A 144,179-nucleotide genomic window follows, 5' to 3' on the forward strand; every position below is an offset into this window, starting at 1 on the left:
CAATGGTAACTGGGGACAAATCTTGTCTCCAAAGTTGAGACCAGCTTTCAATCAAGTCTTCAGGAGTTTTGGCACAAGAAGAAAACTTGGCTTTTTCTATCCTCTTCTCCACACCACTGCCTTTCTACTCAGCAGGGAGAAATGGCTCACTCGGGGGACAAATCACCTGATCTGTCGTAGACATCTGCCATAAAGTAAGATGAACAGCAGCCAGAAGCTCCTCTCCCTTGTGGTCCTCTCCTTTGATTATAAAAGGAGCCCATACGATAGCAGACACAGATGTCTACAATGGTCAGATGAATCCCACACCTGAGTGACCAAAGGCTTCTGTTTGGCTGATGAGATGCTAAAAGAGAAACGACAACCAGATGGATGCATTACAGAGTACTAAGGCACAATATAACAAATAAAAGCATAGCTAATCACAGCATCTTAACAACAAACACATCACAAATACCTGTCATCTAAAGAGCTTAGAGCAAGAAACATCGTATGTGATTAACAATATCCCCAGTTGTTCTAATGGGCAGCGTGACATGCCAATGGATGAGGCAACTTAGGGAGAGACTGAAATCAGAGATTGTAGCCATATCCATAGGCAGTGGTAGCTGCTCCTTCACCGTTACCCCTCAGGGTATGCGCTTCAAGAACACCGAACAAAATCATTGAGTTCCCACAGCGGTCGAGACATTCCCAGAAGTCTGGGATCACCGCAGAAGCATCATTCTGTTTGTCAAGGCCAACTTTAAGAAGCAACAGAGGAGCAGAAGAACAAGTAAAGCAAAATGAGGCTTGGGGCTGGACCTCAGCAGGAGGCAAGTTTGCTCAGGAAAGTGTCACGTAAGAAGTTGTCAGCATCCCACAGAAGTGGAAACAGCTAACAAGGCAAACCACATACAAGAGAAGGTTGTATCTGCTGCAGGAGAGGGAAAAAAGGGTTCTAGGGGAAAAAATAAATCTAAAAATCTTACATTCTGGTAATGTAAGCTTTGATGACTGAAAGCTAAACCACTTGAATTGGCAAACCAAAGAGGCTTGACCAAGGCTGTATCAAAGCACAGGTGAGCCAGGGCTGTAACTACTCTGAGTATCCCACTCACAGATGTCCTACTCACACCTCTCAGACATGTTCAGCAAAAAGCTGGTTACCAAAAAAAAAAAATTCATCCTGAGTTGTTTGACTTGTGCATCACAGTGTGATGTTGACCTACACAAAATGAGTGTAAAGTAGTAACAAGAGAAGATCCTTTGGTGAAGATATGGCTTTGTACCCAATTTGCACTGGTGTAAAACACCGTACTAAATTTTCAAGCCAAGTGGAACCAGGACTACAGTCACCTTCAGAGAAGCTTTTTAAGGAAACGCTTCTCATGGGATAGCGATCCCCTGATGGCTGAGTGAATGTCCACCCACCTTCTAACCATCCTTGGCCATACGTTTGCCAATTTCAACCCAATTTAACATGAGGATTGAGATCTCATCAAAATCAAAATCCTAAAAGTTGCATGAAAAATCCAAATTAGCACCTTTCTGGTAGGGAAGGGGTTATAACTTCATGACAAGAACCAACAGCAGACAGTTTAGTTCTCTAAAATGTTACGCTTTTCTTCCCCCACCCCCTAACCTGCACGCAGCACTCCGGGGACCAAGGTAATAGAAACAGGGATGAAACGAATGATTTGTTGAAAGTTCTGCTTTGGCTTTTTGTGGCTTTAGCTACACATCCTTCACTGCGCTGCGCTGCGATCTGTAGTGGTAGCCGCAACTCCAAAGGAAAAGAAAGCTGAAAAACAAAAAGGTCCCAGCGGGATCACACACGGCGGTATTCAGCTCAATTACTTATTAAAGCACCGACACAGCATAGACTTTTTTCAGTACATTACTTATTCAATCAGAGCTCCAGCTCTCTCAGACTGATCCCTTAAGAAAAAGCAAACATCTTTCCCTGTTTGTTTCTAGCTGCATCACAAAAGACTTTAAAGACTTGAGGCTGCAAAGAAAACTGTTTGTCTTTGGGTCATGGTACACCAAGATCTTGTGGGTGAATCCACTGCAGCTCTGATTGACTGGTGAGGGCGCAGGGCCATCGAGCTAAGGAAGCTGCTTGGATTTTTCCATGTAACTCCATGACCCACCTCCAACCTAGAGCGGCTTTGCTTGTGCAGGACAGGAGCTGCAGGTCAGACACCGATGAATAACCTCCTTGCAGCAATCAAGGCTTTGTTCCAGGAGAGGAGATTAATTTTCCAGCGGATTAGTCTAGACTGGGAATAGCTCAGCAGGTCTTTAAACACAGAAGCTAACCTTTCGTCTAGACAAGATGGGGATGCCATGTTGCTCACCTTGAAGAACAGTAAGGTCACTTCTGGGGGAGGGAGGGAATCAACCTCCATCAAATATGTTGAGGTAGAAGACATTAGCTTGCCTTTAGATTTCTGTTAGCTAAGATGTTAATTAAGTCAGTAACCTCTCTACTCCAGAAAACCAGAATAACATAAGGTAGACAAGCTGACAAAAAAAACCCATGTGATTTTGGAAACCAAAGGGCACCAGATCCTTCCATCACTGTGCCTGTGAGAGCAAGAAGCCTGTGGTTCCTTGGCAGGCTGATGTGCATTCCTGGGAAAACAAAAAGAAAAGAGTGGTGGAAGTCTCACAGCAGCATTTCTTCAAAGGACCTTTCCAGGGGGAGATTTATTGAGTCTTATTCTATCTGACACTAGTCAGTGAACATGTGCGACTTTGGTGAGCTGGAAAAAAAAGAGCTTGTCTATAAATTCTTATACTCCAGACACCATTCCTCAGAGGCCAGCCCTAATAAACCCATCACCACAGCAATACTATAATTCAGTGGTGCTCAACTCCGGCCCTTCAGAGCTTTGCATCCGAGTCTTTTCTCAGGGACTCCTGCAGCAAGCACACGGTGCATCAGCTGCTCTGAGGAAACTGTGTTTCAATGCGAAAGTGGGACCCATCAGAGCACCCCAACCCAGCCCAACAGAGATGGAAGGGTTTCCTTCTCCCTACCCAGAGAAGAGCTCAGGCCCAGAAAGTAGTTAAACCATGTAGACAATATCCTACTGGCAGCACATAACACTTTGTTAGGAACCAATATATTATCTGGAAATGTTCTACCATGTGCTATGAGCTGGGAAGCGTAAGCTTTAACCTTCTTCAGCTGAGTAAGAAATCGACCCCGAGTCTCCTATTTCACAGGCAAATAAAGCCACAAAGCCACATCAGTCTTCTCACTCTGATAAGCCAAATGAGCCACTCAAGAAATTGTCACCAGAACTGCACAAAGCTAAAACACCTCTCTGAATCCCCTCCCTGTGTGGTTAACCTTGATGTCCAACCAGTAACCAGGCAGAGCTAAAGACTAATGATGATGGTAATGCTGCTCGAACTAGTAGGCATTCTTTAACCTGCACTGATGAATCCTTCTGTACCTCTCTACAGCCTTGCTCAATGACAAAGCAACTGCTGACGGTGGAGGCCTGTGAGAAGTATTATACGTTTAAGCACTGTACCTTGGGACCCAGAATAATAAGCCCATAAAAGAGATATATGTGTATTTGTAATGCCACCTTTTAAAGCAATTGCTTAAAAGAAGCCTGCTTTAGAAACGCGGAAATGTAATTCTTGACCTTCCTGAGTAATCATGCTAATATCAAGAGAAGTTATAATTATTCAGTTGTGAACAAAAAAAAAAAAAAAAAAAAAAGGCACAGTTCGTACTCACAAATGAAGCTCTTAAATATAAAAGGGAGAGCAAAGGAGGAACGTGCCCATTCCCATGCCACTCCACAGGTGAGTCACGACAAGGGGGTCCCATCCTCACCGCGGAGATGCAGCAGGGACAGGGAGAGTGCTCCTAAGACGCTGCAATGGGAAGAATACAAATTTGAGTCACCCCACCTCCAGCAGGGATACAATCCAGCTCTCAAATACTCATTAATGAGATCCTCTACTCCCCACAATTCCCTGGGTCACTCCCTAGGCACACTACAACTTCTACAAGAAGGGAAGAAAGGCTTTAGTCACTTTCATTAAACAAGTCTGCTTTATTCCCAAAAGAAATTTTATCCTAAGGGAAACACACTGGCACTGCAGAATGGCGCAGCAAAACGTTCCCACTTGCACAGGGTGATTTAGGACGTTCATTCAAATTCTGCGACATCCACACGTCTCTGTAAAAAGATCTCCTGCCTTATATTTTCTCCAAGATATTCTCTGCCACAGTCTACTTAATTCAGACTAAAACATTTGAAGTGGAAGAGTAGCAACAGAGCAAGACTAGTTCTGCTCAGCATCTCCAAGAAAGAAATGGGATATTGGTGGTATAAAAAAACCCCAGTGACCTATATGCCTTGTTGGGAGCAGACCCCTACTTCTGCAGTCACACTCAGCCCAACACAAAGAATTTCATAGCCACGACACCTGAAGGCGAAAAGGAAAGCAGTATAACCCCAAATTGGTGTGCAGATGGAACCACCTCCGCTTTTTGAAACAGAAAGGAAACTTCCCATGTTTGTTCCCTTATTTTCTTTTTTACAAAACTGACGTCAAGTAAAACATTGCACAACAGTACCAGTATCACATAAGGCCTCTGTGCTTTCCACAATTTATAAAACCCAACTACATCACGTTTTATCACACAACAGACTTTCCATAGCATCATGTAAAAAGAATTCCCCTTCTCTGAGGATCCTGGGGAGCCTTTAAAGACTTTAATCAGCCTTCACACCACAAATCTCCACATATTAAAGAAAGATGGGATTAAATCAGTGTGCTTATGCTTTCTGTTGGTTTCATGTAGGCAAAGATACAAACATAGACAAGTTACAGATGTACAGAAAGATAGTTTCAGAAGATTTAAGCAGGAGAAGTTGTGGAATTAAGATAGTGTGCTAGATAGGTATGCAGAGAGGCCGGCACGCTAAACACATGGAATCGAAGCTGATAGAGATGGGTACAGTGATTCATATATGTGAGAGACTTGACTTTGTTATCCAGCTATTCCAAAACAGTAAGCACAATCTGAAAAGTACCCAAGAAAAATTGAAGTCACAAACACACGGAACAATATGATGCTTTTTTAATCAGGTTTTCAATCACAAAGTAAATTTTTCCACCGACACACTCAAACACAGACATTTAAAAATTATTTGTCTACAAAGAAGAACAAAATGATTTAAACAACTCCAGTAAATCCTGAGAAAATCTCTTCTGATCTTCTCCTTGGGAGTCCACTCTTCAGCTGACTTATAAATTTTGTTTTGCTTCTATTTCGCAAGACAAGAAGAGGTTGGGTTGTAGATAACCTTCTGTTCAAGCTCAGCATATCTTTTCAGAAGTGGACGATAGAGCTAAAAAGGAAAAAGAAATAAACATGTCTAGGTTGAAAAATTAGATTTTTAAATCACACTGCAGTTAAAGAAGATCTTCAGACTTGAAAAATAGAGCATCTTCATAGGTACCAGAAGATTTGGGGTTTTTCACCCCCAATTTGCCCAAGACAATGCTGCAGAGTTTTCCTTCGTCAAATATCACAGTCCTTTTTATCATCTCTTTTACAGCTTAATTTTATGACACACACAGGTTGTTCTTACTGTGGCTGCATTCTTGCTATAAGCAGAAGTCATTACTTCCAGAGGAAGCAGTTCTGCTAAAGTCACCTCTCCCAGTGTGACATGCCCCCTCGGTAATAGCCACCCTAATCACCCAGGCAGAACTCCTGCCCTTGCCTCCCTCCGCTACCTCAGGACAGATCACTGCCTCTGTCCCCTCCTCCTCTGCCTTGCTAATAAGCGCACTGCCACCCCCTAGCACAGTCAACCACCACTGTCAGAAAGGTCCTCCTTGGCCAATATGCTGACCAGGGCCTTCTCAAATACACTTCACACTCCCTCTCCCGACCCTCTCATAGTCCCGTATCTATTTCAGCTGCTTCTCTCCTTCGCATCTTTCACAGCCATGGTTTTTCCCATCTACAGTCTACTCCACAGCCAGGCTCCTTGCTCCCTGATCCCAGGCCCAGGGGGATGAATACAGACCAAACTTCTTTCCACAATTACACCAAGTAGCTGAGTAGCTTTTCTGTATTTCCCTAGCTAGAATTATCCAGAAATTGTTACAACCGTAAAAAGCAGAATCAACACTGAAATGTATTCAAAACCCCAGACTCAAACACAGAATTCTGTGATTCTGTGAAACACACCTTACGATTTGGATATGGGCAAGATCCATGTTGGGATTTGTTTCATTCGTTACCTACCCCCCCCCCCCCCCCCTTTGCTTCAAATTCATCACAGGACATATTGCAGAAGATGAGCTGCTTGTATGTGACCAGGTTACATAGCAGAAACCCTAAATAGAGCCTAGCCCTACTGCTGGCTCCAACCCAAAAACTGTACTTCATCTAGATCTTGGAGATACACTTTCTTCCTTATCTCCTCTTTCTGGTTTTAATCGTCCATCTAATAAAATCAGTAGTTTGACAAGCCACAGCAGGACAGCTTCACTCATTTGCTGGCTCAAGCACAGAGAAGGGACTGCCAGGAGCCAGTGTCGGGTCTGGTACAGGCTTGGGCAGTCCTTAGGAGGATGCCGTAAGGTCACATCCCTGCCGCAATGAATCCTAGGGGCCGCCAGTCTAGTCTACAAGCCCCCTGCACTGATGTTATTCATAATCAGGGCAGTCTCGCTCCTGGCTCCAGGTTCAGAGAGGTTATAGAGCCATAATGAATCATGCCCAGTAAACTGAATTACTGCTCTCATCAATAAGCGAGATCCAGCATTTAAATGCATTTTATCCTTTTTCAGATAACAGCCACAGCCAACAACTGTATATGCATGAAAAAATCAGGAGGAAGGTGTTTCGAGTGTAAACCATGAGGCTGCAGGAAGGGACAGGGTTGTTCTTGCACAGTTTTACATACAGTCATGCAGTAGCCTCAGTGTCTCCAACAGTCATGCTTTCTCAGATGAAAGAAAAAAAAAAAAAAAAAACCACACACAACTTTGCAGTTTTCTCCTCTAGGAAATAAATAATTATCATGTTTTGTTTTTGTGTTTCAGTTGTTAGCAAAATATCCAGTTTCTGTGTTTCCCTTTTCCTGAACAATAGTTTCAGTCTGACCAGTGAAACCTGGATTTACCTCTTCATTCCCACTTCCACAATGGCAGGTGAGAGCGACTTACTGCACAAACTCTGCAGAAGGAGCCCGTGTTGATCAATTCATCCCTTTTACCAGTCAGACGTTACAAAAGCTAAAGCACATTTCTTCAATACACGTCATCTACCTGGACTTGTGCAAAGCATTTGACACTGTCCCACATGATATCCTGGTCTCTAAATTGAAGAGACATGGATTTGACAAATGGACGACTCGGTGGATAAAAAATGGCTGGACGGTCACACTCAAAGAGTTGTGGTCAACGGCTCGATGTTCAAGTGGAGAGCAGTGACAAGTGGCATTCCTCAGGGGTTGGTACTGGGACATGTACTGTTCAACATCTTTGTCGGTGAAATGGACAGTGGGGTCGAGTGCACCCTCAGCAAGTTTGCTGATGATACCAAGCTGTTTGGTGAGGTAAACACGCTGGAGGTGAGGGATGCCATCCAGAGGGACCTGGACAGGCTGGAGAGGTGGGCCCAAGCCAACTTCATGCAGTTCAACAAGGCCAAGTGCAAGCTCCTACATCTGGGTCAGGGCAATCCCAAGCACAAATACAGGCTGGGCGGGGAATGGCTGGAGAGCAGCCCTGAGGAGAAGGACCTGGGCGTGCTGATTGACGAGAAGCTCAACATGAGCCAGCAATGTGCGATCGCAGCCCAGGAGGCCAACCGTATCCTGGGCTGCATCAAAAGAAGTGTGGCCAGCAGGTCAAAGGAGGTGATTCTGCCCCTCTACCCCACTCTTGTGAGACCCCACCTGGAGTACTGCATCCAACTCTGGAGTCCCCAACATAAGAAGGACATGGACCTGTTGGACCGTGTCCAGAGGAGAGCCACGAGGATGATCCGAGGGCTGGAGCACCTCTCCTATGAGGAGAGGCTGAAAGAGTTAGGGCTGTTCAGCCTGGAGAAGAGAAGGCTCCAAGGAGATCTTATTGTGGCCTTCCAGTACCTAAAGAGGGCCTACAGGAGAGCTGGGGAAGGACTTTTTACTAGGGCATGTAGCGATAGGATGAGGGGGAATGGCTTTAAACTGGAAGAGGGCAGGTTCAGATTAAATATTAGGAAGAAGTTTTTCACTTTGAGGGTGGTGAGGCACTGGCCCAGGTTGCCCAGAGAGGTTGTTGAGGCCCCATCCCTGGAGGTGTTCAAGGCCAGGCTGGACACAGCCTTGGGCAACCTGGTCTAGTAGGAGGTGTCCTTATCTATGGCAGAGGGGTTGGAACTCGATGATCTTCAAGGTCCTTTCCAACCTAAACCATTCTATGATTCTATGATTAAGTATATCAAGGGGAAGAAGAGAAGGAGCATCTACAGCAAATGGAAGGATACATTGTTTGCCAGCCAAGGCCTCATCAGGACGGTTTTTAATCACTCAGTGATTCACTGAGTCTTACCGTGTCTTAAACTTATGCCGATTAAAACAGAGAAACCTACTCACTCCTACCTCTGCAACAGACTCATTCGGTGACCCCAGGCAACTCATTTAACATGTATGTGCCCCAACTCCTCTTTCCCACAGGACAGTGATTCCGAGATCCATGAAGATTTATGCAGATTTACGGGGTTAGAAAATAAAACCACTATTATGAAATGCCGCATGACTCAGCATGGTATTTTTAACTGACTACATGAGGGCCTTGGGGGTTCAGTGATGTATGTATATATATTAATTTCATGTTCCCAAAGAACATTATTGCTCCCGGTTCTGCTAAATATGCACACCATAGTAAACAAAATATTGAGCAGGCAACTATGGCAATACTGGGAGTATTGGTATGTCAAACAAAACCATCTCCTTTATTCACTGAAGCATCTATAATCAAGCCTCGTTATTTCTTGCTGCGCTACTCCTGTAAATTTGACAAACCCTAGGCACTTCTCAACAGAGATTCAGCATAACAGAGGTGCACTGGTAAGCGAGCTCAGCCACTGGGAAAGCAGGATCTGGATTACTCACCCAGCAGTATTTTAACAAAATACACAACAGCGCATTTACTAGAAGGCTGGGAAGTATTATTGTTAATAAATCACTCTAAATTAAAATGTGTCAAAATAAATGAACAATCACATTTACTGATACAGTTTCTCTTCCTGTTTATTGGACTTAAGCACTTAGCTTGCTAATTGAGAAAATTCAAGCATTTGCAGAAGATTTCCAGCCATTAGCGTAAATGAATGCTGCATTATGGACCATCTGAAAAAAATGCAAACAAAAAATTAAGAATATTCCTTGTACTCTGTTGCTGTTCATTTAGGGTAAAAAGCAGAGTGGCTCAGAGACCTAAGCCAAATCTTTAAATTTCTCTTCCTCAGGGAATCTGGCTGTAATACCACCGGTACATCACAGCTGAAAAGCACAGCAGTACTACAAGCTTTTCACAAGCAGTATTTGACTTGCCAGCTTGACACCAGCTGAAGTTTGGGGCCAAAGCAGTGCAGCTCCCATGAAGTAGGGAGAAGAAAAGCCAAACTGTACCAACCAAGAACCTGGCCTGAGCGCACACACAGATGCGGCTGTGAAAGGTGCTTCTCCATGTCTGCCATGACTGAACTGTCTCTGCAGAACCCCGGGCAAATCCTCCTAAGCAATTCCAGGAGCCTTTTTCCTGAGGCAATTATATAGATTTATTTTTATAATTGAGGTCCAAAGGGAATAAAGAACCCTCAATGATGCATAAGAGCTCAAGAACATAAATTCCCTCACTGTCATAGCCTCAAAGCTAATATATCAGACCATGATATTTAACAAAAGTAATTACAAGTATCACAACATGAACCTTATTATTGTCCATAATTTAATTGTCCTTGCTATATTACGGCCTCTTCTCCTGATTATCTCTATAGCCTACTCCACAACATTAGCTGTACAGCGACAGCTTCATTTACAAACCCTAAACTTCTCTCCTGGGACAATTTGGCTACACTCTGACAGTCCCAAGAATAACTAAGAAAATGCTAATGATAAATATTGCATTATAACAGAGAATAACTTAACCTGCCCTCCCTGGAAAATGCATTCAAATAAGCGTTACGTTGCTATCTAGTCTAAATAAAATATGTCATCCTTAGACTATATCTCACCATAGTACCAGCCAATGAACTCAACAGGGCTTTCACTGTTTCTTTGTACAATGTCTGGGACCATGTGCCATTGTCCCATGGGATGTCTGACGCCTTCCAAAAGCAAAAACCAGCTACAAATTATTACTACAACTGAAAATCCACACGGATCCTTTTATCTCCTGTAATGCCATGTTAGCCAATGATTGAAGCAATTCAAAATTTACCAATTACAAAGATGACGCTGATGACTAATTTTAATCTACCCAAGTACATTTAAACTACCCTGAATAGATTAAAATTAATCAGCCTTTCACAAACAGTTGCTACTTTTGATAGGTTCCTTTACTTTTAAACCAAACTCAAATTATTCAAAGGGATTTGCTTAAGGAATCAAGAGATACAGATGTTTTATTTTTACATCATAGCAGTTGTTCACCTTTCTTAACACAGAATGAATACTCTTAGAGCAGAAAGAATACAACACTGTCCTGAAATACTCTGAAGTCTCCTCCAAGGAACCACACCTCCAACTGTCACTTTATTTACTTCAGATATTAATTCTACAGGCCTATCTTAATCAGTTTAACAGTTAAAAAAAAATATTGGCTATACAAATCACCTTAATCAAGCTCCCATCAATACCTATTATATTTCTGTGGTTGTATTATTATTACCTACTTTGCACTAAATTATCAATCTTAACCAATTCTACAGAACAACCTCCCCCCTCCAAAACCTAACTCACCAAAAATATCATTATTTTAAATCAATAAATAGGTCATTATAACCTTCCTGGCTAATAGGGTCACTTCTACAAAAGCACCTACTTACAAGGCAATTCAAAGTCAAGAAAACCTGTTAGTTCTACATTTTCCCTTCTTGAATTTTTGCAGGATTAATACATCTCAGTAGAGTCAATAATGCAATCAAAAATTTACAGATCCAGGAGGTAGTGAACTGCACTACACCATCTCCCTACAAAACCCTACATGGCAGTATTACAATAAATCTGACAGTACATCATAGGCACACGGCTTGTGTAAACACAAGTGATCAACTCCAGACAATCATGTTCTCTCTCATGCATTTTTGCTTAATTAACCAACTAGCCAACCATCTCGGTTTTTAATAGATTACTAAAATAGAGCTGAATTGTAATGCCAGAATAATAGATTCTTTCTGTCTGTTAACATACATTTATTGCTCTAGAATCTCCCGGTTATTATTGTCACGCTTAGTGGTTCTGATTAATCTTTTCCTTTGAGGGAGGGAGGAGGCTCCAAAGAGGTGAGATTAGTCTTTAATTTTCACTATTCTGAAAATAGGGTAGAAGAAGTCATCAGGTTAATCCACAGCTGACGACTTCAGCTAGCCTGGTTGAGTAAGTGACCAAAGACTACCACCATGATGGTTACCACCAGAATACCTTATGACCTGTTTGGGTCTTGACAGAATCAGAAGCAAACTCAAGTTGGGTGAGGCCCCCACACCCTACAAATATGCTGTGAAATCAGGTTCAACTAAGAGACGTAGGGTCATAGCCACAGAGAGGGATTTATCCTCTTTGAAATGGTCTCTCCCAGGCAGGATGGTCTGCTACAGGATAAAGTCACATTTTTGCCAGACAAGTTGGAATTATGGGACCTCATTTTCTACTAACTACTAACTCATCACCTGTCACAAACTCTACGTCTCCCATCTTGTGACTTTATTTTACCCACCCATTAGCTTAATTGAACCCGATGACATGTTTTGTGTGCCCTGCTTTTCCTTTTTGAAATCACGCTCCTTATCACAAATGATCCTTCAGCGACCAAAGAAACACTTTTTGCATTTTTGGTTCCTGGAAAGCCCTACTGCCTGCATAAGCCTTGGCAATGAAACTACATCAAACTGTTCTAAAAGAGGTTTTCCTCCCTCCAATGATCTAACACATGTTGCCTCCGACCTATACCAGGAAGAAAGGATGAAACCAGAGCAGATTGCTGTGTTATGACCTGTTTTGTTTTCTCCATCCTGCCAAGATTTAGCTGTAGCTGTCCAAAAAAATGTAGGGAAGTGGTCCGGGGAATTTCACATTGGTTAGCCAGACTCTTTCAGAAGAGCTCCTCAGTGAGACAGAACTTAACCTCAGGATGACTTTGAAGTTTATAAAAAGAACCGTCATTTAAGTGAAAGCCTCTAACCTCAACAGAATGAAATTGGATGGACAGGGAGATGCAGCTCTGTAAAAAACAGAATCAAACTGACTCATCACATTATGAATTTTTACTGCACTGTTCATGCTAACACACTGTATTACTGACAGGCCCTCTGGCTTTCTGCAGTTTCACAGCCATGAAACTAGCCAGGGAATCCACCATCAACGGCAAAATTATAAGACAGGAAGGAAAAAAAAAAAAATGGTGTGGAATACGTAATTGCAAGAAGCTGCTTTTAATGGAATGAAGCTGGCAAGCTATGCTAAAGAGCAGGAACGCTTATTCCTTCACATGCTGTTTGGCCACCACCTTCTCTATCATTCACTCCTATCTACTGGGGCAATAAGTCACTGCTGTACATCATTTAAAACTAATAAAAAGATGTGCTATGAGAGCCAGGTCTAACCAAGTGGAAAAGGAGAAGAAAAGTATCGAGAGGGAGATAATTAACTCTTTTAGCTTCCAGGCCATTTTATGCAGGCAGTAAAATAGAAAGAGGTAAATGAATTCCCCACTGCTCTTTCCAGTTAGGTTAGCTCGGCCCCCGCAGGGGTACAAGGGGCCTGCTGCTCTTGCAGGGCCGCCGCGAGCGACAGCTGTATTCCCTGCCCTTGAGCTTTATAGCTGAAGCAGCACCGGGGGGGGGGGCAAAAGCGGGTCTCTGAGCACTCTCCACACAAGCCAGCCCAGCAGCTTTTCAGCAGACAGCATTTTTTTTGGGGGGACAGGGCAGCAACGTGAGGTGGAATCAGGCACCGGGGCTCTGCTCCTGAAGCGCATTCCCCGCAGAAGGCTTCATCTGCGCCACACACGGCACAGGCCATTGCTGTTAATTATTTTATCTTTTAAAATGAGGGGGGAAGGTTGAGTAAATGAGATCAGATCAATCAAGTTTAAATTATTCAATGTCTTAATATTTCTGAAGGGGACTTCTATTCGATTACTGAGCTCCTCCATCTCAGTTAATAATTAAATAATACGCTGGCAGGCACAATGCAGCATGATCATTTCTATTATTACTCATGATGATATCTGGTGCTCCACTACACATGTAGCTGGGAGTTAGTAGTTTTGGCAGATCATTAATTCCCCAGTTTAAATAAAAGCTTTAAAACCTTGTTGCCTGTAGTTAAGGCACATCCAAATCTCATAAATGGAGAGCGTAAGGCTGCGCTGACGTAAAAGAAGTTTCTGCACAGCTGAAGACACAGTTAGATTCACCTTTGGTTATTTAAACTTGTGCTCTCCAGGAAAACCTGCTATACTGTATTGTTTGTTTATTTATGGACATTATATTTCAGAAGCTGTTTTAAACTAAGGCCTTCTGCAGCTGATAGTGAGAGGTGCAGGGTTGCGTTGGAAAGCCTGAGACGGTGATTCCTCCCTCGGTTTTACAGGGGTTGGAACCACATAGTTAGCAACAATGACTATTTCTTTTGCTTTATCTACGTGGCCTCATAAAGCACAAGCTTCACCTTCAGATATGCTGAAATTCCCAGGATGGGCACGGTACCGAAGACCCGTGCCTAATGAATCCTCCCAGTTGGCATGCTTTCCAACTGGGAGCTACAAGTAAAGATGTACAATTGCTGACCACTGTTTAAGATCAGACAGGAAGGATTTGAAGGATTTTCCACGAGGCCTGAAAGTACCATCACCACACCTTTTTCCATGCTTTTTCCTGCAAAAAAGTCGAGACTATTTTGTCAATATTATCAGTTACAATTTGACTGACCTGTATCCAAATGCAACCTATTTTATAACTTTTTTTTCTGTCCCTTAAGGAATATATTTTGCTCTCTGATCACACTCAGTTAGAGGAAAAAGAAAATTAAAAATCACTCTCACAGACCTGGATGGAGCGATCACTCAGACTATTGCATTATTACAACACTAGAGATCTCACAAAATCAAACCAGTCTTTACAAAAAGAATTGTGTAACAAAATGTTTCTTAAATTATCTATTTTACTAGAAAAATTAGTAAACCAATACATTTTGAAGCAGACAGGAAATGAAAAGAAAAACGGCACCCCCAAGTTTGCTTACCTCCTCAGCCCCAGTTGTGGGTGTAACAGCCAACCTAGGCTCTGGTGCTAATTTCACAACATCAGCCAAGGACACATTCGTCTGAGCTACGAGCCCTGCAATGAGAATCACAATCCTGATCAATGCAAAAAGCACAATGAGCGATGTGCCTTGACTCCCCGGCAAATTAATACATTATATTGATCTTCCCTGGTCAGGTCAGCATTCAGGATTGAAGGATAAATGGCAGAAGATCTTACATTCCAACGTGCTAGCCCGGGAAGTGGAGACTCTGTGATTGAGTTTTTGCCAATCACTCAATTCGTACCCTGGAGAATAGGTAAGCAGCAGAAATGCTACTCAACAATATCAGTAATTATTTATGGCTACAACAATACAGTAAACAGCAACGAAAATACGTGGAAGCAAGGGATTCAAGGACAAAACGTGACTAAACAAAAAAGGATGAGAAACGAAAACACTGTCAAGAAAACATGCTACTAATTATTAAATATATCTATATACAAGGAGGCAAAGTAATAGGGGAGTTCTGCTCCTACAGCATTTTGCTGTGATTCACTTGCGAAGCATGTCGGGAGTTCCTTGTTACCCCTGCTAAGAACACCAGGCTAACTGCAGAACACCCTACTTGTAGATGTTCGCTATAATATTATTAAGGAGCCCTTGTCATCAATATTTCATTTGTATTAGCAAGTCTTCACTTTTACTCAATTCCTTTGCCCGGCCAAGAGTGAGTCAGCTGAAAGCATCAATCAAAAGTGCCATTTAGAAACACACACAGCACGCCCCCGGGGCTTGGCTGGCAGAGTACCTGAGCTAAGGAGTCCCTCCATCAGCATGGCATCCGAAATCTTCACTCAAACGCTCCGTCAACCAAGCCTCAAGATTTCATATGCCAAACTGGCAGAGGGAATACACATCTTCCACGCATACGAAATACCTGCACAAACTTTAATGACAGCTCCACATTTCACACGCATTCACGGACAAGGAATTTGCCTGCAGCATTAGGTGCTGGGAAGCTTCTGGTGGCTTCTGAAGCAGTAGGCAAAGTTTGAGTACAGAGAAAAACAGTTTGGAAACTTGGCCCCCGAGGTGGAAAAACGGTCCCATCATGGCTTCAAACATACTGATAATCTAACAGTACTGTTTCCACTGTCCTGCAAAAGCATACTCTGCCTGACAGAACCCTTGTGTCTTTTCTGGAAATAAAGATGAGAGCACCATGTGTGCGTTAAACACATCGACTTGAGTTTTGGCTGTGCAATTTTCTGTGCTGTTTTCAAATGCAAGAGAGCATGTAGTCTTCAGATGCTATAATGTGACAGCAGAATTTGCTTCTAAAATTAAAACTTGGCTGATTTCTTCTGATGGCTGATGTTATCTTTTCCATGCATGTCGCAATCCCATGTTCTTACATGAACTCGTACAGAAGCTATCCATGTCTTAAGGTCCAAATATTAAAGCTTCTAATCAGAAAAACTGAGGCTAACAAAAGTTGGACTAAATAATGACTTCAGAATTTGATACACGTCCCTCGATTTGTTTAGCTGTAAGATATTAGAAACTGTTTTAAAATATATGAATAAAATTTCCTGCCTAGGATTCAACTCTTAAATGGCTGATGGCCCACCCTGAACATACACCTGCACGCATTAATAGACAAAAGTTAATTAACACTTTAAATCTGGGACTTGGACTGTTCCATTACTGTGAGTGACGTAGTACAGCTAGTAAAATGACTGGCCGACCTAAGAGTATCCCAAGATTTATGCTTTTATAAGAGAAAGTGCATACTCGAGCATGGAGCCCAGGACACCTTGCGTATTCTTCATCTTGACGTTTAAAAGCTGGAAGATACACATAGATTTAGTAACATTTACTTGGCCGACAGTATTACTGGTCCTGTTGTCTCTGCCCTCTCTGATCCTCTTTGTTAGGATTGATCTTTTGTTCGGTTTGACCATTACAGCCTGGTCCGCAAGCCAGAGCAGCGGGCTACACCAACTCTTTCAGTTGGCTACACCAACTCCTTCTTCCAACAGCGGCACATGGAGGTAGCAACTCAACACATTAAGGTCCTAGACCTTCCCCTGTCAGTATCAAGAGTTTCCAGGTCCTATCCTGTGGTTGAGAAGCAGCCACCAGACTTGAACTATAACGTAAATGTTATTCTTGGTCCTGATCCAAGCATACAAAGAGCAAAAAACCCTCTTTGATCTGAGTGACCTTCCAGTCAGATCCACACAGCTTTATTCTCCCCTCATTTTCAGTAACGTTAATCCCAAGTATTAACCAACTGAAATTAAATGCCCACACCACTCAGAAGTATCTCCTTACAGTCCTACCGTGAATTGCTCTGTAAGCACTTCCTAAACAAGCGGAGTTAGCGGTATCGATAGTGTACACCGGAGCGTTGAACACATCAGACAGGACCTGAGAAGGATCAAAGCATCAGTTACGCATGCCCACGAAAGACAAGGGATAAGCAAACCCCTATCACTGCTTAGGAAAACAAATAACTACTCTACACCTCAGCCAAACATTTGGGTACGTATGGAAAGAATCGCCATAGGCAACAATGAGTCCTAAACTTGTCACACAAGAGCGTATTGGTAAATTTGAGCTAGAGAGGTAACTGCATTTCTTGCCAGATCTCTTTACCACAAGTTCAGAAGAGTCTAGGTTCAAGTATTGTCTCTCCCTCGTAAGCCCACAACAATTAGCCCATGCCAAAAGCTTGCATCAGGGCAAGGAGATATGCTCAGGAACACACAACTGGTGCCTGTTTTCTTCCATCGTGTTTATGGCTGAGCCAAGGGGGAAGGAAGGAGAGAGGAACCAGTCACAGCTCTTCAGTTTTTAACTTTGATAAAATAAAAGCTTCAGCAGTACGAAGGCCTACTAAGCCTGTCTTCTTCACCTCCACCATTCCCATCATATTAAGGTCAGCAGGAAGAACAACACAGGACATGACTACACAGTCTCTACGTTTAACAGGAATTTTCCTGTAGGAGGGATCCTTAGCTATGAAGATATACCCAGACGCATGCTCTTCCCCACAGTGTAGGTTTAGGAAAACAGGTACAAATGGGGAAAAATTAAGACATATTTGGATAGGGACATGGGAAGTTCAGTAACTCCTTTCCAAAAACATTGTCAACAAACTCCTTCCATGTTGGTTTCATCACCTCTAGGATTGCAGGTGCCCCTCAGGCTGAGCAACGCAAGAAGCGGGTAACAATTCAGATTTAACTTGTGTGGGTTTTATTACTTTTGCCAAAGGGAACAGCGTGTCACCTTTTTAATGTCCATACAATTGAGTCTAAAATAAGGCCAGAGTGTCCAGGAATCCCAACCATTTGGATTAGTGATCTGTAACCTCGATCCAGAAATTTACAGCCCTACTGATTATGGGCCCCAGGACTTTGTAAAAGATGACTAAGAAATTCAATCCATACATGCTATAGAAAAAAACAGTGTGTAATGTTTCTAAAGGAGTTTGCCTCTTTCTCTGAAAGTTTGTGGGGAATCTGCAAATCAAAACCTTTGAAAATCACCAATTTTCATAACTTTAAACAAAAGTGGCTGGTTGCTAACTAGAATCCAGTGAAAGCCTGAGCTTATACACGCTCTTCTGGTAAGATAGCCAAGTTAGTATTGCCTAACTTCCCTTGAAAGCAAGCATTGACCAATGCATGAGCTTCAACACCAGCAGACAAATGGAAAATTAACCATGATATCTATTAAAAAGCCCTCTGGAAATGAGAAGGTCACAGAGCGCCGGTTCCACTGCCCATCCTGCCAGCCGATACTACCGTACTGTTCCACCACATTCCCCATCTGCTTCTTCATCTCATCTCCAATAGGTATTTCTTGTCTTAAGCTTGAATTGTACATTCCTTCAGACAAGTGAGGTCTGTTTGTTTCGTTTTTTTTTGCATCTCTGCAGAGCCTTATACAACGCAGCTCTGCTCTATACTGAATGCTACTAAGTGCCGTAACACTACAAATAATAACTACTTTTTGTGCCACATGGTTATAAAATTAAAATTATTCACAGTTCGTGTATTTAGTAAGTCATTTGAAACTGTGGTCTCTCTCATGAATAATTTTAAAAGAAGCTGTTCGAGGTTTTACTGGTAAAAATATTTCACTGTGTTTCATGTGGTCATTAATCAACCACCACGTATGTTATAAAAAGCTTCCCAGAACTGTGGAGAAAGCTGCCCTACTATATTTTTTTTAACAGATTTTCCCCAGTTGCTTCCTTTGTGGTGTAAAATATAGGAGTTACTGAACTTTGATTAATTAAATGATAGTCTTTTATAGCCCTGGAACAAATTATCCAAAATCGACCATGATAAGGGTGGAAGCTGTTACTCTTCATGCAACTGATATGGTTTCTGAGGGTTTGATTAAATTAAAAAGGAGGATCCAATTAACCAGTGATTGAATTAAGTGGATGACACTGTATTGATCATATTATTTTAAGACACTTCTAATGAGTTTTAAAAGCAGCTGTATTGTTGCACTTTAAGAGTAAGCACCACAACCACCACTCTCCCGTCCCCACAATCTTTCAGCTCTGTATGTTGCAGAATTACATGTATAACAGCATTCAGTTCTCTGCCTTCATTCCACAGCAAGAAAATCCTCCTGGCACCTAAATTGGAAATACTGCTTTAAAAACAAACTCATCTATGAATCCAATCTCTTTCCTGACATATTCTTAGTAGAATTACTCCAGTAGGGACCAATGTTTTAAGCAATTAACTTATCAGTTAATTTTCCAACGTCAAGTTCCTAAGTAAAATAACCAAAGCAGATGAAGAGAAGTGACATCTGCAGGCAAAACATGCCAAATTTGTTGTGTCCCAATCAGCTGTACAGCCAATGGTTATACAAACATGTGCTTTAGATGCCTTAGGAAAGAGAGAGCGCGTGAGCTTTTTGCTCTTCAACCTCCATTTATTCCAGCTCAGGTTTCACAGAGCAGACGAGCTTCTTTTCATATGATTGCAATTGTCCAAGAGCATGGCACGTAGTTGAGGCTGGTCTCTAGACTCACTGGGTGATGGAAAGGGATGGGCATCTCCAAAAAACAATTTGCCCTGTGTTAACTAACTTCAGTGACAGGACTTAGCCCAAGACAGGTGCCTTTTGGTGTAAACATCTACCTCCAGGCTTAGCGTCTGCATCTCTACTCAAAGGGGAGCTTGTCAAAGCAGTCAGGGGAGTACAGAAAGCTTTTTGGCTCACCTGAAGGGAAACATCTACATATGATAAGTTAAAACACCATCTGGTTTCCTTTGCACTGTAACTGACTGGATCTCCCCTGACTATTACAGGATTGACAGATCGTACATGGACATCACATTGCAGATGACTGGATTCGGGCAAGATGAATCCCAGCCCAGATGTCTAGTTCCGTGACAGCAAAAGCCAGGTGAGAGGCCTCTCACCATTCGTGAGGAAGTCTTTGCCACATCTCAACGGGCAGAAACAGAGAGCATGCGATACTCTGCTCTCAAGACGACAGATGAAGGATCTTAACCAGAGCCAGATGTGCAGCAACAGCAGCAGATGAGGAAGGTGGGAAGAGGGAGGACAGACTATACAGAATGGTACCTCCCCCCCAACATGGGACACAATGCTAGTAACTAACAGACACTCAGAAGAACAAGGGCAGGGTTTGGGGGTTGCTTGGGCTTTTTTGTTTGATTGAGGCGAGTTTATTTGAGTGTTCAGCAGCAGCAAAGCTCCCCTCTAGTTTAAATCCATGGTCCAACTTTGATCTGAACGACAAAAACTACAAAAATCTCAGTGTCAAGTCTCTTCTTGACGACTTTGCTGATTGATTTGATGTAAGTGATGAGATCTGGAAATCAGCAGTGCTTCAGATACACATTCATAAAACTAGTCGACTGTAAAAGATCCTTTAAAGTTCAACACAAAATTAGAATTGGGCTAACTGTTTCCACGCTAAACCTGAAGAAAAGCCCAAAAGACCTGCAGCAGAGTCGCGATCCCCTATCCACACCCTCCTGTGCAGCTGCAGTGATTTGGATTCAGTACATCAAAATAAAAATGCAGATGTAACTGCAAGTTCAGTCCAAATGATTTAATTTTCCACTTACCTGTAAGATATTTTTATTGTGGGATGCACCACCAGTAGCCAAAATCCTTGTTCTGGACACTGCAACGCAACACAACATATAGATCAGACTGAAAGCGCATATTGACAAGATTTGCACTACTGAACCAAGCAATGAGAACAAGGAGGTGGAAGTCAGATGGTCTGGGCTCTCTCTCTGTACCTCTAATTTACCTTCTGTAAAAAAGGAGATAAAGCTAATCACCCACCTTTCCAAGGCACATTAGAACACTTCTTTAGAAGAGGCGACATAAATATTGCAGATCTATTATTATTATAGTGCTATCAAAGCCAGGGAGATTTGCAAAAGAGATATACAATAAGAACAGCAGAGTGTTATTATACTACAGCTCTGGTTTGAGGTCAGATTGGTTTGGCTCATAGCTGTACATATACAAACTGACAGGTAACCTTTAAAATCAGCAGTATTTTCCAAACTTATCTCCTCCTGACGTTCACAGTCAGAGTTTGCTGAAACCTGGGCAATCCCTATATGCTTGAATGACAAGGAAGCGTGTCAAAAGGTAATTAGAAGTGGTCTAAGTCACTCCAATAAAATAAAAAAAAAAAAATCTGAATCTTCACCCACCACAAACCCACGGCTATAAAATTATCTTTCATTCTTTAGTCCTTAATGTCTATCCTGTGCCTCGTCACTTATTTGTGTGCATGCTCCTCTGAAGCACGGCATGCAACAAGCCATACGTCTATCCATAACCACAATTCAGCAAGGTATTATGAACGTAAGTAGTCCAAATGATCTCACTGAAATTCTTCAAAGGCTTAAAACAAAATAAATACATAAATTCTTTGATATTGTACGTTTTAAAAATCTAAACAATTACCCTGATTTATGACAATAATAAGTTATACCATCATGTACGCCCTCCCAAAAGGAGAATTTTTACTGTGGTTATTGCTTTGTTATCTTAACCTCCTTTTTAATAAGAGCTAAAGATAATTTATTGCTCACAAGGCAAAGTTGGTCAACTTCTGCTAATGCCCTAGATAACTTATTGTCGTTTATCCTTTCAAGTATCTTAATGACAAAAACCCTGAAGACAGAATTAGAAATCAAGAGAAGATGCAGCTCTCCATGCAGTTTCCAGACACACAGCTAGGTGCTCAGGTGGAGTCTAAGACCCAGACAAAGCATTGCATGAGGGACCCTATTTTACTGATAAATTTAATTTTATTTTCCTCTTTGGACGATATTCAGTGATGCACAAATTGGGTTTTAAAAGCCATTAGGATCTCTGTCAATGTCAGTAAACAAATAAAACAAACAGCAGAGTGATTCCTCAGGGAAAACAAGTTTCAATTATACCAACACAGAGTGACAGATCCCTGCCAAGATTATCACAACAACATAATAGCACAGAAACCAGTGAAAAATAACTAGTAAGCCTCTGTTCCTAGAAACCAAACTGAACTCTAAATGATTTGCCGAGTAGTCGCAATTCTGTCTTGCTAAACCTTGTAGCGAATACAAATTCTTGCAGAACTACCATATCCACCACGAAAACACCACATTTCAGAGACAGTCAGCAAGACAGAATGAGAAACAAACATGTTTGTTACCCTTCACGGCAGCTAAAACCAAATAATAAGGCATGGTTGCTCTCCACTGCCTCTGGAAAGGGGCTTAATAAACCGCCGGGCTATCACCATCAAGAAAGAATGGTGGACAATGTCAACGTGGTAGAGCCAAACAGCAGCCACTCCTTTGAAAACTGCAAACATATCTTAGCTCAGCTGCTTCTTGCCCTTCCATCTGCACGCCAGCTCTCTGTCTTAGGGCTTCTGCTCCACAACTTTCCAAATGTTCTGGACCTCCCTCAGTATATATTGCTCTCTGCTCTCACCGGCACCGTAACCGATAGGCCAGGTAGGGCTGATTTGTGCCTTCTAGCTGACTCCAACGCCTCTGTAAAATAACTTTTTTGCATTAGGGATCAAGGACTGGACAAGAGACTTACTCCTTGCTAGGTGACAAGTTTCAGGTTTTGGCTACATTATCAATTTATGCCGCAATTGTAATTTGGGATGCTTTAGGTAACTAAATTACCATAAGAAAAGCAGGGGTGAATTGACAGTGCGTTAGCTGTTCAGTACAAACCACTCATGAGTACGCATTTACCCTACTGTCAGTTGAGTTGGATATCTCCTAAGAAGGTAAACAGATCTCCAGTCTAAAAGTGTTTAACACCCTGATTACCTGCATACCCATCTTAATCCAAACTAATTCTTTCATAACAAAATACTGAGAATTATTTTAGTATATAGTTAGCCTCCTTGAGAAAGGAAACTAACTTAATTCACACTACGAAGTTTCTAATGTTGGTTGGACATCTCAAGCTCTAAATTGGATCAGCTTGTGAGCATGAATACACAGATACACAGTAAAAAAAGAAAATCAAACCTCTTGGCTGAAGCTCCATGAAGGGTAAAACCATTCATTCTCCTCCACTTCAAATAATTAGGATGGCTCACTTCACCAAAACATACCCCAGTATGGTAACATCCCAGAGAACCTTAACCATCACTGTCTGACAACACAATCTGGCCCCTGTACTGGTGGGACTGATCCGTCCAGGCCATGATGTAGAAGAGCTATCTTCAATGAACCCGGTGCGCTGCATTTCCAGGGGCAGCTCTGCCTCTGGCCAGAGCAGAGACAACAGCTTCCCTGGTTAAGTTTCAGTCACTTCTTACAGATGAGGAGTAGGACTTGCTTCAATTTGCTGAAGTTTAGGTTTACCTCTTATTTTAATCTCTCCGTGGAAAGTGAGGAAAATGCATTGATCACTGATTTCAGGGATTGCCTTTTTAATGCCAATATTGTGTGCTTTACTGAATGGTGGACATTTGCTCTGAGATGTGCAATTGGATGCATCTAAGAAAGCAAGCAAGCCAGCCCATCATTCATGTATACAGGGGCATTAACAAAGACACCGTTCATCCATCACTAGCAGTGTTCTCAGCCAGCTGTGTTTGAATCTGTCAGAAGGTACCATCTATCCCCTACGGCAGTGCACAGAAGGAACTTAAATACAGTGTTACTAAAATAATAAAAAAAAAACCCACACAACTAAAAACACAACAACTGTAGCAAACATAATTCGTGGATTCAATTCTTTGACAGTTGAGAGAACCGGATTTAAACATCTTTTAATTAAAAGCTCCCTGCATAGTACCTAACCAACCAGTTTGTTTCCTTCCTATTTAAAAATTAATGATTTTTCAAGAAGCTGATACAGAATTTTAACCCTATCTAGAAAGTGTTTGCAGCTGCACATGGCACGGTGTCGTCCTGCAATATGAACATCTTCTACAGATGCGTTATCTGCTGTGGAACGTGGCGACTGATCTAATGAAATTCAGTTAAAATAATAATTCCCACTGGACAGCAGGAGGGGGGGGGAAGACCTACGTAAAAAAGTTCACTGATGTGGGAAGACTGAGCATAAGGCACTTTCCCACGCAAGGCTGAGAAGTCAGCCCACTCTACGTACGTTTCCGCTCACGCAACAGCCCCTGTTCTGCCTTTCACAGAGATCCAGCAAGAATTGAGTGATGTTAAAGTTCATCTCCTGGCTCTTGTTTTCAGCCAAAATATTGCTTTCAATTGAAAGGCACATAAGGAAAAAAAAAAATAATCTGTCACTGAGAAGAGAGAGAAATTACTGTTATTCACGTTCAGCCACTGTCAGTGGTCCCAAAATGACTGAAGTCCTGCATCACTGTATATTTACAAACACAGAACAGATACCTTCCCAGAAAAGCAAGCAGTTTAAGCAGATTAAGACAAAAAGCGGGGGGAAAAACAAAGATTTTAGAAAATGCAGACTCAAAAAGCACCGCCCAAGTGGATTCAGTGAGTGAGACGGTGGAACCAGTAACACAGGGCGAGTCTCTCCCGAGCACTCCGACATCCCCCCTAAGGATCTTGGCACATACCCGTAGCTATTAAGAAAAATAATCACATGAGCAAACTCGCATCAATCAGAAGGTTAGTGCTGATAATTAGCACCAAAAGTTGGCTGCCATCTCATTTGTGCAAGGAGACTGGAGGCAGAAATTCGGCCTCTTGTTCCACCAGGAATGGGGGCAGATCAGACTGCTAACGGGTCCGGATGCTGAAATCGATGGGATGACTCCTGACCTCAGGGGTTTTGGATCTGACTATGTATCAAGTGGACGGTAACAAGGCACCTGTGTTAGTCCAGAATTTTGCTGGCTCATGGGCTGCAAAGTCTGAAAGCAGAATCTGAACTTCCATTTTGAGGCTGAAAACTCTTCAACTTTTTAATCTAAATTTTCAGCGCTACACGCAGCCCTGGTTTGTACCCCAAACTCCAGACACTCGTGAATGCCAGGCTGGATGGGGCTTGGAGCAACCTGGTCTAGTGGGAGGTGCCCCTGCCCATGGCGGGGGTTTGGAATTAGATGATCTTCGAGGTCCCTTCCAACCTAAACCATTCTATGATTCTGTGACTTTCAAAACTCCTAAAAGACATTTCCAAGGCCTCAACCAAACAACTTCATAACATCTTTCTCATCACAACTGAATCCATAAATAAAACAGAACAATAGAACATGCATTCAAAAAGCAGCTGATTATGCACATGAACCCACGCCAGCTACAAGCATGATTGCGAATAACTGCAATTTACAATTTGCAAGCAACGAGAAAAGTATCAGCCCCTCCTTTATTTCTCTGATTAACTCCAAACACTATAATTTCAAAAAAAGTATTTTCTAGCTTTTCATTCAAGAAAAAACAAAGCAAAAATATATGATTATTTTGTCCCATCTACAAAACAAATGTTCCAAAATTATCCTCCTTGCATATTAACTCTTCCAAAATTCATGCTAATCTTTCTTATTCATATAAAGTCTGTGAAATTAAACTCCTACTATGGTAAAAGGTTTCTCTTGTCTATACCCTTTTAAATATGAAGATGTACAAGGTACTGAGTGCCCTTTATGTCCCTCTGAGTTCTCGGACTGGGTCCAAAGGCACTTGCTTCTCTTCCTCGTTGTGCTGCATCACTTCTGACATCTCCAAGTATTTCATAACAGAGAAAAAGGACTGCCACAAACCTGCCCTCAGCGTATTAGACAGTATCTACCGGATTGAGGCAAAAGTAATGTAAACTGGAACGCACTCTTTTTTTTTTTTTCCTTTTTCCTTTTTTTTTTTTTTTTTTTTAAATTTAGACCAATACAACTGCGCAAGTGAGTAAATTACAAGCTTGAAGCCAAATATTCAAACAAATTCAGCCACCTTCACAATTCTAAAAACAATACAGTAATTCATGAAAGCTACTACTATTGGAAGTGTTTCTGATTTTCACTTTGACACGTCAGCTAGTTTATTACAGGGAAAAGCCAGCCATATTTGCCATATAGGTTGGCTGTTTTCTTACTTATAAGCAAAGGAGCTTTCATATTTCATAATGTGCTTTAATTTCACTGAGGGTTTCAATTGCTCAAACGTACGTCAGACATTCTCCAGACATAGAATTTATTCTTATTTTTTAAATGCAGTGCCTGGGGAAGAAAAACAACTTTTAAGGATAGAACTGCATCAGCCTCTAAGGCTACAGCTACTATCATACCAGCTGTAATTCAACAGGGCAAAAAAGCCTCAATTTTCTCAGCAGCAATGACAAATATGGCTAATATTCTCTACATTCATGCTACTTACATAGATAATGCCTCTACAATGACGTAGGGGAGAACAGGCATGATTCTTCTTGCTCACACCGCTGTAAGGCAAGAATAATACCACTAAAATGAGTAGATGTGCACATACCTAAGTAAAACAGAGTAGGAATGGTATCTGTAGTCAAGGCTCGTAGCTACTCATAGTCTAGGTCACCTTATGTTCTCAAGCAACTTCTAATAGCAGAAATTGTTCTTCATAGCAATGGCAAATTTGGCTTTCCTAAGACCTTGCTTCAATAAAGACAAAACTTTGTATTTCACAACCTGAAGCTTAAAGACACCGAATCACTTAGCCCGGAAAATCCTCTTAGTCTAGCTCACTTCAGACATGAACTTAAAATTTAACAGTGATTCAAAGCCTTCCCCTTTTTGATGGATTTCAGAAAAAGGAAACAGAAAAACAGGTACGCAAATTCTCTATTAACAGCACTTTAAATTGTTGCAGATCACCCAAAAATACACACAGCCTAAGATGTACTATAGGAAACAAAATCTACTCAAGATACAACCCCGCTGACAATTCAACTTCATTGACTTCAGCTGAGTAATACAGCAAGGAAAACTTTGGTACATGAACATTAAAGACTTATTTGGGAACAAGCAGATCAATAGTTATAACACTCTTAGAACATATACATTGACACGCTCGCAACAAGACCTCTGAAAGATTTGCACTTCTTGTAGAAATACTGCAGGGCTGAAATTGCTTATCAATTCACTGCGATTTTTTTTTTTTTTTTTTGAGCTGCAGATCTCTATTTGACAAAATATTTTGATGAAGCCTGGGATAAATTCCAATGGTAATATATTTATAAAAAAAAAAAAAAAAAATCCACAACTCAGCCTCAGCACTAGAGTTTACAGCAAGGGGAAAAAAAAGGCAGCAGATTCAGACCAAACACTTTTGTAGATATAGGCTGAATATTTTGGAAAAATATTTCTGTGAAAGCTTTTAAGGAAAGAGATGGAAGACAAATTAGAAGGACAAATTAAAACCTGTTTGGTCAAGACTGAAAATGTACTTGGGGAAAAGTCCTCTCCTGAAGACATTATTACTAGAAATAATTTAATAAACCCTTGCTGTTTCTAACTTGTGGAAATGTTTGGTTCTGACTTAATTCCTTAAAGAAAAAATAAGTCATATATTTCATTAATTAGTACGGAAAAATGGGTTCGTGTACCAACAGAACAGGCTTATGTCAGGTTTAATTTTTTATTTTTTGGCCACTCAAAATTTTCCTCTTTTGTTAACCAAAGTATAGCAAGAACCATGAAACTTAAAAGTAGTGTGCTTTGGGGAAAAATACTAATCACCACAAAAACTATTTTGCAGTTGTCCAAACATCCATGAAGGAGCCAAGGCTCCAATTAAAGGCTTAACATAAAGCACAACGGGCTTTGATTTACCCCATGCTTCCACAATTATTCATACTCTTGGCAACGCCCCTACCTTCACCTTCTACTTCGGAATTCCTGTCGTTCAGCAAACAAACATGAAATGACATGACAAATTAACTGATTCTCAAAAAATTATCTAAAGCAGGTGGTACCAGACTGAAAACAAAACCTAGAGGAGATCCAAACTGAGCATTTGAAATCTAGCCATCACATCCAGCTATTTAATAACCTACCTACAGAGAGCTCCAAAAACGTAAAAGGTCAGAGTGGACCATCTGCTTACATGAGATCACACAACCTTCACACAGTCATCCCTCCATCCAGCCCAGCTCTGTAGACACAGAACCTCAGCTGAAGGACTCAAAGGGACAGAGATTTTACTGTCACTACTGGCTGCTTTCACGTTTAATACCTTTAAAGTCAAATATTTGCACTTTTCCTGTAAATTAGATTTTTATTCTTCAAACTTCTAGTCACTTGATCTCTGTGGCTTTAGCCTTCCAGTTAGAATGTTACTATAGAATTGGGCTTCCCCTTCACATGTCGGCAATTACAGACCACAATTAAATTCCATCTTGTCTTTCTTTTTGATAAGCTAAGGATATTAAGTTCTAGTACTCATTAAAAGGCATCATTTCAAGCCCACAAACCACTGATGCTTAGTGCTGCTGGTATACTACCAGTGCCTAGCAGAAGTATCTTCACCACTGAAACCACTATCCAAAAAGAGCAGAGTCAGTAAGAGCATTAAAAATGTCTACCCTAGAAGTATCTGACACTGTGTGTTGTCAGTTTGCCTATCCAAATATTTAGTAGGAAAGCGCCAGTTTATAAAAACTGCTGATAAAACACAGAGAACCTTGTGCTAGCAAACTGTCTGACTTCTTGGGAGAACATTCTGGCTTTGAAGGTCCGTAGCTCCAACGGACACATGCTCCATTCTCTGCAGAGTCCTGGGGTAGGAGCTCAGGTGTCGTATGGTCCCCGTCACAGGAAGCCCCAGAGTTCAGGAGGACATATCAGCGCCTCTGGGATCCCGGGAAATGCAAACTTACAATTCCTGGACTGGAGGTGAGACATTCACCCAAAGTCAGGAGCATGCAAGATGTTCCCAGAAATTGGTCTTAAAAAAGAAAAAAGTCACTGCTACTTTAGGCATTTTCCATTAAACCAAAAAAATGTCGGTTTTAGTTAATGTGCTCTGGTGCTAGCATTGCAGCACAGCTCAGTATTTCCTCAAAATCCTCTGGCACATGAGAAATTCATGCTTGACACTCAGCAGAATATACACCCTCCCGTGCCTATCACAACTCTGATGTGCGTAATTACCACATGTGGCTTTACAGATCACACATCAGTAAATAATGCTTGCTGCTGAATTATTTAGAAACACAAAACCAATCATTGTTTCATTTTTAAAAACTATTCGTCCTTATATACAGCAATATCCAGCCTTGCAGATCTTCTAAGGGAAATGGAAAATTACATTGGCAAATCAACATATGACACCATCCATCGAAGGTTAAAATGAGAAAAGTAAGGAAGGAGATAAATGAGCCACCCAAGGTCGCACAAAATCAGTAGAACAACCAAGAATAGAACAAAGGCCTCTTCATTACTTACATCACAAATGCATTCGATTCTGCATTAGTTAATCTGCAGAGTCTGTGCATCGGTAGCAAGACATGTCCACAGGAGAAAATATAATAATAATCAGCTGCAAGTTCAGCATTACCTAAAGCCACAGGATATAATTAAAAGGCACAAGGTGCAATGACCTGACCTTGAATGCCGCTTGAGCGAAGGGAGGAAAGAACATCCTGCCGGGTATTTTGATTTTTGAGAAACCCAAACCACCACAAGTTTGGGGAAATATTAGTTTGGGATCTAGATTTGCAAACCAGATCTCTACCAGATCTCAAGACTGCTCCGCTTCCTTCAGCACCAGTCTTTGCATCTTATCAACAACATTGACAAAGGCCTCTAGAAACCCAACAGAAAGAAGAGTCAAGGCCCAAGTATCATTCTATTTTTGCAAAGGACAAGCCAGCTGAAAAACAGAAAAGAACTTACAGATTTGGGTGTTTTCTTTACAAGATCTTTCAAAAAAATTATTACATCTATTTTGGCATCTACCAATATTACCTGTAGCTCTTCTAATCCTGTAAGACTTTTTTTGTGGTTGGTGCTGGTGAAGAATTTTTCTTCCTGATTTTATTTTTTTAATACCTCCTCCTCCTCTCAATAGAAAGGACCTACAGGTTGGAAAGTCCTTCACAAGAATAAAATGAATTGATAGGAGGGCGTAGCTGCTTGCAAAACACTGGGCTGAGGTAGAAGATCTGTTTCTTTTGTTTGTTCAATGAAGTTCCATATGCCAAGAAGGGAAGCAAATATATTGAGTAGGAAACATTTGCTCCTTTTCCTCTCTGAAAACTAGACCAAACTTCCTAGCAGAAAAAACCACGCTGACCTTCTATATGTGACCGTGGTGGGTTACTTCACTCCTCTGAACCTCTTTCTTTCTGTACCTACAGAATACAGCACTGGGGACTGCTTGTACCAGTTGAGGCTCTGAGCCCTACTAAAGTCTTCTGTTATTAATAAACCTCCTGCTTTCCAAGTGGATTATTTATAAATGAATTTTGTGACCTCTGGCAGGCTAGAACTAAACAGAGAGAATACATTTTTTTTTCCCCTTTAACTGAAAAATAAAGGCTACAGAAAGATGAATAGAGAGAAGCAATTAATATTTCCTAATAATTGTCATACTGAATGGGAGAACTGCTACGTTTCTCAGGGTTTCTGCACAGAAAGGTTCCAGGTAACTATTCATTCACGGGGCTGGGTTCATGTAAATGGGATGCTGTTGCCAAGCAACTATAGGTGCTAAGGAATGAAATACAGTCTGCAGAAACCTAATAGCCTGGAGAGAAAAAGAACTACAATCTGAGATTTATGGCATATATAAAAGGAAAAGAGTCATTCTCCCACACATAAAGAACATAGATACTTTATTATAAATGTCCTCAGTGTGTTTTTCTAAGGCATAATTAAGCAATAAAATCCCCACTCCACCCCAAATCAAACAGGTAAATTCGTTTTTGTTTTTTGTTTTTTGTTTTTTTTAATGTTTTGTTCATTAAGCTTTCTAGAAATACATCTTGAGAAATTAGCTACCAAAACAAAAGCCAAAATTTAACCCAAAGATCTTTCTTTTGCACAAGAAAAATGCTAGCTATACACAGCACTGCAACTGCCAATCAGCTATCTACTTTACCTTCTTATGTTTTTATACCATGCTCATTAACATTGCATCTGATCATCAGAAATTCTCTTTAAGCTTATTAAGATTTTAAAATATTTTTAGCAAGTTAATTAGAATACATTAACAGAGCTCATCTGTGTTCACCCATCATGCATATTTTATTTTATTCAGGCAAATTGCTTTTAAATGAAATATTAGACCTAGGAAGGGTACGCTGTTGGGTACTGAACAATACAAGCCCTTAGTACAAACATCCACTCCCAAACACCCTAATAACTTCATGCCACTGGAAAGTGGGGAGATTTTCTGACGGCAAAGGGTTGGTTTTTTTAGGGCCTGCCTTAATCACAACCCCCTCCAGCTGGGGTGTGGGTACGCGAACCTAGTGGATCACCCTAGTACCTGAACCAACCGTAGTTGCCATCATGTTCCCATGCAATCAATAAAAGTTAAAGCCGCCAAGAGGCCGCTGCGATGGGAACCAAAGGTCCAGCTAAGGAGAAGGAAAGAACGTCTTCAACCTCTCATACTGTAGGTCAAATGCTTTTACAAATTCATGTTTGGTGAGTTTTTTTTTTCCTTCTGCCTCTCTTCTTCAGTCTCTGAAGTTATCATCTGATCTTAAGGCAGGAGCCCAATTAGAAGCTCTGGCATGGTGTGGCACAGGTTTCTAACAGACAGAGGTGCACATGGATTTGGCAGAACAGCAAGAACAGCTCACAAAGAACGAACCTGAAGCACCCTTGGCTTGAGCTAGCATTATAAATTCCTCCCTTTACTGTGCACTAAATGTCACCAAATTCAATCACGTAAAATTAAATAGCAGTTTATGAGGAAAAGGGAGACAGCAAAAACTACCTTGGGGTATTTTCGGCATGCCACTTTCAGAATTTCACTCAAGCGAGTTGAAGTACATCACTGGACACTGAAAAGTAACTACAATACTACTATAAGACATTTCTCAAGTTCCTGCTCTAAATTCACTCAATCCAGTCAAACATGACATCTTTGAAATTGTTCCTTTGGACTCCACACAGCCCAAATCCTTCCTATCTAAGGAAGGATGGAAAATCACACTAATTTCATCAACAGTGCTCAAGCTAAGCGGTTACTTTTGGAGATCTGCAAAAATAAAAGGACGAACAAAGTTTGCCAACCTCACGCTTGATTCAGATTTTGCACTCTCACTGCATTTCAATTAACCTGCCACAGATCGCGGAGCTGACATATTTGATTCAGATAGTAAAGAAAACACTCTTAAAAGCTTCAGACCTGTTGTTTTTTAGATGAGCGAACATACAATCCATACCAAAACCCGCATTTAAATCTCAGTCACCACACATTTCACGATCTGCATCATTAACATTGTCTAGTTTGAGGGATCTTGATAATCTCTTTTTCAATCTGTAACAGGCATATCTCTCTAAAGCACTGATGCCTTTTAACCAATGATCATTATTTAGGTATGCTTTGCTCCTGTAGCCTTCCTTGAGACGTTAATCTCTTCAATTCTAGAGGCTGCTCTTTCATAAACTGCTGTAATACTCCCCACGTACGAACCCCCAAACTGGATGCGTTTCATTTAGCATTTGGCTGAACAAGTCAGCCCCACTGGCACAGGGAAATTTTAATCACGGCTGGGTAATTCTACAGTAAGGTCTTCCGAAGGCCAAGAGAAGAGAACCGTATCTATGGGTGGAGTCCCTGTTCTCTGAATCCATCACTATCAATTGCACTGAATCCAAACCACCCTGTCATAACCTCTTCCTTCTATTTCTACATTTATTAATCAACTCAAACACCAGAAGCATAAGCTGCAGTCTGCACTTTCTCCTCAAGCTTGACCGAGCAGAAGTTTTGCTTTTTAAAGGAATTCTCTGCCTTCGACAGTGGGAGCAGAGATTTCACCCCCCTGCCACGGAGCTGGAGTCCGGCCGCAGGAATCAGCCGGGATCTCTCCCCGGCACTCGCTGCATGCTGAGTAACGAGTCAAACAACCCCAGCAACCTAATTGTTGGCATTAAAGAACACAAACTGCCTTGGTTTATTTTGTAACATTTAAGCAGAGATATGTCCTATCCTAAGGAAAACACCCACCTAGAAATCAATATAAATTTCTAGTAGCATCTTAATTGCAAAGAGTAGGACTTGAATGAGCAATGAAGGCAAACCGACATTTTAATGTCATTTAGAGTGACCAAAGACACTGAAATATGTTTACAATTAAGAGTATTCACTAGCAAAAGGAGGGGGGAAAGTAAAGCATGGCTACCAGACAGTAGTAAAACAAAACGCAATTTAGCAAAGCACGTTTTGTCATTGGCCTGCCCTGGTGCACACTCATTGTTCCTACAATGGAAACAGGGACTCAGTGATCCAAGCCAGCACAATTTTACCAAATCCCTGTAATATCGCTGCTAGAGCTGCGTCTGTAGTGCAGCTACGCTCAAGCTCACCTGGCTCAGGATTTTAATGAGAACCTGGAGCCCTCCACTGCCTACAGAAACCTCCCCGTTAACGCAGCCATCCCCAGAACAGCTCGGAGCGTGTCACCCACCCCAATGCCCCGTCTGACTCTGCCACCCCTCCAGAGAAGTCTCACCTACCTTTATTAAAAAGCTGCAAAACTCCTCTTGTCCATTGTCTCTTCCCCTTCTCCCAAACCCACAGCACAGAGGACTCGTAAATCAATCCTTTTCTTTAAATTTTCTTCTGCAGAGGCCAAAACCTTCCACTACCTAAACCCCAGCCCAATCTAACTCACTAAATAGCCACTGACTCTATCTTTTTTTTTTTTTTTTTTTTTTTTTTTGTGCGAAAGTAAGAGTATCCTCACATCTTCCTTTGAAATGGCAAAAGGACAAGGTTTTCCAGTCTGGGTACATCCTCTGGGTACCCAAGATGCGTTTCACCACATTCACCAAAATACAGCATATTCCCCGAGTCCTATTCACTACCTTATATCCAATCCTTGCATAAAACAGCAGTCAACAAAAATGCACAACATCTTTTCCCAATTCCTCACAGTTAACACATTAAGTGGCAATAAAGGGTGCAATGACTTTCCAAGGGCATGTACCTGTTTAATTATTCAAAAGAAAATTGACTCAGGCACCATGGTATGAAACACTAAAATATGCAAACGAAGTAAATTATGGGGGGAAGCAACAAAAGAGAAAAAAGGGATCACGGTGAGAGGAACATATGGGGGCAGATTCTGATCTCCTCGTCTACCTGAGTTTCTCTATACACTTGCAAATAAGAAGAAAATGTTGTGAAGTGACAGGGAAATTATTATTTACTCATTTCAGTACTCTGACTGGGGTCTTGAAACAATCTAACCATGCCTAGAATTTCCTAAGAGAGTGTTATTTTCACCTATATACATGAAGCAATTTCAGAAAAAGGAATGTTTACACCTTTCTAGACAATCAAATCTTACTGCTGGGAAAACACTTACTTGTTTCAACAGAGGCTGTACAGAACATAAGAAAAGATGCGGGATCTGATCCATGAGTAAATCTTGTTTATTCTAAATTAAGGGCCTGAAATAACCCACTAAAATAATAGGAACAGGTTAAGAGAAAGATATCGTAACACAAATTCTAGTTATTTGTCCATAAAACATGAATAACCCATTAAAACAAAGAGCATTTGATTTTAGCTTGGACCAAAGCAAGCGTCTTTCCAATCAAGACATCTAGTGAATTGAATGTCTCTTGTAAGCAGGTGCTACTGTGTTATATTTTCATCCAAACTGCTGAGAATAAGCTAGAAGAAAATGACAAAGTAAATTGAACAAGAAAGTGTCTGATCTTGATGAATAATTCAATGATGCAATGCAACAAATACTGATTTCTTTCCTGGTAAAGGCAGTTTACAACTGTCCTTTGCTTAGAAAAATGACCTTCTCGTGGTAATTATGCTTTTGTCTTTAGGCACTGGATGACAGTCTCAGTAATACTCATGATTCCAGTTCACAGCTCTGTTGCAGATCGCAAAGCACTCCGTTCCCGCTATATCATCTAATCTTTTTTTAATAATATAGTCCAACTACTGAAGAACTTCAACTATAATATTAGGCACCCTGGTCACTGACTGTTCCGTAACTATTTTGGTCGCTTTTCTTGGGTCTTAAAAAGCATGGGAGTATCTTTTAATGGAGCCCACAACCTGCACACGGGCACGAGCCATAGTAACCTCAGTGTGATGTACTAATCAAGGCAGGACCAGTGCCATCAGCCAGGAACACGGCAGCTCAGTGGACACCTATCAACCTCTTACAGCAACAGGGAGAACCTGGAAGCTAAGGATTTTGTGATCCACATTCAAGATTGCCTGAACTCTAGCAAAAGTATATTACACCCGGTTTTGTCTTCTATCTGTTAAAAGGCATTAGACGGGAACAACAGCTGGAAAGCAGGATTCGGGGCTGTTGGACTATTTCCGCCCCACACCATCAACGATTTCTTGCATTGCATCTCGGGCAACCTTCCTTCACCCTTAAGGGTAGAGCCTCTACTTTTACAAACAGGCAGTATGAACATTAAACCTACTGGAAACGTGATAAAAAAGCATCCGCAAGAAGAAAGGGAATAAACCCTCTCCTCCATAGCCCGGACAGACAGAACAAAGCCTGACAGTATTAAACTGCAACGTGCCAGTTAGATCTGTTGCAAGAAAAGCTTTTTAAGAGTCAAGATAGCAAGACATCAGAATAGATTAACCACCACTCCCATTCCCTGAGGAGCTGCTTGCCTGCATGGATAACCACAGTGCAGACACAGACAGTCATCACTCTTCCATTACAGAAAAGTTACCGACAGGCCATAGCCAGGGCTGCCAGAGCCACAGGTCCAGAATAACCATGGCCATAGAGTCTAATGAAAAGAGAATTTACTCGGGAAAAGGCTGAGCTGGATGCCAGTCTGTTCCCAGAAGTATGTCTTTTATTCCCAACAATTAAAAAATGCAAATAAGAATTCACCTGTCAACCCCGTTGTATCCACCGTAAAGATCATGTCGAAGAACCCCATCGCTGGAGAGGTGGGCTCAGCCCAATGTTCTAATAATGAGAGAGACAGAGAAATCTTCCATAGAGTTGTGGTACACCACGGTGTATTCAGGTCTTTCTGTAAGTCTTACCTTGCATATTACTATTAAAAAGGGGCATACTTCACTAGAAGTTCATGACTGAGAAATGCTCGTTTTGCCTTTTCTCATTTATTCTTTGCTAATTGTGTTCTACATCTCTTTCTTGACGCATAATCTTATCATAACAAAATATACAGCAAAGAATCCAGTCTACAGTAGATTACCAATCCAGCCAGAACAACAACAACAACAAAGACAATTTAAAAAAAAAAATTAACCCTACTAAAATCTGTGATACTAGACATAACCAGTGGGACCGGCTGAAATGCAAGTAAGGACACAGGCACTCGGGTGCATAATTTCTGTCCTCTGCAATATATCAGGATCCCTTGCTCATGAATACTCAGATTACATTTGGCTAGTTGGCAGCACTTCTTAACACCTAACAATCTAATAAAAATATATTTTTTCTCTGTGCTAGACAAATCTGCCCACCTTCAACCTCTGCTACCCATAAAACACACAATTTATTCAAGTACCTTTACTCTGAGCATAATTAACCTTTTCAACGTACAAAAGCTTCTGTGCCTCTTAAATGAACAAAGAGCTATTAATGAACAAAAAATACTTTCCTGATCAAATGTTTAATACTATTTCTGGGAATACAGAGTATAATATTACTACCCATACACTTTATAAATAATACAGTATATAGCTCATGTACCTCCTTCCAAAAGGTTTCTGTTTTCAAAATATCATTGTATAAGACTGATTTTTGTACACCACAAGGATACTTCAGTCAGGTTACTGCAGATTTACACTGACAATCAGAAACAGAATGACACGATCATGAAAAAGAAAAAGCCCATTTGTCCTAGTTTCAATGCTAAGGGATGGATGTAAGAGGAAAACAAGATTAATTTTATTTTCAAGGTTAAACTGCAAGGAACCTTAACATCACGCACATGGACATAAGTTTTCAATGCATGGTCCGTGAACTCTTGGCAGCCCATAAGGTAAGAGCAGCAGGTCGGTTGTCAAGGAGACTTGAATTTACCATGTAAGAGGTCCAGTCCCATACTGAATAATTTATGTAACCTACAAATTTTAAGTTTGAAAATCAGTGACCAAGAGGAAAGGAGGTGGCATGTGAGTGGGTTTCATCCTCCTTTCCCTAATTTCTTATAGGGATAAGAGATCAGAATTGGACTGGAAGTCTTGAATTCACCAGTGATGCACATCTTCTCTTCCCTACAGACACTTTACACCGAGGCAAATCTGGCTTTAGTTCTGTATTTTTAGCTCTATTTTAAATGAAAAGATGCACTGAATTCTGCAGTAACACAACTGTTGATCACACTCCGTTTTGCAACAGAAGTCCTGTCAGATATTTAGCCTTAGTTACCAAAAACTATCTTCGGGGAGTACAAACATTTCCCCTCTGGCATCCTGTCAGTCACAGCAAATCTGTAAATAAACTGTCAAACTCCATTCCAATCATTCCTGAATCTGCAAGGGAAAAAAGTAGTGAAATTGGTGCAGCTGGTTGTAGTCCCTGTAGAGCGGGGCTGATTTCACAGCTTTAATACGGTTCACTACTTCACAGCAAGTCCGATCTGATATATAGCATGCAGAAATGAGTGACACCTTTGCTAATCATTTTCTTAAACTTATCACATGTGGAGGTAATAACAGATGCAATGACTTTTCAAGGGCATGGACTGGTTAATTTTTCAAAAGCAAATCGACTCAAGTTCTGCAAAATTAACAATCCACTAAGACACACTGTCAAGCTATCTAAATTATGGAGAATCACACAAAAAGGGAAAAACAAAGCTCTGGTCATGAGAAAGACAGTATTAGACCCTCTTCTTATATGGTCGTATGCAAAGTAGGAATATAGCAGCTGCAAACAAGCCAAGGATCTAAATAGAGATGCTGACTTTAGCAAAGACTTATTAAATAAAATGGGAAGCCCCATGTACCATTACCTAGAACATATTGGCACCCTTGTTCTATAATTCAGAACCTACTAAGTAATTCTGAGAGAGCTGGTCAAGAATTTTTCCACAAGATATTTTTTGTGGGACCACGACAGCTAATCAAAGAGTTTTTCGGGGCCATGACAGAAAATGTGCAACAGAAGAAAGATCAGAAAGAGAGCAGACAACCACGACCACCTCGCTGCCTACGGACTGACTCAGGATGTAAATCACCTGACTTAGAGCAGGGACAGAACCTGAACCGGGGTCTGCTTTATCCCACAAATTTTCCTTCACTATCAAGTTATACAAAGTCACACTGTCTCCCTGGACCGGTGAATATTTCATAAGAAGCAGAATAGCCCCAAGCAGAAGACAGACTGACTCTAAACCCAACAGCAAAGACACCGGCTTGATTTGTGTCAAATCCAGGTTCAAGACTCACTTCTGTTATCAGTCAGAAAAAGGATCTCAGTCTCAGTCTCCAAAAGGAGACACATCCCTCATGTTACTTCACAAAAGGCCCCTGAAATGAGACTTTAATTATGAGACAGTCCGAAAAGAAATTTTGAAAGCACATCATTTCTTATGAAACAAAAATACAGGTATTTGATTGCGCGCGCTGACTCAGTCTCCCTGCTGAGGAAAGCAAACTTCTCATGGCAATAGCTTAATACACCGTAGGAAAGGAAAGAGCACTAAGGTCAGTATGACTGCAATGAGTCTGAAGGTGAAAAGAAAGTACCACCACCCCCTTAATTAGGGTTGCCATATGTTCAGATTTCTGCTTTCATGTTTTCTTTTTTGAGCTCAAATTTTGACTGGCTGAAAAGAGAGGAATACAGAATGCATCAAGATTTACTATACGTGCCCCGGCCTCCTGTGCACTACACGTGTCAGAGATCTGACGTGTCAGAGACACAACGCTCACCATGCAAAGGCTACATGGCCTATCCACTACTATTTCCTTCCACAGATTCCCAGAAGCAAGAATGGGAGCCCTACCACACATCTTCCATTTTCCTACCACACAGAAATCCAAACCATACGCTACAAAATTTTTCAGCGGAAACAACACTAGCTGCTCTCCAGAATTGAGCGTCAAACTGGTTTATTCTTCTCTACTTGTACACAAGCGTCTCATCCAAGACGCAAATAAACCAGTGTGACCCTGAAAATTTCAGTGACCCTGGTTTAGACTCCTGTACATGTTGATGTACCGGTTCCTAAGCAGATCTTTCATCCGAGAATTAACCACAAAAAAGAAATCTCTGGGCCTGAATCTCATTTCCCATATAACAACTGACTGAATTTATAATCCCAGTCTAATAATAGTCAATGCATCCTCAGAAAACCCTGAACAGAGAGGAATTATCATCCTGATTTCAGATGTGAGAAAAAGATACAGTGAAGATATTCATCCAGATGAACTAGGACCGCAGGCCACGTCTCCCGAGTCTCAAAGCAGCACCTAAAATTCCACCACCTTTTCATTGTGAACTACAGCCAAGGCTTTGCTTTAAAAATCAATGAGACATCAAAATCCAACCTGTACATTTCTTTCCACCCAAAAAAAGCAACATTATTTCAATTTCCAATAAGAAAGAAAATGGTTTATTGGATTGTCCCTCCAGTATAAAAAAAAAATTACTTTGCATACAAAAGTTTCAGTCTTACGGAAGTCTGCAGTGAAATACAACCCTCTCTGGCAGACAGCACAGCACAACACAACAACTCATGACATGAAATGAACCCTAAGATAATGGCTGACAAAAAGGGGACTTTAGGTAAAAAGAATAAAATTATCCCAATGGGAGTTGCTCCAGGGCACCTGTGTTAACTCCCCCGCCAAAAGTATTTTGAACTCTCTAATGGCTACAAATGATAAGAAAAGCTACGATGAGAGAAAGTCCGTAAGGGTACACCTGCAAAGTGAAGTATTATTAAGAAAAATGCTTCAGATACAGAGACGGAAGCAATTAAAAACCAAAAGAAAAGTGTGTACTGCTGTCTTTGTTTTCACCCAAGCTGAACTTCCCCTGCGATTGAATCGCTGGCTCGCTGGGGCAGCTGGCTGACATCCTGAGCCATGAACAGGAAGAGTTTGTCTGGGAGATCAGCACAAACCTCAGGCCTGTTTGTTTGGAAGTCAGCCCACACGTAAACACACTTACACACACATACAGACCAAGGTCTAGAGCACATGACTGCAAACTAATGGGGCCTGGTGATAACGGACGAAAAGTTCTTGATGCCGTCTTTGCCTCAGTCTTTACTGCTAAGATTCGATTTCAGGAATGCCAGGTCCCTGACGCCAGGGGGAAAGTCCAGAGCAGGGAAGACTTACCCTCAATGGAACAGACCAGGTTAGGGAACATTTATATAAACTGGATGTACAGAAGCACATGGGACCTCATGGGATGCACCCATGAGTGCTGAAGAAGTTGGCCAATATCACTGTAAGACCACTCTTGGTTATCTCTGAAAGGTCATGGCAATTCCGGGAGGCTCCTGAGGACCACAAGAAAGCAAATGTCATACCTGTCTTCAACAATGGCAAGGAGGAGGATACCAGGAACTACAGGCCAGTCAGGCTCACTTTGCTCCATCTTCCAAAGGATCAAGACCTCCTGGAAGCCATTTCCAAACATATGAAGGACAGAAAGGTGATTGGCATTAGTCAGCCCAGTCTTCTAAGATGAGATGACTGGTTTGGTGGATGAGGAGAAAGCAATGGATGTTGTTTATCTCAAGTTTAGCAAGCCTTTCGACACCATCTCCCACAATACCCTCACTAACAAACTGATGAAGTACAGATTAGATATGTGGACAGTGAGGTGGACTGAAAATTGTCTGAACTGCTGGACTTAAAGGTTGTGATCAGTGGTACAAAGTCCATCTGGAAGCAATTCATTTGTGGTGCACCCCAAGGGTCAATGCTGGTCAGATACTGTTCAACATTAATGACCTAGATGATGGGATAGAGCATATCCTCAGCAAGTATGCAGATGATACAAAACTGAGAAGAGTGCCGATACACAAGAGGGTTTTGCTGCCATCAGCAGGACCTCAACAGGCTGGAGGTTCAATAAATGGAAATGCAGAGTCCTGCACCTGGGGAGGAAACACCCCATGTATCAGTACAGGCTGAGAGTCGACTGGCTGGAGGCCATCAGCTGGAAAGCAGTTTAGCAGAAGACCACCTGAGGATCCCAGTGTACAGCAAGGTAAATATGATCCATCTATGTGTCCTTGCAGCAACGAAGGCCGACAGCATCCTGGGTTGCTTTAAAAAGAGCATTACAAGCAGGTTGAGGGAGCACAGCTCAGCACACGAGATACACATTGGTAGTGCTGGGTCCAGCTCTGGGCAAGAAAGTACAAGAGAGACATGGACATACTGGATTGAGTCCAGTGAAGGGCCATGAAGACAATTAAGGGACTGGAACACCTGGCAAATAAGGAAAGGCTGAGAGGGCTGGGATTGTTCAGCCTGGAGAAAAGACGACTCACAGGGGATCTTATCAACGTGTATAAATACTTGCTGAGGAAGCGTAAGACAACAGCCAGATTCTGATCAGTGCCATCCAGTGACAGAACAAGAGGCAAAGGGCACAAATTGAAATAAACCAAAATTCCTTTTAAACATAAATATTTTTTTTTAACCATACAGGTGATCAAATACTGCAGCGGGTTTCCCAGAGAGGTTGTGGAACCTCCATCCTTGGAGATATTCAAAACCCAACTGGACATAGTCCTGGGCTACCTCCACCAGCTGGCCCTGCTCTGACTAGACGATCTTCAGAGGTCCCTTCCATCCTCATCCATACTGTGATTTTTAACAACTCTTAGTATAACTTACTACATGTAACTGTAAACACTGTAAAATACCCTGAAAGACTACTTTGCAAAATCAGCCTAAAACGTGTAAGATATTAATTTACAAAGATCCGTTTGCCATCATCATACGTTTCAGTCTGTGCAGACAAAAACACTAAACCGCATGTAAGAATCTACTTTGAAACACAGAAACTAAATACCTAGAGAGCAAGGAGTCAGAGCAAAACAGAAAACTGGTCATATGCCTGTAATTTAAAGTGCATCTTCAGTAGACTTAATGAAGTCAGGGCAGAACAAGCTCAAAATGACAAAATTATTCAAGAAAGAACTATTATGAAGGTAATTTTTTGACTAGTAAGTAATGACACTCTTGAGGACATGACAGTTCTTTTGTAGAGGAAAAATCTGTGGATGTAGCCATCTCTGCTTTGCAGGAGCCTTTGACCCCAAGTAAGCCAACTGATTTCAACGGGAATTGGATGGGACCATAGCAATATGGTGCAACTTTGCAACTTGTGATCGTATAGTCCTAAAGACTTCAACAAGAAATAAACACGTTTAAGGCTGAAGACCCCAAAGATAGCTAATTTACAACTGTACAATTGAAATCATATTCTATCCCCCACTAAAAACGCAGGGGAACCTTTATCCTTTTCAAGTTCTTCATACAACATTTCATCAGGAAAAAAAAAAAAAAAGGTACATCCTAGCGTGCATAATAGTATGGGTTTTTCAGTGAGGAAAAGGAGGAGAGAATATGTATAAAGGACATGACTAAATTAATTTTGAGAACCTCCCGATTTTAAAGTGCCTGGTATTTAACACTGTGATAATTCCAGGGAGAAGAGTTGCCCATAACTTTATAAGGAGGAAACAAAAGGAAGTACTTGGATACTGCAGAGAACCAGACAGACGGACAGATTTACTTGACATGCTCTCTAGAAGCCCTGCAGGCTTCCTCAGCGGTACTTGTAAGGTCTTTGAAGTGTAGCTGTTGCACAGCTTGTAAGTCCCTTCCTCTGGAGCTAGCGAGCTTGTGGTGTTATAAGCTACTTAAGCTCCTTAGTCTAGATCTAAGCAAACAGCTTGACGCACTTACAAGCTTCACTCCCCCTTATTCTGAAGATGTTAAGCTGCTTAGCTTACTGTCTTCAACTTTCAAATTCCTACAACCAAATCCTACCCGTACACCGTGCATCCGCCTTTATTAGCCCGATTCTCCCCTCTGCTGAGGATTCTGAATGTCTTGTGCCAAGTCAACGGTAGAACAAAATGATCTTTTATAGCTTAGTCCTCCCAAAGTCACAGCCAATACCTGAATGCCTACTGCTTTGGCAACTACCACTCTGCATTTTCAGGCCACAGACTTACTGCAAATCAAACATTTTATCTATTCTAACAAATCTCTTTCCATCAATAGAGTCTATTAAATATTTCGGTTATGATTTTCAAAAAAACTCCACAGTAGCATAACTCTCTTCTCACAAACGTGAGCTTTTACTATTAAATTTTGATTCGGTAGGAACTGCAGAAGCTTTTGGAAGAAAGGCTGCTTAGACACGAAAGACGGTTTTCATCTAAATCAAGCGGGTACCAGACTACTGGCATTTACAATTAATAACGTTACAGCAGAATCTTTAAACCAAGAAGTGCAGTAAGCCTGGCACAAATGGACATGACACATTTTCTAGGGCTGAAATCATTAAAACTTTGTATCTATAAATAAAACATAGGGCAGACATTAATAAATCTGAACAAGAAACCACAAAGAAGAAATAATTCCATTTTAATCATAGCACAAAAAATAAGCTACTGAGCCAAGGGTAGAAGTGCTGCTATACTGATACTAGAAGTTTAAAAAATGAGACAGACAACCTTAAAATGCCTACTTTTCAATGAGAATATTGACAGAAGCAGCATACTAGTGAAAGGCAGACAATCATTACATGCTGTAAAATAAAAAAAAAAAAAACAAAAACCCACACACACAAATTATATTGCAAAGATACAGGAAAACTGCAGCAATGAGCGTTGCTATACATTAGTGAAAGCCTGAAGTCAGAGGAGACAAACAAGTTAATTGTACCAACTTGTAACATAATCCATATGGTTCGAATACCACATCAATATTGGGACCATACAACAGACCACTTGCCCAGAATGATGACAATGACTAAAACACACACAAAGAGATCGGAGAGACCGCCTGGAAAGACAATATGGTAACAATGATATACTACATTTATCCCTGTATAAGTTCGGGTAAACATCATACTTGCATATGCTTTATGCTACAGCTTCTCAAGAACCCTAGGGGAAAAAAAAAAAAGAAAAAAAAAAAAGCAGCAACTCCTGACCTATCTTACCTTAAGCAGAAAACATATGAGTTCAGAAAGTTACTACTGAAGAACCACTCTGTAACAGTTACCGTGAAGCACAGAGTCTTTCAGCCTGGACAAGAGAAGGCTCTGGGGAGACCTTATTGCCATCTTTCAATAATTACAGAGGACTTATAAGAAAGATGGGGACAGACTTTTTCGCAGGGCCTGTTGCGATAGGACAAGGGGTAATGGTTTTAAACTAAAAAAAGGAAGGTTCAGAATGGATATAAGGAAGAAATTTTTTACACTGAGGGTGGCGAGACACTGGCCCAGGTTGCCCGGAGAGGTGGTGGATGCCCCATCCCTGGAAACATTCAAGGTCAGGTTGGACGGGGCTCTGAGCAACCTGATCTAGCTGAAGGTGTCCCTGCTCATTGCAGGGGGGTGGATTAGATGGCCTTTAAAGGTCTCTTCCAACCCAAACTATTCTATCATTCTATGATTCTATTAAGATAACTCAGTCTATGAAGGACCAATCAATCAAAATAAATAATCAATCTACAGCGGAAACACATAATTTCAGCAAACTGAAATAACATAAAAAGGAGAAAGCACATTAAAAAGAAATTAAAGGCAGCAGCCAAAAGCCTAGAATAGTCTCAACTAACACTGAAACTGTTCAAGAACGATGTATGAAGGAGGTCTTAATTTGGGATGTGTTGGAGTGTCTCATACTGAGGGTTCAACAAGGGATGTTTTAGAACAAATCACATGTTACCCATGCAAAAGTTGTGTATAAATGTGTTCAATATATTCATCAATGACCTGGATGAGGGGACAGAGTGTATCCTCAGCAAGTTCACTGATGATACCAAACTGGGAGGGGTGGCTGACACCCCAGAGGGCCGTGCTGCCATCCAGCGTGACCTGGACAGGCTGGAGAGCTGGGCAGAGAAGAACCTAATGAGGTTCAACAAAAGCAAGTGCAAGGTCCTGCACCTGGGCAGGAAGAATGCAAAGCACCAGTATAGGTTAGGGGCGGACCTGCTGGGAAGCAGTTCTGAGGAGAAGGATCTGGGGGTCCTGGTAGACAGTAAATTATCCATGGCCCAGCAATGTGCTCTTGTCGCCAAAAAGGCCAATGGAATCCTGGGCTGCACATGGAAGAGTGTGGCCAGCAGGTGGAGGGAGGTTATCCTCCCCCTCTACTCTGCACTGGTGAGGCCACAACTGGAATACTGTGTCCAGTTCTGGGCTCCCCAGTTCAAGAGAGATGGGGAACTGCTGGAGAGAGTCCAGCATGGGGCAGCTAAGATGACTGAGGGCTTGGAGCATCTCCCTTATGAGGAAAGGCTGCGAGAGCTGGGACTCTTTAGCCTGGAGAAGAGAAGGCTGAGGGGAGACCTTATTAATGCTTACAAGTATCTAAAGGGTGGGTTGAAGGAGGATGGAGCCAGGCTCTTCAGTGGTTCCAAGTGACAGGACGAGGGGCAATGGGCACAAGTTAGAACACAGGAAGTTCCGTTCAAATACACGGAAACAGTTCTTTACGGTGAGGGTGACAGAGCACTGGCACAGGCTGCCCAGGGAGGTTGTGGAGTCCCCTTCTCTGGAGATTTTCAAGACCCACCTGGATGCAGTCCTGAGTGATGTGCTCTGGGCAATCCTGCTTTGGCAGGGGAGTTGGACTAGATGATCTCTGGAGGTCCCTTCCGACTCTGAAAATTTCGTGATTCCATGAAATGCCAAATTATTATAACATTACCTGTGGAAAATATAACCTCTTGCTTAAAACTGCCTTAGTACCAGAGGCATGTCGGTGCCAAACATGATGACAGTTATCAAAATGGTCTCCTGGTTGGACAGGCGGAGCTTTCAATAACTGAGATCCATACTCAGCTAATTGGCAGGAAGCACTGCAAAAACAGAATCATTAGATACTTTGACAAACGTGATTTAAGGGGGAAGACAGGGTGCCTTTTGTAAGGGAAAGTCCTGTCAGACGGATCTGAAAAAGAGCTCTGCCATGATTGCATGACACAAACATAAACATGGATTTCCAACAGGTTTTTTGAGAAGGTCCTTTGCCTAAGTTTCTTGGACAAAGGCAGCTGCTGCAGGACAAGAACGGAAGTGGTCTTACGAATTAATGATCCATTCTAAAAAAAGACATGAAACAAACAGTAGGAGTAAGCAATCGGTTTTCACAGTCACTAGTGAAAGGTTATCCCAAATAATGTGGGAAAGGGAAGAGAATGAAACAACAAAGCCAACCCAAGGAGTTACAGAATTTTCTCGTGATAGAGACAGGATAAAAAGCAGAATGGCAGATCAAATTCAATGTTGATTAGTACAAAGTAATGCACATGGAAAGAACAGACCTAAATTTGCACACTCAACAGGCTCTGAAGTATTATCTTTGAGTAAAGCATGGCAAATTTTATTAATCGCATGGAAATATCAGATCAATACTTAAAAATCGAAAAATCAAGTACATTATAGTTTTTCTAAAAGGAATAAAACCAGAAACAGTATAACGCCACCTTTTAAATAAAAGGTTAGTCTCTGTTTGAACACTCAGTGCAGTGCCAGTCCTACATATCAAAAAGAACATAATAAAAATGGAAACAATATAGAGGAACACAACAAGGCTGATCAAAGGTGTGAGACGTGAGTAAGTCTTGATTACAATTCTTCAGCCAAGACAAGAAATGGCTAAGGGGATACCAGGGAGAGGCCAGCAGAGCACAGGCAGTCAAGAAGATGATAAATACAGAATAACTATTTACTGATTCTCATAGTACAAAACTACCGAGGAGCAAATGAAATTATCAGGTGACATGTTCAACACCAAAAAAAAAAAAAAAAAAAATAGGGACTTCTCACACAATGCACAGCTCAGCTGAAGTACTCAGTGTTACAGGATACCATGGGTGCCAAAAACCTAGGCGCTTTTAAAAAGTGATTAGAGAAGTTCATGGGAAGAAGTCCGTCAACAACTGTTAAATAAAAAAGCCTCAGGCTCAGGAAGTTGCTAAACTGCAGACTGGTGGAAGCTGGGAGGACAGAATAGCTGTTCAAGCCTTGTTTGTGCATTAGAGACTGGCCACTGTCAGAGGAAGGCTCTGGTCCTTCAGCCTGACTCAGGATAGCCATTCTTACCTTCACCAACAGCAGCAAAACTATTTCAGCCTTAAGCACTCTTGAAAGAGCCTCCCCTTAACTCTGCCACTTTTGAATGAAAACCTGCAAATCAGGTCAAACCAGAGGTGGTCCAAAAGTATTCCCAGTGGGGAAGACACACCTTGCATGTTTTTCCTTTCCCTATCACAAAATACATGAAGGTATTTCACACTGAGGGTTTAAAAATTCACCATCAAGCCAACAAATAAAGTGCCTTCAATTCTTGCAAACAGACACTTGATTGTACCAGCTCTAAATTTCCAAGTATAGCCATCTCCCCACCCCACCCCCCCCAAACGTGTTTGTTTTAAAAGTTATGAGAAGACAAAAGTCTTACAATCTTAATTATATTTATCATAATTCTGGAGATTGCAACATTCTTGACCTTTTTTTCCACGTCCTAGTGCAATTTCAAATTAATCTTCTCTGTTCAACAAGAGTTATCAAATGCCATATAGCATGTAAACTACATCTTGATTGCTGAGAAAACATCTCTTTGCAGAACATTATTTAGGCATGCATTTAAGTTCCATTGACCTCACAGGTACCTAAGCACTTTCTTGCATCAGGTATTTCCAATCCTGACAGCACCAAGAGTCAATGGGAGCTGAGAGCCCGTACTTCAACCCCGAGACTTTCAGTCTGTGATACCCTACTCAAAGGGTGGCTGGTCAAGATGCTGCTTTGCCTTTTTTCACTGTCATGAAGGGCATAACACAATACAGCTAAAAGAGAAAGCATTCTCTATTTGTCAGAAGTAATTAAACATGTCACTGACTTTCTGTAAAACTCAAGAGCCATCTGGGAAAAGAGCAGTATGTCTCCACATCCATCTGAGTGACAAGGTCAGAGCATCCCTCACTTCCTTGGTTGCATCTCCATCACTGACTATGTTCATCATGCTGTAAATTAATCCGTAAAAATTTGGATAGAGTATCTACTGTAATTAGCTCTATCTGTCCGAACGAGGCAAAATGAGATGGGGTGGCAGCTGAGGGATCCAATTGGCTCGTGGCTGCAGAGTGACAGAACTAGGTCAATATACCAACTTTATTCAGAAGGAGGACAACATAAAATTAGCCTTGTCTTGTTACATTTCTGATGCAAAGTTTCAAGACCTTCAGTTACCAAGAGCCCACTAGTAAAATGCTTTATATTTATACTCTTCCCTGTGAAAATTTTCTTTTGTATATCTCTTTAGAAACTCTCATCTATCAGTTTATGGACATTGTCTCGCATTCTTCTGCTGTGCGCCTCAGCAAAGAGCACCTCCACAGGCTGCCATTAAGTCTCCTGAAGCCTCCTCTTCTCCAAGCTGAACAAGCCCAGCTCCCCCAGCCTCTCTGCTCTGGGCAGGTCCCAAGCTCCCTGGCATCTTGGTGGCCCTCCACTGCACTTGGTCCCGTTTATCAATGCACTTCTTACATTAAGCGGCCCCAAACTGGGCACAGTGCACCAGATGTGATCTAATGGACCTCAACTCACTTCCCTCAATTGCTGGCTGTGCTCCTGTAGGTACAGCCCGTATGCTGTCAGCCTTCCTTGCTGCAAGGACACGCTGCTGGCTCATTTTTAGCTAGATCTCCCACATCCTTTTCAGCAGAGCTTCCCCCCCCCCCCCCCCCCCCCGATTCTTATCGATGCAGGGAGTTTATGTGCCCCAGGTGCAAGACTTGACATTTTTCCTTGTTGAATTTGATGAGGCTCCCGACAGACCATTCCTCTGTTTAACATGCAACTTACATGATTTATTCAAGTCACAAGCATGAGCTTCTCATCATCATATCAGAGAATAAGCCTGGAGATAGAGCTGAATGTGTAACACAGGATTAGGTGTACATTGGATGAAGTAGTGTGATGCACAGCTCTCCTCTTTGGCCTTTTCTCATTATATCATAAGACCTTTCCCAATGTTTATATTCACAGTGACTAACACACTGGAGGTCTCTCCGCTAATAGTTCTCTGTTCTGAGAAGCTTGGCCCAAGCCACACGTCCCTGTTCAAGGGATTTCTGCCAGGAATTGCTAAGCACACACTAGGTCACAAATGACACAACTCCGTTTTCTCGCCGGCTCTCGGCAGGAGATGAAAAATTAAAGCTAGGAACTTAGGAAACTGCTTCAGAGCATGCTTAAACACAAGTAGCATCACTGGTATCAGCAAGCCAATGAGATGACAATGTCTGTATTTAAATCTAGACAGAAAAAAAAAAAAAAAATTGGCCAAACTAGAGGTAAACCCTATTTATATAAAAATACCAACATTTTCTTCAAAAGGTGCTTTCTTAAGTCAGAGCTGGGATTGAAGGATAGGGAAGCTTTCACTGCTGCTGTCTGTGCAGAACTCATTCTGCAACTAAAGAAGCAATTGCAATTTCTACTGTCAATCCTGCAGAAAGTGTGTTCCTCCTCGGTTTTTATTTGCCTTCTAAATTTTCTGTGAAGTTTTAAAGCAGACAGAAGCATTTCAGGACCGGCTGTCTGAGCTGGTAACGCCAAGTGAAAGAATACAGGAAACTTTTTCTTGTTTTCTTTTCTTTTCTTCTTTTTTTTTTTAAAGAGTCTGAAAGACTTACACAAATAAGTCTGAGGGAGGAGATGCCACTAAAGTCACAAGTCAAGGAAGTGCCTGCATTTGTATTTATGTAAACCCATGGATATTTATGGATATGAACCAAGTGTCTAAAGGTAAAATAATTTCTGCCACTGAGATCAGAAGAGCAGGGCACCTATGTAATTTCAACAGCAGTTTCAGAAGCTTTAAAGACAGCCTTTTCACTAAAATAGGCATTCCATAATAATTTCCCCAGGATTAGTTATTAAATTGTCAATAACATTCATAAACTTGTGTATTTCCTTTGAATCTTTGTCAAGACTAACGTATTAGACAACTGCCCCACTTGCAACCTAGAAGCGCTCGGGCTTTTCATGCCTGAGTGGCACTAGGTCAAGAAGAGGTTAACACGTGGAAACACAAAAATGGATTTGGCAAGAAGGAACAGGAGGAAACACTGCACTTCAGCTGAAGAATGTGACATTTCAGCACATGAGGATACTAAAACACCAACTATTTTCTTTCTAGGCAAGAAGTGCACTACTATATGCCCCATATCTTCGCAAACTAAATGAGCATTACAATTTTCAGAAAGCGTGGAAGGGAATAAGGGAATCATTTCTCTATACAGTGTGGGATTTGGATGAGCTGGGATCCACTAAGAATCTGTAAAATGTCCTTTTTATCTTGCAGTTACAAAACAATTTTAAACAAGCTGGGAAGGAAACAGTTATTCCCATCCTGTTCCGTAGCTGAACTATGAATCAAGACCTGAGGTGTCAATTTACCCTCAAGAATCTTTTGTTGCAGCTTAATTTACTTCTCCTCCAATGTAATCCTGGTGTCACCTTACTGTTTAATATTGAAAATTATTGACAAAGGAAATGCTGATTCATGAAAGTGAGATTTTGCTCTAACGTATTCATGTGAAAACAAGTGAGCCTGTACCATTACATGGTTCTGCCTCTCGCTCACGTTTCATTTCAGCCCTGACAGAATTTCAGATGGGGTGAGTGAATCCTGCACAAATCCTGGAGCAAGTTTTTCCACACTCATGGGCCAACAAACAAAGTAGATTTCAATGAAAAGCTTCATCCTCAGTGCAATAAGAATTCTCCTTGGAGTGTAAAAGGGCACAACCACTTACAGACTGAAGCAGAGCTGCCTCTGAAATTATAGAATCTGTTCCTCTAGTTTTTTTCCTGTTCATACAGCACGTTCTGCTCCATAGGTACGTACTTGCTGTGGCTTAATCCTGATAAAGATTTATATTCTAATCCAGCACTACTTATCCTCAGTATTCATAACACCCGTTCTTTTATTGATACTGGGCTTGATTGCCTGGCCTGGGTCACAGCCTGCAAACCACTTCAGCCACCTGAAACCAGTCTGTTTTGCAGGAGGAAGCAATACAGGCTCCTATTGTGCACCACGGTCAAACCTGAAAGTTCAATGCCAACTCACCTATCCTCCATGCCAGTGCTTCCAGGACTTCTCCATAACTGACTCCCATTTAACTAGTGTGTATTGAAAACAACCCACTGTTTGCTCCTCCTGGATGCAGAGACCCTCGCCCTTTGCAGACTGCTGCAGCGCCACACCATTCAACCCAGTTAAGCAAGTACAAGGCGATGCCATCGCAACATGGTGCTAGATGGCCAGAGGATCATTCTGGAAGTCTAGTTATCCTCTGATCACAGTGTAGCAAAAAGACCCATAAGTTTGGAAGACGCACCTGAAAACATCTGTGTAAGAGCATTTTCAAAAATCTTCCAGAAGAGAAGCCCAAGCAATGTCAGCCTTGAAACAACAAAACATCTCCTGCAAGGTAAAGATCTCTGTTTGCAACCCAGAAACTCCTCACCGACACACCACCACTGCAAGGAGGCACTCAATACCTGGCATCACCCTCACCAACAAATCCAGTATAACATACAGGAGGTTTTTGAGCTAGAATGGTCTCATTTTCAGTCCAGGCACAGAATAGGGATTCTGATGACCACAGGAATGGAGTAGCACCCATAGACCACACTGACAGACAAAAGTGTTCCAGGGGGCGTTCTGGAGCCACACTCCAATGATTCGTGCAACGATGGGCATGGGAGAAAAGCATCATGAAAGGGAAGAAGCATTTTGGTAACTGTATGGTAGCAATTCCTGAGTAGTCAAACGTGTGAATAAAGCAACATGGCAATACTCATCATGATGCAGAAAAGAGGTGTTTTTTCATTTATTCATTCCAGTAACAAAACATTATGGTCTCTTTCAGTACCTTCACGGAACCATTTTGAATGACTCTGGATACAGGTTGATCCAGAACTCGGGAAAACTGAAAGAGGAGGAGAAGGAGGAGGAGGACAGAGAGAGTAGGGGAAAAGGATCGGTTTCCAATATTTGGAGTAGAATGGGCAGAATTTTCTCTGGTGAGAAGGCTGACACCCCCACTCCATGCTCAATGTCTTGTCCTTACTCTGCCACGTGCTCCGCCTGTAGACATAGACATCGCAAACGACTTAACCCCAGCAGTGGAATCCCACATCCCAAAGCCAACGAGCATTCTGGATACACTAGCTATGCCCACCACATTAGGGTAAAACAGAACAGTAACTACCTCACAAGCCTCCATCACTTGAACTCCAACAGTTATCCTGCCAGGAAAAGGTTAACCATTGACTGAAGCAACCAATTTAGCAACCAATGATAGGACAAGGGGTAATGGATTCAAGCTGGAACACAAGAGGTTCCACTTAAATTTGAGAAGAAACTTCTTCTCAGTGAGGGTGACAGAGCACTGGAACAGGCTGCCCAGGGAGGTTGTGGAGTCTCCTTCTCTGGAGACATTCAAAACTCGCCTGGACGCCTTCCTGTGCAACCTCATCTAGGTGTTCCTGCTCCGACAGGGGGATTGGACTAGATGATCTTTTGAGGTCCCTTCCAATCCCTAGCATACTGTGATACTGTGACTGAAGCCGAATCATTTTTACTCACAGGGATGACTGTGAAGCTGCTTACCTCATACACTGGGAGGAAAAAAAAAAAAAAAACGTACATATAGTGAAACCACAACAACTGCTGTAAACGTCAGCTTTTGCCACTGCTCCGTCAGCATCCCGCTTGCACGGAATTCCTCACCGAATTCCAACAGGGCCTTCCAGAAGGTTGTAAAGTGGTGATGAGGTCTCGTGTATCTCTCTACACCCTGCTGCAAATGCAGTGCGGCCGGAACAGAGACAGCTCATCCACTTGTGCTGGACAAGTGCCTTGAGACCGCTAGAATAAATTGAAGCGAGGCGCATGCTGAGCTGGAAGTGTTTTATACCGCCGTACTGGCAAGCCAAGAACCCTTCCGCATGGGGGCTCAACAGGACAGGCAAGTTCTTCCACCCTACGTAATAATACAATTCCTCTAGCAGTTCAAAGAGGAGCTCTGGAAGGCACCAGAGAAACCCTGCCATCTTACCCAGAGCTACGCAGGACCAGGACGGATGCGGCAGCACAGGCGCAAAGCAGCCACAGCTCGGGAACGCGGCAGCACCACGTGTGCCTGGCTTGCCCGGTCATGCACCAAGGCGTACCCTCGCGTACGGTGTCCCCTCTCCACCTGGGACTGTCACAGGGTAGCTACAGGCAGCTTTGGTGGCTGGTTTGCTAAGTTTCACACCTTCCTGAAAGGCTTCCGAGGAAAACAATAGTTTAAAAACGAAACAGGAGCAAGTACCTTGGCCGTGGACAAAGCAGACAGGCCCAAAATGGCACACGCATTCTCCTCTTTCCTACCTAGATTTCTCCTGATTTCGGTCAGTTTAGGATAGAGCATTTTATAAAAATATAAACCAAAGGATGAAGAACAACTAGGAATAATTGAGTTCTGATGCTTGAAGACGCGCTTCATTTATTTTGGATGTTTTAATCATATAGGGAGATATATCATCTGAAACTAGCTACCAGTATTTAAAGTTAGCGTAGCAGAAGCCACTGAACATTTATTCAGGTGAACTCACGTATGTAATGGAGTTGCCTTTGGCAACTCTCCCTCGCTCCTGGGCCTCCTGTGACCGCGCTACCCAAAGTTTACATTTCTCTTTCGCTGATGATCACAGCCGGGCAGGATTTTAAAACTTTAAACTAGAAAGTCTTTCAGCCTGCACGATATGCAGTGCTAACAGCCCAAAGAAAGACGCAAAAGCAGCAAGAGGTTTATTGTAATACTGGTATTTTCCGAGCTCTTATCGAGCAAAGCATTTAATCTAATGTATTACACTTAATGAAGAGTCAGGAACTTGTACTGCAAATAACAGATCAGATATAATTGGAATTTGTTCCACACCACTAGCCTACACATATCAATAAAAACAATAACTACATTGGATTTTGAGCTCACTTAATTTGCATTTCTTAATTTAGTGTTTAACTAATTTAACAATAGTAATGATTTAATTCAAATTAAAATCTAGGGAAAATAAAACAATTTTAAAAAGCCATTAAAGATTTCATTAAGTTCCATCTAAATTAATATTAGCTTTCTTAATATTTTCAGTAAATTATTTTTTTCTCTCACCACTGAAACAAACATAAAGTTTCCCCTGCGCAGTGAAGCTTTAGACAAGCCTTGTTAGATTTATTGGTATTATTTCAAGCAATTAATTAATATACATTAGAGTTGTTTAGAGGAAAAGTACAAAAATGGCAGGAAAATGGATGAAGCTGTTTTTAAAACACCGCATTCAACTTCGATAATTGTTCTTTGAGCCTTTTATGTGGAGCTCTGGGGTATACGCTATCCATTAGATCGCGTTTCCCATACATTCGTGGAATTGCTCCCAAGCGCCAGATGCACGCGAGTTACCCAAGCCACGACAGTTTTACAAGACGTTTTCTGCATCGCCACGTGAAGCGGTCACTTGTACGAGAGTGACTACTCGGAAAAAAGAATCCGTTTCAGAAATATGCCGGTTCTTATAACTAAGAGGTTTCTGTAAGTCTCCAATCTTGCCTCCTGTCCTCTAAATGATACCGAAAAGTTATCTGTATGATCTAGGCCTTACTATACGTATATATAGTGCGAGCGTGCGTGTGTATAAATAAAAACTTTTATATATAAAACTTTCTTATTCTAACCAGTGGAATACCACGCGTTGTACCTCAGTTCTCAACACATTTTTCCTTTTGCAGTCTCCCGGAATTTGCAGATGGTTTTGGGGAGTTGGACACGCCACCAGGCCAGCCAGAAAGGATGTACAGAGGAGGTAGATGCAAGAAGTCAAACCGAGGCCTCTCTAAACTGGAGCTGCTCGCTCGGTCAGTTTAATCCCTTGGTTAAAGTGAAAAACGGTTAAATGGTCAGGCCTCTGAGGAGCTATCTAGCTCATTTTCAAGCATGTAACAAGCGTTGGAAAGTGGGGTTATAATAGTCCTGCACTTCCCTGGTTCTCATGATTAACCCTTATATTCATGCAAACGGCAACACTGAAATCAACAGGACTGCCCTTGCAGTGATTACACTTGCAAGTAACAGCCCAGACAACATTTAGGATTTGCATTGACCCACGTATCTTAATACTCCTAGCAGCTACTGCAGGTGAAAGAATTTATAAATACCTTTCAATAATGAACAAAAAATGGAATTTAAAACACAAAAATAAATGAGAAGCCACTAGTGAGTATGTGCAATTTACTTAAAAACACAATTCCACCTTTTCAAACAGATATTCCGGCAATTTTTGTATTCTAATGTGTCATACTTAACCAACGGCTTCAGATGTTCACCTGCCTTTCAGCGGGTACCAGGCTTTTGTGTTCACAGACAAAATTAGGTATGAAATACAAAGCTTTGTATCACTTCTCTGCAGCACAAGTGCTCACTTGCAGGTAAACTTAAGTCATTTAACTAGAAGTGCACTTAATTTGAAGAGATTACTCAAGCAGCTCTCCACTTGTACACTTCTATTACCATCATAATTAGAACTACTTCAAAACAACAAAAAGTTCGGTTTTGTCCAGAATAAACACAGAGGAAAGAGATCAAGAGCACCTTGAGTGAAGAGGGGGAATGCTCTTGAAAATACCCTTTAAGATCCCTCCAGCTCTGTGACCAGTGACCACCTTCATTCCAATGCTACTCACGGGGCTGCTACCACACAGGCTAATATATGACATTATTTTCCGCTGTTTTGTATGTTTTAAGTTGGCCACTGAGATGACTGAAATACTTTGGCGATTTGTAACAATGATGAGTGCCCTCCAGCTTTCCATAATTACTTCTTGAGATGCATACACGGAAATCGCTACGTACAGATAAATATTGACATTTACCTGTTCAGTAACAGATACCAGCAATGCAGAGGTCACCAAGTGACTCCAGCCTGGAAGCACAGAGGAGGCAGCCAAGGATAATGCTGGAACAGAGCTCTTAGAAGCCTTCCTTCAGCACAGGGATACCTCTAGGAGCCAAAGCCCTCTACCAACAAAGCCCATGTTTCAAATATAACAAGAGTGATCTTAACCTGTTGAAAACAACACATGAGAACAAACTGAAGAAAGCCGCTATCGATGATGGAGTACACTGACTAGATAGGTAAGTACACTGAAACTTTGGCTACCGACCGTAGGCTAAGGAAATCAAATGTATTTCCAAGTCAGTTCATGTGTCCAAAATAATACTGGCATTTGCTACTGCTTCTATAATGAATATACATTGATTAGTATCGTTACCTTTGGTAATACTGTTGCTTTGTAAAAAGAAAGAATTCAATATTATTTGTTCACGCACACCAAACCCCTTCTACTGGAGTTTTTCAGAGGGAGCGTACAGCTCATTCAAATTCCTACGCAGCCGTACCTTTCACTTAGTGTTTCTGTGCTTTTGTATTTCCACTTTTGCAAAGATTAATATTTTAGAAAGATGCTAGCCTATGTCTACAAACAAGGGCTAATTGAACTTTCATCACCAGAACTCCTGAAAACTTCATTTCAGAAGAATCAACCGAGACAGGCACACAAGGAGGTGAAATACTACGAGTTAAGCCACACTTTAGTATAAAGTTTCAGATAAAGATTGACAAGTGCAGTTATCTGCAGTACAGGTATCCTCTAAAGAACTATTTCACTTTGAGACATCATCAAAAATAAAACCATCACAAACCCACCCTTTGCTTGTATGTATATACATACTTCTATTTTTAATTTCAAATTTCCAGCTTTCAGAAATTTCTTGAAAATTCTTATTAAGCTTTAAATATTGTCAAATGGAAGACAAATACTTTAAAACCAACAGAAGTGGTACATAAGTGGCTGTTTTTCAACTCACTCTCTACTTGAGTAGTAATTGATGTACTCGGCAGGTACTCCTGAGTTTAGTTTTACTTCAAGTCTGTCTGATGCTCTAAGTGCAGTTGGATAAAGACAATTTCAAATCCAAGCAAACTTTTTCTTTGTGTTCTTTCATCCATTCTTTAGATTTTAGGAAAAGTCTAGCACTGACGAGCCGAAGGCCACTGTAAGGGACCGTCGAGTCCAGCCTTTTGAACATCAAAGAGAAAAATGATAGTGCTGTCCAGAAGCTGGGCTCAGGCATTTCACGTCACCTACCATATCATTAAGACACTTAATTCTGTGGATGTTCTAATCTCACTCTTCCACACATTCGATTTTTCTACTTCAGGTCAGTCCTGTCACTGATCCCAAATTCCAGCCTCCAAGCGCAAAGCTGAAACATTTCTGTGAGAGAACTTTAGAAGTACATACTGCACTTGAAGCTCATTTTTCATGAGCTTCCCATCCTTTGCCACCCTTTACACTGGGACTAAACTGACATTGTGAAAGCCTCGGGGCTGAGACCTGTCATTTTACGTGCAGCATGCATACCTTTGCTCGTGCATAAATTAGACACACCAGATAAAGGCTAAATAACATTATGGTTTAAAGGCGGAAAAAGAATATTCTTCACGTGCGTTCTTGAAAACCAGGGGCCAGAAATAAGAGAAAAAAAAAAAAAAAAAAACAGCTGCCCAAATTAATTCTCTCATGTCTGAAGAGAATTAAAGTTATTCAAGTAGACTGCAAAATTCCATTTGTCCACAGATGTGTGAACTTTTACTTGGTTTTTATTTAAATAAAAAATGTGGAGGGTGGATGGTTGGGGGTTTTTTTGAGACCATCTGAGTAGCTACCCTCTGGAAATCCAAGCGTGGACGGAACCGAAGCTTTAGATACTTAAATTTTTTTTAAAAACTTCGGCAATACTCTCTCTTAAAGAAATGCAAATTTGTCTTCCCCAATCTCATGCAACAAACACAATCACAGCTAAAAATCACTGTACGTGCAGGGAAAGAATGACTTGTGTAGTAGAACTCCTGTTAACACTGAGAAACCTCAAGTGTGGGCTGATGCAGCTGAAAGCATTGAGACAGTGCCCAGAACTGATGCATAATGTGAGATGCGTAAGAGAAGCTGAATCACCTTAACCAGAAAAAAAGGAAAGAGCTGGAGGGACTCGGGAGTATTGGGAGAGCTGATTAGAGCTCACTAACGGGCCTGTCACATTTGAGCAACAAAAATGAAAGTACAGAAAGACCCAGGAAGAAAAATTTAAAATAATACATATGTAACATTTGACTAAGTGCCAACTGAGGTAAATGTAGTATTTCACAAGCAGAATTACCATCGAAACGGGACATCATTTTCAGCGATACCAGCAGCAGCTCTTGGTATAAATGATTACCACAAAGCAATATATATAAAGCTGTGAATCAGATGAGCTTCCCAGCAATGGCATCGCTTACAGATTCCCATGTGTCTGAGACAGAATAAGATGCTGATCCTTTGAACTCACCCGTCTATGACATAAATGATCTCTTTGGGCCAGAGCACCTGTTTTCAGAAAAAAAAAAAAACAAACCATCTTGTTTTTAAAACTGCCAGTGCTAAAGAATTCACTACACCACTGTCAATTGCTGCACTGTTTGATTTCAGTTTCTGTTAAAAATCTGCACCCTGCTTGTCATTTGAGGTTTGCCCACCTTCAACTACCACTTATTGAACCATAATGTTTCTGTCTGTAAGGCTCAAGAGTCCTATACTATCAAGTTTCCTTTCCCCAAGAAGGTACTTATAGACTGCAATCACATCATTCCCTTGCTAATCTAAATGGATTTAAAACTATAGATCAGTCTCAAAAAACAAGCGATAAAAGGAGATTTATTAGATAACCCAACTGATCTCCAAGTCCCCAGCTGCTAGAGATCCATGAAGCTCTAACAAAACCAGCCAGCCGACAGCTCGACTGTTTTTCTGAATACTGCTTGAACGGTACATCCACTGAAACGGTCATAAACAATCTCTCCTAACATCAGGGCACAGGAATTGAACCATTTACATACTTGGTCTTTTGCTGACCAAACATTAAAAGCGATTGTTCAAACAATGACAACATTTTATCATTGTGTCAGGAGAGAAAGACAGATAGTACCCCTTCCACTCTTTTTATTAACTCTCCAGCTTTTCTGTCTTCATTGTGTTTCCTGTATACGTATAACAACAATAAAACAAAATAAAAGCAAGACAATAGCCACTGCATGAAAAATTCTAGAGCACGTAAGCAGCTTCCTTATAGCACATTAGGTCATTTCCTTCAGAGACATTTTATCTAACCCTTTTGAAAATTAGCTAAACTAATACTGAACTCTCCTGAGCCAAGTAATAATAAAAAGCCCTTTTTGTAAAATACTTGGTCAGGGAATTGGCAATGAGCTAACCAACCTTTCACTCCAGATCACTGGCTTAAAACCAAGCTTTGCTTGATCGTGCCTAGAAGGCTCTGCTGCCTGATAAAAGTCTGACGCTCTGTGGGAAATAAGAGGGGATACAGTCAGGTTCTTGGCATAGTATTGCCCGCCTCGCACTGGCACTCTTAGCAGCCAGAAGTTTCATCAAAAACTACAAATATCCTCTGCAGCAGAATCACTGGCTTATCCGAGAGGAAGATCCCGCCTTTGACGAATTTGAAAGTCCTTCTTGACCCAACACCGCTCCCTCAAAAACATAGGCTCAAGGTCTAACGGCAAGGGTGGTATTTATGGTCTGTTTGTACCGCAGAGCGAGTGGTACGCTCTGCCCCATCCCTATTCATGTATGTTCCAATCTGACCGTTAACCACCGTTCGCTATTATTCTAAACAGAGGACTTCAACCTCCCGTCAAGGGCACTGTCTTCTAATTATTTTTAAACTCCTTTCGCTCACTTGCTGAAGCACAAGGCCTCTAACAAAGCCGTCGCCCTCACGCTGCCGAAACACCATCAGCACTCTTAGCAGCAAACAGCAAGAGACAAGCACGAAGCCAACACAACATTTCAGTATCGATTTCTCTAAGAAATTTAAATCCCGCAGGGCATAAACATCAATTTAATCTGTATGCAACTACAAAATGGCCTCACTCTCAGTGTTCCTCATTTCAGCCAAACGCTGCTACAACTAAAGTAGAAACGCACTCAGCAGTGAAGGCGAAGGCAAAGGCAATGGACAGAACAAGTACCCCAACATTCCTGATAATCCGTAAGAGTTTTGGAGACTACAGTCACAGAAGCCAGTCAGTCAGAGACAACCACCAGCAGAAAAACCTGTCTCACAGCCTGACACAAAGCCGTCCCCGGAGCGTCCCGAGGACCAGTTACATCGAGCTTCGGCAAACCGGAGAGCCACTTCATCCTCCGATGGACCGACACTTCGCTATGAAGTGACAGCCTCACACCTTGCCTTCGGGTTTCAGTGCCTCTGCATGGCAACGTGAACGATGAAACACGACCGCTCTACGTTATTCTAATTGATATTTTCTGAGCTCCCCACACTCCGTCAGACTGCCTTCCCTGCGGACAAAGAGCCACACGTTATTACTACGTTCAACCTGCTGAGAAGGGCATCAGAAGAAAACACCACCTGAAGAAAAAGGAAATTTGGCACCTTGGAGTTTGCCCTCATGTAATCTCAGACCGAGTTCTTTAGAAAGTGTAAGTTCCCCCTCTAACCACTGAGAAGTCAGGCCCAGCATGCTCTGACATCTCCCTTTTTTCCCCTAGGACTGCGGTTTTGTTTAAGAATGCCTCCCGTTGTACATCCAATCAGAAAGATGTACTTTCACACATTTGAAACATCGGTAACATATAGCACTTAAGAAAAAAAAAAAAAAATTTGGCTCTTTCTTACACCCAGTGTAAAGGCACGGGCATGTCTGTGTCACCCCAGCCAGCACCGAGTACAGTCAGTAGAATTCAGGGCAGCAGCAATATTTGCAAGCGATGGACTTATGTACGTAAGAAACTGTAAACTATATAATAAACACAGAAGCAGGATTTTACGGACAGAGCTTGAACTTGTAAAACGTGGCACCTTCTATCCATCTCCCCCTGCTGATAACAGTTAGGTGGCAGAATCGGATTCCTAAAGGTATAAATGTGACACAAACAGCACATCGGGCAACTGTAGTACTATGAACCCACTGACAGGCACAACAACGTGAAGGCAGAAAGCTCTGTCCAAAGCCAAAAGCTTTAACAGAGACTTCACCCCAGGTAATCAGCCTACCTACAAGGCAGGCTTTATTAATTGCTGCTGCAGTCCCACGAAAGCTTATTTAACACAACTCTAGCACACACCTGACCCAGTATATATAGACTTAGTGCTCAGATTACCATCGACATGAAGGTTTCTACACCATAGACCAGAACATCATTTAAATATCTATTGACTTGTCAAACCGGGACCTGACTACATGTGTGATCAGCACCAGAACCCCTACCTATGTGCTGTTTTCCTTCAGCATACATAATGTACACCATGGCAATATTTATTTCACCCATCAGTGGGCAGGGGGGCAGATTTTGCTCCCAAGAATAATCAGTTTTGGGGATCTTCACCAGGACAGCTTCACCGGGTCCAAGCAAGGACCACCGCAATGTTTTCCAGGCAGCGTCAATATGAATTTTAGGACTGCTTGGCGAGGAACAGAAGCAACTCTGAAGCGATCATCAAGATTATTAAAGTATAGACTGCCAGATCAGTCTCAACCACTGACAGCTTTATAGCTGCTGTAATCACCTGTGTCACGGAGCTGCAGACACTGTCATTTCTCTATGAAGTTGCCATGGGTTTGACTTCAGAGTCCCCAAACCGCACAGCAAGCACGTCTGTATGACCAGCCTCTGAACTCCAGCTGTAAGTTTAGCTTTCAAAAGGGAATGGCTGCAAGCAGAAAAAGGAAGTGACAAGACAGAAGGTGTTTATGATACAATCAAAATCCAGGAAAATAAAGGCAGAACAGCAAACCTTCGCCTTATCTACATGAATCTCTGAATCGGAGGATGTAAACAACAGAGATAGACCAAACTTCACTTGTTTGTTTCTAGATCACAACGCTCTATCCACCCCTTAAGCACATAAGCAAAACAGGATACAGGGTGTTACTGAATGATTTCCCCCGAAATCTGATTGAGAAAGATTAGAGCAATTAGAACAGTGTGACACACACTTTTAAAACCCTTAAATCACGATTAATGTAAGGTTTAACTTTTCTTCTAAGGATCAGCTGGTGACTCTGTGCCATTTTCAAAACAAGGCTGACACAGGCATCCCGGCCTCAAAGAAAACAAGTCATGAGACAGAATCCCCTGCCCTCTACTGGCACACGAGCCGCACTGAAACCTGCGCACAAGCACAAACAGCAGCTGAACAGCTATTTTACGGGTTGGGGTTTTTTTTTAAACTATTATTTGTAATTTATATAAGATCTATAATGTACCAGACACATCAAACTGTGAACAAAGCCTCCCGTATAAACCACTCCTTCGCCATCACTGCGCCACTTCCTGCAGCACCAGATTGACTGAGGATTCAAAATCCTGCTCCTAGCAAGAGAATACATTCATTAACTGAAAGTAAATTCTGAGGGATTATCTAATGTTTGTCATGTTCACAGTGCATAACCAAGGACTCTATATGACAGATTTTTATTTATTTACTTTTACAAAATTCTCTTCCACGTATGCTGCTGCTTTTCAGATTACAGTCATCCAAACTGCATTTGGCCCAAGAACAGAGAAGCAGGTTCATGACTCTGCCAAAACGATTTTCCAGTACCCTGGTGCCAGAGCTCGGGAAATTTTTAGCTAGGTTTCCGACTCATCTGCACCGCTGAGACGGCACCACACAAACCTCAGGACACCACAGCAAAGCATTTGTTGCGACTGACCATGTCACTTCCGTATCTGCTGCAGATCAATTTAATAGGTGTCATCATATAACTTTCCGGATCTTGTGAACAGCCATTGCTATATTCTCCTATTGATGTAAACAACAACAAGCCAAGATTTACACTGCTGTGATTATGTTTCTGAATGTAAATCAGCTTGATTCCTAGAAAAATCAAAGTAAATTCCCCATGTAGACAAGGCCTAAAAGGAATTGAATAAACACAAGGGTCCCAACTGCATAGTTCATCCAAAAGATAAATAAGCTTTTAAATCACAATAAAAACAAAAAAGCAGCCTGAAGAACAGCAGCTATTAAACAAGAGAAAGTCTGGCAATACCAGAGTAATTCCCACAATGCTCATCCATACCCTGAAACACATTCAGAACACACCCTGTTTTCAGAGCTGTCACACAACAAATGCAGATGTAAGCCTGCCATCACTACACAAATAACAGAATATGACATTTAAATAACACCACTAAGGAAAAGTGGGAGATGCATACAGCCTACACTACGTACAGCCATTCTTTTTTTAAAGCAACTCATCTATTAGTTACCAAATAGCTGAAAGACCCTTGGGATGCAACAAAACAAAAGCACACAAGGTTCCAAGGAATCTACAGGAACACAATGCAATCACACCCATCTCCTTTTTACTGTAGGCATCTACAGCATTAAAAAAAAAAAAAAAAAAAAAAAAATGTTTTTAAAGCTTATTAAGCCACATCCTAAAGCTAGTTAGGTTTTTGGCTGTCCTACTTAGCCTAAATGTATTCACAGATAATTTCTACCCATTTCTTTCTGTGTCAGAGTTGTCTGATATCTTAAATAGCTCTCCTTGCACTCTGGTGTTTGTCTAACCTCTGACATTTACAGAGTGCAGAAGAACCCTCTTCAGCCATGAGCTTTTCTAGGCTTTCTAGCCAAGCTTTTGGTGCAGCAGAATCTAAGAACGAAGGCTAAACAGGTATTTTATACAGAATCTATGTGGATCTCTCTCTGCCTCCATAAATAGCCTCCCTAAATAAATCGAGTTTCAAGTATATAAGAAAATATATAACAGGAAAACCTTTACAGCATAAATTTATGAGGAAGTGTTGCCAAGCCTCTGCGATTTGTTCCGGAATCTCTATATTTTCTCAACTTTCAGCTCCTGGAGTTGTCTCTTAAAAATAAAAAATAAAAAAATTCTATCCTTCATGATTATGGATAAAGTCCTGGAGGTAGGAGTCAAGCAATGGCTTGTAAAGGAGGCGGTCAGCATTGGCTTGTAAAGGAGGAGGTCAGGATGTAGAGAAAAACAATACCATTTTAAAAAATAAAACATTGGTTAAAACCCCTCAAGATGAGCTAATTCAGTATTTTTTTTTAAGATGCCACTGGCTGATACACTGACAGAAAATGCCAATAAAACATCTTATCTACTTGCCTGTATTCTTTTGGTAGAATTGCATAGTAGTAATGATCTGTTCCCACTACTACAGGGAAAATTCTGACTGATTTTGTTGTTCCAACGTGCTAAAAACTACTCATTATAAATTCTAGGGAGAAGGATCTCCTGCTTTCTAAATCACAAGACAGGGAAAGGGCTTCTGCTTTATTAACAGAAAACTGCGGTAAAGAGGTAAGTGACCAGCTTATCGCAGATGCAGGAACTGAACACAGATTTCAGATTTTCTGACTTACGATCTTGTGCTTTAGGCAGAAGGCTGGTCGTCTTTTCGCTTAACAAGCTATCGAAGCCCAAACCCTTATTTAAAAATTGACAATGCAGCTCAGTAACAATGAGACGGCAAGAATGCTTGAAAAAGAAGTCATCTTGAAGTTAAGCCGTTGGAGCTTCTAAAGTTAACATCTGCAAAAACTTGCCCCCAACACACCATCAAATTTTTTTTCCGGGAGGCTAATTTAGAATTCATACCAGTTTCTGTATCCATCAGGCAGGACAAGAATCACAATACTGACATTACTGTCGGGACTCCTATTTTTGTGTTTGATCTCTAGTGCCATTAGTTCTGCAGCTTCTTCATCATACTTACTGACTTTGTATCCCAGCTTTTCAGCATGAATCCTCTTGGCCATGAACTGCCCTTCAATCAACGCTCGTATCTCCACCTCCTTTGGAAAGGCTGAAACCTGTATCAAAGAGGGAATGCATTAAGTTAACAAGCACCTTACGCAGCGTACAATGCCAAGCTGGAGACTGGGTAAAAACACAAGACGGATTTATAGTTGACTATTCTTGTCTTCACCCTGAAGCCTCCTTTCAACTAGGCCCAGTTCTTCCCTCATACGTACAAGATGGACCTGAAGACTCATGACGGAGAACAGAGCTCATAACCTCATTGCTGTTGGCAAATCCATCAAACTTGAAATCAAGGCACAATGGGAAGAAGTTCTAGTGCAAGTTGTAAAGCCTTCTCTATGCATTTCTCAGCACCAAAGGCTGCTTAAGAATCAATATCTCAAAAATATAAAATTAGAGCAAGTAGATAAAATTCAGATGCATTAAGCAATGTCACAAAAGTCTAAATCTATTTCTGTCTGCACAAAAGTGAAACCATATACTATTTTCATTAATTTATTTAGTTGCTATATATAACATTTTTCTGTCCTTTTGTCAACCAGAATACGATAAAGGCAAGAGGAGCAGGAAAATATTGAACTACAAACAACTACAAAGAACCTTGCAGAAAAAGCGAAGTTTTTCCACGCACGACAATAAGCACCTACAACTTGTATAGCAGCTAGAAGTGATTAAGCATTCATTTAAACAGCAAGCATTTAAGAGACTAGTGCTGCACTGCAAACACAAGATCGTATCAGTCTCTCTTCACCTCGGTGAGGTCTAATCGACTGGGAGGCACGATTGATCAAAGACATCTGCTGAGTTTCAGTACCACCCAGGAAGCCAGACATTTAAACAACATCCATTCCTCAGAAGTAAAAAAGAAAAAAAAAAAAAAAAGATACAAAGAACTTTTCTTTCCATAACATAATTTCTATTTTAATTCCAATTGGACTTGAGCCTGTGTTTACTCACATACCACTATGCAGCTCGTGGGTTACTCCAAGACATGCAGGACAGCAAAATTAGGTCTTTACTTCACGTACACATTTAGAGCAAGATAAAAGACAAAATATTATAGCCCAAAGTTTCAACACATCCTTATCTGTATGTCTGAAACTTAGAAGATGGGGACTGAGTCATGTAAGTGTACTAAGCTCTCAATAAGCTTAAAGTTAATCCTGTTTCAAAAACAGTGTCGGTTTCAGTAAATTCACATTTTCCAGTAAAGGAAATATTTCCTCAGAAAAATACCATATAAGTTCTAGTTCAGACTTTGCGCTGTAGATACTCTCAAACTACAAACCAAATTCCTCCTTATAAAAATCATCCCAAGGACTTGCAGCAAGAAATGAAACTTGAAAGAAAGTATCTCAAGACCAAAAAAAAAAAAAAAAAAAAAAAAAACAACCAAAACCCCAAACACTACCTTTTGGTTGTCTTTGTCGAATCTGTGAATCCCAACTGCTTCAGGAGTAATTTCCATTACATCAAAGTAGAAACCTGCATCAAGGAACATTAAAGACTGTCACGTTTGCTCCAAGCCCAAAGTCGGAATCTTATTTCAGCACACAGCTAAAACGATAATAAATGTTTATCGCGTATTAGGAAAGACATTTGAGTCACCACAAAGCCTATTTCTTAACTAATTCCAGCCCATACATTTATCAAATTTAACTACTTTCAGTTTTCAAAAAGGTGGCTCTTAAGCATGTCTGGCTCTCGGCATCCAAACAATATAATAAACAATAAGCCTACAAAAGGCTTCTCCAAGCATCTGGAGGAGAAGGTGGTTATCAGAAGTTGTCAACGTGGATTCACCAAGGGGAAGTCATGCCTGACTAATCTGATAGCTTTCTACGATGGCGTGACTGGATTGGGTGGATGAGGTGAGGGCAGAGGATGTTGTCTACCTTGACCAGCAAAGCTGAAGTCCCACACTCTCTCCCACATCATCCTCACAGGCAAGCTTAGAAAGTGTGCGTTAGATGAATGGAGAGTGGGGTGGATTGAAAACTGGCTGGCAGATAGAGCTCAGAGTTGTGGTTAGTGGTATGGAGTCTAGTCAGAGGTCAGTAACGAGTGGTGTCCCTCAAGGGTCAGCACTGGGTCCAGCCCTGTTCAATATATTCATCGATGATCTGGATGAAGGGATAGAGTGTACCATCAGCAAGTTTGCTGGTGACACTAAACTGGGAGGAGTGGCTGACACGTCAGAGAGCTGTGCCACCATTCAGTGTGACCTGGACAGGCTGGAGAGTTGGGCAGAGAGGAACCTAATGAAATTCAACAAGGGCAAGTGTAGGGTACTGCACCTGGGAAGGAATAACCCCATGCACCAGTACAAGTTGGGGGCTGACCTGCTGGAGAGCAGCTCTGTGGAAAGGGACCTGGGAGTCCTGGTGGACAACAGGATGACCATGAGCCAGCAATGTGCCCTGGTGGCCAAGAAGGCCAACGGCATCCTGGGCTGCATTGGGAAGAGTGTGGCCAGCAGGTCGAGGGAGGTCATCCTCCCCCTCTACTCTGCCCTGGTGAGGCCACATCTGGAGTATTGTGTCCAGTTCTGGGCTCCCCAGTTCAAGAAGGACAGGGAACTGCTGGAGAGGATCCAGCAAAGGGCTACTAAGATGATTAGGGGATTGGAGCATCTTTCTTACAAGGAAAGGCTGAGGGACTTGGGTCTTTTTAGTCCAGAGAAAAGAAGACTGAGGGGGGATCCTATCAATACTTATAAATACTTAAGGGGAGGGTGCCAGGGAGATAAGAACAGTCTTTTTTCAGTGGTGCTCAGTGATAGGACAAGAGGTAATGGGCACAAACTTGAACATAGGAAGTTCCATCTTAACATGAGGAGGAACTTCTTTGAGGGTGGCAGAGCACTGGCACAGGCTGCCCAGAGAGGTTGTGGAGTCTCCCACACTGGAGACATTCCAAACCTGCCTGGACACCATCCTGCGCAACTGCTGTAGGTGACCCTGCTCTGGCAGGGGGTTGGACTGGATGATCTCCAGAGGTCTCTTCCAACCCTGACCATTCTGTGAAAAGAGCACACATCCACCAGAACACACATACATGCAAGTAAGATAGATTATATATAACACATTTCAGAAATAGTTTCAGTGGGTCATATGTGAGGGTGAAAGGAAAGAAAAAAAAACACACACACACAAAAAAAAAAAAAATGGTAAGTTAGGAAGAAGAGTACAGGAATGCTGGAACACTTCATGCGCTGCATTAGATTTCATGAGCTTATTAGGGAACATCAGATATTTTAAGTCATGAAGCAGAGCTGTCTCTGAATAGTTTTGACGAGATCTGAAGAAATGCAGTAATGCTTTGTAGACAGCTAGACAAAACGCCTGAAAAAGATTTCTTTTGTGTTGATGGCAAGAAGGGTTGGTCAGAAAAGATATTCAAGAAAGAAGACAAAAAAAAGAAAATGAGGACAGAAAAACTGAACAGAATAGCTAAGAAACTAAGGTGAGTTTCTAAGGTTCGAGACTTGGAACGAGAGCATGCTGCCCTAGCAGCCCTATTATTATTAGCCAAGAAAAAACAAAAATAGTACTGTGCTTTAGCACACGTAATGCTTTTGGTAAAACATTCTGAAAAGCTGCCTGTTAGCAACACTGTGGGTCAGAGATAACACAGGCCCTGCCAAGGGATGTATATCCCAAAGTCTCCTTTCTGACCCTGCTGCCACCTTGAATCCGCCAGAAGAGGTCTTCAAGTCAACTCGCTGGTTTTATTAGCCTTCTCAGACGTAACAGGACCCTCCTCTGTCCGCCACTCCTCCTTCCCTATTTGCTACCCCCGTTACGCCCATTATCCCAACCTCGCCCTAGCAGCTGCCTCTCCCCATCTCCAAACCTCCGCAGGGGCATCTTCCCACACGACAGGGAGGGCGGCGAACAAGCGATAAAAAGGAGGGTTTCTAACCAGTTACTTTACTCTGCTTCCCTCGGGAATTCAGATTACGGCGATTACTGGATTTCTACATGCATACCCAGAGGTTATCCAAGCATACAGGTTATTGAGGATGACTTTCACGAAACACCCATTTTATCAGGGACTGAAATAGCCAAGTGAATACACTATCATACAAATTTTAAAACTTTAAGGCAGTGTCCTGATATCCTTGAAATCAGTAACAATATTTTCATCAACTTCCTTTTTTTTTTTTTTTTTTTTTTTTTTAAATACTGTCTAAAGTGCCTGACTTTTGGGTTTTGGAATAACTTCTTCCCATTTTCTGAAACACCCGAATAGATTTGTCTTCTAGTGAAAAGAGACTTCTGGTCATTTTAGTATCCCACAGAGACTGGAATTGACAGACCACATAACAGAGCTTCTAAAAATGAAGCTAACCTCACAGTGTCAAGAAACTGTACCTTAAATTCACCTTCGTAAGGAGTGAAGTCTTCTATAGCTTAAATATTTACTTTTTAAAACTTTGCTACCTACAGTTTTAATTTTACTTATATCAATTCAGATCTAGGATGACAGTGACAATTTCAAATCCAGCTCTGCAAAGGTTAAATTTTAATCTTGATTACACATACGCTGACCTTTCAATAACATTTCAGAGCTATACACTACACTTGTAAAATGTTAAACTGTAGGAAAGAAAATAATGTAAAACTTCAAGTACATGGGTTTATTAATATTTTTTAAATATTTCCATCATCATATTTTGTTTCGTTTCATTCACTTACCATAATGTGGGAAGAACAGGGATGAAATGACTCTGTGACATACATTCAGGAAAACGCAGGAAATCTGGGTATCACGTGACATTACTGCTTTGTTCACACGCATGAACAAGATTCTAGAGTTATGTTTAGAGATCAAAACCATTGAAGGTTAAGAAAGAAATAATATGGAGCTACTTAATCCACTTGGTTGGAGTCTTCGGAAAAGGAAACAAACTTTAATGAAAGCCACCTTCAGAAATTACTGGTTTTAAACATCTTACAGGTAAGATGTTACTAACACCCTTTCAATGACCAGGAGAGCTCCATAAATATAATTTTCTTATTTAGTGAATACTGAAGGAACACACTATCACAACACAGCCTGCCAACAGAGCATTTCTAAGCACGCGTTAGGAATTTCCCTTGTTCTAGTTAACTTAATTTTTGGCCTTTATCATGACCCAAGTAAAAAGCAGGTACAAATCCCTCTGAAGTACGTGTCTAAGCAAACCCAGCACTGCTAAGGCTCATACCCAAGTTTCCGTTGTTTCCAGCAACAGTAGATGATAAGGCTTTGGAGAATTCATCCCAGGAGCCTGAAGCACAGTCATCTCTGATCCTCTCTCTCATCAGAGAGCCGTTCTTAAAACTGAAACACACAACCGTATCATATGCATTTTCCAAAACGTTTGGCTCTAGACCTTTAAAGGCTTTTTAAAATGTGTTGTTGTACTCAATATTGGTGTTAATTGTATTAGCTGAATACAGCTGGGCAAGCTAAAAGATCATCTCTTTCCATAACGAAAGATTGTGAGAGAGAGAAAAAACTAGATAAGAGGGAAAACAGATATTGCAGGACATGTTGAGGAACGCAGTGCAGAGATGCTGGTATACGTCTCTCCAATGAGTCAGCTTAGATCCAGTCTGGCAGGCCACGCCAAATCCAGGCTACCTCTGAACAGCTAAGGCATCTCCTCAGAGAAGTACTCTGACACAGCGCTAAAAAAAAAAATCATTGTGAAATGACTGCAAGTTGGACCAAGAGTGTCTCTACATTGCATTTGTCATTCCAGGAGCATGGTGCCAGCATGGAGCCAGCTTGGGTCCAGTAAGACTTGTGAGGTCGAGCTCTGTGCTGCAATCTGGCAAAGGAAAGCACCACAGCTGCATCTGCACAGTCCTGGTCGGGAGCCAGTAAGCCATGCTGTAAAATACGTATCTCTTCAATGTTTATGGTCTTTGCACCCTTTACCCATTCACTTCCTTCGTCTCCTCTGTGACTAACACTCCTGCAAAATCTGTCCTTACTTCGACAAAGTTTTGCCTGCAAATACCCGGAAAATGTTAGTGCTGTTGGGTTAGGGGTCTCCGACATTAAGTTAGAGCTTGCTGACTTGTAGGGTTTGTGTAGACCTACCCATACTTCATCAGCCTTGTGCTGTGCAGAGAACGTTGTTGCTGATGAGCGGGTGTACATTGAGTGCCAGGCATGGATTCACCAGGTGCCTACAGTTGTCTCTCATGCCGATGTGATGTGGCATTTCAGTACTTGGGTGGGAGTGTTGATCTGCTGGAGGGCAGGAAGGCTCTACGCAGGGATCTGGACAGGCTGGACTGTTGGGCTGAGGCTAACGGTAGGAGATTCAACAAGGCCAAGTGCCGGGTGCTGCACTTGGGTCACAACAACCCCATGCAGCGCTACAGGATTGGGGAAGAGAGGCTGGAAAGCTGCCCAGCAGAAAAGGACCTGGGGGCGTTGGTCGGCAGCCGGCTTAATATGAGCCGGCAGTGTGCCCAGGTGGCCAAGAAGGCCAATGACATCCTGGCCTGTATCAGGAATAGTGTGGCCAGCAGGACTAGGGTGGTGATTGCCTTCCTGTACTCAGCACTGGTGAGGCCCCACCTCGAGTACTGTGTTCAGTTTGGGGCTCCTCACTACAAGGAAGACAGTGAGGTGCTGGAGTGTGTCCAGAGAAGGGCAACGAAGCTGGTGAGGGGTCTGGAGCACAAATCTTATGAGGAGCAGCTGAGGGAACTGGGGTAGTTTAGCCTGGAGAAAAGGAGGCTGAGGGGTGGGGGGGGTGGGGAGGGAGTGTCAGTCTCTTCTCTCAAGTAAGAAGCAATAGGACAAGAAGAAATGGCCTCAAGTTGCTCCAGGGGAGGTTTAGATCAGATATTAGGAAAAATTTCTCCACAGAAAGGGTTGTTGAGCATTGTAACAGTGGCTGAATCACCATCCCTGGAGGAATTTAAAAGGCGTGTACACATGGCGCTTAGGGATGTGGTTTAGCAGTGGTTTTGGCATTAAGTTGATGGTTGGACTCCATGATCTTAAAGGTCCCTTCCAACCTAGGCAATTCTATGAAAGCAGTTTGAATACTCTCCAGCACAGAGTTATTAGAGCAACTCAGCAGGAAAGGCACAGAAATATTCAGAAATAGGGCAAGGAAATCATTGAACTTACTCGGTAGCAGCAGCTGAAGATACTCAAGTTTTCTGTACAAATATGTTGCCTGGTAGCTCAGGCACTCTTTTTCTACTAACCCAGGTAAGTTCCCTACTAACTCCATTATTTTATTAAAACGGGGGCATTGGTGCAAAAGGGGCAGTGAGTGACGGGGCAGAAATTGCTAGGCAGAGGGAACAGGAACTCTTTATATCTGCACAGCTACAGAAATATCCTGTGTTCTGAAAGGCAGGTTTGGGCTGCTGCGCGTACTAACCTGCAGCAAAAGAGTGGCAGTATTAACAGTTATTCAAAAAAAAAAATGCCTCAGCATCTCCTTTTCTATTACAAACAGTTTGTTTACACAGCTCTTACACACAGCAACAGTGGGGAAAAATATTGGGGAAAATGAGAAAATTGAATGCCAAACTTAAAAAAAAAAAGAAAAAACACCAAGTGCTGGGAAATCATACTATGAATCTCAGTAACTTCCAATTGACGTCATGCTTTTGAACTCAACTTCAAGAACACTGTTGCCACTGTCATCTACAGTATCCTGTTACTGTACAGGTAAGACTCAACATTACAGCTAAAGGGCAGATTTGAGCTTTGCTGAAGTTTTGAGTTACAAGCACCTACAATGCAGGGGATTTAGACACAAAACTTATCTGCACATTATCTGTAAATATTTGCCTAAATACTATGACCCGTTTGGGAAACTGAATACAGTCACTGATTACAGTTACTCAGTGAGGGCCAAACAGCTTCAGGCCATCTTCCCACCTACTCGGCTGGCGAGGGGCCAAACAGTTCCCAAACCGTACCAGCCAAAAGCTACCATGAGGATCATTCTCTCAACCAGGCTTCTTGAGATCTCAGTACTTTCCACATGCACGGCCTAATATGTCCCTGAACACCATTGATTATAGTCTTCTATGAAAAGGGAATCTCCACCTGCCCTGTTACGTCCCCTGTGGACCACTAGAAGAGCGCAGAAGTTATACAGCCTGGTCATGCTTCTGTCGTTTCACATTATTGTCTTTTCAGAAGACTGTTACTCGTGTACATTAAATGTATTACCTTAGATTCATAGTGAACTGGCTCTATGTATACATAAAAATAATTTCAGCTTTTTATTGCCATGAGAATTTATCCTCCACAACTCTGCAGTTTCAGTTACTCAAATTAAACAATAGGAATGCTATAATGTTGATGCAAATGTTTCGGCAATAGATTGCCATATACCGTACAGAATGCTGAATGTTCCATTTATTATCATTTTGCAAAAGAAAAAAACGCTAACACAGAGAAAGAAATATATGTTATTGATCCCAGATGTACAAAAAAATTAATGATATTACCATAGAAGTGCCATATATGTTCGAGAATCAACAGGATTGCAGAGGATATGACCTTCTAAGGCAGGAGTTGGTTCTTGGATCCACAGAAACAATGTGTCACTTGTGCCAAGGCTAATCTGGAAGGGAAAAAAAAAAAAAAAAAAATAATTGAAGCGTTATCACAATGTGCACGGAAAGCAATACAGAAATTAAATTAAAACCATTTGTTATTACCACTAATTGTTTTTAAATTACACATTAAGTCAATTGGATTCGTGTTGAAGCTAGCTCTGACTTAGGTTGTCACACCAGTGAAATACATACTAGATGGAGACTTAGGTTTTAATGTCTGGAGCATTAGTTAAAAATAGTCACAAGAGTTTACTTAAAATCTTTCAGGCAGCATACAGATTGATAGAAATAAAACAGTGAGAATCCAATATACAGAAAATCAACACTAGCAGATAAATTTAACTGATGACCTGCAGCTATTTTACATTTCATCTATTTCATTTATCCGGGAATACAGACAGTTTCCGGAAGTATGTTTTGACTTACCGCAATATCTCCTTCTTGAAGTCTCATCCCTGCCAATGATGCTGAAAGAGTCAGAATACCAGATAAAATGTTACTCATTTGACTCAACTATAGCATGTTACATAAGACATCATAATACATCATATTCACCATCTCAAAGTACAATATAAATGGCAAATATGCTCATGATGGCCTTGGCCTATACACTGTAAAAAATGGACAAAGCGTTTGGGTGAGGGAGTGATTTTTAAACACAATCAAAACGTTCAAGGCAAAGGACTACAGAACCACATGATTCTCTGATGTTTTTCGTGTTCAGGTTTTAAATACAGTGGACCCTTACTTAACAACACACTTTAAAGGAGAAACACTCCCACTTACATCAGACCCCTCGCATATTTATTGGACTAAGCTGGATTTTAATCTCAAAAAGAAAAATTGGGCTTTTGGGAAATGCAAAGTTTAACCATCTCCCAGAATATGAATGTAAAAATATACCATGATGAAGTCTCCCTTTTGATTCAAACCTGCATACGCTACTGTAATACAGATAAGTATTTTATTTTCACAGTCTTGAGAAACAGATGACTTTGCTCTACACTGAAACAAGTCTCCGGGATTCAAAAAACTAACCCTAACTTACCACCCTCCCTTACGCTGAGATCTCTCGGTCTGACAAAAGGACAGCTCTAAGTATTAGAGAAAGCCTATGAGGTCCACCTCCACCTTTATTGTTTGAAAAGATACAACAGCAATTTTAAAATTTATATTTTCTAAGTTAAAATATCAGCAGTTCATAGTAAAAATAGTTTCTTAAGGGCAGGCAAAGCAACACTGAAGTTATCAAGAGGCAAATGAAGTCACCTCTAATTACTAAGCAAAAGAGAATTCATTTGTCATACCCAGCTTACCCCAGATGTCTATACCTCAGAAGAACCAGTGATGGAAGGCTGTTGGGAAAAGGTATTAATGCTGATAAACACAAAATTCTTTCCCTGTATAGGAAGCATCTGAGAATCAATAAGATTGATTTAGAATTTCAGTATGTACATAATCATACTCACTGAATCTTATACATTTAATCATCTCACCTGGATTGTCTCCTGTAAATGCTACTATTTTACAGTCCGGGCTAAACCCATAACGCTGACTATAATATGGAGAAATGGGTCCCTAAGGAAAGGAAGCAAGAGAGAGGGGAAAAAAAGCTCAAAAAAATGGAAAGTAATCTTACAATGTAAGACACAACGTGTAGTAACACAGAACCGAAAAAAAAAACAAAAGCAGCTGTAATAATAATTTCTGTGTATTTAAGGTATGAATTAATATTTTAAAGATTTTGAACCCATTTTTTTTTTGTTCATGGGAACCTCAGAAATACTCTCTGATTAGACTTTGAAATAGGTTAAGTAAATAGTAGCATTTTAGCTTTGGGTCTCCCTCCCATTATTCACATCAAGTAACATAAACACAACCATCTATTTTGCACAAATACATGAATATTAATACATAGAAATTAGAAATTCAATGCAAACATAAGAGGAAACACAACATTAATATACATCACAATAGCAAATGCTGGAATATGACCCCTATTATTTTAAGGGTCAAGAACTGTATTCTTTTAAGCCACATTTGATCGCCATAGAAAAAAACAAACAGAAGAAAACTATCCATAAAAAATACAAGGACATCTATAAGGATTTTTTATACGTTCCTCTCCATTTCCGAAGATCAGCACTGAATTCAGATGGATCAGGTGATGGGTATCTACACCCTCTTACATGTGCAACAGCAAAAGCAATAGCTCGTTTTGTGCTGGGTAGTACGACTAAATTCATCTACTCTGAGAGATGCGCGGCTTGATTTGATTTCACCATTATGCTACAGAAACGGAGGAGCTTTAAATATCCCAAATTATTCACAAAGATTACCTCATTAACTCTACAAACAATTTAAAACAAGGTCCCTGTCAAGAAATGCAAATGTCGGGCTCTGTTTCTGCAGTAATAAATACCGTGCACAGTTCTGCAGTGACCAGGTGTTTGTGGGCATGAAGGGGGACCCCAAAGATTCTTGTCACCGGAGCATCTACCAAAAGTTTTCTCATCATAGCCCAGGGCATGCAAGAATCCAAAGGTGGCCAATGATGAAAGCTACGACAAACACCAGCTACCACTCGCTTTTCAAAAACGTCTGTTTCTGCTCTGGCATACACGTTCACAACACGCCTGGAAATATTAAATCAAGCAGCATAGCTCTGCGGATGTCTGTGCACGCACACTTGAGTGCACGCACAAGTACACTCCAAGAAAGTACTATTAGCAGAACCCTCAGAACAAAGCTCTATTTGTTGCTTACAACTCTTCTAGACAGGCACGTACCAGGACTGCGTGGGATGGTACAGGGCATCCTAGTTTCTCCTCTAATCCAGGTGCACAAGCATCAAGGCAGGAAGCTGACCACACCTTTTCCCAAATCTGCAGCAAGTTCATACCAGAACCTACAAGACAGACCAAAACAAGAGGCATATATCATTAAAGAGAAGACAGTACTGTATCAGAAAATTCCACCTCGTTACAGGCAACAGAAAATTTATGGATGCCTATTTTCACGGAATCACGGAGTTTGAGTTGGAAGGGACCTCTAGAGTCCAACTCCCCTGCCAAAGCAGGATTGCCCAGAGCACATCACTCAGGACTGCATCCAGGCGGGTCTTGAAAATCTCCAGAGAAGGGGACTCCCCCCCCTCCCTGGGCAGCCTGTGCCAGTGCTCTGTCACCCTCACCGTAAAGAAGTCCTTCCGTGTATTTGAACGGAACTTCCTGTGTTCTAACTTGTGCCCATTGCCCCTCGTCCTGTCACTGGGAACCATTGACAAGAGCCTGGCTCCATTTTACATTCAAAGAGAATGTTTACAGCTCTTCTAACCATAAAGGATATTGACGATTCAGCCTCTGGATAGCTTTCCCTGTAAAGGCAGCAGAAAAGGCTTTTCTGATGCACTCTGCACTAGATAATTCAGTTATTCCCAAATCAGGAGCAAAAGAAAGAACACGGATGCCTCCCAATCAACTCATCACCATGTCTTCCACCTTAGACAAAGACTTCACTACAACTACCTAAAGGTGATGCAGCAACGTCATTTGAAGATGTGTCATGCTCACATGAGACCTACCAATGAAGAAATTGCCCTCTGGGTGTTATGGCTTTACACTACTTTTAGAGTATCATAAAAGCATCTAAATCCATGTTGACTAATCTTCCTCCATATCGATGGTTCCTTCTTCAGATGACCAAATAAAGGCTTAGGAGTAAAAAAAAAAAAAAAAATAAAAAATAAAAAAAGCAAGAGGTCAAATTTTCAAATGTAGCCTTTAATTTTGAAGCTAGTTTGGAGAGTCCAGCTTTGAATACCAAAGCCATGATTTTCAGAAATGCTGAACAGCCCAACTGAAACCTACATAACACTCCACATCCCTTGCTTATGTTTCTAAGATTCCTTTAATTGCACATTTCATTAAACTTAAAAATCTGTATGTGTTTCTGGTTAGTACTGTTCAGGGACATATCAGTCTTAGTCTAGATTAAGATTTTCGTTTCAAAGGCTGTTTAGCCCATGACTTATTTATCCCCGAAACACAGCCGCATTCTCAGCTGAGTACAGTGGAAAACCTGAAATTTACTTCAATTCAATACATCTTTAAACTTCTTAAAACACAAAGACAGCGAAGTTGACCCAACCTGCAGTGTGTGTGGAAGACTGTGCCTGAGATTCTGGGACACCGAAGAAAAGAAGGGATGCAACCCACATCTCGGCCAGCACACCACAAGGCTCTCGCACCGCTCTTAATTCTGGAGAAGGGCACACTCCTGCCGCACGCTCCACACGCACACACTGCTGCTGGTTACGCACGCACGAATGAGACCGCCCCATCAATTCCCAGCCGCCTTTTTCACATAGGTTTCATAATGAATATAATAATGTTTATAAATAAAGTATCTATTTGTGCAGTGCAGTCCTAAGCACCATCAGCAAGGCCTGGACCTAGTGCTTCACACAGTGTTACCAACCCAAACAGTAGGATATTTGGATTATACTTAATAACATATAAAATAGAATTAAATATATGCAATTTGATCAATCCAATTTCAGAAAAATTAAACACACTTAAATTACGCACTGGTTTACGTGGCCCATGATGCAATAGCAGGAATATGACAGAGCACAAAGTGCAACACGCCTCCCACAAGCAAAAGGTACACGTCTTTATTCTGCTGTCAAAATCGCCACCACCCACAGAACAGGAAAGATGGCAAGATTTACTCCAGCTTCTTCTCAGTTCTCTGCATGAGACCGCTCTTAAATCCAGCCATCCCCTCCTTCCAGGGGTAAATGGAGTCCTTCCAGGGTAACCTGAGCCCCGCACTGCTGTCTGCACTTCCCGGAGGCAGAGGGTGTCAGCAGCTCTCAGGCATAACGTGGCTCTCTATGAGGAAATACATAAATCTAGAAATTTTCCTGGAAAAGTCCCTAATTTAAAAGGCCAAGAACTTCTTTGCTAAATTAAATTATTTAACTTTTCTGTTGCTAACTGGGTAAACAGGAACTTTACTAGAGAAAGGTTAGTTGTCCTTTTCTGTGGTTTTGTTTCTTTTTTTAAATCATTTCTCCCTCCCGCAAGCCTAGAAAAACAATTAACCAGTATCCTCCAATGCAATTTTGCAAGACTTAAGGACAGCGTCCAACCTTTTCTGCATAAAGCGGGAAAAACACTAACCTTTATAACTGAAAAGGCCTAAGTTTATATCATACAGAAACAACGCTTCAGTTTATTAACCAGTTGATACAGTTGCACAAAGACTTTAATATGACCTGAAAAAAAGAAAGATGAGCTAGTTTACCCCACCCTCAGAAACTTATTTTAAAGATGTGAAACAACTGTTTTACAAGAACTATCACTCTGTTGGCCTGGACTCATCCGACCCAACTGTGGGCACTCGCATGAGACTCTCTAGTCAGTGGAAAACAGAAAGCAGAGCCAAACGCTCCCTGAAACGGCTTCTCTTTCCCCTTTCATTATACAGGGAGTGATGCACAGTGAGTTCCTAACTCAAGCCTCTCTGGTGACAATCTACACTGCTGAGTTTAATGTATTAAATAAGTAATAATCTCAAAACCAAGGGGGGGAAAACCAAACAAACAAACAAAAAAATCAAAGGCAGCCCCCTTTGGCTTGTCACTCCAAAGGTCAATAGCCAAGGCCATGGACTAGTAAGGAAATAGGATTCCGTATTTCACCGCAAGCATCACTGCCTTTTAACCTAAAATGGCCAGGAGCCCAATCAGGACTTCCTAATATTTACTACATATAGGAAAGTATAAGGGCTTCAATGCTGGGGGGAGGAACCAAACCAAAACCACCAAACAATTTCGTTACAAGCACCAAACAATGCAGGCTAACTGGTTCTGTTAATCAGCAAACTAAAGATCAATATTTGCATACATTTACAAATAGTTAAGTGCTTCTATTACGGCACTCCGGACTGCCTTTTCAGCGAGCTAAAATCATAAGCAGAGTAACTCTACTGACACCACGCAAGCTACAGGAGGAGGAAATTCAGCCCACCAGCTTCCTTTTGCAAAGGCTCCAGTTCAAAGCATCCTTGTTTGATAGAACAACAAAAACAAGTATGCTAAGCTATGATTTGCCTAAGGCTCTTAGAAAAGCATTTCAAAAGATAAAGCTTCTCTAGGTCAAGAGCTGAATAGCTGTTCTTTAAGGTGTCTTCTAAAAGAAACAATGCCTCAAGTGTTCAAGTTGTTTAGGTCCCAAATGTATCTTACTTTTAACATCTGCACAATATAAATGAAAATCATTCTTCATTCCACTAGAATGTAATTGGATTTTTTTTTTTAAAATCAATCAGCCAGGGTGCTCAGCCATTCACGAGGAGTGATTTGAACCTTACAAGATTGGACCTTTAAAAAGAAAAAAAAAAAAAAAAAAAATCCTGAAACTGAATAGCACATTTCCTACAATAACCTGCAAATTTAAAGAGATAAGTTATTGTGCAGAGCTAAACAATTTGACAGGGTCTTTTAAAGACAACATGACCTGAAGTTAAACCTACAGAAATGAAGAATAGGTCTATTATCGGAATATTATTTTGAGAGATGCATCTTAAACTACAATATACAGGTGCAATGTAAAAGATCAAGTGAATTGCAAGAAATCGTAAATGACAAGAAAACAAGTTTTTCAGCTGGATCCAAATAACTACTGCATACATTATAATTATATTTTCTTACTGGAATTAGAATTCTCTCTCATTATCTTAGCAGAAGAAAAGAACGAACAAGACAAAATATAGCTTACAATGCCGAAAAATCTTTTGTCTTGTAAAGAGAACTATAACATCCTGCTTAGTTCTCTTATCTTTTTTCACACAAAGATTTAATAATTTTACATGCTCTGAACAGTAGATAACATTTATTCAAGTTCCATAAATATCCAGAGGTGTAACAGAAAAGGCTCTCCTAGAGCTGTTTGAAAGACGCAATACATTTTCTAAGAAAATTATCCAGTGAAGCAAATTTTCATTTTCTTTAGTTTAAAATGTTCTGGGTTTCAACCAAATACAGAAATTTTCATGTTCCAAAAATGAAGCAGCATGGATTTATAAAAAAAAAAAGAAGAAAAAAACCCAACCAATAGCTTTTTTAATGCTTATATTTTTAAACATTTGAATCAAAATTAACACTTCACTCTCACTGAAAAATAACAAGTCAACATAATTCTTTATCAGAAAAAGTACCCTGCAGATCTCATCATCTCTATTTGAAATGCAGGACATGAGCTCGTTCTGTGGGTTATTAAGAGGCTGAAGTGCTCTGTATTTGGGCCTACTGAGAAGCAAAGTACAAATCTCCAAATAGTTATTGTTGCAAATGACACACACACACACACAAATTTAGCAGTGACAATACACGGCTAACAGAACAGGACCAGAAGATAGATGTAACAATCTCACAACTGCTGCAAAACAAGCACAGATTGCCTTGCAGTTTTTAAGGTCTCAAGTATAAGTGGGAGATCTGATATTGAATAAGTTGTCCATTAGCTAAAATTGAGGTGTCATGCCTTTTCCTACGAGCTTTCATTGAACAACAAAGGAGAAAAAAATGAGTTGGTCTTAAGAGATGGGTGTCCACTGTGGCTCTAGAATGCAAAATCTCCTTAGAGAGCCTTGTTATCTAACCTTTCGGCTCTGAAATACATCTTCTCTAAGTTTCAGAGCAGGAATCAAAAACGCTATTTAGAAATAACAGCACAGCTCCCAGGAAAATGGTTTCCTTTGTAATTGCCACTTAAAATTGCCATTCAAAGGCTGGATAACTGAGATAACACACAACAGGAAGGAGAGACACTAGCCTTGTCGCTTTTTTGTCTTCGTTATGATGAACAGAGAGATATGGAAGGTTAAAATATTTTTTAACTGAGTTTAGGATTGTTTTGCTTGGTTTATGCTTTTTTCTCTGGTTCATTTTGAGATGATATTTCTGTTGCAGACCCATACTCCAGTTAGGCAGGGGAAAAACACCTTGTTCACATCCTGCGCAACTCGGAGTTAAACCAGCAAAACCAAAGAACAAACGTCAGAACTACGAAGTCCAGCTAAAAAATCCACAACTTTTTCATGCTTTTAAATAGATACTTAATGACCTGGATGAGGGGACAGAGTGTATCCTCAGCAAGTTTGCTGATGATACCAAACTGGGTGGGGTGGCTGACACCCCAGAGGGCCGTGCTGCCATCCAGCGTGACCTGGACAGGCTGGAGAGCTGGGCAGAGAAGAACCTAATGAGGTTCAACAAGAGCAAGTGCAAGGTCCTGCACCTGGGCAGGAAGAATGCAAAGCACCAGTATAGGTTAGGGGCGGACCTGCTGGGAAGTAGCTCGGAGGAGAAGGATCTGGGGGTTGTGGTAGACAGTAAATTATCCATGGCCCAGCAATGTGCCCTTGTCGCCAAAAAGGCCAATGGAATCCTGGGCTGCACAGGGAAGAGTGTGGCCAGTAGGTCGAGGGAGGTCATTCTCCCCCTCTACTCTGCACTGGTGAGGCCACAACTGGAATACTGTGTCCAGTTTGGGGCTCCCCAGTTCAAGAGGGACAGGGAACTGCTGGAGCGAGTCCAGCGAAGGGCAACTAAGATGATTAAGGGCTTGGAGCATCTCCCTTATGAGGAAAGGCTGAGAGAGCTGGGACTCTTTAGCCTGGAGAAGAGAAGGCTGAGGGGAGACCTTATTATGGCATACAAGTATCTAAAGGGTGGGTTGAAGGAGGATGGAGCCAGGCTCTTTTCAGTGGTTCCCAGTGACAGGACGAGGGGCAATGGGCACAAGTTAGAACACAGGAAGTTCCGTTCAAATACACGGAAACAGTTCTTTACGGTGAGGGTGACAGAGCACTGGCACAGGCTGCCCAGGGAGGTGGTGGAGTCCCCTTCTCTGGAGATGTTCAAGACCCGCCTGGATGCAGTCCTGAGTGATGTGCTCTGGGCAATCCTGCTTTGGCAGGGGAGTTGGACTAGATGATCTCTAGAGGTCCCTTCCAACTCTGATGATTCTGTGATTCTGTGACTTCAACATTCCTTTGTACATCATAGAGCAATGAAGAAAGGTACAATTTCATTGAAGAACATTTTCTGTGGATCCATTTTGTAGAAGTGGGAATCAGTATGATGGGGATAAATAAGCACAGGTGACAGCACTATCAGGAGTATCAACAAATGGAAAGGAGTAACTTAGCTTAAAATCTAATCTACTTGTCATTAAAGACTGAAAATAAGTAGCACAGACCCTGTCCCCCTTTTATGTAAGGTGGGGATGGAAAGGAAAATTTCCTTGTTGAATTGTTACCACGAGAAATGCCCCCACTTACCGTCACTGTAATCGATAGGTGCATAAGCTCCTAGGAAAAGGGAAGCCGCAAAACTACTAACCAAAGAGATTCTCTGAAAATAAAAAAAAAAAAAAAAAAAAAAAAAAAGAGTGTGAGATAGTGAGTCCCATCAGTATTCACTTCAAAAAAAGTAAATGATTAAGTAACTGGAAGCAGCAAATGTTAATAGATGCTTAATGTTAGGCACAGAAAGCACAAAGAAAAAAAAAGATACACCTAGAAGGATTATTCAGTTCTATCTTACTGCTTAAGTAATACTGCAGATATCAATCTAAAAGTAACCCCATAAAAGCTGTTAAGAGCTTTGCATTCTGAAACACGGAAAATACACCGAGTATACCAGCATACTCTATGTTATCGTGAATTAATTCACAACTTCGGTGTATCACAGAATCTCATTTCAAGCAAAAACACCTACTAAAGGGGAAAAACCAAAACCAACCACCCCTTGTATGGTGACATCAGGGGAAATGCCCAGAAACCACGCACTGGGCAACCCAGAGCGCGAGTCTGTAAGCTTTTTAGCAGCCCTGGCAAAGCTCTGCCAGCACCTTTACGTGAACTCTTACCTTCCTCCCAGCCGAGACCCCAGACCTCCCAGGAGTTACTCCCAGGAGCTGGTAACAATCAGCTTTGACCTGAACCACTACCTGCAGCTCTGCCTCAGGGTACGTTCCAACAACGCATTAAATCCAGCTGGAGGGCTTCTAATACCGGCCCAAAAACGCCCCGGCCACACGGCACAACACACTGATCCCACACAAACGTGCTTCCACTTCAAGTCTGCTAGACAAACTACCAAGTTAACTGGCTACCACCAAGCTTTCTGCAGGATCAGGTGTTCTCTGTTCCCAAGAAGCTGGCGTAAAAGCTGACAAGTTTCTCACTGTGTGCTCTAATTCACAAGAAATATGATTGTCACCCAATAACTAATCCAAATCAAATTTCTACCAGTCGAGTGAACCAGCAGCGACACATTTTTTTATTAATGATCACAAAACCACCGCTTCACACAGCATTCAAAGACAGACTATAGACAGAGTGCTGAGGGGTGGTTATAATGGCCAGGAAACTTAACGATGCACTTGCTCTTCGTACGTCTCTCCCCAAGAATATATCACATTGTGCTTAGATAATGAAGGCCTACCTTCCGTGGTGCCCAAACGGGCACTAGCTGCCTGAAATGGAAGGAAAAGGATGAAGTTAAACTGTGAATCAGCCAGTTTAGCAAGCTGACCAAGAGAAGGAAAAACATCCACCTTCCACATGTCATTGAGACTGCTGAGCTGCTAAGTACTCCCCGAGGTTTCCCCAAGAGCAATTCTGGCATAGAGGTGTTGTGCACGAACACAACATATGGCATATCCTTGATTGCTAACAGGTGCCATGAACACAACCAGCCATGAGCTTGGTCTGACTAGTTCACAGTTCCACGGATCCGCTTCCCCTCCACTAATGCATTTTCCTCCAAATTTAGTCTTAAGCTTATGATCAGACTGTATTAGTGTTCTGTTTCGCCCCATCGCTTACTAGTGTAAAGTTCTAGAACATATACCTAGAAAGAAAAAATGGAAAAAAAAAAAAAAAGCATCATCCCACAAAATACACAGTCTCAACTGTACTACTCACTTCCCCACGAAGTCTCCAAAGGGTCCGATTTTAAAAGCCACAAAAAAATTTACGATCAATACTATCAAGAATTGCAGCAATACAGAAACACGAGCAGCCTGACTTCACTGGTCCAGATGTTTGGCATATTCTAATCACAAGACAGGGGCCCTTCCCTCATTTACATCATATGCGCATGGAGTTTTCACCTTGCTTCAAGCCATGGCATCTCTCTCACAGCTAGATGCAGGCTCAAACTGAAACAGTAATGGAATTGCAAACCGATTTCTCAAAATTAAAAAAATCAGAAGGAAACCAACTACCCAGTGCAATTCATTTGTAACGACAGAATCAAAATACCTCCTCAAGGGAAAAACCTACTTTAAGAGTCTAGAATCAATTGCAGGCTTTTTCCCACGCACATCCGCACGGGCGCCAGCTTTGTATGGCAGAGCAATCGCAGTTCTGCACGCGGAGAGCCAGCTCCAAGTGTGAACGTTTCGACTCTGTGCTTAATTACCCGTTTGTGTTTCAACTGCTGTACATACAATTTATTACCACCCAAATGAAAGTCTGTTTTTTTAAAACTGCTTCCACAAAGGTAAGATCCGATGGAGCCTGCTTTGTTAAATGAAACATGCAAGATCAGACTGATGCCCAATTTTTATCTGCCCAACGACTAATAATTTAACAAAACCAAAAATAAAATAATCAAATTTTCGATTTTAATCTTAAAACCAAACATAAGAATCAAAACACTCTTTACCAAAAAAAGTCTGACACCCCCACAAAATTAATTTTAAAAGATTTTCAACTGCGTTTTCCAATAAGTGTATTGAAGTTGAGCCAACCTCAGTTTGCATGTAGACCTCGGGATTCTGGCTGTAAATCTTTGCTATCTGGTTTCCTGTAAAACGCTGAGAAAGAAATGCAAATGCTTAGAAACACAAACCCTAAATGGAGTCAATAATCATTAACTCTGTGTAATGAGTTCAGCACATTGCACTTTGGATATTTAATTTGCCTGATGCATGATGAAAGTCAGTGCACAGCAGGCAATCTGCACTAAACAGGCTATAACGCATAGCCTCATTATGAGAATTTTGCTCACCTTTTGAAAAAAAAAAAAAAAAAAAAAAAAAAAAAAAAGCATGTGAAAAAGCATTACGATCCATAATTTACATTTCAGAAATGACAGTTCAATGGAATGAATCACGCTTATTCTGTGCACAGGAACCAGCACAATTCAAACGCTGCCTTCAAATCCTTGAAAAGGTTTAGGTTACCCAACCTCTGTACCTCTCCGAGGCGGGCGAATTGGGAGCAAAGCAAGAAGTTTCATACTCAAAGAAGCAACTCCAGCACAGGCTAATAATAGGTGTAAGAATAATTATTTTTCGTCCATGTATTACATCAAATAACAGAAAACTTCTAACACTGAAACCTTAACCTTTAGCGAGTTAAAAATAAACCGTTAGTGGTATGCAAAGTCTGATTTCATCACTGGCCATAAACCTTTTGCACGATGATTCAAAAACAGAATCGGCGATTTAGGAGGTTCGAGCCTTATTCTGTTGACCCACCAGTAAGAGTAGCCAGGTGCTGAGTCGCCTGGAGGGCAGCCCTGCTCCCGCTCCAGAGCTCACTGTCACAGTTACAAGAGAGGGAAGAGCCAGGAAGAGGACACGAGTGACAGGGTACTCTCCGATAGCGTCCGGAACTTCTGAAACTCACTTCTCTTAGGTCAACAGCTGCTTGTTAGCCTTCGGGGGACATTAAAAGGCCCATCTTTTAATCGCAGAAGTGACCTAAAGCAGTGATCCGCAAACAGGGGGCTCATAACCCCAAGTAAACCTGTAACACAAACTGGATTGCCATCCCAATGGAAATCTGGCTGCATAGGAGCGCCCAGGGGAGAACCAGGCCCCGAGACCTTAAGCATGGCCACTAAACGCTATTTTGGAACCACTGGCCAAATGCAACAGTTCACCCCCGCTGCTTCCTGCGGCAAAATTTCTGGTGTTTGCCCAATTTCACTTTAAAATCTCCACATCTTCCTTTGTGAGACCACTGCAAAGCACAGTACCGTTGGAGTTTCTTCAAAAACTCTTTCATAGTCAATGGCTGTAGCACCACCGTAATGGCAGAATTGTTTCTGTCGGGAGACCGCTGAGGACTCTCTTCCCATCCACTCCTTACCTCGTAGGCTCGAGATCCAGTGATGCTCGCTAGGTGCTGTGCCCCCCCCACGGCTTTCTCCAGCGCGCTGCACTGGGAAGCTGTGCTAGAATCCATCCAGATGGGGCTGTTCCTGACAGAAAAACAAGCCTGCAACGAACAGTATCCTTTATTAGTAAGTCTCATCTCTAAGAAGTCCCTGCCAGAGTAATGGCAATACAGCAGACCTACATGTCAGCTCACAATTCAGTTCTTTGACCTGCCTTCTGCTCTCCTCTCGATAACTACAGGAAAGCAGATATTGGGCCGAATGTTGGTCAGTTACCCAAACTTCACACCAGAGGGTGCGAACAGCTTTTTCTGCTGTTACTTGGCATAAAATGACGCACGCCGTGTCCTTCACATACCCTGCAGCGCGATGTCTCAGTACACGCCTTTGGTAGCCAAAGCCCAAAGCCCCGGGCCCTTTTATACAAGTTTAGAACTGAACTCCACCTTTTAGAACTCCTCTCTAAACAATCAGATTATCTTTCTGCAGCTCTGCTAACAGATTTCTCTGTAACGACTGGCATAACCATTTCGAAATGCAACTGAGGCTTAGTACATCACCAGAAAGCATTTTAATTCCATTTCCATGAGTTTTGCACAGATGAGATACTTCCAAAATTAATCACTTAGGGAGATGTTTGTGTAACTGATCTACTTTCAACATAGAACTGTCCTCTCTGATCTTGAAGTAAGGGAGGTAAAGGTCTTCAAAAGGAAAGCTGATTCCCCCCTACTTTTCTTTTTAAAGAAAAGTTTGTCGAGTCTGCGTTCAAAACTTACCAGCCACACACATACAAAATACTGAGCCTCAACAATGCACTTGTTAAGTGTTTGTGCCCACACAGCATTACACTTCCATCCTTTCAGAGAGAAGCATAAACTGGTCTTTTGGTTTTTAATATTTTCTAATGAAATCGCAAGCACCGCGAGGAAACTCAGGTACAATAGTATTTTTAACCACAATTATTTGTTAATACAAACATAAAAAAAATTAAGATATTTACAGGTTGTTTACAACAATATTACATTTCATAAAAGAACAAACAGGCTGTTACTCTGACACAGAAAGATTCTGGGACGCCCACTGGCACCTGTAAGCTTTTAAAGCAGTATATACTGTCACTCGGGAAAAAACAAAATGCCAAAAGCCCTGGAGCTGAAGGAATAACCAGTACACTCCACTTTATGCTGCAGGGGCACGCAGCTCAGCCAAACAAGAGGAAAGGTTTGCAAGGAGAACAGCAATGCGTAAGGATCAGGAAAAGGACAGTGTAGCTCTCCCTTCAGAGCTCTTTCATGCACGTTACCTTTAGCGACTGATGTAAAGGCAGTTCGGATGATGCATTCTTTAAAATTTGTATGCTTCCCTTCTTCCAGTACACACTCCCATGTTGCTGTAGAAAGTAAAGAAACAGAAGCTGAAGATGCCCTCCCAAGCCACAAAGTTCACATCCTGATCTGAATTTCAAACTTCAAGGAACAGAGAACTCTCTCCAAACTAGGACCAAGAAAACGCACCTTTTCAAATCAAGTACCTCATTAAAAGACTCTCTAAGATTGAACAAAGTATACGCTAAACCAGAAAATTTACGAGTCAGGAGACAATGATGATTTTGAACTATAGTAACTTCTAGTGGGGGAACAATGCTTATACTGCTAATCCACGGCACTAGATACTTTGAGGACTCGTCGAGCTGTAGCCAGGGCTCCACGGTCAAGACTGTTAGGTCTGTGCTATTTCAGCGCAGATTCTTCAGTTACTTGGCTGCCCCAGTCACCGCTAACAGACAGCGTAATACTGAGAAGGTTATTTCAGCTCCGTCTCTCGGGCAGCTTCCTCAAGCCAGGCATCTCTAGTTATGCCCCTGCAGGACACCAGGCAAACTGCAAAGCACCATCCAGTTCTGACGACACCAAGTGCACACAGAACCCCTCCAGCACAGAGCACTTGACCACAGTGTCACCCAGATTGTATTTCACATCTCTCTGCCATTTCTGCAGACAATTGAGACCAAGTTTGTCCCTTCTTTGGGATAAACACTGGCACATCAGTGCACCTGCGCAGTGATCCGCGGTGTAAAGACAAGGTTCTTCGAAGAGAAAAGGGAGAGAATGTGAGTTGGAAGGGGGCAACTAAATGAATCTGTCCTACCCAGAAGAGTGTGAATATAGCACCAAGTTGATACCCCCAACTTGTTGGAGGATGGGTAAAATAAAGGGAGTATGGGCAATCTGGAAATGCATTTCCTTTTTTCACTTGAGTAAGCTGGGGTTACTTGGCAGTCCCTAACTTCTGTTCCACTGAAGAATTCATAACAGAGCCTTGATACCGGCTCTGATTTTCAGACACTTTGCTCAGACTTTCAACTGAAGTCAATGAAACACGGAGATCAAAGCAAGAGCTTTGATTAATTAGTCCCAGATATATCAAGATGAATAACCTAAACCTCATGTGTCAGAATTAGCTATCGCTTTGGTGCTGTCCTCACCCTGAATATCATCTGTGAAAGTTATAAGACTTCCTTGTTTCACTAGAGTACTAGGAGACTGGCTAACTGACTAAATGGCAGGATGGGATGTATAAAGCTCAGAAAAATGGCACTATAGGCTAAATCATGGCAGCATCTTTGTCATTTCTGCATCAAAGATTATCATAATTTGTTTTGTGTTGTTCTTGGGCAAATCTCTATCCTAGTCAACAAATCCTGTGCTCAACAGGATGTTACTATGCCTTTAGCAAACTGTGCTCCTCACTATTTTTTCTAACCCATCTCCACAAGCACCTGGATACGCCGAAATTCAACACTACCCCAGTCATTTCAGAATCTGTATATACACAAGAATTTAAACAACAGGAAACCAAGTAGTTATGCAGTATACTAACCTAAGCAACTGCACTGTAGACATCATCCTCCACTCCCACTTCCCACGAGTGATTGCTTTGTGTGATTCAGGTTTTAAGTTCCCCTGAGGAACGTGTCTTTTAATGGATGCTTATATAGAAGTTCTGGTCTTACTCGATGTCACATTATGGTCATCTGCGATACAATTCTTTAAATTAAATTTATCACTATGCCTTATACTCTACTGAAGAAATATAGTAAGATTGATTATTTTTTTTAAATAAACTAACCTGGCCAGCACCAGACAAAGCTCTGACTTGAGAGAAGTTAAAGCCCGAAGACTTCATCTTTTCCAAAATCATATCCAGAGCCTACAAGAACAAACAGAATCAAAAATGACTGTAACGAGCTATCAAATTATGCATACTCACAATCTCTGGAATTAAACAGTAAATTCATGTCATCACTGATAAGAGTTCATTGGCAGATAATGAAAAATTAGCTAATGACTACAGACTTCTCAAGAAGCTGCATAAATTAATTTATTAAGTACAAGTCATAAAAGAAAAGTTGAATCACACAAGGAAAAAAAAAGATCTTTAAATAAGCTGAATCACAAAGATCCATTCTTTGAAACCTAAATAAGAGGCAAGAGTTAAAGAATTCCAATTCCTTAAAAAGCCACTTCTAAGAGTGCCAGACATAAAGCGGGATTGTCTTTGTCTGTTCTTACTTTTGGAAATCTCTGAAATCTTAATGGGGTGCACCCTGCACCCCAACCTACAAGATGTGAGGTGTCCTCAATACCACTGACCCCAGTGTCAGCTGAAAACTCTGAGTCTCTGTAATATAAGCCTAATTTGAGTGAATTTTAGCACTTTAAGCATGTAAGTTAGTTTTTTTTTCTTGCCACATTTACCTGAAGTTCAAAACCAAAAATTAATTTATCTTTACGTAGTCTCATTCAGATCAGCATCTCCCAGACTATCTTGACACACAGACCACTGCAAGACTTCAAAGTTTCCCAAGAAACATCATACACCTATATCATCATATTATTAATTTAATAATTACAACCGTTCCTATTCATCATGGTTCAAAAGACCAACCACAAGCAAATTTACCAAACCTTTGTTAACTACTGTGGATCACCAGCTGGGGGTTCTGTGATCTTTCAAATACCTTAACTATTCAAATCACACTAGTAAGGCAAATTTACATAGTACCATGTGAGAGCAAGTGTTGCAGCATCTGCACAGAAGCAAGGAAGGCCTCCTTTTAAAATAGAAAAGAATGTTGTATTTCAAAATGAACAGCAGTCAGTGACTGGGAATCACTGAATAAATTGCTCTTTAACCACTTCCCATTTGAGACATTAATTGGTTAGCAAAGCTTATTCTAAAAAAACAGTGCAAGTAACCTGGATGCCACGAAACCACAGATTTAAGTTAGGCTAATCAACAGCTGCCCCTTTTGCATATGAAACAACAAGACGAGGGGAAAAAAGAATAGTCTTTTTTTCAAAGGAGGGAAAGTTGGGAAAGGATTAATCACACATACAATGCTGTAGCAGTAGTGAGCAAATAAACAAAAAAAAAAAAAAAAACACCTCAAAATGTTAGCAACTTCCACTACGTTTGTTGATAACAATATTTGCATACCAAAGACACAGAATAACATTTAAAAGAAACGGAATACAAGCAAAAGGACTCTGTTGATTTGAATGATGAGTTTCACTGTTGCTTGGAATACATTTCCATTTCAATAACAGCAAGGCAGAAGTCGAACTATACACAGCTTGTTCATACCTTGACCCACATTAGCACTGGAGAAGTGACTGTCAGTCTGTCACCATGAATATAGACTCCACCTTGAGTCCTACAGAAAAACAGTATTTTCTCTTAGTAAATTCAGCAATTTTTTCCCCGCCAAGCAAAGTTCTTCAGGTTTATTAATAAAAGCGTTGCAAACTCTCTCTGGTTATGTTAAGAGCAAGGATACGATCCGTGTTTGAAACCCGCAAAAGTAAAAGCCAGCTCCTAGGAGGTGACATAAGAGATGTCTGACCCAATTGCAAAGTAAATAATTTGCAAGGAAAGGCTCTGATCCTGAAGTCAGATCTGTGATAGACTCCAATGCTGATACTGCTCATTGGCTCTGTGTAATTCACAGCTATTTCTAAGTTCCCTATCTGTCACCGTTAGCGGCTCGAATCTAGAAGATGAAATTCAACTTTTGCTGTTAAACCATTAAGTAAATAAGCATATTTCATTGAAACTTGTGACTACAGAGGATGACATTTGTGATTTCTAGTTTATTAACTGAAGTAAACAAATACCGTCATGCTACATCCTATTGGACATTTGGAAACACTGAATTTGTCTCCAAATGCCTTGCAGAAGTTCCCCTCATGCAATTTACTCGCTGTTATCATAGCATTCCACCCTGGCACAGAGGCGATGCTCACTTCTGTGTCCCAAAAAGAAAAAGTCATGTCCACAAGTCTGAAGTCCCAAAAGAAAAAAAAAAAAAAAAAACAAAACAAACAAAAAAAAACCCACAAACAACCCACAACAGTTTATTTATACATAATACTTTAGGGTAGATTTTTCTAATTTATTTCCTGCTGGGAGTTCTTGCCATATTTGCATACCAAGGAGGGCAAGAGCATAACTACCCTTGCCACATATGAAACATGAACACAGAATTAACTTTTTCCATGTCACCACACATATCAACGAGACCAAACAGAGCAACAGCCCCCCCCGGCCCTGACGTCCAAATTTCTAAATTATATTATCCAAGTAAAATACAAAAAGCCTTACTTAAATTCCAGAAGATCTTTATCAAAATGAACATTATCCTCATAAATGACTCTCAGCTGTTCATCAATAGCAATGACTTTCAGCTAGAAGATATAAACCAGGATGTTAACAAAAACTAACATGAATTAAATAGCACTGATAACTTGTTTATAATAATTCAGATCCCACAGACGAAATGGGAAAGACAATCACCCCAATCCATGCAACTCGTTGAAAGTATGGGAACAATTTGACATGAAACAAGTTATTACGTGAATTTCCAGCATGCCATCTATTCAGCAACACATATATTTGTTCCCCCCCCCCCCCCCCCATCTTCTCTCTCCTCAATTGCACAAGATCAAGATGCAGCCACGTGCTAAAGAACAGCAAACAAGTTACTGGGTTTGTAGCTTGCGTCGTGGTAACCAGTTTTTCCAATTTCTCCAAAGAATACAGTACCTTAGATTAAAGATACCATGTGCCTTTTTTTTTTTTTTCTCCTCTCATTTTTTTTTGCCCCATCTTACCAAGGAACCTAACAGACCCTTAGGATACCTTGAGGACCTTCTCTGCTCCCCAAATAGTGAGTAAATCAAACTCTATCAGTCTGACAAAGCTCAGAGTGCATTACACAAGTGTATTCTGAGCTTCTGCAATATATGGAAAGCAACATCGCAACTGGGTAACTCCTTTAAGCTGAGCTTTCTTGTAAGCACAAACTAGAAGAGTACCACAACCCTTCCTTCTTTACCTTCACTCAAGTTCACCTAGTACAGAAGAAAAACATTAACAGCCTAGAAGAAAAGCGAGAAGGTAGCTCACAGATTTCAACAAGGAAGAGTGCAGACTGCTGCTAAAGAAGCAGACAAAGAACTACAAAGACTAAGTCATCTCAAAGAGTTGCATTCAAAGAACAAGGCCATCCCCGTTTTAGCCATACTAATGTAGGGCCATTATTTATGCACTGGTAAAACTCATTATCAATCTGATAACGCCCTGCGCTGGCATAAAACTGGCTCTGACCCAATGCGGCTTAATTGGCCTTCTGCTTGCAGCACGCACCCTTAAAAAAACCTTGATCAACCTAGCCTGGATGTGTCTTTTCAAGCTCCCAAACTTCAGCACAGTCATAATAAAGCTATTTATGCTCATACGCCTAATTTAAACATACTCAGGAAAACACACAACTTGGGCAAAGTTTCTATTCGCAGCGTAGTAATACCCAATTGTGCTGACAAATCAAAATTTCAAGAAGCAACCCTAAGGTTCATAATCCTCCTAATCTTGATTCACACGAGGACACTGGAAAAGCTGGATTCAGGTGCAAACCCCAGCCCCCAGCCTGCCCGATGCTGCAGGCAGAGGGGTCTCCATCCAGAGAAAGGCCATAGCACTCCTTCTTCCAGGATTAAACGCATCCTTAGCGGGACGGGGAAGCAGGACATGTTAGGACAAGCAGCACATAGCTTCAGATAAGAGACAGGACATCAAGAGATGAGACGGAAGATGGGACAAATAGAAAAGGATGAAGGATGCGCTTATGTGAAGCGGAACATGTTAAGACATGCAGCATATACCTTCAGATAAGAGACAGGACAAGATATGAGATGGGACAAACAGAAAGGGATGAAGGATGCGCTTATGCGAAGCAGAGTATGTCAAGACATGCAGTATATAGCTTCAGATAAGAGATAGGACAGGAGATGGGACAAACAGAAAGGGATGAAGGATGCGCTTATGTGAATCGCCGGGCACACGCAGTGCCCGTGTCCCACGGAAGCCTTGGAACACACGAAGCGCTGGGAATGCTTTAGCATCAGCTGCGGGCGGCTGCCGGCTTGCGGGAACCCTCTGCACGGAGCGTAAGAGCTGCATCCTACTGTAAAACGAGGAAAATCTGCATAAACGAGGAAAATCCGCAAAACAAAAACCTTCGCTGGAGGAGAGGGGGGGAGGGACGGGGAGGAAAAGAAACGAGAAAAGCTGCCGGAGAGGAAGGAAGGCCTGTTCTCCGTCTGTGCGAACCATCGCCCGCCCCTTGCAGCTCTCCGGGGCAAACGCCGGGGCTGCCCCGCCGGTCCCCCGGTCCCGCTGACCTGCGCGAAGCCGCCAGAGGCGGCTTCGCGCAGGTCAGCGGGACCGGGGGACCGGCGGGGCAGCCCCGGGCGACCGAGGGAAGGGAGAGGAGGTGGCTCCGGTACCTGCTGTGTGCTGAAATCCCAACCCAAGAAGCAGGGAGCCGCCATGGCGCGGCGGAGCCCGCCTTTACCCCGCGGTCGGGGGCGGGGGGGGGGGGGGGGATTGCAGGCCCGGCCTCCCCGGGCAAGGGAGGCGGCATCCCCGGAGTTAATGAGTGCCGGGATTTGTTAATTAATGAGAGGCCGGGAGTGACCCACTCATCTGGCCCCGAGACGAGTCGTGGAGCGGGGAAGATGGCGGGTTGCTGAGCGCCAGGACCGTACGCGGGAGCTGCTAAACACCGGTAATTACGTGCTAATTAACGCATCGGATCCCCCCTCCTACGGGTTTGCCGATGCCCAAGTGGGTGAGAAAGCACCAGTGTACAGAGACCGCCCGGTAAGCGGAAGCAAAACAAAAACCAAACCAACCAAAACAAACAAACCAAGGCAATTTCAACCCCAAATCCAAAGGATTTCAGCGAATTTTCACATTCCGTTAATATGTAGCAGCCCTGTGGCGGTATCGCACCCCGCCTTTGCACAAACGCACCTCCTCAGTATTCCAATAAATAAATAAATAAATAAATAAAAGGCAGGATTGTTACTTTGGCTGAAGTTTTGTTTTGCGGTTTGCTGCCTTTTTTTTTTTTTTTTTTTTTTTTTTTTTGCAGTTGGGGAGGCTTTAGGGTTTTGCATGACCTGCCATAGCCTGTCACAAGCAAAGTGGAATTGCTTAATCAGAAGGCGGCTCATCTAAAATACGCTTTCCTGCTGCAATCAAGGCTGTATCTTAGCTGAGCCTTAATGAAGTCAAATAGGTTTTGCATGCCCAGGATCTTAAACTGGTTTAAAAGCACAAATACTTAATTTGAAATGCCCTTTAAACTATAAAATATTCCTAAATTTTGTCATATACTGAACATTTAAAACACATTTTCAATATTCCCAGCAATTTCTCAAAGCCCTAACTCCCATAGGTTTATACTTTTAAGATTGCTAGTTATTATTACAAAGAAAAACTTTTAAAAGATTAATCTTGAAGATGCTCAACCTACAATGCAGTCAAACATTCTAATATACTGACTTTTAAACTGATCTTACTCTATCATATCACCTTTGAATATTCTGTATTGAGAGTACCTGTTTAAGAAATGGGACCACAAAGTCTTTAGGTAAGACAGAGTTTAATTTAGAATTGTCTGAAAAATATTTACAATGTGGCAATCCCTTCAGATGCAGCCTGTTGCTGGTCTGCATTTTTAACCCTGCAAATTTATCTGAATACTTTGCAATCAGGAAACACCCCAATGAAGTAAGTGGAAGTACCAGTCCTTTTAAAAATCAAGGTATGTAGAATTGTCATCCAGTGTGTAGTTTGTCTTCTTTAAATCAGGTGGCCACTCGGTAGTGGTGGAATTTCCCTGCCCCTAAGGAGCTCATGCTGGATGGATCTGTCCCGAACAAAGGTCCCACTTAACCAAGAAGAGTTTGTGAAAGGAAATAAAAGTTTTTAAAATGTTACCAAGAACTGTTTCCCTAGTGTAACTCTTAGCAGACAACAAGGGATCAAATAACACACTGAGGCTGCTTTGCCGTTAATTCAGACTGTGGCTGGTGAGCCGGGCAGGAGAGGTTTACTCTGCCCTTTCTCGTGCTGCATATTCCCTATAAACAAGTGACAGATACGGAGGCCGAGGCTTGAAATGCTGCTATTTTCGAAACATAACTACTCACAAAAAGGAAGAGAAACTGAAGTCAGTTCTGAAGAAAGCTATAAAAATGATAAATGACTTCAGAAAAAGAGACATTAGTGGATTTTTATTTTTTTTTTTTAAAGAGGTATTGGTTAGTAGAAAGGAAACTACAGTTTATAAATAAATAAAGCAATCTTTTGAGGATGTAAGAATCAATTATATTCTTCAGCAATCAGATCAGAAGAATAGTCCGAATAGCAAGAAATACTTGGGGCTAGGGCTGGAATAACCACCCTCATGTTATTAGATCTCCTTAAATTAGGAATAAGGCTGCAAAACAATAGCATAGGAGAATTCACTCAAGGACAGAATGGGAACGTTAATCTTGTTACTTTCACTTTTCATGTTTCTCTAGAGAAAATAGGGAAGTTTGGAGAATCATTGCCTTACCCAGTCACGGTGTTACCCATCCTTCCATCAAGGCAGTGTTCTCTCAAATTTAGTTCTTTATGTGTAGAAAATGTGCATTGCTGATGTTCTTTCTGCGTTAAAGTTTATGCTGGCAGATACTACCATAACCTCCAAAATTGTTTCTTGAAAGCAAACGAGGTTTAGCTGCGCAGTTATCAGTGAAGTTGCAGTCATGTACTAATGATGCTTTAGCACTGACAAATCCAGAATTTCCAGAGGGGATGGACAAAATGCCGTTTATAATTGAAATGTCACCACTGCAGATTAACAGCTTGAGGCAGAGCACAGATTAATCACTCAAGACACACAGAGCAGGGTAAAGGGAAAAGTGACTTTATTCCCCTTTTCCTATTAACTAGTTTCTGACCTGATGGAGAAGCAATACTTCCATGCTCTGCTAGGCCTTTGGCTGTTTTGATAAGTTATAACTAGTATGACAATTAATGCTTTTTTTTCTTCTCCCACTGTCAAGTTAACTTCAACTGCACATTCATTTCAATTAATTGCAAAACATAAATTATTTTAACTGCATGCTGTATTCCTACATACTGAGATTTTTCACTTTTTATTCTCACTTTGGGTATCAAAATCTGCTTCTGATCTCAGTTGCACCCTGATATAAACGTAGATTTAACTGCCTTCTTCAGCTTTACACAGGTGAACTCCTTCAAAACCAGTGACAGCCTAACTACCATGCTTCATTATCATCACATCATCTCAGACGTGCCAACAGCTAGGGAACAGATAGACCAGACCTTTGATACAGATGAGGATTACTGTATTGACAGCACTCCAGCTATCCTGATTTATGCTGGCTGCGTAATTTCATGGGATGTGGAAGTACTCACACCTTCACAGGAAGGAACAGAAGGCCATGGGCAACTAGAAAGCTACCAATCCTTTTGCTCCCAGCAGATTTTGGGCATCTAACTAGTTATTTTGAGTAGCACGGCAGCCAAATATTTCTAAGCCCCAAACAGTTATTTCACATTCAGGCACGCGCACAGGCTGGCATAGCAGAAACAATGGGACAAGTAAGAGTCACTGCACATACAGACATCGGTTATGCACGTGCAATACAACCCCGGCAGCCCGTGTTAGACCTAGCACTGTTGGCCTGCCGGCACAATTACCCTTTTCCCGACAAGAAATCTTGTGGGTCTTTAATTAGCCGCAGAAACATTAAACAGAGTAAGCTGGGTCAGAGAAGTGCCAACCTATTTGCCATGTAACCTGACAGTCAGGTGCAATGCTGCTAATTAGGTGGGAGATGTTTACAATGTTAAGCTCCAAGTAACACAACAATAACACATTAACACATCACCTAAAAAAAAAAATATAAATAAATCTCAGCTTGAGCACTAGCCCTACCTGCTGGAAAGGTATCTGAACAATGACAATGCTCTAAAGGTCATTCCCTTTCTACTTAGCATTGCAGGGACTCTGTTATCACAAAATCTCCAGCAATGTTTAACCAAGTACAGATAATATAAAACACCACAGTATCATAAATTAAAAGACGAAATTGCTGTTCTTCTTATTGAGATGGCATTATAACACCAACTGTTTTCCCTTCCCTAAATACACACTTATCTGTTGAAGTTACTTTTGCACATGATTTTGTGGTAACCATTATGTTTGTTCATACCTCCAAATGCTGTGGAGAGTCTCATTATTCACTCTGTAAAAATAAGTACTTGATGTTTAAAAGCAATGGATCGAGGTGACTGTTATCCACTGTAATTTTACTGACGGCGCAGTGAATGGATGAAAGTATGTATAAAGATCCAGCAAATGCCCTATGCATGAGTTCCACAAGCGGAAGCCCAAACCACCGCCGTTTCATGGAGACTGAAGACATAGCTTATTTAGGTATAGTAATTATTCCACAAACTTATTGGTTGATTTAATGCTTGACATGTGCATACTCAAAATCCCAGGTGTGGTACTGCATCAACCAATTAAGGCCCTTTACAGAGCCCTCATGAAGAACTGGTGCAGGATTCCATATAAAAGCATATACGTGCACATGAACAATGGGTAGAAGAAAAGAATTTAAATGATGTCTCAACTACACAAGCTCAATTATACTGTCGGTTTCATAGGTATTGGTCAATTTGAAGCTTTTATTTAATCATGTACATCAAATCCTCCAATTTCACTTCTATCAAATTCAGAAGAACATGTGTTGACTTCAGTGGGTACTGAATCAGGCACTGTGGAATTGTATCTGGTTTTACATACTCTAGTTTTACAGATGTAATTTCATTGACTCAATTAGGCTACTAGTGATTATGAAGTGCAGTACAAATTCCTCATGAGATCTCTGCATGGAAGTGAAGGATGTTTCTGAATAGCAAATTATTTTTAGGATACTTTCCTCCCCTGCACAGATTTCAAGTCCATATTCATTCTCATGATAGTAATAGTACTTAACCATCCTCTTTGGAGGACTATCTTAACTAGACTCATTTGCAAGGCTTATTAAAGTTAACTTATACACCCGGCAGATTTCCTTGAAGATGAATACTGGAGTGGTTTGTATCCTAATGCTCAAAAGCAAATATCTGAGAAACAAGATGTTGTCATCCAGATAAAACTTTTCATTAACAACAGATTAACCAGTTCTTTCATGCTGTACTTGATTCTTATCACACTCCACTTACAGATAAGTGCATTTTATTGATTAAAACCAACCAAAGATAAACTCATTCCTATTCAAACAATGCCTGAAGTGGAAACTAATGAGGGCCAAGCCTTGCACTTTTCAGCACCATCCTGCAAGGATCAAAAATGATTTTGCAATCAAGAATGAATCAAAATCATGTAGTTTGCAGGCGGAAAAATCAAGGCAGAAAATGTATACAGCTTATCCAATTCATTTAAGACCCTGCTTGAAATCCTCCCAGAGTTCTTATATGCGTATTATGTATGTTGGGAGAACAAACAAACACAGACTGCTGTCACTGCCCAGAGCTGTGGCCATCATAACTCTATGGAAAGGAAACACTCTGAGACGTAGCTGGTATAGAAAAGGTATTTAGGTAGCAATACCAGACATGTGAACTCTGCTTATCAGTGACTGGAATCTAAGGCATTGGTGGGATCAAGGAAGCATCAATGAATTCCCAAAATCCTCTGAATAGGACTATACATGAAGGCCATTCGGTTCTCTCATTCTCTACTCATCAACAGTTTTATGAGGTGAAAATGCAGTAGATCTAACCATCTTGTTTGTAACACTAATTTAAGAAACACTAGAACTAAGAAGGAAGGGAAATGGTAAGGAAAGATGCCAGGGTTCATCTGCTTAAAATCTCTTAGCTGGTAAATAACTTCAGTTTCTTCTTAGACTTGCCTCTGCACACTGTCTCTTCTAGAAGGGAATCTCAGAAGTTCCCAGTGGGCAAGGACAGCAGAACTACAAAATGAACAACAACGCCTGACTCTAAGTTTTTGATGCCGATTGTTTACACAGAGGGAGTAATAACACAGACAATCAACAGAGTGAGTGGCCCTCTAACAGAGCAAATTTCAGCATTTTAGTTTATTTTCCACAGCAAGTAACGCTCCAAAGGAAGGTTACTTAATCCTCAGCACCCACAGAGTCAAGACAGAAGTTTTTAAATGCTGCTTATGCCAGGCACAAAACACACATACAGAGCATCTGCTGCATTTAACTCCTCGCAACCAGCATGATTCAATTTGACTTAGATGAAGCCAGTCATTTCGGTGTGACTGCATTTACCGTCCTCAAAATAAAAAATAAAATAAAAAAAAAAACCAAACAGAAAGTGGTTCTGCAAAGGGAACTGGATAGCACCAAATTTCCAACATACGCAAAGGCAGATATGCGAGTATTGAAGGTGAAGCACAGGATGATTGGTACGAAATCCTCAGTGCTACCTTGGCCTCCTTGATTTAAGCCTTTACAGCCACCCAGGCAGAGCACCGGACCAGAGGTGCCAGAGCTCACCCCTGGACTGGAGCAAACTAGAGCTTCCTACAGCTTCTACCTTATTCTGGGCACAGCAGTGTTTTGCAAAACCCCTCCCCATCACTAGGGCTGGATCAGTGGTACCAGATTCAGTCACTTGGGAACCTCAGGGATCTAAGGAATAGAAATTTGGCAAGCCATTTTACGGCTTGTACTAACCAGGCAACCTTTTCAGACCAGCTAAAAAAAAAAAAAAAACCAACATTCCTGATTAATTTTTGATATAGGTTGATAAAGGTATATGTTGACATATACCTACATGCACACACACTGCCTAATTTTATTTGCATAAAGACCCCAAAGGAAAAAAGGGGAAAAAAGAATACTCTCAAGGAATTGTGAAGGTGGACTACGTAAAACCCAAGCTCACCAAACCTTCAGAGGGACGTGAAGGACAGCGAGGCCACCCTCCCTTTGACACACTTGAGCCCTTTATGTCTGAAAAACACATGAAAGGTCAGGTCAGAAGAAACCTCTTAAGATCATACTGAAAACTTGCATCGTAGGCTGCTTCATCTCATTAGCATGGACATGCAGAGAGCACCAAAAAATAACCTTACATCATCAGAAAGTCCTGTGCTCTCACTACTTAACCAATCCCTAACTGTGGCATGCTTTCAGGTTGTGCTTTCAAATAATAGAAATATATGTGCTCTTATCAAAAATGTCAATAAATAGTAAACAATTACTACTGATTCTACTAATACCGTCTGGAACCCAAATAATAGCAGCCACCCCCTTCCTACCTTTCTTTTTATTATTACATTTTCTAACAATAAAATTGTCACTTTCTAACACTTCAAGACAGCATTTAAATTAAAAAAAAAAAAAAAAAGACACTATAGAAAGCTAGAGAAAGGGGATTATCACAGTAACTTTGATTTTCCTTCTCAGTGCCAGTTAAAATCTACGGATATTTGTATTCTACCTTGGTAACCTGCATGAACAGTGTTGGACATATCTATAATTCTGCACATGAACAATGTGAATAATCATGTATACCTCTGGTCCCAGGTGTACAGTAAAATCCAGTGTTACACGAAGCGCATTCAGTCAGTTAACCATTATGAGCACTTTTAATTATATTTAAATCAACAATTATTCCTAGAAGGTCCTCCAAACAATTTTTTAACAGAAAACTAATTTACTACTCACAAATTAATTAGTATAAGATAAAATTAGTTGCATCTTTTTAAATGAGATTTTGCAACCAAGGTCAAGGGCAGTAAACACCTACTTCAAGTTATAAAAGCCATTGCTTTTGGATTACTAAGCATTCTCAAATTTTTTTGCCTCAAGGAAACAAAAAATTGCTTCCATTGTGTGATGGAAGAACAGACTTAAGGGAAATATGGCACTTCAGACTTCAGTGGGTAATCAAAAGAAAATCACTCATAGATGATGTTTTTGACAGGAGTTTGTTCAATTAAAGACAGACAAGTTTTTACACAAACCTAATCATGGCAATAAATTTTCAGAACCCATAGTATTGTTAGGAAATATGTGTACTGGCGCTAGGAGATGGCTTGATTGCTTATATTCCTCAGCAACCTACCAGCCAAATGGGGGCCTCTAACATTTTAGGGCTAAGGCAAAGATAGACATACCACTCCAATAGTGCCACCTGCTGCGTATTTTAAAAGTATACAGTGGTCCGCAGATCCAAGTAACTCAATTTAGAGAAGACTGAACGATTGACTGATTTAAACAGAAGTCATAATTTTGTGTGTACGTATGACAATGCAAAAAATGTAATTATTTTTTTTAGTAGTAATACCTAAACAGGCTAGGGGTGCAAAGGCAGTGGTTCCACTATGGTATAAGAACAGAACCCACAGGTAATCTATTTCCAAGTTTATGTCAGCAGCATAACAAGGATTAGTTACATCAGCTCACTACACACCAAAACCAAAATTAACCCTATGTACTTTGTGATATCACGTAGATTAGACCTGAAACTCATTTTATGAATCATATCCTGGTTGTAAATTATTCACAAAACACACACAGGTGTGGGGGTGTGTGTGTGTGCATATATACTACACGCATGCCTTGACAGCAAAGCATATACACACAAACACATATATACACACCTCTTGAGACTGATTTAAGATGCCCTCTTCACAACCTTTCCCTGAAAAGGAAACAAACAGCAATGTATATGGGATTGACTCAGCAAAAGAAAAGCTAACCCTGTTCCTGGTTCCAGCGATCTGCTGTGCCACCTGGACTTATGTACTTCATTCCACTGGGAATCTCTATTCTTTCCCGTTTCTGGTTTTGCTGCTTACCCGTGCAACTGTTTGGGAAGAGACTGCATTGTATTATCCATTTGTGTAGCTAAGTGTGACGGTTCTTCCATGATCCTGAGGGAATGGTACAGTACAAATAATAATAATAATAATAATAATAATTTCTGATCAGATACAAAATCAATATACTTTAAACGCTCTTCTAATGAGAAGTTAACTGTACATCTTTTAAGACAGAGCCTACATTTCATGTTCAAGGATGCCATCCTGATAATTCGTTCTGCCACACATAGTCAGGTTGCACAAGTCACTTCCACAGGAGGTCAGCGAGTCAAATAGTGTGACTGGAATTTTAAAAAGGTTGGGTAACTTTTATGACCATTAATAATGTTTGTATTGAATGCCAGCTCAAACTGTAATGAGGTTAATTAAATCTCCTGCCCCAATGTATAAACCAACTGCCTGAAGGTCCAGAGGAGGACTCCATGTGCCAACAACTCAGAACACTGAACAAACAAGGCAATTGAGGTACTCCTTTCTACGGAGCACTAGGTGTTCGTCACTACTGAAGACAGGGTATCAAAGTAGGTCTATCAAAGCCTTGATGCACCAGAACAACCCTAACATGACACGTGCTTTCTCCAGGGTCAAGAGAGAAGCTGGTTGAAGAGCATCCGCAGTGTCCGACAAAGTATTGTGTTTACTGTTCTGTCCGTGGCTAAGGCAGAAAAAGACTGCAGTTAACGGCAAGAAACACGATTTGCAAGACACAAGCATATTGGGAAGGCAAAAGCAATTATTAATAAGCAAATTACAGCAGACTTACACAAGAGCCTGCTGAGCCTTAGCACAACGCTGTGCGCTGCATAACTAGAGTCTTGTCACCTGTGTATGCACAATTTCCAAAGGGATTCTTAAGATCTGCAGGATTTGAGCCTGATTCAGTAAATCATTTATGTGATGATTTGCACCATAATTTCTGGCAGTAACTGGAAAAATACAGCACAACAGCATTCTTTGCACACACTGCCCTTTCACACAGTTTTTAGGCAATGTTTTTCACTACAAGGAACCTAGCAAATGCACAATTATATTAAAACTACTGTTTTAACTGCACTTTTTTTTCCACATACTACTTACTCTTTTGGGCCCTTGCAACAGTATCAGATGGAATTATTTCAGGGACAGAAACTTACAGTTCATAGTCTTGTATTTTATTTGATATGATCAAAAGCCATGTATTTTTAAAATGTTTGCCTCGTTATTAGATAATACTATAACATGCGTGATAAGTTTTAAAATGTGGCGTACCACGCTTTTGAAGAGTTTGTTCAGCTCTCAGTAAGGAAATGATTACTTCTATCTTTTATTTTATTATATAGAAAGGTGGAAAAAGTGAACAAGTCGGAGTAAGGCACTCACATCCCCAGCCTCTCCCTTCCAAGTGCTGTTGGCACACACTGTTTTGATTCTGCACCCAGGCCTGAATACTTTTAACACATTCTTAAAAGGGAGCAATAAGCACGGGAGGGTTAAGGAAGGGAGAGCGGAGGGGAAAAGACACAAAATGCATGGAAAGAAACCTCAAGAAAGATTTCCTTGGTGGAACTACTGTCTGGGGCAGGTCACCATGACAGCATCCCTTTAAGAATTAACATTACCACATAAACCAGTATTACCCAGCCCTTTGTGCACCTGACTCTGTTCAATGAGGTTTTGTATTTCACTGTTTTTTTTGGCAAAGCTTCATACGCTCGCAACCTTAAGTCAACATTAAATCCAACCATCCAGTTACAGTCATGAACTCGGTACGCAGTAGCTCCAGATGCACCGCAGTAAAACAAGCTGACTGAAATCCACAACTTCAGAGTGGACCACGCAACTTCTGAAAGAAGTCACCATACTTAGAAAAAAGTTACTTGTTCATTTAGGAAGATTTCAGGTGCTTCATACTCGATTTGCTTTTTTGCCAACACAATGAAGGAAATGTCCTGCTTCTGCATGACTTTTTCTTCCTTGTTGGAACAGATGGTGAAGGCTTACAAATACATGACTGGTATTTTTTCAGTGACTCACACCTCAGAGCAACAGGCTTCAGATCGTGATAAGCAGCCAACCAAGATGGATGTAAGCTTGCTTGAGGAGCAGTACGACCATATAAAACAGAAGCAAAAACTGCAATCACACATTATTGTATTTAAAACAGGTATGCTTATATTTATAGGCAACAAAGCAAATGTAGATGTAAAGACTATCGCTTTAACTCTTGAATAACTCCTAGCTTTCTTCTTTTTATGCTCAGCTTCGAGAGAGGTACTAAGTGAATTCCTTTTCTGTCACTTTGGTTTTTTGTTCATTTCACTGGAAGATGGTTTTATGTTTATATCAATTAGCTTCACAGAAGTGAAACACTAACATGAATTTGAAACAGATTAATGTATTTGAGATAAGGTTTTACAGGTTCCGTGTCAGCAAAGTAGAATTCTAAACATAAATGGCAACTCTTACAGGAGCCAGGTACTTCATGCCTATCATCAGTGTATTTGTGCAATGTATTCTGTAACGTTTCTACTCTCATGAACGCTTCCATCAGAACAAGCAATTCTGGGTCTTCTGTCTCTTTTTTCCTTCTTTATCTGTGTAAAGAAATGTGTTCTACAAGACTACAGGAAGCAATAGCAAGTATCAAGTGACTACCACCAGACCGGTTTTTGTTAAAAAATAACTTATACTAAGAGTCATAGTGGGTAGCTAAGATAAAAGCTTTGAACAAGAGGTTCTGTTGTGAAAGTGTTTTCACTGCATATTGCTTGGAAAGTATGCAAATAGAAAAACAAGTAACAATATGTATCACTCATCTACCAGTTATGTCAGACAGATTAAGAAATGTTTGAATATTTTAAAGTTTTTAGTTAGACTACTGCTTACAATATTACAATGATATATTTTCATTTACTTTCCAAGCTAAAACAATATTGAGAATACTAAGTCAATTAATGAGGTTGTCTTCTGAAAAACATGCTTCATTCACCTCTCATATTAGTATTTAACTTAAGTTCTGCATTTGTTGAGCTATTTCCTTCTTTACATTTTCCTCTACATTTTTCAGCAGTTCTAGATTTTGGCTGTGTCAGACTTTAACATCAAAACAACTGAAAAAACACATAATTATCAGCTATACAACTAACTCACTTCTTCAGTATTCTTTCATCCAAATGCCTAGAAACTCTTGTGTTAAAAGGATCTACACCTCTGTTAGGAGGAAAAAGATAGATATAGATATATACACACAAGCTGATTTTATCAGGTATGAAAAGGCAACTAACTTGAAGACAAAACAGCCCATCTAATCAGCTATAGAAAAATAAGTTAGTTAAAGAAAGGAAGCAGAAATCTGTATTCAGGTTAAATCCAAACGAAGCTTCAGATACAATGAATTTAATCAGAGCAGATTTTTTGCAAGGACACCACTTGAAGATTAAATAAAAGGCATAAGAAAGTAGGACTGTGCAGTTTCTGCACAGTTTAAAATTTAGCAGGGCTGGAAGTTAACATACAAATATTTTCATATACATACACATAACACAAAACATTCACAAAACCAAATAACCTACTGCACTGAACTTCTATCTTTAAACAACCCGCGTGAAAAGGATTAACGTTACTGTTAGAAGCAGTTAAAGTTTGGGGGGGGTTGTTATGCCGAGTTTTCAATGTCCTGAAAGTTGATCTTGTACATTCCTATGGTTTGGAAGCGGTGAAAGCTTACATAGCTCAGCACTTTGAACCTGTTCTATGCATCAGTTTCCAAGAGCATGTCGAGCAGAAACGAACACTGCCATATCAGGATAGCTTGTTGCCCTACACTCCTTAAGTTACAAGCTTAAACTATCCAGAAATTCCAGCTAGTACCAAAAGGCAGTCCACACACGTATCAGTATTTTGTACCGGCAGCAAACTGTTTCCCTACCAAGAGGGTAAGATCATGGCTGGGCGGCGAAGGGGACAACGACAGCCCCACCACAAGCCCACATGTACACACAAACCTCAGAGGCTAGACACAAAAACCTCATGAGATTCAAACTTCATGGAAGAGGGGCACCTTCAGTCCCTCATGGTCTTAAAAATCCCTGCCAAAGGTCTTTGTTCTAACTAGTAAAACCCTAAATTGTTCCTGCCTGACAGACCAGATGACCTTCCACGATACCACAGGGGTTTTGAGCATTTCAGGTTTATTGCACCACAGTTGGAATGGTAACTCCAAGTTTCCTTGAGGACTTTTAGCCTTGTATGTCACTACCTGTTTGCCAGAGTCATGAAATTGTGGACCTTTAAACAGAACTTAAGATTCTCTAACTTTTCTAGGTTTTTGACCGGTGGGTTAGTAACTGAGAAGTCACCTGAAAACAACTTTCTTCTGTTCCTTCCCTAATACACACAGCCACGTTCATGCTTCTGCCTGTTCCTGATTATCTGAGAACAAAGAGCATGACAAGGTTTGAAAGTTGCCAGCTAGGGAATAATACAGTAGTGTATTCATTATTTATTGGCTAAGAAGCTGAAAAACAGTATTTACTTTAGGAATTAAATGAGAGCATTCAGTGCATGCAGTCATAACAGAATAAACACTGGGGCTCTGACTGCAGAAATCTCTTCCAAGAATTTCCCAAGGTAACCTGAAATAAGATTAACTTTTGTCACTCCAGAACCTTAAAAGTATCTACCTATGATGATAGCACATGAAAAAGGCCAAACAGTAAACAACCCTGCAACATGGCTATTATGCACATCTTAAAAAAAAAAATAAAAAAAGGAAAAATAATCAGACCAAAGATCTGTCTAATTAAAGCTCTCTTTAGAAGTTTAGAGAGTGCTGAATGTGTGTTAATTCAGTACATAGTGGTTCGGGATTCTCACATTTCTATCAGAAGTCATTGCTCAATTTTGTGTGCTGCACCTGTAGCCAAGGAATCAAATCAAACCTGAACTCAGAACCAGTCCAGACTATTAAAACTGGACTAGATGCCTTACTTTGAAACCTCTGATCGGCTCAAGCCAAATCATAATTCTTCTGACGACCTTCTTCATAAGGTTAAAGACAAAACCTGATGTTGCCTATCAATGCCAGTTCAGCCAAGAGTGCAATTACCTCCACAAGAACATGCAAAGCTGCATCACCTCAGTCTCTCAGTTCTTTCTCTCCTGCTTTTTCTCTCACATATGGAGAACAAGCCCCAATTTTTGTAGCTTGATGATATACTGTGCTGTTCTGCAGAACACACAGGGCTCTGTCTTGCAAGTAGACTTTTTGTAGACACCCAAGCTCAGCTTTATTTCCTGGACGAAGTCTAGTCATAACTTTGATTCTCACTGTTACATGACAGAAAACTGTGTGTTCCTATCTCTATGAATGGTTTCACCCCAGGAAATTCTGTTAGCATACTTCACTGTATAGACATATGCACAAACACATCTATATCTCTAAGCTCTGCATGTGCTTTAGACTCCTTTGTCCTGGTAACACCGCAGGAGAGCAGAAGATACGGACTGACTCGGTTCTCACTTCCAGACCCAGGCTGCAAAGCAGCTCTTATCAGATCAACCCTACATGGGCAACCCAGAAAAAAGTCTGTGATACCACGCTGGTGGTGTTGCTTCAGCGATGGGAGCCAAAGACAGCAGTGAAAGCCCCTCCTTAGCTGAAGCCCTGTTGTACAGGTTCGTTTACTGCCAGCAAGTCAGCTGGGTCTGACATCTTCAAATATTTCCTTGTCACAATGGTATGAAAGACAGTTATAAAGGGGGAGTTGCGCTGTTGCTTTTTTTAAAAGGCAGCATCCCATTGAAACCAGCTTCATTTCAAATTCAGAGTTACAATTGTTTTAAAATGGCTATTCACTTACTCTGTTTCAGAACATAATCAGCACTCCTCTATGGCTACTTTTTTCACTTTAATATGCTTCATAACTTATATCGCAACAGACACAGTTCCTATAACTCAACCCTGTAAATAAGGTCAGCATTCTGTAAAATTCCTACTTTAAAATATATTTATACTAACTGAAGTGTATTTCATTAGTAGTTGCAATGTCAACAGCACTGTTTATCTTTAGTGTAATGGTTCAGTTTCTATTAATTTTCAAGGCACAGAAAGCCCATCGTGTTCAGTGATTTGATGGCTGCTAGGTGTAATTAAAGTAGCATTAGCATTTCTATTCTTAATTTCTTATACATTTCTAACAGTAACTTTCACACTGACCAGATTCTCTCCCACTGTTACAGCTACTCTATACCATTCATGGAGCAAGCAGATTTTTCCTCTAAGCAATCATTCAGGCAACACTAGTGCTTTAAGCTATTTACTTTACACCGTTTACTGACTACAATAGTAAAATCGCAGTAAAATATAAAAATACAAGCCTATATGTTAATGATCTCTCATTAAGAAAAGGAAGAAAGAAATTCACAATTTGTTTCATCTAGAAGCGGTCAGGGTATTTTTAAGTTGTGAATACAAACTTCAAACAGTATCAAGCAGAACATTTTTGTCTTTCAAATCACAGCACCTACCAACACACACAGCAAGTCCCTGCTCACTTTACGAATTTTTGCTTACAAGCAATTAATTACTGAAAGTCAATTCTCAATCTGTGTTGTTAATGAGTCTTAGAGTACCAGTTAGATCAATATTGACTTGATAAATCTCCATTTTCATTTGACTAACCCTAGGGTACCATTTATATCCTCAGAACTGCAAAACCAAGCATGAAATATTTCTACTCCATAACATGGCATCAAAAGAACTTGCACTCCTCTCAGCCAGAGATGGAAAGAATACACATAAACTCATCTGTTAAAGCTCTTCAGTTGAGTTTGTGCCACAGAAATTACACGGGTAATTTTTGCCACCGTAGTAACCTGCATACATGCATTTCTCTTGTAGGTGAACATGAATCTGCCCTCCCAGAATCAATGGTCAATGCTGTTTTAATTAATAAAAAAGTTAGAAGATCAAAGTCATTTACCGAATGTGTTCCTGTCAGAAAGGTCAGACTGGAGATGACCAGCAGTGGCAACGTAGAAGACAACTCACCATGGCGTACCCACCTGGGAATCCACCGCCTGGTGCAAGCCCCTTGTCACGGGGTTCCCTGGGATCTTCCCCACTGCAAGAACAGACCATGCAGTTTTGACAATCAGAGACTGATTTCAAAGGGAAATGGCACACTGCAACCCAAGGAATTAGAAGGAGCAAGTGAACTATCAGCACTCAGTCATCTGGGAAGTTCAAGCACGTTGAACAGTTTCAGCAAAGAGAATGGCTGCAACACTGCAAGTGCCTGCCAAAAGCCTCCACTGAAATCAGCCGCTTCAGCAGTCTGGACACATCAACAGGCTGCTTCTACACAATGCATGCCTGCCTGCAACAAACTGAACTTTTACCCTTTCCCTAATAAAAAAGGGCCCAGAATTTCCGAAGCAGCAAGGAGGCTTGGATTATACGTCTCACAATAAAGACCTTCAGTAATACATAAAACTTAAGTCAAAAACCTCACTGAAAGTTAAAATAGCAAATGTCTTCCTGGTTACACTGACCGACCTGTTGAAGGTCTACTACTTTTATTAGCCAAGGAAGAACCTTACTATACAATCCATTGTTTTACAGTACAGTGTAAAATGAGATGTTTTCATGAAGGCGCTGGGCTGCAATGACAGATTCTCACTTCTGTCATTTGAGATATAGGAGAAATTTTATCCTTCTCCCCTCCGCCCCTACTTGCAGGTTACTGATTTTAGAAGCAAAGATTTTATCACAGAAATATTTGAAAGAGCTATAGCAAAGACTAGTAGAACTACTGATGAAGCAAGTAGGCTAAGTTTCAGTATGGTATGATTTAATTAGGCAATAAGTAACAAATGAAACAGTATTGAAGGTGATTGGTATACTTAACGTGTGATTTCATCGTTCACTTTCCTCAAAAAAAGATATTAACGATACTCTGTTGTGTGTATTTGTAAAATAAATGAATAAAACCTTTGCTCATTTCTGTTATTGTTTTAATGGACTTAGTAAATGTCAACTTTTTCTTATCTATAAATTCTATAATAACATATTGTTGGTTCCCATATATCCCCAGTATTTCAGTAGAAAACAGAAGTCTGAAATAATCACTTAGCTCCTCAATACCCTATATCAACGTACCTTCCTTATGAGAAGTACAATGCATCTTTCTGCAGTTACAACTGTAAGCGCACAAAGGTGATATAACCATTTCAATTACAGAAATATTATCATAGTAGTACAACTATTTTTTCATAGAATCATAGAATGGTTTAAGTCAGAAAGGAACTTGAAGATCATCTAATTCCAACTCCCCTGCCATGGACAGAGACACCTCCCACCAGACCAGGTTGCCCAAGGCCATGTCCAGCCTGGCCTTGAACACCTCCAGGAATGGGGCTTCAACAACCTCTCTGGGCAACCTGTTCCAGTGCCTCACCACCCTCAAAGTGAAAAACTTCTTCCTAATGTTCAATCTGAACCTGCCCTCTTCCAGTTTAAAGCCATTCCCCCTCATCCTATCGCTACATGCCCTAGTAAAAAGTCCTTCCCCAGCTCTCCTGTAGGCCCCCTTTAGGTACTGGAAGACCACAATAAGATCTCCCCAGAGCCTTCTCTTCTCCAGGCTGAACAGCCCCAACTCCTTCAGCCTCTCCTCATAGGAGAGGTGCTCCAGCCCTCGGATCATCCTCGTGGCTCTCCTCTGGACACACTCCAGCAGGTCCATGTCCTTCTTATGTTGGGGACTCCAGAGCTGGATGCAGTACTCCAGGTGGGGTCTCATGAGAGTGGAGTAGAGGGGCAGAATCACCTCCTTTGACCTGCTGGCCACACTTCTCCTGATGCAGCCCAGGATACAGTTGGCCTCCTGGGCTGCGATCGCACATTGCCGGCTCATGTTGAGCTTCTCGTCAATCAGCACCCCCAGGTCCTTCTCCTCAGGGCTGCTCTCCAGCCATTCCCTGCCGAGTCTGTATTTGTGCTTGGGATTGCCCTGACCCAGATGTAAGACCTTGCCCTTGGCCTTGTTGAACTGCATGAGGTTGGCTTAGCGTCCATAGGGTTTAACAACCTGTCCATAGGGTTTAACAATTTCTCTTGTGGCACAATTGCACCACAAACCTGTGCAAGTTTTTAAAAGTAGCTATTTCTGATCTCTCCTCCTGCAAGATCTTTAGAGGAAGGAGACCCTCTTTTGCAGGTACTTTTCAATGACAAAAACACAAGCTACGTATCTCCCACTTCTGGCTGTAAGTATTCAGACAGGTCTCCTTCTCAAATGTAAGCTTCAGAAAAATTTGAGACTTGAAATGTCTCCCCATTCCATGACGACATTAATTTCAAGCTATACACCTGGCAGCCACTGGCTCTTCTGAAGCATTCCATATCTACCTGAGCTCTGAAAGGATAGCAAAATGAGGATCAGGTGGATAGCCCACAAAGCTCTTCAAGATCCCTGCGAACTGTCTGCAAGCACACACCCCCAGTTACCACCGCTGTCTCAAAATCACACCATCCACACACAAACAAAGAATGAGCGAAAAAAAAAAGATGCCAAAGATGCTCAGCTGTGGTTTATGTCCTTCTAAACACAAACTTTTCTCAGCACAAACTTATAAGGGGATGGTTTATCTTGGAAACAGAGTTAATACCAATGTGCAAATAAAATCCTATTGTCAAAGAGAGAGCAGTGTTATCCATTTCTAAGAGAAACTACCATTTTCTTTGCATCCAACACAACTTCAAACCATTAATCCTTCAAACAATTCCACTGACTTTTGTTGTGTTTGGAGGAGGATACTACATCTGGAGATGTTTGCACAGATCAGTCAGAGCCTACACTTCCGTTGCAGGAGATTCACAGCTGTAAGCATATCACAGTACTTTGTTAGGTCCACAAAAATAGAAAAAATATCTTGGAATATAATGCTATTTCAATCCCTCTGGCCAAACATCATTTTCTCTATGCCACTCAATAGTTTCAGACCCAAACTCTATTGTATCCCATGCCAATCCAGCCACCACCAGCAGGCAGGCACCTGTCTCTTAAATATATAGCAGTAGCTATTACTAATAGCAATGAGTACACCACAGTAACTCCTGAAAAATTTTCTGCTCATACTCGGTAAAAGCAGTAAAATGGAGACATAGGTTTGGAAAGAGGTGTTCATTGTGATTTTTCAGGTTTTCAATTAACTGACCCGCCCAGATCAGTTTCCACCTCAAATGCTGATTTCTAGTTCTGGGTAGACATGAGACATTAATAATCATAGATACTTTTTTTTTTTCTTCACAATGGTTACAGTATTTAAAGAAACATTAGAAAGAAAACAAACAAACAAAAAAGATAAAACAGATATGTGTAATAGGTATAGGAATAATAGGGAGAAAATACTGGATAACAACCAGCCCATATGAAACAAGAAACTACCTGGAGGGAAATATCAAATAATAATGAATTTTTCTTAAGTATGTGGTACACATTAGCTTTCTATTTACTTATCTCGCTGATTACAGCATATACTGATTTGTACTATCATTACACTGGAGTGTTATTTCTGTTGTATCTCCAAGTCTGTAGATGACAAAACTGAAGGAATAACTAAAAGAAAAATCCTATGTTAGCAAGAAGGCACTATTAAAACTATTCAAAAATTAATTCAAGATCATTTTGCCTAGATACTTGCAATGATACACTCGAGAACATTTCAGTGAATGCAACTTAAACTTTTAAATCAGTATCACAGAAAGTTTATAACCTTACCTAGCCACTTACCTACTCTATAAACCCCTTTGAACTAAATTAGTGATATTTTCTGCAAACACTTTTAAATTGATTTTAAAGTGCTTTGAAATAGTTATCTTAATTAAACACGGACCTTGAATACCTTGATTTAAAACTCAGTGCAGGATTATTCATGTACTAAGTAACTAACTCCTTTGTAAGAACTTTCATACAAACACTTTGTCCTTTCCAGAAGCTTCTCTAGCACATTACTGCACTTTGTACTGACTGGAACTTATTTAGAAAAGGTATTTTGCCTTCGGAGAAGTCTTTCAATTTAATTTCCAAGGACATTAAAGAAGAAGAACAATTTCAGTAAATTTTGATTTGATAGTGGAGTAGTTTTAGTTATGAGAAAAGTTGCTATGCTTTCATTTCAAGACACTTAAATATCACACAGGCACATTGTCTAATAAGAAAATTAACTTTTTTTTCCTATGCATCTGATTTAAAAAACACATTACTGTTAGCTTCTCCATGTCTAGAGATCATGGGACAGTAACTTTAATCACTGTTACCATAGCTTCAGCTAAGTTTCAAGCACTCAACTCAAGACAGCCATAAAAGCAAGTTTACTCTTATTTTATCAGCAGGCAAACTTGACTGAATTATGCACGTAGGGACACCTGGAATCCTGAAATTCTAGTTGTGTCTTGTTAACAAGCTTATGATACCTGCGGGGCTCCCATTTCTAGAGCTGCAGTATGCAGCACCCCCACTTAGTCTGCACGACTGCCTAAAGAAAATGTTTTACAGGACAGTCCTGCAGGCCCATCCATTCTGGAATAAATACTCTAGTGCAATGTTTTCAGTCACACATCAGAGGAGTTAGAAGAAAATCCCTTTTCTGCTGGGACAGCAGGCCACATGAAAGAATTAACCCACAGGAGTTAATTATTTCTGGTGTAACCCATTAAAAGAACACCTGTCTTTTACAGGCACCAAAAAGATTCCAGGAACAAGCCCCAACCCTTTGAGGGCCTCGCATACAAATCCAACATTGAGCAGCCTACATTGTACAGCCAAGCCTCTGTGTGGCCACATAACCTGCCCCACTCTGGGGCATTATGGGGACTAGAAGTGACACTCCACCACCACCTCAGCATGAGGTGGTGTTTAGTATCAGATTTTACACACACACACACACACACACACACGGTGTATTCTTCCAGAACAGTCTCTGCACCCAGGTTACCTTTAAATAGCACCACAACCGGGCAAGAACCCACCCACCACCCCCGAAGGGGAAATAGAAGCCCACACACAAATGCTCACCCTGAACACTGCTGCCCTCAAAGAGCAAAGCAAAAAAAAAAAAAATCCTTCTCAACTGTCCTTCCTCCCTGGCACATTTCACAGCATCTCAGCTTTTTGGGAAATGCTGCCTCCCAGCACTGACAGGAATTTCAGCCCCTTTTGTCTCTCAAACGCAGAGGCGACTGCAGCGCACTCGGCCTCCTCCAGGCCCCTACCCCTCCTGGTGGGCAGATTCGCTCAGGTAGCCAAGCGCCTTGGGGACCCCCACCACCGCCTCCCAGGGGACAAGCAAACCAGTCTGCGCTGTAAGACAGTACAGGAACAACACCACCTCCCCCTGAGCAACACAAAACCCGCAAACACCTCACTGCTACATAAGGGCAGGACGCTAAGATGGTGGGTGGAGCATGGCTTCACCCACGTGACAAGCACCCGCCTCACTCCCATGACCCCCGGCCTTCCGGGCTTCCGTAGGAGCCCGCCTCTCCCCCGCCAATCAACGGCGGGTGTGAGGTACACATAAGCCCCGCCCCTCGCGCCTATCCCACTCATCCACCGTAAGGCGAGCGGCGGGTGCGCAGGTAAGCGCGCGCCGGCGCCGCCGAGGGGGTGGGGCTTGCGCGTGGCCCTGCCCCCGGCCGTTGGTGGGACCGAGGAGCCGCCCCGGCCGCCGCCGGCTCCGTCGCCTCAGGGAGGGCGGCCCCTGCCGGGCCCGAGCTCCCCTCAGAGACCGCCTGGGCCCGGAGGCTCGGCCTCCGCTGCGGGGCGCAGGTGGGTTGCTAGAGGGCCGAGTCGGCCGGAGCCCTGCCGCCCGCCCCTTCCCCGCCGTGCCTGCCTGGCCCGGCCTGGCCGCCTTCCGCTTTGAGGTTGCCCCGGGGGATCGTTGCATCAGCTCCGCTGCCTCCATGGGAGGCTCCTGCCGTGGTTGCCTGGGTGCTCCTCGGCCGCCTTGTTTTGGAGGAGCTTGGAAAGGGCGGCGGCTTCATGGCCGTGCCTAAAATCCCCTGGTGACACCGGTGACTCACAGCCTCGGTGCTCTCGAGCTGGGGGAGAGGCTGGATGTGCGCTTGGGGAGGCCTAAGGACGCCCCAGGCTGGGACTGACAGTGTTTGGGTTGCCATCCCTTCCCCGAGCCGGTGGCCCGTGGTTTACTCACTCCTCACCCTGCTGCCGTCTCTTACCCCCCCCTTTAGCCATGGGGAATATACCGTGGTTGCACCAGGTAGTAACTTTACACCTTGTCTTTGTGAAAAATTAATGCATACTGCTTTGTTAGTAAACCACTCTGAGAATCATCTCTTCCTTCCCTCAAAAATTTAGCTTTTTAAGCTTATTTCTGTAATTGCTTTCTTTTATGTCATATATAAGACTAACTGGCTTTAGAGGATGACAGTTACCAAGAACTCAGTCTTGCATTCAAAATGGCCTTTGGGAAATACCCCTGATTGTTTACCGAAATTAGTTTTCGGAAAGTCCCTTTCAACTCTTACTGAAAGTGAAAGTGCCAGGAGCACTTGTGGTGTTGGCTGGTGGAAAAGTAAGTTAGAAATGTTTTTGCTAAGGATTGTTTTGGAATTTAGTTATGGTGAAATGTGAATTTGTGTTAAAGTGTTAACATAAAATGTTAACTTTTGTGTTTGTGAAAGCAAAACTTTTTTTTTAATAGAGGGTTGGAAAGAATAAGTTTAATTGGAGACTCCAGTAGTGTTTTCTGGTTTAATAGCCTAGGAAGAAATCAAAAACTTGCAAAACTATAAAATGGTATTGATAAAAAGATGAATGACTAATTTATAAGTGCAACTTGTATTTACAATTCATAGTCTTAAGCGTAGGTTGCAATTTTAGACTCTGGTTGCCTCAAAGCCATGGATACTGTTATTGTTTCTTAAGTTAATGTTAAGTAGGATTATAGCTATAAAATGGTTCTTCAGCATAACCTAAAAGTGGGAAAACTATGGTTACAGGTTGTTCATAAGAATTGCCTGGCATGTTTTGGAAAAGGGAAGAAGCTGCATTAATAACTTCAATACAACTTTCTGAAAATTGAGCATGTTTGTTGCTTTCTGCTTTGTAAATGCCATGTTTTGCTTTGGCCCTAAAATAACATCAGTGTCATCCCATCAAGAAAAAGAATGCATGGTTGTGTCTCCTAGTTTGGAGAGACACTATGCAAATTATAGCAATCAATTAGGACTGTTAAACCATCCACTTGCTCAGTTAATCCTTCTGACTCCTCTTTAGAAGAGACTATTGTCTTTGCAGTGTTCAAAGATTCTTTGTAGCTCGCTAAAGCTGGGATTGACGTAAGGTTAACTGGTAAACTTAACACACGTTGGATGTTTGCCTATGATTTTTTGCTCTTGAATAGTGGTTTTTTTTGAGCAAGGAACAGTCTTTGAAACTGGAAATGTGGATAGAAATGTTTGATTCTTCTTTTCTGTCCTCTTTTCTGCTGAGAGCAGCGGTCTAATAAGTAAGAATGAGAAAATGAAACTGATCTGAAAGAGAAGTGAAACTGATTAATCAAAACTCCCTGCCAAGCTTAGTGCATATATGCCAACATTTTAAATGCTCTCCTGTATAAATTAAAGGACAACTTCTTCCATATGATTCCCAGTGTCCAAGAGCCAAGTCTCCCATGCTTTAATATGTACATAGATTTTATTTGATTTTTCTTCTGTTGATACCACTGCATCTGCCTTTGCTTGCCCCTTTTCTCTGCCTTCTCTGTTTCTTAGTTTGTTTGGGGTTTTTTTTCAGTGGCATGTTGATTCAGTGGTTGCTACTTTCTCTGAGCTAAATAACTTTTGGTGATGAATTCAGCCTAAACTCTTACCTCACTGTCATCTTCTCCCCAGTGATGGATACTTTAATGCCTGGTGCAAATTTACAGTACACTTCATATCTGATCTTAGCCTCTGCACTTTATATTGGTTGTGCCCCATGTGTCTTCTCTAGCTTTGCAGTGGGAGTGGGAAGAGTGTCTCTTGGACTATGAAAAGTGACTCCCTACGATGTCATTGTTGTGATACCAGAATTTTGCAATAGCATTTCATGCTACTGTATAGCTTGAATGTATAAACTTGTTTGCTTGACAAATAGTTGAGACTGAGGGGGTAAAGTGTAGATCACAACAACCCCATGCAGCGCTACTGGCTTGGGGAAGAGTGGCTGGACAGCTGCCTGGCACAAAAGGACCTGTGGCCGTTGATCAACAGCTGGCTGAATAAGAGCCAGCAGTGTGCCCAGGTGGCCAAGAAGGCCAATGACATCCTGGCCTGTATCAGGAATAGTGTGGCCAGCAGGACTAGGGTGGTGATTGTCTCCCTGTACTTGGCACTGGTGAGGCCCCACCTCGAGTACTGTGTTGTTTGGGGCTTCTCGCTACAAGAAGGACGTTGACGTGTTGGAGCGTGTTCAGAGAACGGCAACGAAGCTGGTGAGGGGTCTGGAGCACAACTCTTCTGAGGAGCGGCTGAGGGAACTGGGGTGGCTCAGCCTGAAGAAGAGGAAGCTAAGGGGAGACCTTATCACTCTCTACAACTACCCAAAAGGAGGTTGTAGTGAGGTGGGGGTCAGTCTCTTCTTCCAAATAAGAAGCAATAGGTCAAGAGGAGATGGCCTCAGGTTGCTCCAGGGGAGGTTTAGATTAGATATTAGGAAAAACTTCTTCACGGGAAGGGTTATCAAACATTGGACCAGGCTGTCCAAGGAAGTGGTGGAGTTGCCATCCCTGGAGGTATTTAAAAGACATGTAGATGTGGTGCTGAGGGACATGGTTTAGTGGTGGTTTTGGCAGCATTAGGTTAACGGTAGGACTTGAATTGTTTTGGTTGGAAAAGACATTTAAGATCATCTATGATTATATTTTCCTCTCTTAGTTCATTGTGCTCTAGCTGATCTGACTTTGCTGGAGGGCTGTGAACTTTACCTTATGCTCTTCTCATGGTGGAGCTTGTGGTTCTGAGCTGTCTCTCGACACCTCTTTTCTGTCCTTCCAAATAGGGTAATAATTCATGTTCTACCATCCACTGGTGTAGAAAGGCTGTTCAAGTAGGGAAGTGGAGAAGCAGGAAGGCAGAGGTACAGCAAGGACATCTGTTAGAGGGGGGTTGGGTTGACCCATCTTCTCCAGGGCAGAGCAGTATTGAATCATGGATTTTGATGAATTGGCACCTTCTGCAATCCCAGCTCACATGAGGGGTTAGGAAGAGGTTTAATTTCTCTTGAAATGGAAAGGTCCAACATAGGGGGCACCTGGAGTATCCCTGCTGTATTCCAGGTTTCACCTGCTTTCCAGTTTTTTACAATAGTTTGAACTCTGGTTCCCCTCCTCACCAAAATGCATGGAATGCATTTTATACTCAACTTATTTTGCAGACTTCTGAAATGTCACTTAAACTTCTTGAAAAAGTACAGTATCTTAGTACAGTAAAGCTAAATTAAAAGATTGATTATTTTTCTTTCTTTTCCCTTCCAATTTTGCCTTTTTTTTTTTTAAAGAATGGCGCAAAAGAAGTATTTAATAGCAAAACTGACAAGTTGCTTAAGAGAGGACAAAATTCAGCTATGGAAGCCACCATATACAAATGAAAAAAAAGAAGCTGGTAAAGAGATGAAGGTAAATATTCTCTCTGAGTCTGTCATGCATCTTCCATGTCATCCTGCTAGTGCATTTTCACAGTCTTTCTTGCTGTTTTTTTAGGAGCTTGTACAAAAATATTCATCCAAGCTGAATATCAATGAGAATGATACAGAGAATATGCTTGAAGAAATACGGTGTAAAGCAATTGAGCGTGGAACAGGAAATGAAAATTTTAAAGTGACTGGGATTGCGAGACTTGATATATATCTGCCTCGTAGAAAAGTAAGTGACATTGCAGAAAAGTCAGGATAAGTAGTTTTACTTTGATGGCCTTTTGAGTTCTAGATATGTATCTAACACAAATATTTCCACTTATTCAACTTTTTCAGGTGTTTTGAGATCTGTTAGGTGTATAAAATGGGGGGGGAGTTAATGAGGTAGCTTCCTGGGTATGTGGGAATATCATGGCAAAGTAGAATAATATTGGGAGATCAGTAACTGTCTTCCCTTTAGGATGTAATGAGAAATTTTCTTTCAATTAAGAAAAGTAAATTAGATTTAAGTGTCTATCTAGTTCAGTTTTATTCCTTCTGATGTGACTGTTCACATTAGTGGTAAAGAGCAGGTGTATTTTTTTCAGTTGTAGAATACCTAAAGTTGAATTAGCATATGAATATCACTATCACTATATTGCTGCAGCTTTTGTTTAAATGACAGCTTTAATTAAAAAAAAAAAAAATCCCTTTGAGTGCAATAAGCAACTTGAACTTGGTGTCATCTTAGGCCATGTACAGCTGATGACATTGAAAAGATCTCCTTTAGCTTTTAATTGTGGCATGTGGCAATGGTCTAACAGTGATGACGTTATCCAGCCCAGGCAGCTAACTAAACTTACTTTAAAATAGGTATGTCCAGTGTGTTAACTTGGAAATGAGAAGTAGGATTTTCTGTGGTGGTGGTACTTATCTGTTCTTTTCAAAATTGGGTTCCTAAAAGCTTCACAAAAATAGAACTGAATTAAGTCTTGCCCTTTTAAAGCTGGCTTCAATGTCTAGCTTCATGAATAAAATATGCCAGAATAATGATGTGAATCTAATCAAATCAGTGTCAGACTGATCACCATGCCGGATTCTGTGGCTACATCTGTGCTAGTCAGCTAAACACAGGTAGGGGATACACTAGCTGCTGTTTCATGGACTGCTGAGCTGTTAGCATTGGCTCTGATGCCGTTTAGCACAGGCCCCCTGGTATCCTGTCAAGCGATGCCCAGGCACAGTGTGAGGGGTGACATGGGCCAGGGACCGATCTCAAACAGCACTTTGGATGCAACTGCTCTGCTTTGAAGGCTGAGAGGATCCAACCATATGGATGTGAAGGGTGCTGTGCGAGTTGGTCACAGGACGGAGCAGGCCCTTGGTTAGGTTCTTACTAACATAAAGCTTCTTAACTGGGAATATTTCGCCCTTAAAAACAGTCTCTAGCAAGCACAGCAACTATCTCCAATCACTGCCTAGTTTTGATCAAGTGCAGGAGCAGCATCTTCCCCAATGCTGTATGTCTTTGTCCACTCTGAGAACAGTGAAAGACAATTTCTTTATTTAGGGGCACTTAAGGGTTGTAATATTCTTACCAGCAGCAGAAGTGAATGTTCCCTCTGGAAAAGGGCAATGGTGTTGTTGGTTTTTTTTTTTTTTCTGAAGAAGATCTTAGATGGTAACCTGTGCTTCAGAAGGATTTTTATTATTTATTTTTTTTACTGAAAACACAATACACAATCATAGTTGTTTTTTCTCTTGTAGTGGAAAAATAATTACCAGGGAATGTAATGGGCTAAAGGGTAGAGAGTGCTAAGTGATTGCCATGCAGTTAAATAGTTTCATAATTCCTCTTTACAATGCTACTGGGCATAGGGGAATTAATTAATTTAAAATTCCAGTTTATCTAATCTGGGACCAGAGACACTAATAGGAATTAATCATAACTTAGCCAGTCACAGGTGAGTGGCATAATTACAAAGCAGAGTTAAGATTGGAAGTGCATAATTAAATTAGTTTAAATTGTTTGGTTCTGAATTTAGATTTATCAAATTCTGAATCTTCTGCGTTATGCTTATTTTTAGTGCTGTATAGCAAGTACAAGACTCCCTACACAGAAATTACTAATATGTATGCCCAACCATAACCCTGTTAACATGATTATTTGAAAAAGAAATTGTAGTTGTTGTAAAACAATTCATTAAGAAAATGTCCAAAGTATCTTGATATCATGCTTTTTTTTCCCCTTCCCTCCTCCTTTCTCCCACCCAATATAATTACTACAGAGCAGAAAAATCCCACTGGAAACTAACCTGTTTGTCACAGGCAAGGAGCTCAGATCGCAGTAAGTGTAATCACCCTTGGTTCTTCTCTAATGAGATAGCACAATGTCATACAGTACTAAAAAAGACAAAGCACTATTTGTTCGATTAAGCTTTTTCTTAGCATGTATGTTTGAGTATGTCTGCATAGGATGTCCAGTGTCCCTGCAGGGCAGGTCTTCATGTAAGAAGCTGTGGTTTAACAGATAAACAGGGAAGTTGCAACTGTGGAAGAAGATAGTTCTCTGTAAATCCCCAGCAAGTGCCTGAGAACGCACTAGTGATCAGTGTTCCAAATCTGTAACTAGGCAGGTCTTCTGAACGGTGAACACTAGCTTCTCTTCCTTTTGTGTGTTTAAGCCTAATAAAATCAGATACTTTTCTGTCTGTTTTGCTTTTTCTGTTTCTGTATCCCAAATTTTCCCTATATAGTAGAGAAGACTTTCTGATGACATTTTTCTTCTTGCAGCCTTCTAGACAAAAGTTTTAAGTCACTTCAAGCATACTCATTTTTAAGTTCTATTATTATTCTAACAGAAATATTGTATAGCTTTACAAATTTTTATTCATGCATGGAATGATTTATTTCACAGGATAGCACAGAAACATGCACTAAAAGAAGATGCTATCAAAATAATCATAAATAAGAAGCAGCTCGACCTGGGTATGTATCTAGTTGTACGATAAGATTCTAGTTTCTGATTCTCAGAAGAAAAAATTCTTGCAACTCTGTTAACTTCAGAAATTCCCAAGGAATAGCAATTGTATTTGTAAGGTTCTGCTCTACAGGAAGTGTAATAAATTATAATGATTAAAATTGTTAGATAGAATTAGAGCAATTACCGGAATCCTGTAATAAATGTTGCAAATCCATTTTTCAAGTGTTGAAACACTGAAAATGCACATTTAAGAGAAACCCTAAATTTCCTCCAAAACCATATTATATAACAACACATTCAAAACCTTTTTGTAATGCTTTATACATGTTCCACTTGTCAGACATGTTGTGGGAAGTGATGACAGCAGGTTTCTCTACTTAATGGCCTAAACATCCGTCTGACATTTATTTCCCTTAGAATATGTCAGAAATAGAGCCATGGAATTGACAATAGGAACTTGGATTCAATTTCCAGTTCCTCTATCCTGTTATGGTTGCAGTGTATGATCCTGGACATGTTGTTCCAGTTTTTGTTTGAAGATCAATTAACTGAAATAGAAACTCATAGTTTTTGAATGTTTTGAAAAAAGCAAACAAAGACACATACCAGTCATTTAAAAAGCACTTTTAAGACTCAAGACTGATTCTAATTTCTGAGTTTCTGCTGACAATGTCAGTAATTGGCGGGGGTTTTGATTGAGTTCTTGAATCTAGTCATTAACTCCAGTTCTTCAGTACAGTGTGAGTAATGCAGGGGCTCTTCAGGTTGTTTTGTTTGTGGGTGGTGTTCTCCCCCCAATGGCAGTACAATGTAAAATGGTCTGTCTTCACAAATGGAGTATTTGAATTGTATTCATTATACTCTGGCAGGCAAAACCCTTGCAGACCAGGGTGTAACACACAATGCAAAAGTGATGGTCCTTCAACTGGAACAGAGTGATGAGGAAACTAAAAGAAAAGTTCAGGAAGAAGAACTTCAGTGCAAGAAAGAAAAAGAAATAAATGACAAGATGCAAAGAACTAAGAAGGGTTTGGAAATTCTAGCAGAGAGAGGTAAAGGGGGTTGTTGGGTTGGTTTTCTTTGGTGGGGGGAGGGGAAGATGTGAGTTCATTAATTCTTGTGTATCAAAAATTATCTTCTCCATGGACTTTCAACATAGAGTGCCTGTACCACGGCTAGTTTTCAGTTTATACTTTTCTAGCTTTCTACCTACTTGAAAACTGGAATTTAAGTTGACTAAAACTTCCTCTTCTACTTCAACTCTTCTTACACGACTAGAATGCCAGAAAACACTGAGAAAGATGTAATATGAATCAATTATTATTTAATTGGCACTTGACAGTTAAGGGACTGACTACTTCTGAGAACAGGCTTTAAATTTATTGTAGACATAAGCACAGTGGAATAATGCATTATAAGTCATTACACACTTTTCTGTAGTTTATCTCGGATATGGCTGGGTGTAACCATGGTTTCATTGTGCAGAACAGCTCACTTGTCATTCTCATCTGTAATGTGGCTGTTCTGTTCTTATTGCATTTAATGTTGATTGCTGGCAACTGTGGATTAAGTTAAAGGGATATAGTCAATTTAACAGCAATAATTTTTCAAAATGAGGTTGTGTTTGTGAATTGCATTGCTAGATGAGTTTAAAGCAATTCTTTATTTTATTGTTTCAAAAATCCACAAACAAAAAACTGAAACTGAGTACATAAAGAATTCCTGCCAAATGCAAAAATATGTGAACAAAGCTGCTTTTAATGGTCAGTGACAGCCTGCTTCTTACTATAATATCAGATTTTGAACAAAAAACAGAAGTGATTCCTTTTAGGAATTTAAGGGGTAATTTAGACCCCAGCCCTTGAATCCTGTATAGGGCCTCTTTAAGGTATTTACCAGTAACTGTCAGTTATGGCACAATGCCAGAGTATAGAGTGGAGTCCATAATGGGCTCACAGGCTGAAGGTTGGGAGTGAAGTGCAGAAAGGATTAACAACCCTTTTGTTTCATCTGAGAAAAATTGCAGGGCAGAAGCTTTTAATCTTGACAAATTCCTGCTTAACTGTCTTTTGTGTACAAGAAAAGCATCTTTTCATTTTAAATCAGATGGAAGTGAAAACAAAATTGATAGTTTGGTTATAAGTATTAAAGATGTGGGGAAAAGGAAAATACTGAGCTATATTTTTTTTTCAGTTTTATCAACTGAGCTCAGTTGTGTGTGGGGTTTATATTCTATGCTTTATTTGATAAAGCATTTCTAATGTTATCTTGTGTAAAATGTAGGTGTTCCATCTTCTGCAGAAAATTATTTACAATTCATGTAACTTTTAATGTTGCATCTAAATTTCTGGATGAACAGGGTCTTTTTCCTTTGACATTTCTAAAAGTTCCTTGTGTCTGTCTGATCAGGGCCACTGTTGGTAGGTATGTCCAAAAAACCACAGATGCAGCCTTTGTATGTAATTCTGATTTTTTTTTTTTTTTTTTGTCGTGTTTGCTTTTTTGTTTAACCATGTACTTACTGACTTAAGCTTACAACAGCAGAATTACTCTGTTGAAGATGGTACTTAGTTTTAATTGCTTTTTTTTTTTTCATCTTTCAGAGGAGTATTTGGATCCAGATTCTGTTCCATATCTAGATATAGCTAATCAGACTGGAAGGTCAATCGAGATTCCTCCTCAAGCAAAAAAAGTAAGTAAAAGTATCTTACAAGGCTACTAAGGCAGCTTTTTAAAGCTTGATTCATGAAGCATTTCAAATATTAGATTGAAATACAGTCGGACTTTTGGGGGATGTAACCCTGGGTCCAGTAGATGTTTGCTTGATAGAAAAAGAAAGTGAAATAAAATTGAAGTAGAACTCTACAATGGGGAATACTTCAGTCATCTGGAGACAGAACCTCCGATTGCTGATCTAACTGCAGCTCTAATCTTGCACTGACCCCTGTGTGGTCTGTATCTTGTTTTTGTATTTTAAGGTCATCTTTAACTTCCTTATATCCTAGCACCTACTTTAAATTTTGGGTGCCCTAGAATGACATGGAAATGACTTGTTCATTAGGTCTCAGTTTGAGTTGGAAACTCAATGATTCTCTCAAAATTGGACTCTCTTAAAGTACTTTTGAGATCGCTTGCACTGTGACCCCTCTCAAATTTGTTTACCATTCAAGAAAGTTGCACATTCTCAACTGAAAATATCTTTGGCTGGGTGCATGGATTGAATTACAGTAGGAGTGACATACTTGATGTTGGCTGCTGAAGCAGAAGAATAGTGATAGATCCTATCTTTTAAGATGGCTGTATTTTCTGAAGATAAATAAAAATCTTTACAAATACTTGGAATTACACCCAGTAACAACAAAAAAAAAATACCTCAGGAAGAAATGAGCAGGCCCCAGCATGTGCTAACTGCTGTCCTAGCCTCTTCAGAGGCATACCGTTTTCTGTATCATCTGGAGTTTCCGGATGATTGGAATAACAACTGTCCATTCTGACAATGCATGCTGTTCTGATGAAGTGCTGAAAGTAGTAATTTACCTGGGGAGTTAGAGCATCAAATGTTCAAGTGCACAAGATTTCATCAGTATTGAACGTGGGTGAAAGGAAATATTGCAGGCTGTTTCTATCTAGAAATATTATTTCCATTTGTCATAGTGCAGGAAGTAGTGCTTGCTGGCCACATTCAAAATTTAATTTTCAGTTCTGGGGTTTTGCAGGAGGTGAATAGTTAAATTATACAAGATAGTTATAATAGGAAAGCAAAACAAATTTGATGCTGTTAGGAAGTGTAGCACCCAGAAGAATGCTTAGCTCTTTATCAGTCATCATTGGAAATCTATCTAGAGTTGCATTCTTAAAATAAGCTTGGTGCAATGTTTCATGTATCAGTAACATTGATTGCTTTTAATTAGACAATATTCTAACATTAGCAGATGAGAGAAAAGTACGAAGTGGCATGAAAAAGTACTGCTCGTACAGAACTGATACACTGGTATTTTTCTAGGAAGAACAAGGGCTCTTAATGGATTATCCAGATTATATCATTTTAGTTATAAAAGTGAGTTGGGGAGGTGCAGAAAAGTCTCAATCTGTTTTTCTAGGCACTTGTGCTGGCAATGGGTTATCATGAGAAGGGCAGAGCATTAATGAAGAAGAAAGAATATGAAATAGCGCTGCCATATTTGTTGGATGCTGATAAACACTTCTGGTAAGAACCTTTTTGAGTCCCTTGTGTCTCTTTCCTTTACTGTCAACCAAATACAGGAACGGCTTTACCTCTACCTGTGCATGTAAATTAGGGCCTGTTTTGCCGGGGATTATTTCATACCCCCTCTGCAGATGGGAAACAGCGGACAAAGGCTCTGACTTGCAGTGACAGGTGGCTTCATGTAAAACAGCTGAAACAGATACTGCCACTGGGCAATTTAATCTTTCATATCAACATAAACAGAAACTGTCAATATTCATGTACTGGGCTATAAATTGCATTAGCTTGAGAGACAGTCATGGATACTTGTTTGTAATTGCTTCTGTGAAGTAATAATTTCTTGTAGAAGGTGGAGCAGATAGCTGAGGTCAGTAACCATGCCAGGGTTTCTGCAGGTAAATTAGTTTCCTGTCAGCAGTCGGAGCCCTAAATGGCTCTTTTGAGATCCCCAAAAGTAATACTGTCCCCTGTCTGTTTCTGATCTGTGTGCATGTGCAAGGAGACTGGCACAGACCTCAGTGTGTTCACATACATTAAGGAAGACAGTTGATCTCTGTCCTTTCAAAGATCACACAAGGTTTAATTCCATTCTGCTTTTAAAGAGATACTGTCTTAAATAGTAACAAAATGTGTTGTGATTACTGTAGGTTTTTGAGATGTAGTGTTATCATTAGTGCCCCATGTATTAGTGAATATGATGGGAGATCAGTGCTTTATTAGAGTTCACTGATTTCAGTTTGCTACCTCAAATATGAAGCGTGTGTTTTCTCAAATATGTGAGTATGCATACTTCCAGCATGTTGTTTCATTAGTGTTAAAAAGTATGTGGAAAAAATAAACAACCCCACCTAGAAAACCAATAATTGTTTTATTTTCCAGTGAGTGTAGCACAGAACTGCTGAATACAGTTGATAATTATGCAGTACTGCAGCTGGATATAGTGTGGTGCTACTTCCGCCTGGAGCAGCTGGACTGCCTGGACGATGCAGAGAAAAAGCTCTCCACAGCACAGAGATGCTTCCAGAGGTGCTATGGGGAGAACCATGAAAGACTTATTGATATCAAAGTATGCCGGTTTTGATTTTAATTAGGGTGGCTTTTTTTTCTACATATATTCAGTTATTGTTGAAGTGTTACAATACTGACTTGTAGAAGTTTAAAATTTTCTTGTGTCTCCATAGTCAGTAATCTAGTTGTGTAATTGTCAGCATAGAGAAAGCACTGGACCTGACACAAAGGCCGTGGCAAACGTGTGTTTATATGCACAGACATCATCAGTGTTTTAGATGCAATACTTTGTCTGCACAGTGTGACATATTAGTGACTGTGTCTTCTTTAAATGTGTAAAGTGTTGTAGTCATAATGAATTGATGTTCTACCATATGCTTCTACCCATGTGCCCTCCCCCTCACCCTGCTCCCCCTTGTTTAAACAATTCTTTAGGGAAGCTATGGTCGTGAGAAGGTTTTATTTCTACGGCTTTACCTCCTTCAAGGGATAGGACACTATCACAGTGGCAGAGAAAAGGAGGCTGCTGAGTATATTCAGAAGGTAAGAAGCCATTAACTAAAACTTTTGAGTCATTCACACTAGCTCCTGTGTTTGGGCTGTTTTGCACCTTCTCCCTGTTCTTTGCTTGCTTGGAAAAACGGGGAGACATGTTTTCTTGTTTGTATGTTGGCAATAGTGTAAGTAGTCCATTGTGTTCTTTCTATATACAGGCATCTCGTTTATATGAAGAGCTGTCCATAGATCCCGATAAAGTTTATCGCCTCACGCTTCTGGGATTCTCCGAACAAGAAGCTCGCCTTGCGCTGCGAGCATGCCAGGGGAATGTGGAGCACGCTGCCAATCTTATCACCAACAGGAGAGAGGTATCATAGAATGGTTTAGGTTGGAAGGGACCTTGAAGATCATAGAGTTCCAATCCCCCTGCCATGGGCAGGGACACCTTCCACTAGACCAGGTTGCTCAAAGCCCCATCCAGCCTGGCCTTGAATACCTCCCAGGGACAGGGCATCCACAGCTTCCCTGGGCAACCCGTTCCAGTGTCTCCCCACCCTGTTAAATTTGGTACAGTGAAAGAACTAAATCAAGGATCATATTAGTTGGGTTGTCCATAAGACCATGTTTTGTGCGACATGGTGCTAAATTAAGGACTTTGATTATCATGTTTTAGCACTGTTAGTGTAACTGACAGTTTGGCATCTGTTGCCACAAGTTTCAAACCAAAACTTAATAGAACAAGGGAAGCTCTGTCGTGAAACAGGTGGGATGAGAGAGCCAAAGACCTGTGGTTGTACCACAGAAATGTATAGGAAGACTTTGCACTAGTGTTTGCTAGTCAGCCATACTCCGAATGGGAACAAAACCACCACGATCAAGCTGTCTTGGCTGGTCTGAAAGACAAGAGGCTGCATGATAAAGTGCTGTAAGGGTAACCATCAAGCTACACTGATTATGGTTTTGGACTTGGAAAATCCAGGAAGGGAGAAAGGTGTTTTGTTTGGGGGTTGGGGTTTTTTTTGGTGCTAAAGTGAAGTGTTGTCTAGATCTGAAGTGCCTGAAGCTATGTTTGGTAAGCTGAGGTGGCACTTCTAGACTTGATAGTGAAATGTGGATGGAAAAGTCAAATGGCTGAGAGAAGGGCAGAACAGAACTCCTTGGCTCCATGCCCAGTTCTGACTGTATGTCCTTGGCAAGTCTTGTCTACAGGCCCATCTGCCAAACAGGTTTATCACTTACCACACAGGGCCTATAATAGCTGTGATAGCGTAAGATCCGATCTGCAGAGCGGAAGTATGGCAACAGTGCTAGCTTATGGAAAGGCAACTTTATTTAGTAACAAGTGTCTGGCAGTGCAGTCTGTCTTAAAAAAAAAAAAAATCCCTTTTCCTCAAGAGATTCAAACTCAAAGAAGTAAATCCAAGAAACCCTATATGCACAGGGGAGGGTTGAAACGTTCCCATGCATAGTGAGCTTTGTAATGGCTGTGTTCATGCAGGAAAAGGCACAGATAAGAAGGGAGGAGAGAGCTAAAAGAAGGCAACGACTGGAAGATATAAACACCTTGAAAAGTATGGGCTATTCAGAGAGAGCTGCTCAAGTAGCTCTTCGTAATACACAAGGAAACCTGGACCAAGCCTTTCAGGTAAGTGGTTTTCAAGAGTAGTACTTCTATATAAAAAAAGCAAACAAGTTCTTTTTTATATGTATTGTGTAGCAGATTCTTATTTTCTGTAGTCTGTATTTGTTAGTTCACAGTGACCTTTTCTGAAGTGTAATGACTGAACTTCTGCTTCCTGACTCAGTGAATCAGATATCATTTAAGTTGGCTGAGGTTTGCTTAGATTAACTGTTGGGCTGAATACATATCCATACTGAGGACTATTGTATTTCTGTTGGTCTATTCGGATCCCTTGCTGTTTTATTGTAGTTTATTCTTGACAATCCTGAGTTGTTGTTGGAAGACGATGATGATGATGATTCTGTGGCCATGGACCAGTTTCAGGTTTCCCAGGAAAGTATTGATCAAGTAAGTTAGACCTTTTGCTTTCTTAGGAGTTTGTTGTCTTGTTTCTGAATTATGCCTTCCTTAAAGCTGTAAAAAAATTTTCTTCATGTCACTCGGGCTGTCACACTTCCCTTGCCTGGCATGTGCTCTTCATGGTGAAGTCACACTCATGCTAAAATGTAATCCGTGTGTACTTGCTGCCCGTTACACTAATCTGCCATGCCCAGATGTGGAGGGAAGTCTGTGCACTCTAATGCCCTATCCCAAAAAAGACAGCAAACGAGAAATTCATTCAAGTCCCTCGACATTGCAGCACACAAGGGAAACAGTTGGAATGTGTCTCATCATAGGCTGTGTGAAAAGCTCTTGTAATTAGTGTGGCTATGTAATCAATGACAGATAGGCAAGAAAACTATACAGTACTAGAAGTAAATAGCATGTGCATGCTCCTGATATGCTGGAGTGCTTTGAAGTTTCCTTTTGAAAAACAGAAAAAGAATTGGTCTGATATTAAACAAGAGGCTCTTGATTATGCTCAACATCCCCATTTCTTTAATAGGTCACTGCCCTGTTGTTAACTGTTCCAGTAAACCAGAGTCAGTGTCCTGGAATTCCTGGCATGCAGTGCTTTCATCTGTGTCAGATGCAGAGTTGAATTCCTGTCAGACCCTGGTGCTGGCTGAGCTTGGATTTCTCCATATTTTCTTATGTTTGTTTTTCTTCCTCCCCTCCTGTAGCTGATGTATATGGGTTTCAGCCGTGAGTCAGCAGAGCAAGCTTTAAAGGTCTTTAAAGGCAACATTCACTTAGCTTCCCAAACCCTTGCTCATTATGGGGGAGTTCTTCCTGCTTCGCTGCAGCTGTCTCCAGAAGGCTCCAGTCCATCGGAAGAGTCGGCTTCATCAAAAGACTCTCCTACAGAGTCTGCAGGTAAGTGTTGTGCACAGCAGACAGAGGAGAGAGAAGGGGGAAGGCTGTTCTTCTGGCTCTAGTCCAAAAGAAATACTGGTAAAGGGCCTTGAGTAATGCCCCAGACTACTTTTATTAGTAATACAGTTACAGGCAAGGCATCCATTTGCCCAGATAAGCTGCAGCTCCTGCAGTCCCTAACAGCCACGTATGGAACCACAAGGGGTATGTATCAGCTGTAGCAGTACATAAGGTGGATGCAGCCCAGGAGAAAGGGGTAACCCACAGAGGGGTCCTGAGAAGGGGGAAGGGCTGCTGAGCAGGCTGTGGCTTTGGCACACATGGCTGGAGACCTGGTGTCACTTCTCAAGTGAGGAATGCGTGGCCCCCTCTAGCCCACAAGCAATTCTAGCTTCTCCCATCTAATTGTACTTGCTCACATCAGTTCTCTTTAAAAACAAACCAAGTGCTCCCAGCCTGTACTCTGTTGCAGAGAACAAGTACTGACTTGCACTCTAAGAGCACCTTCCCTGGACGTACCACTGATAGTGATGATTTTTTGGCTTCCTAGTATCTGGGTTCTGACTGCTAGGAAGTTTATTCCAAATCTGTGCTATACAGTCAGCTGATTTGACCACATATTCCTTCCTCCTGTCCCTTATGTGGTAGAACTGTAATTGATACTCACCATTTAGCAAAGAGGAAATGTATGTGTATACACAGACACCCACATATACACTCTCTCCCCCTCCCTCTCCCCCTCCCCCCCATTATTTGTCAGAGCTGTAGTGATCCCTGTTGTACAACTAAGGGCTTTAAATAATAGGGGGAAACTGCCATGCTGCAGTACCTTTTGCAGAGCTATTTTAACTACTGAGGTATCTTTACAGTACCAGGCTCGCAGAGCAGCCATACTGGTGAAGGAGGGTGAGTACCAACTTGTTTGAATTCACTGCTGCTTTTCTTTGTTGGAAGGTTCTTCTAGTTCACCAACAGATGAAGACATGGAGACTGATGCAGTTAATGAAATCCTAGAGGATATTCCTGAACATGAAGAGGATTATCTGGATTTAACACTGGAGGAAGAGGAACAGATCATTCATGAATACTTATCCTATATACAAGTACCACAGCATTAAATCCCATTACATCTACTTCAGTTATATGTACTTACCTTGACAAATTGAGTTTGGATTATAAATGCACCTTCAGCTTATCTCTTACTAAATGCCTTGAATTCAGTTAAACTATAGGTGGAACACTTAATTACTGCTTATTTATAAATCTGCTTAAAGCCTACATTTGTGATACATTGTAATTTATTGTCATAGCAGAAAAATAGAAACATTTATTTTCAGAAGAAAATTTAATAGAACTAAACTATATTTTTATTGTGAAATAAGTTAATGCATTTAGTATGCAAGTAAAGAAGCATTTCTATACCATTTTAGAATACCAGCTTTAAAAAAAAAAATAGTGAGTTTGTAAATTGGAAACCTAGCTCATGAAGTTATAGAGGTATCAGCTTCCAAACTGCTCTCCTTTTCTTCTGAAAGATTTCTAAGAGACATTTACGTATCTGTTGTGCATGGATTTATACTGTGTTCTGCTTGTCACTTCATGCAGGTGTTACACAGGCAATAAAGGTAACTATGTGCTGCTTCTGCTCTCTAAGAGTCTTTCTTCTGTGCTTTGGCTTTAAAACCAGTGGGAACTACCTGGCAGTGCCCAGTGTAGGTTATTTCCTTTTAGAACTAAATAACCAGTTTCCCTGAGCAGCTCCTCTTAACCTCCTGCAGGTGTGTGGCTTAAGATGGATGGATTTCATGGGGACTACAAGATTTTCTTTCATCAGCTGTTGAACAGAACTTGGCTCAGCACTGTCTCAGTAGTTGTACCCCGCTTCAGCATTCCGGAGAAGTATTTTGTTGGTTTTTTTTTTTTTAGTGTGTGTGTTACAATATCCTCTTTTCTGCTATGTAAGCACTCCTCTCCACTGGGAACAGAAGTTCCCCTGCTTGTCAGCTTTTCTGAGTGAGTTTATTTACTTTCTGTAGCTTCAGTCTCACGGCAGAGGGAGCTCAAGCCCTGTCTCCACCAGGCCCAAGGCTGGAGCTGCTGCGAGCAGCAGAGGTCCCAGCTGGTGCTGGAAAGGGAACTGTCCCTCTGGTCACAGTTTATTCTTACCTGGCATTTATCGGTGCAGAAATGAGGGCTTGAACGTTAGGGCGAGCATGATACTGGAGGAAGGAGAGCTTTGGCCTGTGAAATGACTGCTCAGTTCTGGTGCATGGCCTGGATTTTTTCTTTTCCTGGCTACCTTCCTTTCAGCAAAAAGCAGGGAGTGATCACACAAGTAAGGAATTACTTGTATTTCATACTTCTGCATCAAGACAAGTGCTACAAAAGTTGAGTAGTTGTATATCTTCTTCCAGAAGGCTGAAGCCAGTACCATGAGCTTCTGAAGAGAAAAAATAGCTCCAGCAACCATTATATCCTGTTTTTTCTTTAGGAGGGCATTGAGGAACTGCTGGACAAAATGCAGAGCAAAACTAGAATATACGAAAGAACTGAAAATGAGAAAAACATACAAAGTGATCTTTTAATAAGAAGTAGGCAGGAAAGCAACAAGTTTAGCCCTTCCTTTAGCCAGAGGGGTTCCCAAACCTCCTGCCATTACCTTACACTAGCCTATAGGCATGCACTGACTCCAGCGTGGGGCTGTACAGTCTATTTCTCCTCTTTGAAGTGGCTTGCACAGCAAGCTGGCAGTGACAACTTACGAAGTGAATGTTTGTCCTTGGGGAATTTAAAATTGGCATCATAACATGCAGTGCTTGTCAGAGAAGCCACTCTTCAATGACGTGATTCTGCCAGCACCCCCTACCCCGCCCTGAGTGTATGTGCAGTTTATGTGATCAGCAGGGCAGGAGCCATTGGCTAAAAGTTTTAACTTCATTTTGACCATGTATTTGAAGTTATTGATATGTTTAGCAACAGGCAGAAGTGGTAATGACTCATTAATGCCACTCTTTACAAGATCTGTGTCTATTAAATCCATTTGCTGATTCCATGTAGTGCTGCTGTATGGTCAGATGAGCTCTTGCATCTAACATACTGTGGGCAAAGTTTTAAACAAAAAGTATAGCCCAGACCATCTGTACAACTCTGTCCTGCTGAAGGCCTCCTACTTAGCATTGACCGCATAAGCAAAATACAAATAAAGTTAGCGGCATAGCAAGCCATCACCCCAGCAACCAAGAGCCACCTTCTCATAAACATTTCCCACAGGGCCAGTGCTGAGCTATGACGACAGGACCAAGAGGTTATGGTGGAATTAAGTCTACACTATGCAGATGACCTCCCAAATTAGCTTCTCTTGGTAGGCATTTAACATAATTAACATGCTGTTTCCTACTAGCTGCAGAAGTCTGCCAGGTAAGAGCTAACAAAGCTGCTCAGCAGGAGAGGCAAGCAGAGTACAGCAGCAATGACAGACCTGGCCCAATGATGCAATGTTATGGTTTCAGAGTAGGGGTCTGTGGTGCTGCCATGACGGCGAGGGCTGAGCTCGTCGTTATCCACACTTTCCCTTAAGACTGGACTTTGGTTTGTGGCTGGTCACTCCTTCCCCTGAGTAGGGATACTGAGCTCTGGCAGTCTGGTGCCTGGCAGGAGGCAGGACAGCTCTACAGCATGCTTGACTCCAGCCCCAGAAATGTTTCCAAAAGTATACGTGTTGGGTTTTGTTCCATATTCCATCCATTCTTAACTGCTGTGCATCTGCAGCCAGCCCAATCCCCTCTAAATGACAAGAAAATAAAAACTCGACAATTAGTTGCCTGTAGATGCCACATGTTTATTAGTCCATTCTAAAAAAAAGATTACAGCATTTTTATCTTGCTGTAGTACAGAATAAATAAAGCCATAAAAATAAAAACATGTGGTTAGATAGTTTTATACTGGTTCTACAAAGAGTTATATCTGCAAATAGAAAAATATAAGAACCCTTGTTTATTCATGGCTCAGTGGTTATTGGGGGAAATGAACCTGGAAAAAGACTGGGAGAACTTCTCTTGAGTTTGACTGCTTATCCAATGCTACTGGCAAACCAAACCAAGGCCAGATATAACCTGGTAAGGAGGAGAGATAACAAATCTAGAGCACCCACCCAATAAATCTTCCCATTTTGCTCTCCTCTCCCTTGAAGAAGACGCAACTCAACATTCCCAGTGGATAGAAGGAAAACCTTTCCCTCACAAGGACACTCAAGCTGTGGGCCAGGCTGCCCAGCGAGGTGGTGCAGTCACCACCGTAGACCTGGTGCCTAGCAAACAGCTTCCAACTCCTGCTGTGCACAGATGAGGCTCTTCAGAGGAGCCCCATCAGGAGCTTCCCATCCAGGGAACGGTGCCTGGGGGTAAGCGGGTGACTGGAAGCACACACCACACCCCAGAAGCACAGAAAACACATGAAGCCATTGATGCCTCCTTTGCTGAAGTGTGAGATTGCAACAGGTAAAAGAAGAACTCGCTAGGTTGCTGGAAGGACAACCGCTGCGCCTTGGCAAACAGCTGACCTATGTACAAAAGGTCTGAGGTTTAGATTGTTCTCTAGTTTATGCTTTATTAAAAAAATAATTAAATTAATTTCTGTCCTCTTACTCCCAACTTCCCAGAGAGGTGTCCAGTCTGCTTTAAACTCCTGCTGAGCCATATCATCCCATGTTACTTGGGCTGATCAGCAAAAACCTGACCCAAAGGTCAGCTGAGAAAATTGAATTTGTAGTTGTATTGCAGGGCACCTTTCATTGCTACATTCAGCCGCATGGAGGGCATGCGAGCAGGCAACAGGAACGGGAGGACACAGTTCTCAGTGGATACTAGACAGGAAGAAGTGTGCAATGCCACTGTGCCAGAGGGAATTGAAAACAAGCAGTTTTAAGTGAAGTTCTTAACTACACATACACACACCCAACACACACACACAGAGGTACGTCACCTGAACCTCACTGCAGTCCCTCCTGACCCCAGTACTGCTCAGCTGAGGGTCATCTGCAGCAACAAGATCTGACTTGAGTCCATCCGACAGTCACAGAGAATTCTGGCTCCTGTAAAAGAGGTTCAAGCAAAGCCATTTCCCAACTCTTTCCAAGTTCTGGTTTACATGGACACAGTGGTGCAGAAAAACAAAAGGTTCAGCTTTGGTCACTAATGGAAAGTCCATTCTGGACAGTCATATTAGTTCAACGGCCTCGTGTTCCCCATTTTCTTGCTGTACCATACAGCCGACTTTATTGTTGAAGAGACGAGACAGACTTCCCTTCTGAGAGCTCCTGCCCTGGGCAGACCTCTCCTTCTTCACACGCCGCTTATTTCTCTTGCATATTCCCCGGATGTCCCAAATCCTTAGTGTGCCGTCATGGGAAGCTGTGTAGAGCAACTCATTGTGGATCTGGAACAACAGGGTCACACTTAATACCAAACCATACAGCATGGAATTGGCACAATCAAACTGTAAAAAATCAGAGCAAACACAGCTTGATCCTAACACTTGAGGCCTGATAGCTCATTGCAAGAGCCAGTATAAATTATCACAAAAGCTGCTGAAGTGGGATGAGACATCAGCAAGTCAGGACTCATTTCTCAGCCACTTCACAGAGCCATAAAATATAAACAGGAAAGTTATTTATAACCTAAACTCACTAGAAAAGCAATGGGGAACTCAACTCAATGTCAGAGTAGGCTGTAACTGGGAATTTCTGTGCTGTTTTCAGACTGCTGGTTTTGAAGATGAAGCCTAAGGAGGCACCAAAATTGGTATCAGTGGGTGGCGGGGGGAGGAGGGGGGAGGTCGGTAATGCTTGCCTTCTCACTTCCCTTCTTCCTTTACAGAAAGTTATAGGTATTCCTCCTTCAAAATTTGTTGTTCTTCCAAACCTGCAGTAATTCAACCTTGATTCCCTCCTGTAGTTTCATTTCCTTCATAAAAGATCTGCTGCTGTTGGTAATGTTTCACACTGTTCTCACCCCGCCCTAGAAGCCAGCCCTCAGTCTTGACCATCTTCCCCTTCCTGCATCTGCCATGGGCGGTTGCAGTCTCCAGGGGCAGGTCACGATAGCGAGCATCCCACCAGCAGTCTGGCTTACATCAGCATGAAGTTACACACAACCACAGCCCCCTCCATCCCTCATCAATATACTTAAGATCATATTAAGGATGCCGCTTCTCAGTCCTCTCTCTTCCCAGGACTTTTTTGCCCTGTGCACTTTCCAAAAGGAATTTTATCTCCTCTCTTGTTTTCTTTCGACTGTGTCTCACATTCTTAATCAAAATCCTCACCCTGCACGCAGCTTTTACTGAGATCCTGATGAAGGGAAATACGGATTCTTAAATGCACAAAGCATCCAAGCATTCAAACTTTCCCCCCAGGATTCCTTGCGTGATACTGGTCTTGACATTGCCACCAAAGATTACAAATTCCTCCCCTTTTAACTTTTAAATGCCAGTATCACTTCAACCTAGACAATATGCAAACAACTTTTCAAGGACTTAATGAACTTTTCAAAGATTTTTAAGCCACTGGCAGAGACTCTTCCATTTGCATGGTAGGATGTGGGTCAGACATCAATACAGAGCTTTTGTCATCTTTATACCTTCAGAAAAACAGATCCTGATGTCAATATAAATGTTTATAAACTGGGTAGCACCACCAGCTCTTCACTAAGATGAGAAAAGATGGTAAGCAGTTGCTGGACTGTTGAGGGATGCCATGCCTTGGGGGGTTAGGGGTATAATGCCATATATTATTCTGCTTGGGTAAGACAGAAATTTCTTTTCCACCTAGAGCGTTGCAAACACTTATCATCAGTGTCCTGTAATGGACTCGGCCTCGTGAGGCCGGAGTCCATTCCCTGCCCCTGCACAGGATCAGTTACATCCATCTCATTTCTTATGGTTGCTTGTCTAACCTGACCCAAAAAACCTCCAATCACAACATAGGACTGTCTCTGGGGGCTCGTTCTGTGGTTTCACTTATCCTTATTATTACCAAGTTTGTCTAAAATTACAAAAAGAATATTCAAGTCTGTTACTTTTTGTTTTACCCTAGAACAACATCCAACCCAAGGCACACAGAACAGCTAGCCACACCAATTCCCACAAAACAAATGAGGGAGCAATCAAAAGTGAGAAATCCCAGCAAAGGAACCCCTTCCTAACCTGGATGCAGTTTATGATGAACTTGTGTCCTCGGAAGATCTTCTGCAGGACACCACTCTTGGAATTGAAAGCTCTTGCACAGGCATCACCGCTTCCTGTGAACACTGCAATGCAACCACACAACATAGCTCATGGTCAGATGTGAGCAGCCACATAAGGTCAGTTCATGTGAGTTTAAAAATGTACCTACAATTAGTTCACAAAGGAGCATGAGGTATCATTTTTAGGCTTGAATCTCTTCTCGGTTACAGCAAGTTCAGATTATTTTCGTTTCGCTGATGCCAGCACGCTTGTTTTCATCTGTATTTTTCAAAACACTGAACCGCCTTAAGCCTGAAGTTCCTACATACATCAGCATTTCACTCCACGCACACTTCAAATATCTATTTCTGCTTTTCTCTTCCACATATATTTCCCTGCCTAAACAGGCCTCAATAATTCTAAGCAGGCAATTTATCTCAAGTTTGGTTTTGAGGATTTCCACTAAGCCTTCCATTTGTTTTACCGTAGTTATTTCCAGGTTTCCGTCCAGTACTACAGTATCTTCATCACTTCGGCTGCAGCATCACGCAGCAGAAGCTCTGTACAGGGAGGCTGCAAACCGCAGGAACAGCATTACCCTCTCTCACACTAATGATAAGAATTTGGCCTCAGCTTCATTAAAACATAATGTGCTTCCCCCCACCCCCAATTTTCTACAAAAGCTTACTATCAGTAGGTAGGGCCATCTCTGTTGAAATGGCACAGTTAAACCTTTTTCCTCAGAGGTGAGCGGCATGTATAGGCAGCTTTACAGAGCAGCTTTCTAAATTCTTTCAGTGTGGTAGATTTCTTCAGTTAAACCCTGTAGCTTAGGATCTTTGCAAGCAGTAGAGCCTTTAAGTGATTCAAGGGCCAGGCTATAATCTCTATTTCAGTACAGCACTGAACTATTTAGGGTTTTGGCTGTAACTCTTGTAGCTTGGCTACAATATACTACATAGAATACAAGAGTGGGGTTGGGGAAGGATGTTCAGTTGGTTTTTCTTTGTTTGTTGGTTTTGGTGGTTTTTTTTAAAGTAAATTAAGCATGACCAGAGATTTTGGCGGTTCATCAGGTTTCCTTAGGGTACTTAATGTGCTCAAAGAACAATTTCTCAGCACTTCAGGATCTTCACATCAGAACCCTAGAATTGCTGCATTCAGAAACTGTAAGGCAGTGTTGAATATTTAGGTTTTATACTTAGCAATATGCCCAAAAAGCACCACATTTGTGTGCTTTAAGGGTTACAAACTGTCTTTGTAAACACTCACTTTCCTTCACTTAACCCAAACTCCTCAAGTTTATCTAGAGATAAATATTTCAGAACTGCAAAAAGCTATATATTCACTGCTCCCTGCATTTCATGTCTTCGCAAAAGCCACTACCATGGAAAGATTTTTACAAAACTGAAGTGCCTGAAGACAACAGATGCTTTATGGTTTGGGGGAAGTCAGGCACTGGATTCCTAAAGAGAGGTGAAGAAATTATCACGGCAGTAAATTCAGGACTACAACAAGAGACGAGAGAACAGGCTACCTACTGCCATCAGCTTTTCAACTTCAAATTAAACAGCAGGAGGCTGCGTACTTCCCAGGTACACCTTCAAGAAACATCTGGATGTGGAAAATCAATGTCACTATAAATTCAATTACCAACACAATCCTGAAAAAGCATTGCATCCCATTCTGCAAATGAGTAACAACAATGCAAAGCAGGAAACAAGGTACAGATTTTTTTTCCAGTGAATAGAAATCACTCAATACTATTACACACATGCAGAGAGTAGGAACCAATTAAGAGCTGTTTTCACTATGCAGCTGTCAGTTTACTTTAGCTATCGCTATCAGGATTTTGCCTTTGACAGACATCTTTTATGTCTTTTGAACTGTCACTCTAGATTTAGGAAGTTTCTTTGCACCTCTGCATTTCAAAGGAGAGCTGCTGATCTAACCCAGATTTAGCATTTAAATATATGCTTATATATAACACCTGTGAACCAACCAACAACAAAAAAAAAAATCAACAATTCATTTAAATTTTTTACGTGGATTTCATAGACCCTTGGGAGGGAGAACAGGTTTTAAATGTTCCCTCTGAGTTTTTGCAACATGAAAATATATAAACCACATTAAATTTTAAATGACTGTGCACATACTGTAGGAGAGAAATAACCAACCTAATGTCATTAAGTAAATTAGATTGAGAACCAGCTTTAATATTCCCCATGCTACTAATTACACAAGCAGACTGAGGAAAGCCACTAGAAACACATTCTGATGATTTAAAGCTTAGTTCTTGGATCTATCTGGATTCCCTGTACACTATAAAGCCATTTTGGAAACACACATATATTTTTCCTCTCATTCTTCTACTATATTTTCTTATTTAGACCTCAAACTCTTTGGGGCAATGAGCCTTTGGGTACTGATCAGATGGCAAGCAACAGAACTAAGATCTAACAGAAAGTTACCACCTCACAGCCGAGATTCTTTCCATGTTCTTGTGCTGGTGCAAATGCGACAAGCCATAACAACCATCATTTATAGTGAAGTATTTTCTCCACATTTTTGAAAGACAGAGAATGGATACATAATGCTGATCTGTCCCAGGTGAACATCTAGAATTTTAAGCTACACTAGCTCCAACATTTAGTATCCAGTGAACAACGTCTTCGTATTCTAATTGAAACAAAACTATTCGATACTGTGTAAATAAGTGATCAATGTATTACAATAATGCAAGCAATCATAGTACATAAATTAGTTTTTAAGGGGAAATTTCCTCTTTCAAGAATTAAAATGTATCTAAATTCTATTCAAACAAGTCCCTAGTATTTTCCTATGACATTTTTTCTACCCTTCAAGTAGAACAATTAAATTCTCCCTGTTTGACACTTCTAGTATTTTTACAGTTCATTTAAAATGAGATCTTAAATAACTCTGTGAACACTGCTATCACACTATCAGGATGTTCTTCACAGGTCTGACTAAATGCAGCAATATTGCCTGCATTTTAAGAAAAAGGGAGTGTTATGGAAAAATAATGTATGTGTATGGCAGGAACAGGGAGGTAGGATGAGGGGGAAGAGAGAAAACTGCAGAGCTGATGGGGGTGGCATCAGATAGTGAAACTTTGGTTTAAGCCTAAATTTTATTTATGATGGTTTTAGAGAGTCTGGTCAAAAGTCTATACTCGTTGCATGCAAAGCAGGTTCATCACTGAAAAAATGCAGCTCTGGAGGTCTCATTAATGAGGGAGAGACAGTCTCTCCATCTCCCACCCAGACATGAAGATTCCTTGCTGGACCAGGCCATCATGAGCTTAGCACAGTTATCTTGCCTTTGAGAAGTCTTGATGAATTCAGGGTTTTGTTTTGTATCTTTAAAGGGGGGGAAACACACACACACACAAAATAATCAGTGTTTTGTTTGCCAGTGTTCACCCTGAATTATAATTTCTGGTTCATTTTCCCTGCCCTACCTGCCTACCTCTTTGAGCAATAATAACTTCAGGGTGCAGCGTAAGCTCAAGACCCTTTCCCCTTCCATTTCAGCCTTCTAGCCAACTGCAAAAGCTGAAATCAGCAGAAATTATAAACCTGCAGGTAGGGGCAGTGGGATAGTTCTGCGATATAGATGAGGAGAGCTGAAATTAAATGTAAATTTTAATGGAGAAAAGTAGTGCTGTGGGTCTAATCCTGAAAGGAAGACAAAAAAAAAAGGCTTCCTGATTAAAATCAAAATCTACCTATGGGCTTGGTTACACGTTAAATTTCCAAACTTAATTAACAAATCAATTCAATTACTGGATTATAAATGTGGCCAGTCAGCCATGTCTAGCATGGTGCTGAACAACTGCCATTAAACTGTAATCTGCCTGTCCAGGTAGATGGTTCTAATGTGGACCATCTTGCATTTGTCAGCCATTTATCACCATCACACTGATGATCTGCCAAAAGATACATGAAGGCCCAACTAACAACCAGATATTTGGTGTTACATATTCGCTTCATAGCTGAAGTATATAAATTGAAATCAGAAAATTGTTGCAAATTTCTAGATTAGCTTAAGACAGGCATTGCCATTCCAGTTACCCTGAAGGAAAGAAGTACGTGTTTGGGAAGCAAATGAAGATACATCAGGTCTAACATCAGTGGCAGAATAAGACCAGGATGACAAATAGAGAGGTTTAGGCTGATAAAAACAGAGGCACGGTCTTGTAACCCAAACCCAGAAATGCATAGATGACATGCGGAAGGAAAGCCAGCCAAGAGAGGGATTTAAAGAAGGAGGTTTCATGGTCAGAATATACTGTTATGTCAACAACAGACAGTTACATAAAGATATTAATAGGAGTACTGACAGTAGGGGAACTGAGTCCCAGGCATTAGTAAGGCAAACAATACTTGGCTACTGCAGAAAGGTGGTTTGGGGAACAAATACATGAAAGAGGACAGATAAAGGGAAAAGAACTTGTGGAAAATGAATCTAGGAGATGGTCAGAGTCTGAATAGGAAGCCTAACTGTTAAAAAGCATCAATGAGCATCTTAGATGTGATTCTGGTTTAGGACAGTCATTACACAGTAGCTGTGAGGCAGCAGAGGCAGGCACAGGGCTCCATATACAGCAGCAGCACTTGCTTTCCCCGAGTATGCAGCAGAAGCAGACTGACAGACATCAGACTAGCGAGGTTAAACCACAACTATACAAACAACCCACAGACAACTCAGGATTTAAGCCACTTCCCTTGATAACAGAAATAAAGCAACTACCTCTTCATTTGCCAGAAGAAGGAGGTGGAAAATGAGGGGAAGATTTAAGCTTCCCACATGCAGTAGTGCAGCAAAGTTTGATACTGAACATAAACATGCTGGAGTTGAGAAAACCAACAATTTTTCAAGCCTTCAAAATTATAGTATTCTCTATTAACAATCTTTGACCAGACAAACATTAAAAAAGAGACAAGGGATTGCTGAACATAGGAAAGGCAACTTACAGATCCCAGCGTGGTATTTCAAAGTGCTAACGCTGTGTTTGTGAGCCTTGTACGTTTGGATTCGCTCCCCAGTGTCTACTAACCAGCACTTCACTGTCCTGTCCGCGCTTCCCGAATACAAATGCCGATTCACTAGCTGAAGGGAAGAGAAAAAAACATCAGCAATAGTCTCTCAGGCACATTCGCGAGAGTACTGCACTGAAGTGAC

At 41.2% G+C, this 144,179-nt stretch overlaps 4 protein-coding genes across 6 annotated transcripts in view; 2 read left to right on the forward strand and 2 right to left on the reverse strand.

Annotated features, from left to right (window-relative positions):
* Positions 1–5,098: 5,098 nt before the first annotated feature.
* On the reverse strand, positions 5,099–87,238 carry XYLB (xylulokinase). Its single transcript, XM_082479037.1, has 14 exons — positions 87,128–87,238; positions 85,780–85,845; positions 83,300–83,372; positions 76,738–76,856; positions 75,445–75,526; positions 74,375–74,415; positions 73,838–73,953; positions 70,564–70,679; positions 66,763–66,836; positions 65,305–65,401; positions 20,636–20,694; positions 16,844–16,931; positions 14,496–14,590; positions 5,099–5,369 (listed from the first exon to the last, which is right to left on the reverse strand). The coding sequence occupies exons 1-14, from the start codon at positions 87,221–87,223 to the stop codon at positions 5,286–5,288; spliced, it is 1,206 nt and encodes a 401-aa protein (XP_082335163.1). The 5' UTR covers positions 87,224–87,238; the 3' UTR covers positions 5,099–5,285.
* An 18,137-nt stretch (positions 87,239–105,375) lies between these two features.
* LOC309669010 (uncharacterized protein C9orf152) lies at positions 105,376–110,913 on the forward strand (the record flags this gene model as incomplete). Its single annotated transcript, XM_082479582.1, has 2 exons — positions 105,376–105,604; positions 110,342–110,913. The coding sequence occupies 2 exons, from the start codon at positions 105,376–105,378 to the stop codon at positions 110,911–110,913; spliced, it is 801 nt and encodes a 266-aa protein (XP_082335708.1).
* Positions 110,914–116,047: 5,134 nt separating this feature from the next.
* Positions 116,048–133,391, forward strand: NUB1 (negative regulator of ubiquitin like proteins 1). Of its 3 annotated transcripts, none has more exons than XM_082479650.1 (15): positions 116,048–116,083; positions 120,006–120,123; positions 120,208–120,369; positions 122,408–122,466; positions 123,037–123,107; positions 123,972–124,154; positions 125,706–125,794; positions 127,203–127,309; positions 128,189–128,375; positions 128,753–128,860; positions 129,031–129,183; positions 130,314–130,460; positions 130,746–130,844; positions 131,561–131,753; positions 132,708–133,391. In XM_082479650.1, exons 2-15 carry the CDS (start codon positions 120,007–120,009, stop codon positions 132,869–132,871), a joined length of 1,839 nt encoding a protein of 612 aa, XP_082335776.1. In that variant the 5' UTR covers positions 116,048–116,083; position 120,006; the 3' UTR covers positions 132,872–133,391. The 3 variants fall into 3 exon arrangements, with proteins under 3 accessions (XP_082335776.1, XP_082335775.1, XP_082335774.1); XM_082479649.1 differs by lacking the exon at positions 116,048–116,083 and adding an exon at positions 116,166–116,273; XM_082479648.1 differs by lacking the exon at positions 116,048–116,083 and adding an exon at positions 117,016–117,039.
* A 3,576-nt stretch (positions 133,392–136,967) lies between these two features.
* WDR86 (WD repeat domain 86) overlaps positions 136,968–144,179 on the reverse strand; it is a gene marked incomplete at its 3' end in the record, with an annotated part of 21,846 nt that continues 14,634 nt past the window's right edge. The window contains exons 4-6 of the mRNA XM_082479764.1: positions 143,972–144,107; positions 138,954–139,057; positions 136,968–137,186 (exon numbers count right to left, since the gene is read on the reverse strand). Of these exons, the coding sequence (XP_082335890.1) occupies positions 136,968–137,186; positions 138,954–139,057; positions 143,972–144,107 (459 nt within the window). The remainder of the gene's footprint in view (positions 137,187–138,953; positions 139,058–143,971; positions 144,108–144,179) is intronic.

Source organism: Vanellus vanellus (assembly GCF_965231255.1).
Source record: "Vanellus vanellus genome assembly, chromosome: 2".
NCBI lineage: Eukaryota > Metazoa > Chordata > Aves > Charadriiformes > Charadriidae > Vanellus > Vanellus vanellus.

What these genes read in the sequence shown, in the direction of transcription:
- NUB1 (XM_082479650.1), top strand. Translation starts at nt 120,007, where the DNA reads ATGGCGCAAAAGAAGTATTTAATAGCAAAACTGACAAGTTGCTTAAGA. An exon ending in TAAGAAGCAGCTCGACCTGG is followed by an intron (nt 123,108 to 123,971) that starts GTATGTATCTAG and finishes ATACTCTGGCAG; the next exon opens with GCAAAACCCTTGCAGACCAG. An exon ending in TTATCACCAACAGGAGAGAG is followed by an intron (nt 129,184 to 130,313) that starts GTATCATAGAAT and finishes GTGTTCATGCAG; the next exon opens with GAAAAGGCACAGATAAGAAG.
- XYLB (XM_082479037.1), bottom strand. Translation starts at nt 87,223, where the DNA reads ATGGATTCTAGCACAGCTTCCCAGTGCAGCGCGCTGGAGAAAGCCGTG. An exon ending in AGGTCTACATGCAAACTGAG is followed by an intron (nt 83,373 to 85,779) that starts GTTGGCTCAACT and finishes TTTTATTTTCAG; the next exon opens with AGAATCTCTTTGGTTAGTAG. An exon ending in TGCTTACAGAGCAATTCACG is followed by an intron (nt 14,591 to 16,843) that starts GTAGGACTGTAA and finishes TTCTCATTGCAG; the next exon opens with GGCTCGTAGCTCAGACGAAT.